Here is a 144,179-nt window from a genome sequence, read left to right on the forward strand (position 1 = left end):
GATCCTGGAGTCCCAGGATCAAATCCCACATTAAGCTCTCTGCATGGAGCCTGCTTCTCCCTATGCCTCTCTTTCCCTATCTCTCTTTCATGAATAAATAATTAAATGTTAAAAAAATCAAAGAAGTAGTCTATTGTTCAAAGAGATAAAGCAAAAACAAAAACAAAAACAAAAACAAAACAAAACAAAGAGATAAAGCAGTAGGGTCAAAATTATGTATGTAGTAAAATATGAAGTTATAACTTACATGCATTGTTGTCTAATCCCACAACCCCAAAATTTGTAATGTTTTGATATTTTCCTATTATTTCTTCAGTCAAGTACTATATTTGTTTTGTTTTGTATTGTTTTAGTTTTTCTATACACTATAGTACCTCTAAGACTTCTTTGTCATTAAGTTTTGCTTCTGCTACTTGCTAGTTCAGGGATTTTGGACATAATTACTTGAATTTCCTCAGCCCTGGTTCCTTATCTGAAAAACAAGAATGATTATAATCAATGTCAACAGATTATGGTAAGATTTTTTTTATTTTTTTGAGAGAGAGAGCACAAGAAGGGAGAGGGACAGATAGACAAACAGACTTCCAGCTGAGCCGGAAGCTTATAGGGCTTGACCCCAGGACCCTGAGATCAGGACCTGAGTGAAAAGCAGACACAACTGACTGAGCCACCCAGGTGCCCCAGGATTATGGTAAGAATTAAATGAGGTAATTATGTCCAAGTTCTGATGACCCTCTTGCTTTTACTATATTTCATGTATCTATTGAGGGCATGTATCTATGCCCACTAAAGACATATTCAGGAGCTTTCTATGGATATTTCATTGTTTTATCTACTATTTTCATATGTTTCTCATCTCACTGCCACTTTACTAAAGTGGGAGTCTAAAAAAAAATACCTCTGCATACCTAAAATATTATCTCCATTATTTTTTATTTTTATTAATATTAAAGAATATAATGGCAATATTCATGGATTAGTATGGCCAATCTCTATTGATTTAGCCATGCAGGTATGATGTAATCATCAAAAGCAATATTCTGTTCATGTGTATGTCATTGTGCACTTAGGAAGACTATGAGAGTGATTCCAGAAAATTCTTCCACTCTTTACTGAGCCCATCTATAAATTTTAGCGACCTAATATTTAAAAGAAATATTTAAATCATATTTCTGTGCTAGTTAAATGTATTATCAAATTTTCCTTCCTGGGTTGTTATGATATTCTTTTGTAATAACATGATATTCCAGTGTCGGACCATCCCCCCACCCCAGCTCTAAACTATTTATCTAGTATATGTTTTCATGTTTCTGTAGTGAAATAACTATCAATGTAAAGCTAAATTAACACCTTTGTATAAAGTAATCATTTATTCCAAATGCAAAGCAAGTGACCTACACAATGGAATTATAGAATGAAAACTTCTCTCTTTATCCTCTACTAAAAATTTTATATCAGTTTTCTGTGGAATTCCTTAAATTAATTTCCTTATAAAATTCCTTAAATTATTCACTTCTTTCTATAAAGAACCTAAATAAATAATTACTCATATTAAATGTGGATAATAAAAGTAAATATTAATTCATAGCCAATTATCAAAACTTTACCTTAAAAAATAAAGCCAACTCTTCCAAAGAGAAACATCATACACATTGCCATAATACCGGATGCATGCCTCGATCTTTCTATTCACTTTTCTACAAAGAAAACATTTATAATATATATGCATACCCAAGGGATTGTGAGAAAACTTAAGAACAGGTGCCATGAATTGATCATTTTAAAAAATTTTATTATTGAAGTACAATTGACCTACATGGTTATGATAGTTTTGGGGGCACAACATAGTGATTTGACAATTCTATGCATTATGCAAAGATCACCACAGTATGTGCAGTTACCATGTGTCACCACACATTATTACAATATTATTGAGTGTACTTTCTATGATGTACTTTTCATCTTCATGACTTAGTTGTTTGTTTATTTAAAGTAGGCTGCACCCCCAAAGTGGCACTTGAACCCTGAAATCAAGAGTTGCATGATCTACAGACTGAGGAAACCAAGCACTCCTCCATGACTTATCTATTTTACAACAATTACCTCTTAATCCCCTTGACCTATTTTGCTCATCTACTACCTCCCTTCTGGCAGCCAACAGGTTGTTCTTTGTATTTATGAGTTTCCTTCTGCTTTGTGTTTGTTCATTTGGTTTTTGTTTTGTTTTGTATTTTTTAGTTTACATGTATAAACAATATGAAATTTGCCTTTTTATTTCTGATTTATTTTACTTAGCATAATACCCTAGAGGTCCATCTGTCTTGTCACAAAAAAGTTGATCATTTTTGAATATTCAGTGCCTAGCATTTTGTCTTGGATAGAATAAAACTTAAATCAATAACTACTGAAATGAATAGGACTGAGAAGGTGGAAACAAAATAGGTTGCTCTTGTGCTGCTGATGGAGACAAAGGGCAACCCCAGGTGGTGTAATGAGATCAAAGTAGGTAATCCTGTGTAAGCATTAAGGGGTAGGGTTTGGAATAAGGTATGACATTTCCCAAATTTTCCTTGCTGTTACACATACACAGTTAGCAACAGAATTTATGGCTATAAAAAGGGACAACACATTCCATCATCTCCTTGAACGCCATTGTGCTTATAGTGAAAAAAGCTGTCAACAATTTTAACAGCCCCTGTAAACTCAAGTAACAGTCATTGAATACCATTTTAGCCTGGGCCTGATCATTTTTAAAAAGCTTGCTGCTCATAATAACACCTATAAAATGAAAGCGTGTGTTTCAGAGGAGACTTAAGGTTTGTTTATCTCCATATCCACATGATGTAAACACAGCCTGTTTTTAGGATGTCAAAAACCCATAGTGATCAACAGCACTATGTGCATTAAAACACTTAGTTTCCACAGACCTTAAATAATATATGCTACAAGGCAGAGAGTGTTCGTGCTATAGAATTTCATTAGCTGTATTAAATTTATCTAATATATGGCTTTACAAATACATTTTAACATTGATTTAACCACGTAATAAATTCTCCTTTGCTTCCAACACAAGAATATTTTATATAAAGCAATTTTAAGTAAATATGTTTTGTGAGTGTGCTTGTGAGTATGCTTGTCTATGCGAGTATAATTCCAATGTTGGGTTTTGCTTTTTTTGTCTTAGGATACTGAATACTTAAAAATATTTTGATAGATATTATTACATTCATAAGACCATAAAATTGGGTTGAACCTATGAAATGATATTGTGGGGAAAAATACTTGCAGCAGAGAGCCTAATATCCCTTTGCCAAATACTTTAGGCATTTAGTTTTCATCTGAAATGTGAAACTTGTGAAACCCAAATGGCTGGGGAACAATTTATTCTGCATGCTGGGAGCATTAGAGAGGAGACTGTAAAACTCCTAACTTTCTAGAAACTCTCTTTACTAGCTGAAATTATATTAGGAAAAGGAAATTAAAAAAAAATAGCTGAGAAATAAGTTTATCAAGCCAAAAAAGGGAGAAAAACAACTCTCCACCTATCTTCCCCTATAAGAAGAAACAGCGGAGCAGCCCTGGTGGCTCAGCGGTTTAGCGCCGCGTTCAGTCCAGGGCCTGATCCTGGAGACCTGGGATCGAGTCCCGCGTCGGGCTCCCAGTGCATGGAGCCTGCTTCTCCCTCTGCCTGTGTCTCTGCCTCTCTCTCTGTGTGACTATCATGAATAAATAAATAAAATCTTTAAAAAAAAAAAAAAAAAAAAGAAGCAAGAGCCACTCAGTTTCCTCAATAACCGCTGAGGGTCTACCTGGCAGCAAGATCAATGGGATTGGCTAATCAATTGATCAGGCAATGAAATAGACAACATACACAGAACAAATATACATGGACAGAGTAGGTAAAATGCATTTGTATTTGAAGCGTATATATATGTATGTATATAAACATGTGCACACATATATATGTACTGCATATACGTACATGCGCATTTGTATGCATCTATTTACTATGTATGCAGTTCTGTTAAATTTAGTTGTTCAACAAAACCATTAATCTATTCATTAAATAATTAATAAATTGACCAAGAAAATACATATTTTTTTTAAATATTTTATTTCATTCTTATCTATGATAGTCACACACAGAGAGAGAGAGAGAGAGAGGCAGAGACACAGGCAGAGGGAGAAGCAGGCTCCATGCACCGGGAGCCTGATATGGGATTCGATCCCGGGTCTCCAGGATCGCGCCCTGGGCCAAAGGCAGGCGCCAAACCGCTGCGCCACCCAGGGATCCCTACATATTGTTGAATGTATGAATTTGGGTGCTTTTACAGGAAAACAATAGAGAATACCTAATGTGTGAAAGAAAGGTTTATTGAAGCTCCATAAGCACAGTTATAGCACGAAAAAAAAGAATCCCCAATCTTGTCCCACACCATTACATTCAGTCACCACACAGCAAGAGCAATAGCACTGATGTTGTCGCTACTTGTTGCAATTGCTTTTTCTTCTGCTTCAAGATTGCATGTGACTTCTACTTCACCTGGTCTTTGTCTATACCCCCGATTGCAACCCTCTCCCTGACAACACTGTTTCAGCAATATTTACATTATTTGGCTTCCTGAAAACTTATTGTCTCATCTCCATGTCAGTTTTTTACAAATTTTGTTTAATGTTCCTGGAATACGTTTCTTGTAGCTCTTCATAAGGCTGGTTCTTTCCATTATCAGATATCAGCCCAAGTATCATCTCCCAGATAGTATCTTCTGCCAGCCCAAGCAGAAGATACCCCATCCCTTGTCATTCACTACCTCATCACTTACTTTCATTCTAGCTCATATTGTTTCTACGTTTGTTGTTGCCTCTTTTCATTAGACTGTAAGTTTCATGTATACAAACATTTTCTTTAGCTTTTTCATGGTCGAATCATCAAAATTTACACTGAAGTTCTCTTGGGTATTCTAGAAATACATGTTTTTTCAACCATTCAACATATATTTCTTTCTTTATTGAAGTATAATTAACAAATGTGTTATATTCAGGTGTACAATATGATTCCACAGTTCTATACACTATTCAGTACTTATCACAATAAATGTACTCTTAATCCCCTTGATCTCTTTCACTTATCTGCCCACTTACTTCCCTTCCAGCAATCACTATTTTTTTTTCTGTTTTAAAAAGTGGTGGTGGGGGATTGTCTTTTTTCCTTTGATTGTTTGTTTTGTTTCTTAGATTTCACATATGAATGAAATTATATGGCATTTGTTTTTCTCTGATTTATTTTACTTAGCATTTAACCTCTAAGTCCATCCATCTTATTGCAAATGGCAAGATTTCATTTTTTATGACTAATAGTCCCTTGTAGATATATACCATTTCTTCCTTATCCACTCACCAATCATTAGATACTTAGTTTGCTTCCATATCTTGGCTATTATAAATAATGCTGCAATAAACACAAACTTTTCAATTTGTGTTTTCATTTTGGGGAGTAGATACCCAGTAGTGGAATTACTGGATCATATGGCAATTTTATGTTTAACTACCTAAGGAAACTCCATACTGTTTTCCACAGTGGCTGCACCAATTTACAAACCCCATCATCAGTGTAGGAAGGTTCCTTTTTCTCTTCATCCTTGTTATTTCTTGTCTTGTAAGGTAATATCTCATTGTATTTTTGATTTCCATTTTCCCGATGATGAGTGATGTTGAGCATTTTTTCATGTTTCTTTTTCTTTTTCTTTCTTTTTCTTTTTTTTTTTGCCATTTGTAAGTCTTCTTCAGAAAAATGTCTATTTGGGGTCCTCTACCATTTTAATTGCATTATTTGGGGATTTTTTTTTTTTTTTTTTTTTTTTGGTGTTGAGTTGTGGAAGTTACTTATATATTTTGGATTTTAACCCCTTATCAGATAAGTCATTTGCAAATATCTTCTATCCAGTAGGCTGCTTTCTGGTAGTTTTCTTGGCTGTGCAAAAGCTTTTTATTTTGGTGTAGTCCCAATAGTTTAATTTTGCTTTTATTTCCCTTATTTCAGGAGACATATTTAGAAAAATGTTTCTATAGCCAATGTCAAAGAAATTAATGCTTACATTTTCTTCTAGGAGTTCTATGGATTCAATGTAAATCTTTAAACTCATTTTAAGTTTATTTTTGTGTGTTTTAAGGAAATGGTTTAGTTCATTCATTTGTATGTAGGTATCTTGTTTTCCCAGCACCATTGTTGAAAGAGTGTCTTCTTCCCATTGTATACTATTGCCTCCTTTGTCATGGATTAATTAACCATAAACATGTGGGTTTATTTTTGAGCTCTCTATTCCGTTCCACTTATCTATGTGTCTATTTTTTGTCCAAGTACCATACTGTTTTGATTACTACAGCTTTTTAAAAAAGATTTTATGTATTTACTCATGAGAGACAGAGAGAGAGAGAGAGAGAGAGAAGAACCAGGCTACATGCAAGAGCCTGACATGGGACTTGATCCCAGGACCCTAGGATCATGCCCTGTGCTGAAGGCAGGTGATAAACTGCTGAGCCACCCAGGCATCCCACTATAGCTTTATAGTATGTATAAATCTGGACTTTTGATACTTACAGCTTTGTTTTTTTCTCAGGATTGTTTTAGCTATTCAGGGTCTTATATGATTCCTTACAAATTTTAGAGTTGTTTCTGTTCTGTGTCAACACATATTTCTTAAAAGCCTACTATGTTCTATGTACTCTTTTCAGTGCAGGAAATATAAGATATAAGCAAGAGTAACTTGAAAACAAACTTTTAAGTTTTGAAAAAAAAGACCTATGGAATTAGTGACTCTAGAAAAGTATCAACAAAGGTAGAACCAACAGTTTTGAGTCTGTGGATATCATTATTTAATGTTTAACTCCTGTACAAGTCAATATATGAGCTTTACAGAGAAAATGAGTGAGTGAGAGAGAGAGAGAGAGAGAGAGCACAAGCCCAGGGAGAGGCAGAGGAAGAAGCAGACTCTCTGCTGGGAGCCCTATGTGGGGCTTGATCCCAGGACCCCGGGATCATGAGCTGAGCTAAAGGCAGACACTCAACTGAATGAGCCCAAGTGCCCCTAAAATTATTTTACATGATGAACTAGCTCTAAGTCACTGAAAAAATATAGGAAATAATATGAAGACAGCTATATATCCTCTATAGAGTTAAAATACATGTAAATTTGTTTCTATATTTGTGTGTTTTGCCATACTCATTTCAGAGATTCTGTGTATTTTAGAGATTTTCTTTTTCTTTAACAAATGCATCTTAAATGTATCACTAAATTGTGACCCCCTACTTTCACATCTGTTCTACTTCAGCAGCAACCCTTAACCTGAATTTTCTGTGTAGCATTTTAATTCATGTTTTTGTATTTTTACACTAAATGTATTTCTTTACAAACAATATAAAGTACCATTTTGAATGTTTAAATATATAAAAATGTAATCACCTGGGGGCACCTGGGTGGCTCAGTCTGTTAAGTGTCTGCATTCAGCTCAGGTCATGATCCCAGGATTCTGGGATCCAGCCCCACATCATGCTCCCTGCACAGTGTGAGTCTGCTTTTCCCTTTCCCTCTGCCCCTCCCCCTGTTCATGCTCTCTCCTTGTTCTCTCTTTCTCAAACTAAAAAAAATATATATTAAAAATACAAGAAATGGCATTACCTGATGTATCTGAATTTACTATTTTTTTCCTATCATGATTAGGTTTGCTAATTTGTCTATGTTAATACAAATATATCTACTTTATTCCTTTCAACTGATAATAGTATTCAGATTGAGGAACTCTTCCATTATTTTTACATCTTACTATTGTAAATAATGCTATTGTAATAAAGTATATTTCAGTATGACTCCTTGAATTCAATGGCAAATACTTCCCTAGAACTGGAAACTCTGAGTAAAAAAGAATTATTCTCTAAATTACTATCTTTAAATTTTCTAGATACAACCAAAGTTTATATTCTCATCAATAATGTATAAGAACACTAATTAGTAAACTTTCTTTCTAAAGCTCAATACTATCAGACTTAGGGATTCTTGCACTTTGATTAGAGTGTTTATGAGTTTAATTTTCATTTACCTATTGTGTACCAATAAACACCTCAGGCTAGATATACTGTTTTTCTGGGGCTGGGTAAAAAAAAAATACCACAGACTGGGTGGCTTAAACAATAAAAAATGATTTATTTATTTACTTTAAAAAAAGATTTTATTTATGTATTCATGAGAGACAGAGAGACAGAGAGAGAGAGAATGAGAGAGAGAGAGGCAGAGACACAGGCAGAGGGAGAAGTAGGCTTCATGCAGGGAGCCTGATGTGGGCCTCGATCCCCGGACCCCAGGATCATGCCTTGAGCCAAAGGCAGGCGCTCAACCACTGAGCTACCCAGGCATCCCTAGAAAGTTATTTTTTTAACAGTTCTGGAGACTAGAAGTCCAAGGTCAAGTTGTTTGCAGGTTTGGTTTCTTCTGAGGCCTCTTTCCTTGTCTCATAGATGGCCGGCCACATTTTCACTGTGTCTATAGTCTCTAAGAAAAGGGAAAGGAAGTCACATTGAAAGACTCAGTATTTAAACTGAGAAACACTATTTGAAATTAGATTATTTAAATTATTCAAGTGCCCTGAATTTATGTAATAAAATAAAATTAAACACTACTTTAGAGGTTAAAATAATCATAGTTGAAAAACATTTACAGTAGAAATAACTATAATACCTACTCAAAATTATTTTTCAAGTTTTATCAGCAATTTCTTTATATTTTCATTAAATAATCTGTTTACTAAAGATGCCTGATAATCTGAAAGTTACAACAAATTGATATGTTATTTTTATTTCTAATTCAATGAAATGATTCTAAATGTCATAACTTCTTGATCATTCAGGTAGGTTTCAAGTTTCCAGAGAAATAAAAAAAAAAAATTTTTAGGTTGCTTTGTTTTTAATGTGTGTTGTTTTACTGGATGAAGAAATACCCAGAAGAGAAAGAATAGGAAAATGGAAGTAGCATGTATATCTGCTTGATTCTCACTCTCTGATGCATTTGCTTCTCTTTACCTATGTGATAGAGCTTTCTTGGAACTCAATGAGTGTTCTTTGCTATACAGTGATAAAGAAGAAAACAAAAGTGATCCTAGTTCAGTGCATGGAGTGAGGAACATGAGTATTTTGTCTTCCAAAGAAGTCAGTCTTCAAAATGATTTCTCCCTTCAGTTACACACAAAACCAAAGGGCAGGATACCACAGAAAAGATCAATGAAGTGATTGAGCAACTGAAATTCTCACATTAGAAACAGAAAAAAAGTTTTTACATTTAACAACAGAAATCTTAAGATACTCCAATGTTTCAAGGCAACATAATTAGATTTAGTAGCAGAACTCATGAAAACATAGCTTTCAGGTTGTCACTGGAGTTAACAAACTCACAGACATTTTTGCTGTAAGATTTATAATTTAGACCTTGATATCAAAATCCATTAATCAAATGACTCTGTGGGTAGCAAGGTTAAATTCCTCCGGGACTTCTTGAATATATGAAGAATGTCTTTAAGAATTATATAAGAGTCACCTGGGTGTCTTAGTCGGTTAAGCATTTGCCTTCGGTGGCTCAGGTCATGATTCAGGGTCCTGGAATAAAGCCCAGCATCCAGGTCCCTGCTCAGCAGGGAGTCTGCTTCTCCCTCTTCTTCTGCCCCTCCCCTCCTTACTCATGCTTGCTCTCTTCCTCTGTCTCAAATAAATAAATAAAATCTTTGGAAAATTATCTGACTAAATAATGGGAGATGGGGACATTTATCCATTACATATCATCTCCCCCTGGCAGAAACTTGGCATTTCGGGGACTATCACCTCTGCAATTTGTATGCGCAAGTTCTATCGCTATCTGTGGGGTCTGTAAAGCCTGAGGATAGGAGGCAGAAATGCAGTATTCACACTGGAGATGAAATGCTGTAAAACCAAAGTGAGTTCAAGCATCTAAGAAAACAATATATCTAAAGATGCCTGAAAACACAGGTGGGATCGAGAGGATGAAATTTTAGGTATCAAATGTTCCTGAAGCAGTTCACCACTTCTAACATACTGACCTGCTCATATTTCATTCATATGTATTCCTATGCCAATGACTTTAAGGGATGCAATCTCTACAACAGGCTTAAACACAAGAATTAGAGACACGCTGTAGATCTCACTGCTGAAACTGTCCTTGAAAGTCATCATCTTTCTCTAACATCTCTTCTAGTTTCTCATCAGTCTCAACAAGGTATGAAGCTGGAGAAGTTTGTTTTCCTTGTTATGTGCTATAAGCTTTAATGCCTATGTGACCTGAGTCTTTGCGTATCTTATTATTTCATATTTCCTGTAATTGCTCATTCACCATTTTCACTAGGTGTGGAAGTAATGAGAAATGGCACATTAAATACCGCAAGTTTACACAATGGTTTACAGCCATTGTGTACTAGCAATTCCAACTCCCCATGATAATCACAGCTATTTATGTCTGCCAGTAGAATAATTTCTTCACTTGTCTTCTGGTCCACTGAGCTGAGAAATACAGAGTAACCAGGTGTTAGTAAAAGCTTCAGATTTAGGCACCTTTCAGAGGTTCTTTCTTTACCAGTCAAATCTCCCTTCAAAACAAAAATGGCATGAAAAGAAAAAAAAAAAGAAAAACATATCTCAGCCTTAGGAAGTTTATCTTGGGGACTTGCCCTTGGATATAGAGATGGTCATCTTTTTGAAAGGCTTAGGTTCCATTTCTTGAAAGCCTACATCAAAAACTGGTCATCCTGCCGCCCCAAAGTGTGACAATTCTGAAGGCAATTCCAGTTTTATAATACTCCAGGCAGTTTATGACTGTACTGTCACTCAATTTGTCCTTTTGCCCAGTCCTGATTCCTTTCCTTCCCCAGTTCAGCTTCCTTTTCTTCTTCTAGAGTTAAGTATCCCAAAGCTGTATTAGTCAATTGTATCCAGAGAAACAGAATACATAAATAGTAAGTATACAATTAAAGATTTATTATAAAATTATAGAGTATGGTTTTGTACAATTACTGAGGCTGAAAAGTTCAGCAATCTGCAGTCTACCGAGAACTGCTGAGGATGATTTCAATTGGAATCTGAAGATCTGTGAATATTAATGTTCCAACTAAACAGAGAGTAAATTTGGCTTACTTCTACCTATTTCTATTCAGACCTTCAGTGGATTGAATGATAACCACAGGCTTTGGGAAGAGCAATCAGCTTACCTCAGCCTAATAGTTCAGATGTTAATCTCTTCTGGAAATGCCCTCACAGATATATCCCAAAATAATGTTTAACCAGGTACCTAGGTATTCCATGTCCCAGTGAAGTTGACGTATAAAATTAACCATCATGAGTCCATCTCTAGTCAACTTGACACCCACATGTATTTCCCCAAACCATACTTAATGTCCAAATAAATACAATAACAAGATAAAAATTCTGCCCCACATGTTACTACTGCCTTGTGTATAACTGAAAATGCACTAAACCTTCCTCAGAAGAGGCAATAAAAAGTCCTAAGTAATGTTTTACATTCTATGATATAAAATTAATAATACTTAAATACTATAATATAAAGTCAATACATCTTATGTTACATGTAAAAGAATGAGAATAAAGAAAACAAAGATGTACACGAATGTGGAAAAATATACATTGCTGCTTAATACAAACACATACACTAATCTATTCATAACAAATTAAAAAGAAAATACTCATGACAATTGCAATCTTTGTTTCTATAACTGGTCAGTGGTCATAGCTCCTTTTCATAACTACCTCCTTCCACTATCCATTCCATATTCCTTTTGCTTTTAGAAGCACCTTAGGGTAATGGTTCTTTACTTAGTGAGGTAACACAAACCATTATTCCTGAAGGGTCTAGGCTATTAGTAACCCTACCTGGATTAGGTTGTTGTATTTTTCCATTGACCTTAATTATGGGACATAATAAAATACTAAAAGATGCCCTAAGGCATCTATGTGTTCCACACACGCTCTATATGTTCTTCCTTAGTTCCATTGTGGAGTAGTAGCACAATTCCCCCTTGGTAGTCAAGATCAATCTCTCTAGCCTGCATAGTAGCTCCTCCTTTGCCTATTTATCCAGAAATATGAGGGGACCAAAGAGACTGGGTAGTAATCTTAATTTGAAATTCAATAAAATCATTGCTGTGTTTTCTGGTGGAAACATTCCTCCCTCTAAAACAAAGATATCTAGGTCTACAGAGGATAAAGCCATGGGAACAGATAGAAGAGATTTTGTTGATAGATTACAAAGGTAATAGTGGGTGGTGTCACTCCAATTTCCACCCCTTGGTTCCTGGACCTGTGAAGCTGGCCATGAAAGAAACCTATTGGAGGCTGAGAATATAAACTTCTGAAGAATCTTGTCTCAGACCTGCAAGGTATTGCCAAATAGCCGGCACTATAATTGAACACTCAAAAAAAAAAAAAAAAAAAAAAAGCAGGTACATCAGGATGGTGGGGAATGTGGTAAGGTCAGCGAATTCCATGCAGATGGGCTCATTGATGGACTTTAGGGCTGTGAAGTGAGTTCCTTGATAAGAAACAATGCTATATGTGATACCATGACAGTGGATAAAGTCCACAGATGTAAGTCCACAGATGGTAATTGGGGAAGAATTGTGTGCAAGGAACATGAGTCCATATCCAAAGTAAAAGTCTATCCCAACAGGGAAAAAAGGCTGCCATTCCATGATAAGCAAGTCCAATGTAATCAACACTATCTCCAGGTAACTAGCTAATCCCCCCGAGGAAGAGAGTTATACCTGGGACTTAGTATTGTTTTCTGCAACTGGAAGATTGGGCACTCAGCACAGTGGTCACAGCCTGGTCAGCCGTGGTGAGTAAAAGGTAAGTTTGCTGAGCCCATGCATTATTTCCATTCCTGTCACCATGATCACTTTATTCATAACCTTTTAGATAATAACAGGGGTGGCTAGAGAAAGAGAGTGTTATTCAAAGAACATTATACTATCCACTTGATTTCTAAGTTCTATTCTGAGGTCATCCTTTAGTGAACTCTTACATGGGACACAAATATGCTCAGCTTTTTGTCCCATTCTGTAAATTCTCTTTTTTAATCCTCATCATTCTGTAAATTCTATCCATATACCCATTCCCCAAATTTCCTTGCCACCAATTTTTCAACCATGTGCCTTCAAAGTCCCAGATCATCTAGCCAAGTCATTTGCCATAGCCATGAGTTGGTAATTGCTTATCTCACCATTTCTCCTTCTAAAGAAATGAAAAGCCATGCACCGCTCAATATTCTGCCCACTAAGAATGTTTCCCTTCACCACTGTTCTTTAGGAATGTTCCAGAAATGAAGTATACTGATATAGCTGTCCACTTTAAGGCAGAGCCAGCATATTGTGCAGAACTAAATGTGAATCTGGCTGAAGTGTTTTCTTCCTCTGCCAAATAATTGTAGGGAGCTCTCCATGAGACCATAGATGCAGGCTGGGGGAGGCAAGGCAATATAGTATCAGTGGGGTCCATAGGCTAATTCTTTATAGAACTTGTGCTTTCAGGACCTGTGTGGGTCCAGTCATAGACATACTTCCTTTTGATAGTGGAGTGCTGTTGTACATGCTCAACTTTATAAGTTGGTAGATCAGATAATACTCACTTTATGATAGGTAGGTCAGGCTGCATAGTAACTTGGTAGTTCATGGTTAAGTTTTCAATCTGTACTAAGGTCCAATAGCTTGCCAAGAGTTGTTTCTCAAAAGGAGAGGAATTATCCATGAAGGATGTTAGAGCTTTGCTCCAAAAACCTGAGGGTTTTTGCTTCAATTCACCTATAAAAGACTGCCAAAAGATCCAAACAGAATCTCTTGAATAGGCAGAAGTACATTTTTATGGAACCTAAGTAAGCATCACTATTTAAGATTTTAAAATTACTAGATCCACTGATATGGAATTTGCCTTGATAATGTGTCAAGGCCAGGAACTTCCTTTACAAAAAAGGAAGCATGGGAATGCGTTTGCTATAATATGATGCACTGGTTTTATCACATGTGGCATCACACACGGAAAATGACCTAAAAGAAACCTATTGAAAGTATAGCAGAGGTGCTACCATAGAGATAACAGCCTACTTCATCCTCCAGGACACAGTACACATGCTAAATTACTAAATATTATATAGCCATATTCCCAAGTAGGTAAAATATTTGAGTCCAGAAACCAAAAGATGGAAGTAGGCTCCCTCTTGCATACCATTAGCCACAGTGATGTAGGAAATTTGTGCTTCCTGGCTACACAGTTCTGGCTCGGCAGATTTACAGGTCCTGGTTTCAAGAAAAGAAATCCATTTTTGACATTTATTTTACATAAAAACAGTCCACTAGTGTGATACAGTATCCTGGGTCAATAAATTAATGTAGTAGACAATCTACAAACCCATTGATGGAGGTGCTGGCAAAAACACATGATTCTTAAAAGATAAACTGATATCATGGGGCACCTGACAGGCTAAGTCTATAGAGAATGCAATGCTAAATCTTGGAGGTCATGAATTTGAACCCCATGTTGGGAGTAGAGTTTAATTTTTTAAAAAGATAAACTGATATTCAGAATAGCTGTCAATTCTCATAAGGACAAATTGTCCCCTCCGGTTTAGAAGAGGCGTGAGATCATTTTTTTTCTACCAAATAGCTAGCTAGTCTCTTTGAGGAATGAAACCATAAAAAGGGATAAGCTGCTAATAGGACAAGCATTCAGTAATGTGTATAACTAGAGCAGTCTCCAGAAGAAGACTTGGCACCATGGCCACTCCATTTTGAGCTCATAGGTAGGACACTAGAGCAGCAGATGAGAGAGGAGATTTCATATCCACAGGACGAGTCATACCGCCCCTTGATGGTTGAGTGTCTCTTTGGTGGAGAATGCTTTTCCATGCTTAATTATATGAGTTATAACGGTCTCTCCATTTCACATCTATCGCCATAGTTCTATTCAATTGGCTTGTTCCCATACTTCCTTGTCTCTGATCTTCTAATCTTCCTACCTCCAGACTACTGGTTAGCTAAGGAAGTCATTTTGCCCTGGTCATCATTTTGTATATATGTACACCTTAAACTATTCTTTCTCCATATAAAATAAATGACTAACTGGAGTACTGAGTCTTCTTACCTGGAATATTTTCCCTCAACACTTTCCTTTAAGGCCATTTCTGAGTGCTAGAGTCATCCGCAAGTGGGGAAATACCTAAGCTATATGGATGTTTTAAGACAAACAATCCATCATAAATCAGGATTAAGTTCATTTTATACTCCATAAATAGACCATAGAAAACCACCTATAAGGTAATAGTTGAACATTGAAAGAGAAATGTTGCTACAGCAGAATCGGATGACATGAGAAGCTAGGCCACCTACTTATGAAAGTTATTTGAATCCTCTGAAATGTCTAAAGAATTATCTCAAAAGCACCGTTTCCATCACGTAATGGATTGTTGCTGTCCTTAGCCAACTCATGGTTCAGAGAACTAACAATACTAAGTCCATGATGGGAATCCCTGGGCGCCTCTTCAATTGATGATCAATGGTCAGATGCTCAGTTTTTACAAAGGCCTAATGCTATGCCAAGAGTTTTTGTGTTTTAGGTTTCACTGTTTTCAAGTGTTATTAGCTTTCTGTAAATTTCTATTTCCTAACTAATTATTCACATGGTGACTAAGGAAAAAAACAAGAAAATGACTCCACTTTAGAGTGAACTTTGGACAGGATTCCAGTTATTACCTAGTTTTCACAATTTCTCACTCTAAAATGGGAGGACATTACATCATTTTACAACATAACAGTTTAGTTTACCTAATATTAGTGTCATCTCAGAACTTTTTCCAATAAGCAAACTTTGATATTCTACTTTACCTGATAGAAGTTCTTATAAAATATTAGAGTGTGGGGGAAGTAATTAGTGTTTTTAGTTCAAAGTTGTCTGAATCAAAAGGTGCCATATCTGAAGAACTACACCTAGGTCTGATGTAGAAAATGACATGCTGGTTCATTGACACTATTGTCATAATTGGAAGTAACATTTGGAAATCTTGAGGTGAGCCTGAGAATATTTAGTGAGATATTCAGGAATAATTGAGACCAGTTATTGGACTTCATTATATTTTGCAAAACTATAATTTATTTTATATTTTATTTTATTTTATTTTATTTTATTTTATTTTATTTTATTTTATTTTATTAGTTGCAAAAATGGTCACAGTTCCCCCACCTAAAACTGCTTCCTTATTTACATTTATTTGAATATGAATTTTCAGTTATCCCCATCAGAAGGTGTAGTCTACTTCCCTAAAGCTTAAGTCTGAGTGCAATCTGACTGATTTTGACCAGAAAAATGCAGAAAAAGTGATGGTGCCCCCACATGCTTCTGAGACTATTGAAAACCTTCAGATAGTCATAGCTGCTTTTTAAGGAAACCATGAGTGCATACTGAAAAAACTAGTATCAGAGGATATGTGCAAAGAACTGAAAGTATCTCCAATTTATCCAGGATATGATATTTTGTGCTTTGTTGGCCTCTTTTTTTCTAATAAATTTATTTAATTAATTTAATCTCTTTTTTTAAAGATTTATTTGAGAGAGAATGCATACAAGTGTGCACACTCAAAAAGAGAGAGAGACAGAAAGAGAGAGAGTGCACACACAAGTGGAGAGGGAGAGGGAGAGCCAGGAGCAGAATCACTGCTGAGCAGAGAGCCCAACACTGGGCTCAATCTCAGGACACTGGGATCACATTCTGAGCAAAAGGTAGACACTTGACCTACCGATTCACCCTGGACCCCCCAGCCTGTTTCTTTTTAAAGTTGAAACACTCCTATACCATTTTTCAGACTGACTTCCTCATTTTATAAAATATATTCAAGGTTTGAACTCAAATCCAAGAAATTGTCTTCTTTATTCTGACTCTGTTGACATTTTGGTTGCCATAGTTTGGGACTTACGGCCTTCAAAAATCTGTAAATTTGTTTGTCTTTCTCTATTTTTTTTTAATTTTTGTTTATTTATGATTGTCTTTCTCTATTTTTAACTTTTCAACATTATGAATATACCACACATGTGCTTATATATTCAATAAGGCTCTAGCCCACTGCTGACATATTCATTATGATCAACAATAAGAAAATAAGTATGGATACCCTACAAATCTTCAAGATATTCCCAGATGTTTCTAACATGTTTTTATATGCAATATTAGAAAAGATGTGCTAGCACTAAAGATATATGCATTAAATTGTTTTTCTAACACTGCATAATGAAACTCTTTTACAACAATTGTAATTTAGGAAACTCACTCCTTGCATAATCTCTGAAGTTAACTGCCAAAGCAAAGACATTTAGAGAAATATGCAGAGACAATACGCTCTTTGTATTAGTATTTGTATTAGTTTGTTCTAAAGTCATTGACTGTGTAAGAGACTAACCAGGATGATTTTTCCTTATGTGAACTAATTTTCCTTGTGTAAATTTGTTTAAATAAAACCAATAAAATTTTGACATATGCTGGATTTTTCTGCTTTACTTTACCACAATCAAGAATAGTGACTGTCATGACATTTTCTCTTGCATAAGACTGAAGAAGAACTCTTAATATATTATGCACAAATTGAAAGATAGGAAACATTGTTTAATATTGCCTCAAATGAAATATTACCTGAAATTCAGTGCCTTACTTTTTTTAAACTGAATAATGTGCTTGATTTGTTACTTTCCATAAAGACATAGTTGTATATTTAAAGAGTAGACACTATAATGGTGGTTTAAAACAGAGTTAACTTAGTTTTATGAAACTAGAAAATAAAAGAACATGAGTTTTAAAATCATTCAATAGATCTCAACTTACACAAAATTAATAAAATACTAGTTAAATTTATCTTTACTTTTACTCCTATTAAGAGCTACTATACCTACAGAAATTACAAATGGCCACATAATAAACTATATTATTTGAGGGATTGTTTTTTGAAGGAAAATTTTTAAATAATTGTAAAAGGTCATGAATATACTTCTTAAAGAGCATGTACTTTTTTCTTTTTTTTTTTTTAATATTTATTTATTTATTTATGATAGTCACACAGAGAGAGAGAGAGAGGCAGAGACACAGGCAGAGGGAGAAGCAGGCTCCATGCACCGGGAGCCCGACATGGGACTCGATCCCGGGTCTCCAGGATCGCGCCCTGGGCCAAAGGCAGGCGCCAAACCGCTGCGCCACCCAGGGATCCCCATGTACTTTTTTCTAGACTCAGCCATAATACTATGAAATTATTCAGAGATATAAATATTCTATCATTTTGTATTAAGATTGGTGAATGGAGAAAGCAAAAGAAGAAAAAGAAAATTAAGAACATATTTCAAAAAAATATAGGAAATGAAACTGAAGTCTATAGAAGAAAATAAGAGATACAGAAAGAAGAAAACCTATAATTACAAATAATATCAAATACATTATTTACATACACAAATACTTTTTTGATAGTAATGCCAAAAATAAACAGACTTTTAAAGATGTTGCACATTTTTAAACTTTTTAAAGATATTTAAACTTTTAAAGATGTTTAAGCTTTAGTTAATATAAATTCTTGATGTTCAACCAGTGAATACAAAGTATGAACTATAATGAGTAATTCAATTTTTTTCTCAGTCAACCTTATTGAAACAAAATTATGAAGTTTAAGAGAATAGGTCAATAAGTACTGAAAATATATATACCCATATAACCATAACTTCAATAAAAGCATGCTATATTTTTATTACACAAAATATCATTGAATTTCTTTTTATTCATTTTTTTTCTTATTGAAGTAGAATTAACATGCAGTGTGTTGTATTGGTTACCATCATCTCAAGCAATCATTGATCTTGATCTGCTTTCTGTTTCCATGGATATTTGATTGTTCCAAAATTTCACATAAGTAAGACCATACAGCACAAACTCTTTTGTTCTGGCTTCTTTGTCTCAGCAAAATGCTTTAAGGATTCACCAACGTTGTGTGACTCATAAATTCATTATGTTTGATTGCTGAGTAGTATTTTACTATATGAGCATATTATCATTTTTTATTCACTGTCCTATTGGTGAATATTAGTTGTTATTAGATTTTGGCTGTGATGCATCAGAAGTATGTGTATATGTGTGTGTGTGTGTGTGTGTGTGTATTCACTATATAATTTATAATATAGGGGATCCCTGGGTGGCTCAGTGGTTTGGCGCCTTTTAAATAAAATCTTTTAAAAAATAATAATTTATAATATATGTATAATAATTTATATGCACATAAAGGTAAAATTTTAGTTGTGGAGTTGGTGGGTAATATAATGAGTATATGATTATTATTACAAAAAACTGCAAAACCATTTTCCAGTATAGTTATACCATTTTATATTTCCACCAGCAATTTACGATAGGTCAAGCTGTTCCACATCCTAGCACAAGGTATTACCGTATTTTTAACTTTAGCTATTCTAGTGAGTTTGACTTGATATTAGTTTGAGTTGATGAAAACTAATTGTGTTAATTACCCTTTTTAAAAAATATTTTATTTATTTATTCATGAGAGAGAGAGAGAGAGAGGCAGAAACACAGGCAGAAGGAGAAGCAGGCTCCGTCCAGGGAGCCCGACGTGGGACTCGATCCGGGACTCCAGGATCACGCCCTGGGCCGAAGGCGGTGCTAAACCGCTGAGCCACTCAGGCTGCCCTGTTAACTACCTTTTTTTTTTTTTTAATATTTATTTATTTATTTATGATAGTCACACAGAGAGAGAGAGAGAGGCAGAGACACAGGCAGAGGGAGAAGCAGGCTCCATGCACCGGGAGCCCGACGTGGGACTCACTCGATCCCGGGTCTCCAGGATCGCGCCCTGGGCCAAAGGCAGGCGCCAAACCGCTGCGCCACCCAGGGATCCCCTGTTAATTACCTTTTAATACACATTTGAGTAATCTTATATCTGACTTTGAAAAATCTCTCTTCAATCATTTTTGCTCCCTTCTTATTTGGTTGTCTGTTATGAACTGGTAAGATTTTTTTTTTTCGAAAGCAAAGATTATATATGAATTGAGTATTTTTTCCAGCTGTGGTTTGCCTTTAAATTTCCTTACTGCTATGTTTTGAAGAATAGAATTTATAAACGTTGATTAAGCTCCACTTATCAATATATTCCTCCTGCTGAGTTTTCTGTTGTTCTTTTGGGAAAATTTTACCAACTCCAGGATAATAAAAACATTCTACTTTGTTATTTCTAGAAGATTTATGATTTTAGTTTTCATATTTATATCTATTATCCATCTCAAGTTCAATATTGTTTATGGATTTAGAAAATATTTGAAAATTTTATAGATATCCAGTTATTACAGCCCCAAATGTTGAAAAGATGATCCTTTCCCCTAGTATTATTGAGGTGTCTTTTAAAATAATAAGCTTAATATACATGCATGCCTCAATATTTTGGCTTTATATATGATTCCATTTATTCATTTGACTATGTGCATGCATATATGTTCTCCTCATTTTCTTCAATTTAACTTATTTGTCCCAACAAAATTGTTTTTTAGTTTGCAATACAAATTTTAGTGTCAAGTGGTCAATTAAAAAAAGGTTGAGTTTTAGTATTGAATTTGCAGATCAATTTAGGGGAACTAACATCTTGACCATTGACTCTTTCAAATAATGAACAATATATAATTCAATGTCTTTAAATTACATTTAAATTTTCTTTTTAATTTTTTTCAGTTTTTATAGAGATCTTGCACATTCTTCATTAGATATATTCTGAATATTTTACATATTTTTATTTTAAATGGTTATTTAAAATTTGATATTCCACTTTCATATTAAATCAACTGTTTTATGCTAGTATAGAGAAATCAGCTGAATACAGATTTTGTACTCTACAAAAATTTTGTAGATTTTTTTTACTGTTACTCTTACCTTTCTAATGTTTATACCATTTTTTTCTTTTATTGCTTCATGCACTGGCTGGGCTTTTAGTCCAAGAGTATTAAAAAAAAAAAAAAAAGAAGAAGGAGAAGAAATGAGAAGAGATTTTTTCTTGTTTGAATTTAGTAGAAAAGCATCCATTCTTTCATTTATGAGGATAATGCTAGTTGTGGGTTTTATGTGGATAGTCTTAATCATACTTGCCTTCTTTGTATTCCTAGTTTACTAAGAATTTTCATGATGGAAATGTGTTGAATATTGTTAAATATTTTTCCTACATAGCTTGAATTGTTTTTTTATCCTTATTTCTATGAATATGGCAAACTGAACTTATATTCCTAGGTCACTAACCTACTTGTTCATTATGCACTACATATGTTATGTATTAATGGATCACTTTTATTATTATCTCCTTAAGTTGTTTTGGTTGTTATTGTTTTAAGATTTGGCTCTCAGAAAATACTAACTTGATAAAATAAGGTAGTAATTGTTCCTTTTTCCTCTATTTAATGAAAGAAGCATCATAAACTTGCTTTTTATTTTTAAATATTTGATGAAATTCTAAGTGTAGCTATCTGAACCTGAAATTTTCTTTATGAGAAGGTTCTAATTACATATTTGATTAATTTACATGTATGTCTATTTAAATGGTAACTTCTGTCACTTTTATTAATTTGTTTTTCAAAAATTGATAATTGAATGTAAGTTGTAATAATCACTCTAATGATGTCTTGTTTCTTTTTTGACACTGTTAATCTGGGTTTTCCTATATTTTCTTCTGTTGTTAATCAAACTAGTTTGAGGGTTATCAGTTGCACTGATTTTTTTGTTTTTCAAGTAACTCACTTTTGGTATGTTTGAAATTTGTTTTCTTTGTCCATTTTCTATTTCAATGATTTCTGCCCTTATTTTTATTATGAACTTCTTTTTTAACATTAAGTTTAATTTGTTCTTCCTTTTCTGGCTTCTTAAATTGGAAACTTACATAATTGACTTAAACTTTACTCTTTATCTAATATAAAAGTTAAAAGCTATCCATTTCCCTCAAAGATATATACTACAATTTTGATACATTGCATTTTAATTATCACTTAGTTTATAGGCTTTTTATTAATTCCTCTAGTGATTTTTAAACTGATTTCCAACTTGTCTTGGTAGAAGAACATTAGGCATATGTCTTCACTTCTTTAAAATTTATCTAAATTTTATTTTGTTCAATATAAACACAATTCTAATTAGTGTTTACATGTAATATATTTTTCTAACCTTTTAAATTTTACCTATTTATATCTTTCATTAAAGTATGCTACTTGTAGAAATCATATGGGTAGATCTGTTTGTATCCTGTCTGATGTTATTTGCCTTTTTGTTTCATTGTTGAAACTAGTTTGATAATTTCATTTATATCAGAATTATACTATCATGTGCTATTTTTTCTTTAATGTCTCAATAATTTTCTTATTTTCCTTATCCACAGCCTTCTTCTGGATTGAATACAGTTTAATATCAAATTTTTAAATCTTCATTGGATTATTTGCTATGCTTTGCTTTAATTTTTTAGTTCTTGTTTTATGACACATTATTAAATTGTACATTCAAATGATCTACCTTCAAATATTATTATATTTATTATTATTACACCTTTCATATATGTGTGTGAAACTTGTAACAATGCACTTTTATTTCCTCATACTATCCTTTGTGCTTCTGCTGCCACGTATATCACTCCACCTATAATTTAAACCTCACAATACATTGTGAATCCTAGAGGTCATCTCTAAGGCTCATAGTAAACACATGAATTACTTTAAAAATATATATCATATTTTTTTTGTCTTTTTAATATTACTATGCAGTCCAAGTACCAGTAGCATTGATATTATTTTGGAATCTTATAAAATGCACCATCTCCATCCCCATCCATATTTAATGAAACAAAACTATAATTTAACATTAACACCTTATGATTTGTTTGTTTTTTTAAAGATTATATTTATTCATGAGAGACACAGAAAGAGAGAGAGGCAGAGACACAGGCAGAGGGAGAAACAGGCTTCCCACAAGGAGCCTGATATGGGACTCGATCCTAGATCCTGGGATCATGCTCTGAGCTGAAGGCAGATGCTCAACTGCTGAGCCATCCAGGCATTCCAGCACCTTATGATTTGTATGCATGTTAAATATTTACAATCATTGTTCTAATATATTTTGAATGGAAATTTTCTGAGACAGCTAAAAATTGATAAAATCCTACCAAATGAGTTCCTTGGTACAATCAAAGCTGTGGCATTTCTGGGGAGGATTTTCTAGTTATTTTGGCAGGGGAGTTGTAGTTCCTTCACTTTAATGGTAAACTACTTTTCCAGATTTTTTTAAGCAAGCTTCTTTTCTAGAATTTTTAGGGGTATTTTTAATTTTTTTGTTGTTATTTTTTAATTGTGAAAATATATACATAAGGTTAAATTTACCATACTAACTACATTAAGAGCACAGTTCAGTGGCATTAGACACATTCACAATGTTGTACAATCATCACCACCATCCATCTCCAGAACTGTTTCATCCTCTCCAACTGAAACTCTGTACCCACTGAACACTAACTTCCCACTCCCTTCCATCCAGCCTGGCAACCACCATTATACTTTTGGCCTCAATGAATTTGACTAATCTAGGTACGTCATATGAGTGGGATTGTACTGTAACTGTATTTCTAACTGGCTGTATTATTTATCATAATGTCGTTAAAGTTTATCGTTGTAGCATGTGACAGGAACCTTCCTATTAAGACCAAATAATATTGCACTGTATGTATTTACAACATTTTGTTCATCCATTCATCTATTGATGGACATATGAGTTGCTTCCACCTATTGCCCTATTGTAACTACACTGCTATTAACATGGGTATACACGTAACTGGGCTCTATTTTTTTCAAATATTTATACGTTCTTTTTATTTATTTTTGTTTTTTTTCTTTTTTTAAAAATTTATTTTTTATTAGTGTTCAATTTGCCAACATTTAGAATAACACCCAGTGCTCATCCCATCAAGTGCCCCCCTCAGTGCCCATCACCCAGTCACCCCTTCCCCACCAACTCCCTTTCTACCTTCCCTGTTCATTTCCCAGAGTTAGGAGTCTCTCATGTGCTGTCTCCCTTTCTGATATTTCCCACTCATTTTTTTCTCCTTTCCCATTTGTTCCCTTTCACTATTTTTTATATTCCCCAAATGAATGAGACCATATAATGTTTGTCATTCTCCGATTGACTTATTTCACTCAGCATAATACCCTCCAGTTCCATCCACGTTAAGCAAACGGTGGGTATTTGTCATTACTAATGGCTGAGGAATATTCCATTGTATACATAAACCACATCTTCTTTATCCATTCATCTTGAGATGGACACCGAGGTTTCTTCCACAATTTGGCGATGGTGGACGTTGCTGCTATAAACATCTGGGTGCAGGTGTCAAGGTGTTCCACTGCATCTGTATCGTTGGGGTAAATCCCCAGCAGCGGAATTGCTGGGTCATAGGGCAGATCTATTTTTAACTCTTTGAGGAAACTCCACATAGTTTTCCAGAGTGGCTGCACCAGTTCACATTCCCACAAAAAGTACAGGAGGGTCCCATTTCTCCACATCCACTCCAACACTTGTTTCCCGCCTTCTTAATTTTCCCCATTCCCACTGGTGTGAGGTGGTATCTCATTGTGGTTTTGATTTGTATTTCCCTGATGGCAAGTGATGCAGAGCATTTACTCATGTGCTTGTTGGCCATGTCTATGTCTTCCTCTGTGAGATTTCTCTTCATGTCTTTTGCCCATTTCATGATTGGATTGTTTGTTTCTTTGGTGTTGAGTTTAATAAGTTCTTTATAGATCTTGGATACTAGTCCTTTATCTGATATGTCATTTGCAAATACCTTATCCCATTCTGTAGGTTGTCTTTTAGTTTTGTTCACTGTTTCTTTTGCTGTGCAGCAGCTTTTTATCTTGATGAAGTCCCAATAATTCGTTTTTGCTTTTGTTTCCCTTGCCGTCATAGATGTATTTTGCAAGAAGTTGCTGTGGCCAAGTTCAAAAAGGGTGTTGCCTGTGTTCTCCTCTAGGATTTTGATGGAATCTTGTCTCACATTTAGATCTTTCATCCATTTTGAGTTTATCTTTGTGTATGGTGTAAGAGAGTGGTCTAGTTTCATTCTTCTGCATGTGGATGTCCAATTTTCCCAGCACCATTTATCAAAGAGACTGTCTTCTTCCAGTGCATAGTCTTTCCTCCTTTATCGAATATTAGTTGCCCATAAAGTTCAGGGTCCACTTCTGGGTTCTCTATTCTGTTCCATTGATCTATGTGTCTGTTTTTGTGCCAGTACCACACTGTCTTGATGACCACAGCTTTGTAGTACAACCTGAAATCTGGCATTATGATGCCCCAGCTATGGTTTTCCTTTTTAATATTCCACTGGCTATTTGGAGTCTTTTCTGATTCCACACAAACCTTAAAATAATTTGTTCCAACTCTCTGAAGAAAGTCCATGGTATTTTGATAGGGATTGCAATAAACGTGTAAATTGCCCTGGGTATCATTGACATTTTCACAATGTTAATTCTGCCAATACATGAGCATGGAATGTTTTTCCATCTCTTTGTGTCTTCCTCAATTTCTTTCAGAAGTGTTCTATAGTTTTTAAGGTATAGATCCTTTACCTCTTTGGTTAGTTTTATTCCTAGGGATCCTATGCTTTTGGGTGCAATTGTAAATGGGATTGACTCCTTAATTTCTCTTGCTTCAGTATCATTGTCAGTGTATAGAAATGCCACTGATTTCTGGGCATTGATTTTGTATCCTGCCACACTGCCAAATGCTGTATGAGTTCTAGCAATCTTGGGGTGGAGTCTTTTGGGTTTTCTATGTAGAGTATGATGTCATCGGCAAAGAGGGACAGTTTGACTTCTTTGCCCATTTGAATGCCTTTAATGTATTTTTGTTGCCTGATTGCTGAGGCCAGGACTTCTAGTACTATGTTGAATAGCAGTGGTGAGAGTGGACATCCCTGTCTTGTTCCTGATCTTAGGAGAAAGGCTCCCAGTGCTTCCCCACTGAGAATGATATTTGCTGTGGGATTTTCATAGAAGGCTTTTAAGATGTTGAGGAATGTTCCCTCGATCCCTACACTCTGAAGAGTTTTGATCAGGAATGGATGCTGTATTTTGTCAAATGCTTTCTCTGCATCTAATGAGAGGACCATATGGTTCTTGGTTTTTCTCTTGCTGATATGATGAATCACATTGCTTGTTTTACGAGAGTTGAACCAGCCTTGCATTCCGGGGAAAAATCCCACTTGGTCATGGTGAATAATGTTTCTAATGTATTGTTCCTATTGGCTAGTATCTTGTTGAGAATTTTTGCATCCATGTTCATCAGGGATATTGGTCTATAAGTCTCCTTTTTCGTGGGGTCTTTGTCTGGTTTTGGAATTAAGGTGATCCTGGCCTCGTAGAACGAGTTTGGAAGTATTCCATCTCTTTCTATCTTTCCGAACAGCTTTGTAGAATAGGTATTGTTTCTTCTTTAAGCGTTTGATAGAATTCCCCTGGGAAGCCATCTCGCCCTGGACTGTTGTGTCTTGGGAGGTTTTTGATGACTGCTTCAATTTCCTCCCTGGTTATTGGCCTGTTCAGGTTTTCTACTTCTTCCAGTTCCAGTGTTGGTAGTTTGTGGTTTTCCAGAAATGCGTCCATTTCTTCTAGATTGCCTAATTTATTGGCGTATAGCTGCTCATAATGTGTTTTCTAAATCGTTTGTATTTCCTTGGTGTGGGTAGTGATCTCTCCCTTTCATCTTTTAGCAGATGGTCCTTAACCTCCACGTTTTTGAAATCCATCCAAAGTTCTTGCTGTGATTTAGTTCTAATTTCAAAGCATTATGGTCTGAAAATAGGCAGGGGACGATCCCAATCTTTGGTATTGGTTAAGACCTGATATGTGACCCAGTATGTGGTCTATTCTGGAGAAACTTCCATGTGAACTTGAGAAGAATGTGTATTCAGCTGAGTTTGGATGTAAAGTTCTGTAGATATCTGTGAAATCCATCTGGTCCAGTGTATCATTTAAAGCTCTCGTTTCTTTGGAGATGTTGTGCTTAGAAGACCTATCGAGTGTAGAAAGCGCTACATTGAAGTCACCAAGTATAAGTGTATTATTATCTAAGTATGTCTTACCTTTGGTTATTAATTGATTTATATACTTGGCAGCTCCCACATTCGGGGCATAAATATTGATTATTGTTAAGTCCTCTTCTTGGATAGATCTTTTAAGTATGATATAGTGTCCATCTTCATCTCTCACTACGGTCTTCGGGCTAAACATTAGTTTATCTGATATAAGGATGGCTACCCCTGCTTTCTTTTGAGGACCATTTGAATGGTACATGGTTCTCCAACCTTTTATTTTCAGGCTTTGGTGTCCTTATGTCTAAAATGAGTCTCTTATAGACAGCAAATAGATGGGTCCAGCTTTTTTATCCAGTGAAACCCTGCGCCTTTTGATGGGGTCATTAAGCTCGTTCACGTTCAGAGTTACTATTGAAAGATATGAGTTTAGTGTCATCATGATACCTATTCAGTCCCTGTTTTTGTGGATTGTTCCATTGGACTTCTTCTTAAAGGGGAATTTTAAGAGTCCCCCTTAAAATTTCTTGCAGAGGTGGTTTGGAGTTCATATATTCTTTTAGTTCCTGCCTGTCTTGGAAGCTCTTTATCTCTCCTTCTATTCTGAATGAGAGCCCTGCTGGATAAAGTATTCTTGGCTGCATGTTCTCATTTAGGACCCTGAATACATCCTGCCAGCCCTTTCTGGCCTGCCACATCTCTGTGGAGAGGTCTGCTGTTAACCTAATACTTCTCCCCATATAAGTTAGGGATTTCTTGTCTCTTGCTGCTTTAAGGATCTTCTCTTTATCTTTGGAATTTGCAAGCTTCACTATTAATCGTCGAGGTGTTGAGTGGTTTTTATTGATTTTAAGGGGGGATCTCTCTATTTCCTGGATCTGAATGCCTGTTTCCCTCCCCAGGTTAAGAAAGTTCTTAGCTATGATTTGTTCAAATACATATTCTGGACCTCTGTCCCTTTCAGCACCCTCGGGAACCCCAATTAAACGTAGATTTTTCCTTCTGAGTCTGTCATTTATTTCCCTTAACCTAAACTCATGGTCTTTTAATTGCTTTTTATCTTTTTTCCTCAGTTTCCCTCTTTGCCATCAACTTGTGTTCTATGTCACTCACTCATTCTTCCACCTCGTTAACCGTCATTAGGACTTCTAGTTTGGATTGCATCTCATTCAATTGATTTTTAATTTCCGCCTGATTATATCTACATTCTGCAGTCATGAAGTCTCTTGAGTCCTTTATGCTTTTTTCTAGAGCCACCAGTAGCTGTATAATAGTGCTTCTGAATTGGCTTTCTGACATTGAGTTGTAATCCAGATTTTGTAACTCTGTGGGAGAGAGGACTGTTTCTGATTCTTTCTTTTCAGGTGAGGTTTCCTTCTAGTCATTTTGCTCAGTGCAGAGTGGCCAAAAACAACTTGTATTGAGCAATGGAGAAAAAGAGAGACGAGAAAGAAGAAAAGAAAAAGAAAAAAAAAAAGAAAAAAAGAAGAGAAGAAAAGGAAAAAAATGGAGAGGGGAAGCAAACAGAAAACAAAACACAAGGGGAGTATCCTCTGATTCTGTATACTGTATATCCCTCGACTTCCCCTGGAAGTTTTCCAGTGCTATTTGGTCAATAATCTGTTTTTCCCCTGTCCGTCTAACTGGTCTTCTGGGGGAGGGGCCTGCTGTGCTGATTCTCAGGTGTCAGCACCTGGGGGAGCTGCTCAGCCCCCTGCCTGGTGCAGGGCTCAGTGAAAGTTGTTTAACCTGTTTATCCTGTGAGGCCACTGTGAGGCTCAGTGGGGGTTGTTTATCCTGTGAGGCCCCATCTGGAACAACAACAGTAGTGGCGGCCAGCTCTCCAGCCCTAGAGTCAGCTCCTGCAGTAACTACCACAGCTCTTAATCTGTAGGGGCCTGGATGCTCCGTGGGTGGAGGTCGCTGGTCTGCACAGCTCGGGGCCAACGGGGTGGCAGGAGTGTCCTTCCTGTCCTGTGCCCTCCCGGCCTCGCCTGTCCCGGGGGGAGCACTGGATCCTGGGCTCTGTCCCCTGCGCTCTGTGCTCCCAGGCCTGTGCTGTAGGAATCGCACTCCAGGCGGGGCAGCCCCCTCTGCCCGAGCCCCTCGGAGCTGCTCCCGGGTCCAGCCGTGCGCACTGCAGCCCTTTAGGGAGCTCGGCTGCGGTGTGTGGCGCCCTCTCCCTGGGGCGCTGTCCTCTGTTAGTGCCCCTGGGAGCCTGAGGGCATCCCCGCCCTCCTGGGATCCTGCCAGAGCTCCCTGTGAGCACCTTTTCATCCTAGAAGATTGTTGAAGCTCCTGCTTCTCCGGGTTGGAGCTTTCCTGTCCTGGGGGGGGGGGCGGGGGGGGAGGGGGCGGGCTCCACCGGCCTTAGCCTAGCTCCTCCCCCTTGGATGCTTTTTTATTTCTTTTTTCCCCCTGTCTTCCTACCTTGATAGAAGCACGAACTCTTCCACTGTAGCATTCCAGCTGTTCTGTCTTTAAATCTCAGGCCGAATTCGTAGGTTTTCAGGATGATTTGAAGGTTATCTAGGTAATTTGGTGGGGACGGGTGAGTTGGGGACCCTACTCTTCCACCATCTTGCGCCGCCCCCCAGTAACTAGGCCAGGGGTATGTTTTAAACATTTTATTTATGTATTCATGAGTGACAGAGAGATAGATAGAGAGATAAAGGCAGAGACATAGGCAGAGGGAGAAGCAGACTCCATGCAGGGTGCCTGATGTGGGACTCGATCCCAGGACTCTGGGATCATGACCTGGGCCAAAGGCAGACGTTCAACCACTGAGCCACCCAGGTGTCCCAAGGGATATTTTTAATATAACTGGATCTTATATCATTATCCCTTGTCCAATAAACAAGTTTAAATTTCTGTAACACTTTTCCAGAAGTTATTATTTGCTTTGCTACAAAAGAACCACTAGATTTTCATACACATTTGAGGCAAAGAATAAGATTATATTATTTGATGATTCTTCATTAAAGTAATTGCAAATATGTTTAAGGTAAAAGTTAACTGTCAAAGGTTTATATCCCACATGGTGGCTTTTCAGAAAAGGAGTTAGAAATCCACAATCCTATATAAGTGCTATAAATCCAATAAAAATGGATACATGCGTCTCCTAACAAACCAGGCGTAACTTATACTCCCTGAACTATGTATGCTAACCTGGCAAAGGAGGAGAGGAAGCCTTATTGCCACCATGTTGGTTATTGCAACCACAGAGAACAAAGCTGTCTCCCTGACCACATCAGGAAGGAAACTGACATTCTCCCATATAATAAAAGCTGCAGAGGTGAACAGGGCTGCTGGCAATGTTTTATTTGTCCCCTTTTATGCACTGTTAGTGCTAGTGTTTCCTTAATCATGAAGCATAGAAAATTCAAAGCCAAGGCTTAGAGTCCCTTTCCCAAATGTTGACATCCATCTTTGCTAGATTCCTAATTGTCTCAGTGTTCTGACGATAATAGTAATATATTACTGATTAATGTTCTTCTATCTATGAATGTCCTGAAAAAAAATGTTGTACAAGGTAACTTCTTTGTTTAAATATATAAATATTTTCAATCAGAAAATGTGTGTGTATGCCATGTTCTCAACTTTATCAATTTACTTATTCATGCAAAGAATATCTCTAAGCTTCTATACATATATCAGAAAATTAATTGAGTATTGGGTAAAATTGAGAAAATCGTATTAGTGCAAGATTAAAAAGAAACTATCCCTAATCTCAAAGTCATAATAATCAAGTAAGAAGATTCACAAGACAACAACTGAAAATGCAATCAATTAAAATAAAACTTTAAAAAATGAATGGAAGGATACTAAAGTATTCATACTTTGAGAGAAATAAATGTCCAGCCATACGTAAAAAGTATATGCCATTTATTTCTCACTGAAGAAGTTTTGGGTAAGTGTATTGCTACTTCTTAATCATAATACAAGAAATACAACAGTGACCAGATGGCAAGTTTCCTCCGAAATTATTGAAAGATGAATAAAAATGGAAAGAAAAAAATAGGATATGAAGTAATGTAAAAGAGTTATTATGATGGGACTCATATCATATTTCCCCAGTCCTGGTGTGAAGATCTCTGACATGCTGAATGGCAAGGCCAATTAACACCCAAGCATTGAAAATTTCCCAAAACACCTCTATGTCCAGAACTCACCCTTCACTCCAAAACATAACAAAACAACAAAACAAAACACAGAACAACAACAACAACAACAACAAAAAACACACACACACACACAAACAAAACAATGCAAACCTCCTCAGAGGTGCAGAGAAAGAGAAAAACCCCTTTAAACCCTTATTTCTTTCCTTGGAATCTCAATTCCATTCTTTACAACTCTTCTCTGTTAATAGATTCATTGTCTTGCTTTGTGACCTAAAAATATCTCAGAACACAGTATTTTAATAACAATATATTTTCCAAGTTCTGATATATACTATATTAAATAATATGTACAATAACAATATAACATATGTATGCCAAGTTAGATCTAGTTGGCTTCACTTTCGTTTATAACCATTTTATTTTTAACCAGTTCCAAGACAAAAGAGATCTGTCATATAATTTATTTTGTTCTACATTCCCTATAATAAATTGCCCTAACAAGAAAACACAGGCACTCACAATACACAGGTACACAGATATAAATACAAGCATACACTTTTAAAAAGATAGGACTAAACAAGAGACAAAAGTGCATCTAAATTGAATATTTTAAAAAGGGTTTTTTCCTTTATAATTTATAAATATATATATATAGAAATTCAGAACTATGAAATATTTTCACTTTTTCCTTTGTATCTTCCAAGCATGCCATCTCATATAGTGTGATATTCTGGGAATTTAGTCCAGTATAATAGTAATTTTGATTTTTAAAATTATCTTTATTATATTATAATATATTATATTCCTATATTATATAGGAATAACTCCATTTAGTTTCTTTCTTCATCAATATTGCCTGTGTTCATTTCATTCTTTTTAATTTGTGTCTTCCGAACTCGCTATTTAGAGTGACTTGAGTTTCCATATAAATTTTAAAATAGATTTTTTTATTTGTGCAAAAAATGTCATGAAAATTTTGATAGGGATTACACTAAATCAATAGTTTTGGATAGTACTGACATCTTAGCAATATTAAGTTTTCTAGTCTATAAGGATTGGATATCTTTCCATTTATCCATGTCTCTAATTTCTTCCAGTAATATTATATTATTTTCAGTTTACACTTCTCTCACCTCCTTGGTTACTTCAAGTCCTAGGTATTCTATTCTCTTTTATTGCTATGATAATGGAATTGTTTTCTTAATTTTCTTTTCAGATTGTTCATTGTTAACATATAGAACACAATAGATTTTGTGTGTCAATTGTGTGTGCTGAAAAATTGCTGAATACTTTAACTAGTTCTAATGAGGTTTTTTTTTTAAGATCTTATTTATTCATGAGAGACACAGAGGGAGGCAAAGACATAGGTAGAGGAAGACGCAGACTCCCACAGGGTATCTGATTCAGAACTTGATCCCAGGACCCTGTGATCACAACCTGAGCCAAAGGCAGATGTTTAAGCACTGAGTCACCCATGTGCCCTTGAGGGACTTTTGTTTTGTTTTGTTTTGTAGTATCTTCAGAGTTTTCTAAATATAAGATCTTGTCATTTTATATGAGATAATTTTACTTCTTCCTTTCCAATGTGCATTGCTTTTACATCTATTTCTTATTTCATTACTCTGGCTAGAAATACCAATGTTAAGTTGAATAGAAGAAGCAAAGTGAGCATCCATGTCTTGTTTTTGATATTTGAAGAAAAGCTTTCAGTTTTTCACAGTTATCAAGTTAGTGATAGGTTTTTCATAAATGTTATTTATTATGTTGAGGTTGGTTTCTTTCTATTTTGTTGTTTTAATAAAAAAATAATATTGCTACTCTTCTGCACCAATTGAAATGATTATGTCATTTCTTCATTCTGTTAATGTGATATATTGCTTTGATTGATTTTTATATATTTAACAACCTTTGCATTTTAGGGATAAATACTATGTGGTTAGAGTGTATATCCCTCTAATACACCGCTCAATATGATTTGCTAGTATTGTTTTGAGGGTTTTTCCATGAATATCCATCAAGGGTGTTGCTTATTAGTTTTATTTTCTTCCAGTGTCTTTATCTGGCCTTGGTATTAGGGTAATATTGACCTCGTAGAATATAGAAGACTTCAAAATATCTTGGGAGACTTTGAGAACCAAGTTTTTAGTTATTTTTTTATTGTGGTAAGAACATTTTATAGGACATCTATCCTCTTACATTTGTAAGTATACAATACACTGTTGCTAACTGTAGACACTATGTCAAGTAGCAGCTCTAGAACTTATTCATCTTTCATAACTGAAACTTTACACTAATTGAACAATTCCCCAATTCTCCCACTCCTAGCCCTTGGCAATCACTATTTTCCTCTTTACTTCTATGAGTTTGACAATTTTAGATATTTCATATGCCTTATTTGTCCTTCTGTTACTGGTTTATTTCATTTTGTATAATATCCCCCAGGTTCATCTATATTGTAGCATATGCCAGGATTTTCTTCATTTTTTTAAGGCCGAATGTTATTCAGCCTTAAATAATATTATGTATACACCACACTTTATTTATTCACTTGTTCATGGTCACTTGGGTTATAGGCCACATCTTGGCTATTTTGAATATTTCTGCATGAACATGTTAGTACAGATACTGCTTCAAGACCTTGACAGTTGGACACCTGAGTGGCACAGTCAGTTAAGAGTCTGCCTCTTGATATTAACTCAGTTCATGATCTCAGGGTCATGAGATCAAGCCCTGTGTTGGGCTGTGCACTCATCATGGAGTCTGGTTTGGATTCTCTCTCTCCTTCTCCCTTTGGTCCTCCCCCTGTTTACACACACACACTATCTCTCTAAAATAAAATAAAATATTTTAAAAAAGACTGTCTTCCTCCCTTCCCCTATGCACTACTCTGCTTGAACACACACACACACACAGTCTCTCTCTCTAAAAATAAATAAATAAATAAACAAGCAAATAAATAAATAAATAAATAGGATCCTGATTTCAATTTTTTTATATATACCCAGAAGTGGGACTACTGAATTATGTAGCAATTTTATTTTTAATTATTTTAGGAACCTCCATGTTACTTTTAATAGCAACTACACCATTTTAAATTCCCACTAACAATATAGGAAGATTCCAATTTCTCCACTTCCTGGCCATATCTTGCTCTTTTACTTTTCAATAACAACCATCCTAACAGGTTTAAAATGATACCTTATTAAGATTTTCAAACACTTTCCAAATACCTGTTGCCCATTTATATGTTATGAGGTGTTTTTCACTCACGACATTTCTGACACCAAATGTGTGAGGGGTTTTTTCTATACCAACCAATTCTTCAACTCTCTAGACACCAACAGGTGTCCTACAATTCAAATTAATTATTACATTATCAGAGGATTAGCAAAGAATCCAAAGGTTAAGGACTCCACAAAACTATCCCCATAATCCAATGATAATAGCTAGTCATTAGCCTTTTCGTGCTTGTGACTGACTGGGTATAATTCATGAGTTCTCAAGATCTCCTCATCAGGTTTAATAATTTGATAGAATGGCTCACAGAACTCAGGAAAACAATTTCCTATTACTAGTTTTTTATAAAGTATCTAACTCAAGAAGAGCCAAATGGAAAAGATGCATATAGCAAGTTATGAGTAGAACATGGTGCATCTCCAGGTACACCATCCTAATAACAATTTGATGTGTTCACTAACTAAGAAGCTCCCAGAAACTATGCATATATGCTTCATTGAAACGTTGGCCATTGGTGTTTAAATTAAACTCCAGGACCACCCCCTTCCCTGGAGGTCAGGGGTTGCGGCTGAATTTCCAACTCTCTAATCATGTCTTGGTCTTTTTTTCTTTAATTATTTACTTAATCATCCATTTATTTATGCCTTGGTCTTTCCAGTGAACAATTCCCATTCTGAAGTTATCTAGGAATCCCTGACACCAGTTATCTCATTAGTATAGTAAAGGATACTCATGACTCTGAAAGTTCCAAAGGTCTTAGAAGATATCTCAGGAACTGGGGACAAAGACCAAATATTATAACAACATATGTTCCCATCACCTCTATCTCTTTGACAACTGCAAGAGATTTGGGGGTTCTAAATAAATAAAGACTGAATATATATTTCTTATCATAGCCAGAATATCACATATACTGCCTTTGGCATAGAAATATCTCTTCACGTATTTTGCTTATTTATAAATCAGGTTATTTTTTTTCTAGTTCCTTATATATTTTGGATGTTGACTCCTTGTTAGACATATGGTTTGCAAATATTTTCTCCCATTTCATGGGTTGCCTTATCACTGTTGATTTTTTTCCTTTTCTATGCAGATTTATAGTTTGATGTAGTCTTACCTGTCTATTTTTACTTTTCCTTCCCATACTTTTGAGATTGTATCCAAGGAATTACTGCCAAAATCAGTGTCAAGAAGTTTTCCTCTTAGTTTTCTTCTACAAGTTTTATAGCTTCAGATCTTCATTTAAGTCTTTATTCCGAACAAATTATTTTAAGATTTGTGTGGAATCAGAAAAGACCCTGAATAACCAGGGGAATTTTAAAAAAGAAAACTATATCTGGGGGCATCACAATGCCAGATTTCAGGTTGCACTACAAAGCTGTGGTCATCAAGACAGTGTGGTAGTGGCACAAAAACAGACACATAGATCAATGGAACAGAATAGAGAACCCAGAATGGACCCTGAACTTTATGGTCAACTAATATTGGATAAAGGAGGAAAGACTATCCATTGGAAGAAAGACAGTCTCTTCAATAAGTGGTGCTGGGAAAATTGGACATCCACATGCAGAAGAATGAAACTAGACCACTCTCTTGCACCAGACACAAAGATAAACTCAAAATGGATGAAAGATCTCAATGTGAGACAAGAGTCCATCAAAATCCTAGAGGAGAACACAGGCAACACCCTTTTTGAACTCGGCCACAGTAACTTCTTGCAAGATACATCCACGAAGGCAAAAGAAACAAAAGCAAAAATGAACTACTGGGACTTCATCAAGATAAGAAGCTTTTGCACAGCAAAGGATACAGTCAACAAAACTCAAAGACAACCTACAGAATGGGAGAAGATATTTGCAAATGACATATCAGATAAAGGGCTAGTTTCCCAGATCTATAAAAAACTTATTAAACTCAACACCAAAGAAACAAACAATCCAATCATGAAATGGGCAAAAGACATGAACAGAAATCTCACAGAGGAAGACATAGACATGGCCAACATGCACATGAGAAAATGCTCTGCATCACTTGCCATCAGGGAAATACAAATCAAAACCACAATGAGATCCCACCTCACACCAGTGAGAATGGGGAAAATTAACAAGGCCGGAAACCACAAATGTTGGAGAGGATGCGGAGAAAAGGGAACCCTCTTACACTGTTGGTGGGAATGTGAACTGGTGCAGCCACTCTGGAAAACTGTGTGGAGGTTCCTCAAACAGTTAAAAATAGACCTGCCCTACGACCCAGCAACAGCACTGCTGGGCATTTACCCCAAAGATTCAGATGCAATGAAACGCCGGGACACCTGCACCCCGATGTTTCTAGCAGCAATGGCCACAATAGCCAAACCGTGGACGAGCCTCGGTGTCCATCGAAAGATGAATGGATAAAGAAGATGTGGTTTATGTATACAATGGAATATTCCTCAGCCATTAGAAACGACAAATACCCACCATTTGCTTCGACGTGGATGGAACTGGAGGGTATTATGCTGAGTGAAGTAAGTCAATCGGAGAAGGACAAACCGTGTATGTTCTCATTCATTTGGGGAATATAAATAATAGTGAAAGGGAATATAGGGGAAGGGAGAAGAAATGTGTGGGAAATATCAGAAAGGGAGACAGAACATAAAGACTCCTAACTCTGGGAAACGAACTAGGGGTGGTGGAAGGGGAGGAGGGCGGGGGGTGTGGGTAAATGGGTGACGGGGCACTGAGGGGGGCACTTGACGGGATGAGCACTGGGTGTTATTCTGTATGTTGGTAAATTGAACACCAATAAAAATAAATTTATTTTAAAAAGTCTTTATTCCATTCTGATTTTTGTGTATGATATAAGATAAAAGTCCAATGTCATCAATTTATATTTAGATATTCAGTTTTCCCATCATCATTTGTTGAAGAGACTATTCTCTCTCCATGTGTATTCTTGGTATCCTCACCAACGATCAGTTGAGCATATATTAGTAGGTTTATTTTTGTACTTTCTTTTCTGTTCCACTGTTCTCTAGATCTATCTTTATGCTAGTGCCACACTATTTTAAAGATAGCAGTTTTGTAATATGTTTTGAAATATACATATTCAAGAATTGTGATGCCTCTAGTTTTGTTCTTCTATCTCAAGATTGTTTTTGCAATGTGGTTCTTTAATTGTTCCATACAAAATTTTAAGATCGTTTTTCTACTTCCATGAAAAATTATTTGAAATTTGCTTAAGGATAATATTGAATCTGTAGATAGGTTTTGTAAATGCTTGTTAAAACCATCCTGTTCAGGACTTCTTTTTTGGGAGGTTTGTGATTACTGATTCATTTCCTGTATCATTATAGATATGTTCTAGTCTTCTATTTCTTCATCATTTAGTTTTGGTAGGTTTGGTGTTTTTAGAAATTTGCATCTAAGATATTCAATTAGTTAGCATATAATTGTTCTCAGTATTTTCTTATAATACCATTTTATTTCTGTAGAATAGGAACTAATGTCCCTGATTCCAACCTTGATTTTAGTAGTTTGTATCTTCTCTCCCCCCACCCTTTTAATACTGTTATTTAATGTAGCTAATGGTTGTTAAATTTGTTGATCATTTTGAAGAATCAAATTGGTTTTGTTGACTTTGTGTAATGCTTTTACTGTCCAAATTATTTCTCTGTGTTCTAATCATCATTTCTTTCCTTCTGTTATTTTAGTATTTATTTGGTTTTCTTTTATGGGTCCTTAGTTAAATTATTGATTTGAGATTTTTCTTTATTTTATTTTTATTAATTAATATTATTTTTAAAGAGAGAGAGATGAGGTGGAGAGGCAGGGGAAATGGGAGAGATAATTTTAAGTAGAATCTACATCCAGTGCAGAGATGATGTGAGACTCAATCAAGAGTCAGATGCTTAATCAAATGAGCCACCCAGGCACCCAAGATTTTTATTCTTTTTTTAATGTTAATGTTTACAAGTTATAAATATCCCTCTTGGCATTGCTTTTACTGCATCCTATGTTTTTTTGTGTTTTATTTTCATTTCATTCATCTCAAGATATTTTCTAATTCCTCTTATAATTGTCCTTTGACCCATTTTTAAGAGTATGTGATTTAATTTCCATATAGTGGTGAATTTTCCAGTTTTCTGCTGTTACTGATTTCTAGTTTCATTCCATTGTAATCAGAATACTAATGCCAATTTTAATGCCAATATAAAACCCGGTCTTCTGTCTTTTATCTTTCTCTATGGGGAATTCTGAGATTTTCCTTTCTTTCTCCTTTTTTTTTTTTTTTTTTTTTTTTGGCATTTACTCATGGGGTCATAGTCTATATATTTTATTCTATCCATTCATTCTAGGCTTTATTTTACCACTATTAGGACATGAATGTTGAAGATTTTAATTTTCCTTATTTGTTAGTTGTCCTCAAATATGTGATAATTCCTGGTAATATGTCAATTTATATATGTGAATGTTGGCCTTTAAAAAAAATAATAATAGCCTTTTAAAAAAATAATAATAGCCAAATAGTTTAAGGGATTGGGATTTTCTTCTGGGATAGAGGGGCTTCCTTGTACCACTTGGAGTTATAGGTAGGTACCTCAAAGGAACATCTACCAACATAGAAATAGACTTTTAAGAAATTTATTGGGAGAAATACTAATGAAGGATAAAGAAGAAAGAATTGGAGAAGGCAGAGTGAGGATACACAGCCCAATGAAAGTCTAGCACTAATGAAGGAGAGAGAAGGGAGGCTGGGGGAGAAGAATCAAGCTGTGCCACTGTTCTAAGAAAGGTTCAGCCAAGTGGATGGGGAGTCCTTATTCCAAGTCATCTATTAGAGAAGTCTTGCATAAGGAATGGAAGAGGCAGAAATGGGCCGGTGCTATTATTTTGCTATGCTTAATAATGGGCAGGAAATAGTCCACAGAATATGGGCCTTAAGCATGAACATGCAGAAAGGCAACATTAAGGCTATAAGTCAAGAAAGCTTCCTCAGCAGATCTAAACATTCTCAAAGCTGCTGTATCTGGGATAATGCTCATTCTCACCAGCCACAGAATATTTGGTTTCTTTATGCTGTTTCTTTATCATGTGTTCTAAGCTAGAGGTCTGGTCTTTATTTCTGTACATGTTTTGATCTTTCAGTAACTTTTCAAAATTTCTGATCAATTGATGCCAAATCCAACATCTCTTGCATGCATTTATAGATGTGTGTTATATTATATTTTTAGGGAATGTATTACTTTCCTTTGATATAGTAAGATTCCATGGGGTATGCTTGTATGCTCATACCACTTTTAAAAATTATGTATCTGGAAGTATTGCATAAAAAGAAATGTTCATCTAAATCGATTGGAGTATTCTCCAAAGTGCTCATGACTAAGGCCCACTATAGAGATGCCTGAAATCCAGGATGGTTATTAATTTACCAGCATCAATACAAAATAAAAAGGCAGATACCCTTGTTAAATATATATATATATATATATATATATATATATATATATATATATAATATTTATAGAATATTAAAAAGTATGTATATATATTAAGAATTGCAAGATGGCAACCACAGAACATTAAATCAAGTGTAGGATCCTTTAAAACAGGGAAACCTATGTGACTACACAAGTCATCCACTGAAAAAAGCCATTTGCTCAGAGGATTATGCTTTCACTCTCTTTAAGAGATTATTGTGAGTGAGCTGTAACTGCAGAAATAGAGTTATAAAAACCAAATACACTCAATTTATGTTTCAAAGCTGTATGTTGCTTCTGCTTTTGAGATTATTCTATGCATCTAAGTCCAAGAAGTTTGAACAAATATCCTTTTACATTTCTAGCTCTCTGGGGGAAAAAAAAGTATGGTATATCTCAAAATTGAATTTAAGTTTTTATAACAAAAATATTTTAAAATCTTAAGATACTTTTATTCCTATCACCATCAGCTGTAAAAACAAATGAACAAATTTATAAAAGTGCAGTTTTTCCTATAGCATTGCTGGATTATTCATGTAAGTATAAGAATTTTATTTTCTTAATAGAGTGTAATTGACATTGAGTACTCAAAGGTTTCAGTACCTGAATGTTTAAAAATATTTGCATAGGAAGAACTCAATCAATTAGGAAAACACAGGAAACACCAATATTAAATTGAAGAGGCAAATATCTGCTTGGTTTGCACAGCCATTCATCTTTTAAATAACAAAGTTGGAAGTCCACACTTTCAATACATTAAATAAGCAAGTGATCCTTCACATAAGAATAGTAAATAAGATAAACACAATATTTAAAGTTTCTACTGTGTGCAAATGCCATGTGATAAAACATGAAAAAATAGGAAAGAATAGATTCTCTGGTCCTAGAATAGGAAAAAAAAATCATTAAACTATTCCCGTGTTAATTCAAGGATTGAGTATTTTGACAGTTAACTATCATGGAATTACTTATAATTTATTTATTTGTGGTTTTGAAATGAGTATCGGGCTACTTACTGTGGTAATAAAGGTAATGGAAATTGGCACAATCCTAGCCCTATGGTTTCAGCTGTGCTTTTCTGTAGTCCTTCATGTCTATTTTCATGCTCAGCCAAATAATGAGTAAATTCACAGATTCAAATACATGAGTGTGTTTTGTCAGGAATTATTCTTGTCACACACCTGTATTTGGTGCACCTGCATATATCTAGGGTAGCTCTGTGTTTGTGATGTCAACTCACTTCTACTCTGTTGCTCATTCCATATAGGATTTCTGCTATCAATTTCTAGTTAGCGCTCTAATATTTTTAATGTATCTAGATTCCTGCCTGAACTCCCTGTGGCTTGGTTGAACTCTGGTCTATGTCTGCTTTTATTTCCCTTAGGACTCCGTGTCTCATTCTTGTGAATTCATTTTTTTGGCTGTGATGGGCTTTTAAATATATCCCTGCATTATTAAAAGTGAAGATTATAGGTCTCTACTTAGTATCTCCTGAAGCCTATCCCTAGGCACTAAATTAGAACTCTGGATATTGATGCAAACCAGAGCCATTTCACTTTACATGATTCATATTTAACCCAAGTTGTCTGTTTCTGTTTGAAGCTAATATACAAACTGCTCAGTTTTCAGTTTCCAAAGCCAAATGTAGTTTACTATAAATTTTGGCCTAGGAGATTATAGGATTTTAAAGTATTAAGAATGATAATATCATGAAAGGAAAGAGAACTAAATGTTTACTGGAAGCATAGCACTCCTAAATTTTTGTTGGTTAAATTAGAATAAACCCTAGTAAAGAAATATTTGTAATTTGAAGCAGTGTGCAATACTAAAAATAATATCAATACCACGTGAAGGTAGAGTGCAGGAAAAGATATAGCAAATAAACAGCTTGCCAGAAAACGAACAATGACTAAATTTATCAGCTAACTACAAAGGAAAACAAAGTAGAAGAGGGGGGATGTGACCTTCAGTACAGCGTGACTCCACCCACTAATGAACAAACCAATGTTCTGGAATTTAGCCAATTGATTTCTAATCTTTTCCTTCACAAGTAGTAAAATTGAGAGAACTTGATCTACAATTTCTTTTCCATAATGTTCAAGGATTACTTCTGAATACTGAATTGGAATTTTTCCCAAAGTAATTTTGGGAAATAATTCCAGATTCCAGAATTCTGGAAAATGAGAGTTACCATATAAAAAAGTTAAAACTTCTATTACGAAACCTAATAAATATACTTAACCTGTAATATCCTTCAACAAAATATTTAAATTTGTACTTGTTTTGCTGCTTACTTTTTATTAGAATTCTAATAATTAATGTTTAAAATGAGATATAATTGGTTATTTATAGATAACATTTTGTTAGCTATTACTTCATATCAGATTTGTGCTAAGCATCATATATATGATATATATAGTAAAATCACATTTATAATTTAATTGTAACATAAATTCTGAACTGTAAATATTAACATATTACAGAAAAGGAAAATGAACACAGTAAGGTTAAACAAAATCACTAAACCTTTCTTTGAGCAATGTTTTGGCAAGTTGGAATTTTGATCATGTAATATTAAGTTTTGCTCAAATGTTGGATTTTACCCAGGGATAAATTAACTGCATAGAAAGAAATGACAAGTAGGGTTCCTAGGAGGTGTAGTAGTTAAGTTCCCAACTCTTGGTTTGGCTCAGATTATGATCTCAAAGTCATGATCTCAGGGTTGTGAGATATGCCCTTGTGGAGCACCATGCTCAGCATGAAGTCTGCTTAAGATTCTCTGTCTCAATGTCTGGTACCCTCTCCCTCTCTCTGAAATAAGTAAATAAATCTTAAAAAAAACAAAAAAGGAAAGAAAAGAAAGAAGAAAGAAGAAAAGAAAGAAAGAAAGAAAGAAAGAAAGAAAGAAGAAAGAGAAAGAAAGAAAGAAAGAAGAAAGAAAGAAAGAAAGAAAGAAAGAAAGAAAGAAAGAAAGAAAAAGAAAGAAAAAGAAAAAGAAAAAGAAAAAATGAGCAAGCCATGAATGAGGATAGTAAATGATTAGAAAAACATTCAGGACTTATAAATATGAAATTTTTATCGGATGGATATTTTTATTAGCTTCATATAAAATTACATGTATGAAAAAATACATATCACTAGTTATAATATAGAATGCATTAAGGCTGGAAAGAAGTTTAATCTTCCTTGGAATTTTGGAGCACATAGTAATAGGTAGTATTAGGAAACCAGGACTCTGGTTTACTTAAATTTTAAAGAAAATTTTTGAAAAATATTGCACAATTGAAGTTAATGATCTTAAGAGTATTTATCAATGCAAATATAAGGAGACTAAATTAAGTGGAGATATTCAAAGTTTATATGGATTTATGCACACATAGAACTTTAAATTTTCTCTTTCCTCACAAATATTAATGAGTCTACATACTAACAATGCAAAAAGTAAAAGTTGGCTCAAATATTTCAAGGTTTCAAATTAACCTAGATGCAGTTAGAATATATATATATATATGTATATATATATGTGTATATATATATATATAAGATTTTATTTATTTATTCATGACAGACACAGAGAGGGGGCGGCAAAGACACAGGCAGAGGGAGAAACAGGCGCCATGCAGAGAGCCCAGCGTGGGACTCGATCCTGGGTCTCCAGGATCACACCCTGGGCCGAAAGCAGGCACTAAACTGCTGAGCCACCAGGGCTGTCCTAGAATATATTTTGAAATAAACTATTATACATCAGTTTCTAAAGTATTATGAAGTTAATTGTGAACATAAACACATTAAAATTCTTATACAGATATTACGGCTGTGATTGTGCTATTGTCATAAATCTGAGGGTTTTGTTGTTCTTCTTCCTAAAGATAATACAAAGAGTCATTAATAGGGGATTGTCCAACTAACAGCATCTTGTATTTTGGTTAGCTTGTAACCTATTCAAGTGGTAGGAGATACATATTTCTTAACACAATAGTTCATTTTACATTATCATTAAATAATACTTCACAGATGCTAAATTGCAATTCTATGCAGAGAAAGTACATATGATGCCCTCATATGTGTCAAATAAATTCTTTATGGATCAGTCATATTATAACAAATAGCAAACAATTTTGTGATAATTACTGCTACTATAATGAATGTCAGAAGGATTCATGATAATTACAAATGCCATATTGAATAGGAATGAGTTCAAATTAAGAGATTATGGAAGAAATTTTTATAATATATATGCATATTTTGAACTTTTAATGATTTAAAATGAAAATTGGAACTAGAAAATTGAAATAATTATCTCAATTTTTATACTCAAATGATATTTATTCATTATTAATCTATTTAACTTTCTGTGTCTGAAATTAATCAGCTGAAATATAGCTGATGTTACATCAGATTTAACAATCTCTGGCTTTTAATCAGTGAGTTTTGTCCATTTAGAGTTTCTTTTTTATCATGACCTTTGTATATATTTTCTTTTTTTATTTGCTTTATTTAGAATTAATCATATACTTTCATTGCATTGTTTATACCTCTATTGGCTTCAAAATTTTAAATTAGTTTTGTTTATTAAATTTAATCTCTTTAATTTTTATACTTCACATTTAGACATTCTAAATGTCATCGATATATTCATGTTTTTACAGAAAAATGAAAGATAGAATAATTAACTCAAAATATCACTACCTATCCTTCATCCTCGTTTTTCATATTTTAATTCTAATATTGGAATCACATTTTTAAATTTATAACTCATTTGGTTATCAATGCATTAGACATTTTATTTTTTAAAGATTTTATTTATTTATTGACACAGAGTGTGTGTGTGTGCAAGCACAAGCAAGGGCAATAGCAGAGGGAGAAGGAAAAGCAGCTCCACATTGAGCAGGGAGCCTGACACAAGACTGGATCCCAGGACACTGAGATTGTGATCTGAGCCTAAGGCAGATGTTTAACCAACTGAGCCACCCAGATGCTCTGCATTAGACATTTTTAAAATATTTTCCTCTGTGTGTGTATGTATGTATGTATGTATATGTATAGGTTTTCTTTTTAAAATTAATATTGCCATATGTTAATCTTTTCAAAACACCAATTTTGGCTTTGGCAAAATTTTTGATATTTATTAAATTAAATTCTTCCTATTTTTTCCATTTTTTCTTCTATCTTTCTGCTATTCTAATATATCCACTGGAAATTATAATGTCCTTTTAAGTATTGTTTTAGCTGCATCCCATGTTTTTATGACATATTTTATTATTTAATTCAAAATGTATTCTAATATATTGTAGTTTAGTAGAAGCCTGTGATGTAAATTTCAAATATTTGGGAAATTTTATAACTTTCTTTAATTAATTATTTCTTATTTTAATGCCATTTAAATTTTACATATAAGAGCATAACAATATACACTCCATTTTTTAGGTCTTTGGAATTTTTATCTATTTCTTTATTTTTTAAAGATTTTATTTATTTATTCATGAAACACACAGAGAGAAGCAGAGACACAGGTAGAGGGAGAAGCAGGCTCCCTGTGGAGAGCCCGATGCTGGATTCGATCCTCGGACCTGGGGATTAAGACCTGAGTCAAAGGCTGAGAGAGGCTCAACCACTGAGCCACCCAGGGGCTCCAGTCCTTGGAATTTTTAGCTAATTGCTTTATGGCACTGTATATTGTCCTGTAAATGTTCTAACTGCCCCTGAAAACATACAAAAGCTAAAGTTATTGGATATAGTATGCTATAAAAATAAATTAGATTAATTTGAATAATCTTTTTTCAAATCTTGTACATTTTTAATGAATTTATTTTTGTCTGCTTATTTTGTCAATTATTAAGAAATAAAGTAAAATCTTCAATTATTATTCCAGTTGATTATAACTATTTGATGTCTCTATCAGATGTCCATATTCAAATTACTTGTAAAAATGCTTCATTTGTTGTCAATTTTTTAAATTCCTTACTTTTCAGATGCTCAGTCCTTTAAAAATTCTACTTTTTTCTTGGTTATTGAATATTGTGGATTTAAAGAGGGATAGAGAAAAGAATGAGAGAGAGAGAGAGAGAGAATAGGAAATTATCTTTCTCCAAAGAAGTTTAAAATTTGGATTTAGCCTTTGTTTGGTACTTATCTCTAGGATGTACTCCTCACTTCTAGGGCCTGGCCATTACTTCTAGGGATCATCCTTGTGGAGTTTCAAATGAAAGTCAACTGTACTTACCAGGTCTCTGTCACTTTTTTAGAAAATGAACATCTTTCTCCTCCAAAATGCTGATATTATCAATCTACTCTTTTAGCTTTTAGCCTGGATTTTTCTGCTACGTTTTATGGAAACTTGCTTTGCACATGCTAAGTTTAAGCTTTTTAGGAGTCTGTATGCATCATTTGTGGAACTTCTCTGCATTTCAATCTTCTCCAGGATTTTAATTTTAGCTACTTGACAATTCCCCAAACTCTTATTTCTGTTCTCTTAGCCCAGTATAATTGCTGCTTTCCAATTTAATTACTATCTCTTTCTGCTGAATTTTGGGAAAAACTGATGTCAGAGTAAAAATACATGTGAAACTGGAGCTTATTCCATGCATCACCATTCTTTTATTGACTATAACCCTCAAGCCTTTCATGCCTTGGTTTTTCTTCAGTGTCTTCATTGTATCATACTTTTCTATTGTATGCATTCTGCCCAAATATTACTGTTCTTTTGTGAGCAAGTCAGTCTGGTATAAGCTACTTAACTTTGTACAGTGTCAAAATGTCTTTCTATTACCTTTGAATCTAAAGATTTCATATGACCGTAACTGATTTTAATGAATAGCTTGAGGTAAGGGATTTAAATGCATTTGTTCATCTCAATTATCAATTTTCCCAACACTTTCTCATGTGATTCATACAAAAAGATTTCAAAACAGTCTGTAATTCTTTTGCCATATATCAATTTTCTAATATGCATGGTTGAGCTTGAATCAGGACTTTGTTTCTACACCTTCGTTTTAGCTATTGCAATTAAAAATATTTATAGGAAGAAGGGCAAGACAGCGGAAGAGTAGGGTCCCCAAGTCACCTGTCCCCGCCAAAGTACCCAGATAACCTTCAAATCACCCTGAATATCTACGAATTCAGCCTGAGATTTAAAGAGAGAACAGCTGGAACGAACGCTACAGTGAGAAGAGTTCGCGCTTCTATCAAGGTAGGAAGACGGGGAAAAAGAAAGACACAAAAGGCCTCCAAGGGGGAGGGGCCGGGGCGAGTGTCCCCAGGACAGGAGAGCCCCGTCCCAGAGACGCAGGAGCTGCACCGACCTCCCCGGGGAAAGGGGCTCGCAGGGAGGTGGAGCAGGACCCAGGAGGGCGGGGATGCCCTCGGGCTCCCGGGGACACTGACAGGCACCTGCGCCCCGGGAGAGCGCCCCGAGCTCCCTAAGGGCTGCAGCGCGCACGGGGGACCCGGAGCAGCTCTGGGGGCTCGGGGGCGGCTCCGCGGAGGGGGCTGCGGGGCGGGAGCAGCTCGGGGGGCTCGGGGGCGGCTCCGCGGAGGGGGCTGCGGGGCGGGAGCAGCTCGGGGGGCTCGGGGGCGGCTCCGCGGAGGGGGCTGCGGGGCGGGAGCACCTCGGAGGGGCTCGGGGGAGGCTCCGCGGAGGGGGCTGCGGGGCGGGAGCAGCTCGGGGGGCTCGGGGGCGGCTCCGCGGAGGGGGCTGCGGGGCGGGGGCAGCTCGGGGGTGGGGGGGGCTCAGGGGCGGCTCCGCGGAGGGGGCTGCGGGGCGGGAGCAGCTGGGGGGGCTCGGAGGCGGCTCCGCGGAGGGGGCTGCGGGGCGGGGGCAGCTCGGGGGGCTCAGGCAGAGGACGAGGCTCCGCGGAGGGGGCTGCGGGGCGGGAGCGCGAATCCAACAGCACAGGTTCCTGAGCACAGGGCGCCGGGACACAGCCCAGGATCCGGCCTCCCCCGGGACAGGCAGAGGCCGGGAAGGCCCAGGACAGCGAGGACGCTCCTGCCCCAGCTGAGCAGATCAGCGGCCCGCCCCGGAGCCTCCAGGCCCTGCAGACGGAGAGCTCCGGAGCTACTGCGGGAGCTGACTCCCGGGCTGCAGAGCTGGCCCCGCCACTGCGGTTGTTCCTCCTGGGGCCTCACGGGGTAAACAACCCCCACTGAGCCCTGCACCAGGCAGGGGCACAGCAGCTCCCCCAAGTGCTCACACCTGAAAATCAGCACAGCAGGCCCCTCCCCCAGACACCAGCTAGACGGACATGGGAAAAAACAAATTATTAACCAAGAGGCACTGGAAAGTTCCAGGGGATGTCAAGGGACTTACAGAATACAGAATCAGAGGATACCCCCCCCCCCCCGGCCTTTTTTTCTTTTTGATTTCTGTTTGCTTCCCCAACCCCCTTTTTTCCCTTTCTTTTTCTTTCTCTTTTTCTTCTCTTTTTTTCTTTTTTTCTTCCTTTTTTCTGTTTCCTTCTTTTCTTTTCTTTCCTACATTCTCTTCTCTCTTTTTCTCCTTTCCCAATACAACTTGTTTTTGGCCACTCTGCACTGAGCAAAATGACTAGAAGGAAAACCTCACATCAAAAGAAAGAATCAGAAACAGTCCTCTCTCCCACAGAGTTACAAAATCTGGATTACAATTCAATGTCAGAAAGCCAATTCAGAAGCACTATTATACAGCTACTGGTGGCTCTAGGAAAAAGTATACAGGACTCAAGAGACTTCATGACTGCAGAATTTAGATCTAATCAGGCAGAAATTAAAAATCAATGGAATGAGATGCAATCCAAACTAGAAGTCCTAACAACAAGGGTGAATGAGGTGGAAGAACAAGTGAGTGACATAGAAGACAAGTTGATGGCAAAGAGGGAAACTGAGGGAAAAAGAGACAAACAATTAAAAGACCATGAAGATAGATGAAGGGAAATAAACGACAGCCTGAGGAAGAAAAAATCTACGTTTAATTGGGGTTCCCGAGGGCGCCGAAAGGGACAGAGGTCCAGAATATGCATTTGAACAAATAATAGCTGAAAACTTTCCTAATCTGGGGAGGGAAACAGGCATTCAGATCCAGGAAATAGAGAGATTCCCCCCCGAAAATCAATAAAAACACTTCAACACCTCACATCTAATAGTTAAGCTTGCAAATTCCAAAGATAAAGAGAAGATCCCTAAAGCAGCAAGAGACAAGAAATCCCTGACTTTTATGGGGAGGAGTATTAGGGTAACAGCAGACCTCTCCACAGAGACCTGGCAGGCCAAAAAAAGGCTGCAGGATATATTCAGGGTCCTCAATGAGAAAAACATGCAACCAAGAATACTTTATCCAGCAAGGCTCTCATTCAGAATGGAAGGAGAGATAAAGAGCTTCCAAGACAGGGAGGAACTGAAAGAATATGTGAGCACCAAACCAGCTTTTCAAGAAATTTTAAGGGGGACTCTCAAAATTCCCCTTTAAGAAGAAGTCCAGTGGAACAATCCACAAAAACAGGGACTGAATAGATATCATGATGACACTAAACTCATATCTTTCAGTAGTAACTAGAACGTGAACAGGCTTAATGACCCCATCAAAAGGTGCAGGGTTTCAGACTGGATAAAAAAGCAGGACCCATCTATTTGCTGTCTACAAGAGACTCATTTTAGATGTAAGGACACGTACAGCCTAAAAATAAAGGTTGGAGGACCGTTTACCATTCAAATGGTCCTCAAAAGAAAGCAGGGGTAGGCATCCTTATATCAGATAAACTAAAATTTACCCCGAAGACTGTAGTGAGACATGAAGAGGGACACTATATCATACTTAAAGGATCTATCCAACAAGAGGACATAACAATACTCAATATATATGCCCCGAATGTGGGAGGTGACAAATATATCAATCAATTAATAACCAAAGTTAAGACATACTTAGACAATAATACACTTATACTTGGTTACTTCAATCTAGCGCTTTCTACACTTGATAGGTCTTCTAAGCACAACATCTCCAAAGAAACGAGAGCTTTAAATGATACACTGGACCAGATGGATTTCACAGATATCTACAGAACTTTACATCCAAACTCAACTGAATACACATTCTTCTCAAGTGCACATGGAACTTTCTTCAGAATAGACCACATACTGGGTCACATATAAGTTGTTAACCAATACCTAAAGATTGGGATCATCCCCTGCATATTCTCAGACCATAATGCCTTGAAATTAGAACTAAATCACAACAAGAAGTTTGGAAGGACTTCAAACACATGGAGGTTAAGGACCATCCTGCTAAAAGATGAAAGGGTCAACCAGGAAATTAAGGAAGAATTAAAAAAGATTCATGGAAACTGAAGAGAATGAAGATACAACCATTCAAAATCATTAGGATACAGCAAAAGCAGTCCTGAAGGGGAAATACATCGCAATACAAGCATCCATCCAAAAACTGGAAAGAACTCAAATACAAAAGCTAACCTTACACCTAAAGGAGCTAGAGAAAAAACAGCAAATAGATCCTAAACCCAGCAGAAGAAGAGAGTTAATAAAGATTCGAGCAGAACTCAACAAAATCGAGACCAGAAGAACGGTGGAACAGATCAACAAAACCAGGAGTTGGTTCTTTGAAAGAATTAATAAGATAGATAAACCATTAGCCAGCCTTATTAAAAAGAAGAGAGAGAAGACTCAAATTAGTAAAATCATGAATGAGAAAGGAGAGATCACAACCAACACCAAGCAATTACAAATGATTTTAAAAACATATTATGAACAGCTATACTCCAAGAAATTAGGCAACCTAGAAGAAATGGACGCATTTCTAGAAAGCCACAAACTACCAAAACTGGAACAGGAAGAAATAGAAAACCTTAACAGGCCAACAACCAGGGAGGAAATTGAAGCAGTCATCAAAAACCACCCAAGACACAAAAGTCCAGGGTGAGATGGCTTCCCAGGGGAATTCTATCAAAGGATTAAAGAAGAAACCATACCTATTCTACTAAAACTGTTTGGAAAGATAGAGAGAGATGGAGTACTTCCAAATTCGTTCTATGAGGCCAGCATCACCTTAATTCCAAAACCAGACAAAGAACCCACCAAAAAGGAGAATTATAGGCCAATATCCCTGATGAACATGGATGCAAAAATTCTCAACAAGATACTAGCCAATAGGATCAAACAATACATTAAAAAAATTATTCACCATGACCAAGTAGGATTTATTCTTTGGACACAAGGCTGGTTCAACACTCGTAAAACAATCAGTGTGATTCATCACATCAGCAAGAGAAAAAACAAGAACCATAGGATCCTCTCAATAGATGCAGAGAAAGCATTTGACAAAATACAGCATCCATTCCTGATCAAAACTCTTCAGAGTGTAGGGATAGAGGGAACATTCCTCAACATCTTGAAAGCCATCTATGAAAAGCCCACAGCAAATATCATTCTCAATGGGGAAGCACTGGGAGCCTTTCCCCTAAGATCAGGAACAAGACAGGGATGTCCACTCTCACCACTGCTATTCAACATAATACTGGAAGTCCTAGCCTCAGCAATCAGACAAAAAGATATTAAAGGCATTCAAATTGGCAAAGAAGAAGTCAAACTCTCTCTCTTCGCTGATGACATGATACTCTACATAGAAAACACAAAAGACTCCACCCTAAGATTGCTAGAACTCATACAGCAATTTGGCAGTGTGGCAGGATACAATATCAATGCCCAGAAATCAGTGGCATTTTTATACACTAACAATGAGACTGGATAAAGAGAAATTAAGGAGTCAATCCCATTTACAATTGCACCCAAAAGCATAAGATCCCTAGGAATAAACCAAAGAGGTAAAGGATCTACACCCTAAAAACTATAGAACACTTCTAAAAGAAATAAGGAAGATGCAAAGAGATGGAAAAATATTCCATGCTCATGGATTGGAAGAATTAATATTGTGAAGATGTCAATGTTACCCAGAGCAATTTACACATTTAATGCAATCCCTATCAAAATACCATGGACTTTCATCAGAGAGTTAGAACAAATTTTTTTAAGATTTGTGTGGAATCAGAAAAGACCCCGAATAGCCAGGGGAATTTTAGAAAAGAAAACCATATCTGGGGGCACCACAATGCCAGATTTCAGGTTGTACTACAAAGCTGTGGTCATCAAGACAGTGTGGTACTGGCACACAAACGGACACAGAGATCAGTGGAACAGAATAGAGAACCCAGAAGTGGACCCTCAACTTTATGATCAACTAATCTTCGATAAACGAGGACAGACTCTCCACTGGAAGAAAGACAGTCTCTTCAATAAATGGTGCTGGGAAAATGGGACATCCACATGCAGAAGAATGAAACTAGACCACTCTCTTGCACCAGACACAAAGATAAACTCAAAATGGATGAAAGATCTCAATGTGAGACAAGATTCCATCAAAATCCTAGAGGAGAACACAGGCAACACCCTTTCTGAACTCAGCCACAGTAACTTCTTGCAAGATACATCCATGAAGGCAAAAGAAACAAAAGCAAAAATGAACTATTGGGACTTCATCAAGATAGAAGCTTTTGCACAGCAAAGGATACAGTCAACAAAACTCAAAGACAACCTACAGAATGGGAGAAGATATGTGCAAATGACGTATCAGATAAAAGGCTAGTTTCCCAGATCTATAAAAAACTTATTAAACTCAACACCAAAGAAACAAACAATCCAATCATGAAATGGGCAGAAGATATGAACAGAAATCTCACAGAGGAAGACATAGACATGGCCAACATGCACATGAGAAAATGCTCTGCATCACTTGCCATCAGGGAAATACAAATCAAAACCACAATGAGATCCCACCTCACACCAGTGAGAATGGGGCAAATTAACAAGGCAGGAAACCACAAATGTTGGAGAGGATGTGGAGAAAAGGGAACCCTCTTACACTGTTGGTGGGAATGTGAACTGGTGCAGCCACTCTGGAAAACTGTGTGGAGGTTCCTCAAAGAGTTAAAAATAGACCTGCCCTACGACCCAGCAATTGCACTGTTGGGGATTTACCCCAAAGATGCAGATGCAATGAAATGCCAGGACACCTGCACCCCGATGTTTCTAGCAGCAATGGCCACAATAGCTAAACTGTGGAAGGAACCTCGGTGTCCATCGAAAGATGAATGGATAAAGAAGATGTGGTTTATGTATACAATGGAATATTCCTCAGCCATTAGAAATGACAAATACCCACCATTTGCTTCAATGTGGATGGACCTTGAAGGTATTATGCTGAGTGAAGTAAGTCAATCGGAGAAGGACAAACATTATATGTTCTCATTCTTTTGGGGAATATAATAGTGAAAGGGAATAGAAGGGAAGGGAGAAGAAATGGGTAGGAAATATCAGAAAGGGAAACACAACATGAAGACTCCTAACTCTGGGAATCGAACTAGGGGTGGTGGAAGGGGAGGAGGGCGGGGGGTGGTGGTGAATGGGTGACGGGCACTGAGGGGGCACTTGACGGGATGAGCCCTGGGTGTTATTCTGTATGTTGGCAAATTAAACACCAATAAAAAATAAATTTTTTATTAAAAAAATATTTATAAGGTTATCTATCTGGTAAACCACATTTATTTCCTTACCTAAGTAATTCATCATGAGGAAGGTACAAGTTTGAATTGATTCATTTTACGTATGGTTGATTTAGTAACTCAGACAGTGGTTACATGGGTATCTGTTGTATTATTTGTATACATTGGTTAGTCTGAAATAGACATAATTAAACTCTCTGATATACTTCATGTATTTATGTGTAAATTTATATGTCTGAATGTGTATAAAATATATAACACTTGATATTGATACACTGACTCATTATCTATACAGGTATACATGTATAACATATATAGTCAAGTTTAAGCCTCTTCATTTTATCCAGTACCAAAATGTGTTTTAAAAAAAAACTTTTTTTAGAAATATTTTTTAAATTCTTAATCTACTATCTTTTAATCTAAAGATTCATATGACTGTAATTGATTTTTGTAAATAGCCTGAGATAATGTAATCAAAATCCTTTTATTCATGTTGCTAATCATTTTTTTTTCCAGCACTGGATATTATATGATTTATGCACAGATATTTTTTTTTCTTTTTCTTCCTAAAGAAAGTTCATTTTGGAAATTATCTGTCAACTACATCCTTTAAAACTGCTAATTACATTGGCATATGCACTGGTATGGTTGTGTCATATATTTACCAATATCCTATCTTTAAGGAATCACCTGGTCTTATATTTTTTTCATACTGAATGAGAGGGAGGAGTATAATTTTTTAAAGATATATTTCTCTTGGGTAAATAATTTAAAGATCATACTATCAGAATCTTTGGCATTTTTATTTGTAATGTTAAAATGCTCAAAAGAAATACTCAACTAGCGGTATGAAAATTGCCTACTTCCTGGATTGTACCTCTTTTTGACTTTTCAGGAATCTGATTGTAAATAAACAATATCAACTTTGGATTTACATTATTATTAATATTTAGCTCAATATATTTTCAAATGTTTAGAGATCTCATGCTATTTGGTGTATAACTCATGATGCTGTAGAACATTAATACCAAATAGAGAAATAAATACACTATCTCTAAGAATATACTTAACCCATTCTATTTGCAAAGACACATATAATTAAACGAATGCCATTTATGTGATAAAACTTATCACATAATGTTTATGTCCAGCATGGCCTATTAGACCATCTTACTGTTTCTGGCTGCCAATTTCCATTGTTCGTGTTCTGCTGTCCTTGGATTCAGGCTGTCAGGATCTATGGAACCACTCTGACCCAGGAGCTCCTCTGTTAGTGTTTTAGGCAAGAAATCTGAATCAGTTTGCTTAATCTTAGTTCATACCCTAAACCCCAAATTTAACATAATCATTCTGTATGATTCCATGTCTACTAATTAGATAGAAGTGTTGACATACAATTTATTTACAATTATAAAACATGCTACTAAGTAAAGAGCAAATATTTACGGTATTCTGTATGTGATAACTGCCCTAACTAACTTTCATAATTTAATCTGCTATAGCACTAAAATTTATATTTTGTTATAGTACAGTTGGTACAGATCCACAGTCACTAATTGCATTTAAAAATGCAAGAGAAATATTTTAAAACAAAGAAAGAAATTATTTTTAATCTGTTTCCAAAATTGATTTGATAACAAAGTGAATATGAAAAGATATGACTTACATTCGTTATATTACTACATGAGTAATAATATCATATTTTGCTCCAGAACTAACAATGTATTTTATTATAAGATACTATCTCATATATCATTGGCAATGCAAATATGCACAGTACTACCTTTTAAAAAAACAAAATTCTGAATTCTGAAACATATTTAGCATCAAATGGCAACTCTGATTTTCTGTGAAAATTAGTTACTTAATTTTGACATTATTAATGGTAATAGTCTGTAAAGTTAGAATACAATAATTCTTACAACAGAGGCTTGCTGTAAAGAAACAGAAATATGTACATAAACTTTAAATAATTCATGATGCATGAAAGATTTTAAATCACATTTCTTATTATAGTGTTCCTTTTCCTTCCAGTCTTTCAGCATTCTATGCCATATTGTACAAATAAAAATGGTTCAATCAAAGATTTATCATTTTTCTCTATTTATGGAGTCTAAATTGCATTATTACTATCCTAGGTTCTAACATACATGTTTATGCCAATATAAGCTATATCTTCTTCCCATTAGCAAATTTTATAATATCTAACTAACCAAGGCATAATTAATCAAGGAATTAAAAAATGTTATAAATTTTAAAATGGTGGAAGGATTATGGTAGAAGGATTATGTGATAATTAGGTCATTTAGTTAATTTATTTCCAAATATAGATTTTAATAGATTTTTTTTAGCACATTCAATTTTTTTTGTCACACAACTTTATTATTTTTGTTGAATTTCACTTGTTACTATATAAGCAAAAGAATGATAATGACACTTGGCTAATTAAAAAAACATATCCCTCCACTGCTCTTGTATTAAATCTAATAAAGGAAGTATTTCAAGAATACATATTCATATATGGAGAGAAAGACATATGTAGATATATAGAGACTTGATTTTGCATCAGAGATTTCCCGTGGTAGCTAAGCATATTGAGAAATTCTAATGACTGAAGATGCCATAAGATAAAAGCCCACATAGGGAAAATCCTTAGATTAACACATGAATCAATAACCTTGACAGAGATGTAAAATGTGAAAGTAAACAAAAACAAAAACAAAAACAAAAAACTTTCCAATTGCTCCAAGGAACATTTAACTTCCACTGACAGAATTTTACAAGAAGTAAAGAATAATAACTAAACTTGAAAAAGTTGATAATGGTATCAATAATCATAAAGATTAACAAGAAAATTTTATTAGAAAGCTATTTCAGATAATGATCCAGAAGTTTATTCAAGTATTCACAGAAAGAAAAGCAATCCAAGAAGACAAAAAATAGAATGACAAACTTCTTGTAGCTAGTCATACTGTTTTAAAAGAAGTTGCTTAAAACAATAAGAGACAGAGAGAGAATGGTGTTTGGACTCTTATTGAAGTAAATTTCTTTGAGGTTTCTCTTTCCCTAAACACAGAAGTCTCCCTCAAAGATTATTCTTCCTTTACATGTTAAACTACTCTAAAAATAATAAATAAAATAAAATAAAATAATAAAATAAAATAAAATAAAATAAAATAAAATAAAATAAAAGCATCACCATTATAGGCCAACCACTTTGGAACTTATGCTTCTTAATTCTATTTGCCAGAAAACTGAACGGGGTCTTTGTTGAAGTACTTTTCACGTAAAAATTACATGCCATTTTTATGGAGTAGATGGTTAGATTTAATTGCTGTTTGAAGTACAAGGTCATCAGACACATGCTGGGGATCGGACAAAGTATCTAATTTGCAGAACCCAGTGAAAAATGAAAATTCAGAGCATGTGATTCTGGTTATGGATTTCAGAGCAGGGACAGCTGGGCCTTGAGCTAAGTAGAGGTGATATTAAAGGGAGAATCCTGTGAGACTGCACATTCATGAACCATGCTTGTGAAGCAGATCCCATCCAGATTTCTGAGGACCTTAGGGATACAGCTCAATCACCGACATCAGTGCCATCCAATACAGAAGCCACAAACCACATGTGTACCAAACCACTGAGCATCTGAAATGAGGGTAGTGCAATGGAAAATTCCAATATTTAATTTAAAGTTTAAATTTATAAAGCAAAGAAATATACACTTACACAACTTTATTATTTTGGCAGAATTATATTTCATTTTAATCATTGAAAATTAATGTATGAATTTAGATATGAGGTTAAGTGTAAGCACAAGCCGTGTTTCAAAGACAAAAATATGTAACATGAGGAAAGAAAGATAAAATATCTCAATAACTTTTAAAAATTAATCCCATGTTGGAATGACAAAACTTTGTACATATTCAGCTCAACAATATGTATTGTAACATTAACTTAAAATTTAATTTACTTTTTAAATGTTATTACTAGAAAATTTAAAGTTATGTATGTGGCATGAATTATATTTCTATTGAGCATTGTTGACCTAGACATGTAAAGACCTCAGAAAAATTATCTTTTGGGTCTGTAAATATTAAAACAAATATTTCCTTGAAATTTCACATTTCTAAGCAATCTGACAGCTGAGAAGATAGTTATCAAAATTCAATGTGTACTGAATCTAACCAGACATGAAATCCAGAGAACCCTATGTTCCAAATAGCTGATCACTGAGAATACCACTATATATCTCAGCATTTGACTTCAATGTAAATTCATCAGAATAAAATTAAACAGCTTTATATTTTATTAACTCCAATTGTATGTACCAGAAAGCTGATATTAGACTGGCAGATGGTTGAGATTTATAATTTCTTGATATCCTGATTTAATAAGACAATCTACAAGGAGAAAAAAGAATGAAATTGGGAGAGGGAATAAAGAAGAGAATTGGAACATTTTGGAACAGTTTATTTATTAAATTTGGTAAGCATACAAGAAAAGTGTGCTCTGAGTTAGTAAAAACAAAATCGCACAAAATTTAAATTTCCTTTTACTTATTCACTCAGGCAGGCATAACATTGTAACCTAGACTTTTGAGAAAGCAGGTGCTTAATTCAATAAGAATAATGACGTCTGTATTCAGTTGGATGTGATGTAATTATTGAGGAGACAGACTGTATTTGATACATAAAAAGCACTTTTAGAATTGGAGTCTGGTGTGATCTGAAATGGAAGGATTTGACCAGACAGACTATATATTACCTCTTTAGCAATCAATATCAACCTTGCAAATAAGCATCTGCATTCTCCTTGGAAAACAAGTGGAGAATGGTGAGAAGCACACTCCTTCTTAGCATCACCCTGAAGTTTCACAACAGAAGCTATTCCCAGTGAGGTTGCAAACTGCTATTTTCAAAAGAACCTGTTTTGAGACTTGCTATCTTGAATCCTCAGGGAGAATTTTGTCTTATAAATGTAATTATCCATGTAAGCAGTACTCAATCAATACTAGCCATATGAACTTTGACTTGTAAAATGAGAAAATATTTTAAAATATTTGTAAATAGTTTCATAGAGTTTTTATTGTTTTCATTGTTATTATGATTATTATCATTATCAACACTGTCATCCTCACCAATATTATAATTTTCTGAGCTTTAAATAACCAAATAATGATTTTAGTGCTAATAGTTGATAGCCACAAATATATTATCAATGTTCAATGTTTATTTGGGGATAATACTGTTTCCTTTTCCTTCTGGTAGCATATTATTTTAATCACCTAATTTAATTTTTCTTGGCATAGTGTTAGGACACAGGATTTTACTTAAGAGTAGTATTAGTAATGTGCAATGAATTAAATAATGTATTTTTAAACTTGTAGAACTACTTTTATCCTTTTCTAGGTATTTCAGAATTCTTTTTTTTAAAGACTTTTTAAAAGTCTTCTAAAAGACTTTTTTTATGTATTCATGAAAGACAGAGGCAGAGACAGAGGCAGAGGGAGAAGGCTCCCTGCATGGAGCCTGCTGTGGGACTCGATCCTGGGATTGCGGGATCAAGACCTCAGCTAAGGGCAGACGCTCAACCGCTGAGCCACCCAGGCATCCTTATTTCAGAATTCTTTAGCACTGATTTAGTTTTTTTAAAAAATTTCATTTAGGACAGCTCGCTGGCTAGGTCAGTAGAGCATGGAACTTTTGATCTTAGGGTCATTGGCTCAAGCCCCATGTTGGGTGTATAGATTACTGAAGAAGGAGGAGGAGGAGGAGGAGGAGGAGGAAAGAAAAAAATTCTCAATTGTAATTATTCTTTTCTAAGTTTCATTTTTTTGCATGTTTCTGTGTGAACAGGAAAAATGGGAAGTAAAACATAAACCAGTTATTTTTTTTCTTGTATCAGTTGCTCTTGTAAAAAATAAATAAATTGAGAAAATGGGTAAATTCTTGGCTAAAGCTATTATACTTCTGAATTCTTCCAAATGTAATTATTAGTACCTATGCTGTTAATGGGATATTAACAGCATCTTATAAATGTTCATGCCGTAAACCTAGAGGTAAAATAAATATCTCTGCACTGCTGCTACACCCAATTCAGTCTCTATATACAGAAGAATAACAAACACCTATCTAAAAAGAAATTGTTAAAATCAAGGACAGATTGAGGCAAGACTTGAAGTTCTCTGAACAGACAGCTTAATTCAGCTTGTTTTTCAAGGCTAACCTGAGCTAGATCTTGTCTTACTTGTGCCTCTGAAAATTATAAACAAAACTTGAATTGTTTCCCAAGACAGAAATTGTAAAATTGTAATATTGTAATCAATCACTATAAAGAAAAACCTGCACTGCTTTCTAATTATCTAAGCTGCCTTATAACAATATTACATCTGCACTTCAGCTCATGTTTCAGTTTGAGAACTCCCAGTTTGTAAACTTTTTGGTGTGTGCGCCTTGAATTTTTTAAATTACTGCTCCAACAGTACATTGGTTTTGTTTTGGCTGTTTTAAATCTTTAACAGAAATAACACCTAAATATTGGGAAATCAGGAATTTGAATTTACATATGTTGAAAAAAATCTCATTTGGAATAATTAGCTTGAATTTTTGGTATTATTTTTCATTTTTTAATTGACTGAGTATATACATATCTAGATAGACAGATATAGATATAATATTTTAGTATAATATTTCAGTAGAAATATTATATGCCAATCTTGCAAGTGCAAAACAATTTGATTTTAAAGTATTTGAACACAAGAATAGATAGCAAGAATTCTGGAGAGTCGGTGTGATTCAGAATTAGCAGAATACATGTCAAGAGATGCACAGAATTGAGATTAAGCATCAATAGAAAAATATAAGAATAATAGAAAACCTTAATATTAGAAACTCCAACCAATTCATCTAAATTTATTGACCACCATAGATTACTTCACCAGAGGATATGAAGCAAGCTTAGGGAAAGGAATCAAGGTTTATTAAATAGAAAGACAATTCCACATACACTCCAAAACAAGAAAATCTAGTATAGTTAGCATTTGATCTTCAATAAGTGAATAGTCTCTGACAAACTTAATTTCAGTGTAGCTGCAAATGTCACCTAATTGGTTAGGCTAGCAGTCAGATGGAACTGTTGAAGGTAGTTGCCACACTCAAAGAAAATGGTTATTACAATATGAACATTTTTGTTGAATTAAGGCTGGTTTCATCATTTCAGAAAATTAAGCTTGCCTTTGTTATTTTTATGATCCCATTCTACTGTACAAAGTGAGGACTACCTGTATATTAAAGAATTGAAATTCATAATCGATTTGAACTAATTGATATTTATAAATTAGTCAACCTCAGAACAGTAGATTACATATTCAGTTCAAGTGCACACAAAGAATTTACCAAGTTAAAACATATTTTGGACAATACAACATTCGATGTATTTAAAGGAGTTCAAGTCATAAAAAGTATGTTTTCTGATCACAACGGAATTAAATTCAAAGTTCACAACAGATTAACTCTGAAAGATTTTAACATGAGAAAACTAAATAGCATACTTCTAAATAGACTCTGGGCCAAAAAAAGAAATCAAAGAAGAAACTGCAAAGAATATTGAGGCTAGAGAGGTATGGGAATGCTTATAGTCTCCTGGTGGAAATGCTAACTGGTAAAATCATTTTGGAAAATGTATTGGCAGTTCCATAAAAAGTTATACATAGATCAGGGTGCCTGGGTGGTTCAGTTGGTTAAGCATCTGCCTGCAGCTAAGGTCATGATCTCAGGGTCCTGGGACGGAACCCCACGTTGAGCTCCCTGCTCAGCGAGAAGGCTGCTTCTCCCTCTTCCTCTCCCTCTGCTCTTAACCCTGCTTGTTCTCTCTCTCTTTTCTCTCTTCCATATAAATAAAGTCTTAAAAGTTACGCATGGATCTACCGTAAGATCCAGCCATTCAGCCCTAGGTATTTGCCCAAGATTCACACGTCTCCATGAAAGCAGTTGCACAAAATTTGTAAAGCTGCTTTATTTTAGTAGCCCCACACTAGAAACAACCCAAATATCCATCAGCAATTGAATGGATAAGCACATGTAGCACAACCACATGAAGGAGTACTGTCTAGCTATTTGAAGAAAGAAATTATTGGTACAAAAAAAAAAAACAAAAAAACACTACCAGTGAATGTCAAAATAATTGTCCTAAGGGAGAGAAGCAAAACAAAAAGAGAAAACATACTGTCTGATTCTATTTAGTTTTATAGAAATAGAAAGCAGATTGAGTTTTGTTTGGGGATGATGGAAGGTGGGCAGGATGAGCAGAAGGAAACTGTTACCAAAGGGCAAAGAAAAATATTTGAGATGATGTATATGCTCATTATCTTAATTGTGGAAATAGTTTTATGAGTGTGTGTATAAAACCATATCACATTGCACACCTTAAATAAGGATAGCATATCACATTTAATTACACCTCCAAAATTGTTTTTAAAAAGAAAAAAAATAAAAGGTTTTCTAATTGCTATATCTGCTACATTAGAGGAATATGTATGATGCTAGCCAACATATCAAGAAACCATACTTAATTCCATGGATTTCACAGGGGGAAAAAAAATGCTTAAGCCAGTTTTTGAAAGACTAGGCAAAGTGTGTGATACAGAAAAGAACAGCTGTCCAGGAGTGAAAGAAAGTATGGTTACTTAGTCAATGTTCAAAAATGAACAATGGATATACACGACAAATATAAACGTAATTCCTATTATAAGGCTATAACGGAGTGAGGGGCAGGAGTCACACTGGCTAGCATGAAAAAAAAATCAAAGTAATCTCCAATAGGTGGAAACAGATTGAAAACTGTTATAATCACATGTCCAAAAAGACCCTCATTTACTTTGAGATTTCCCCTTGACTATAAGGTGTTAAAGTATTTTATTTTTTTTAAGATTTATTTATTTATTTATTTATTTATTTATTTATTTATTTATTGACTCATGAGAGAGAGAGAGAGAGGCAAAGACACAGGCAGAGGGAGAAGCAGGATCCAAGCAGGGAGCCTAATGTGGGACTCAATCCCAGGACTCCGGGAACAAGTCCTGGGCCAAAGGCAAGCGCTAAACCTCTGAGCCACCCAGGGAACCCCTGGACAGAGTATTTTAAAATGGCCAAAGGAACCAACCTTACTGTTGATGATTTGCCACAGGGTATGGAGCTCTCTGTGATTCCCAGAGAACCTGAAAATGAAATGGCCAATACTAAGATGTTAGTGATATCATCCAGAAGACATTCATACCTTCAGCTGAAGGAAGTGCATTTACACACATATTTTTAAAAGGACTTTTAGTCCCATACTAAACTATGTAAATATTTATTGCTGTCAATTCTTATATCTCCCTAGTAAGATCACTTGTCTAGTGTTTTGGGGAATATTGGAACAGAAGTATTTTATATTCTTATCATTAATATTAGGATGGAAATAGTTGGATAACATTAATCACCATATATGTACAACTTACTGTCAATATTCATCCAGACATAAGAAAAATGAAATAAGGTTTCAGAACCTTGAAATTTCGAAAAGAAAACTACAGCAATAAAATAAACACATTGTAATAATGATTGTAATCTAAGGATAGAATAGGGAATTGTTAGCAGATGATTCTACTCATTCAAAGTGCTTTTCTTTAGTATCTATTTTGAAATCTCAATTGCACACATTTAATTAAAATATAATATTTTTGTGTTCATCTTCAGAGCCCTGAAGAATATTGACATATTGGTGAATTATAAGAAAAACAAAACAAAAAAATAAATGTAAAACAAACTATCAAGCAAAAATAAGTAAATAAAAAGACCACTTTACTTCTATCTTCTACTCCCTGTTGTATTTTTTCTTGGCAGGCCAGCTATTTCTGACAGCACTAGAAATGTATTATCTAGAGTTATTGCTTCAATAAGGACAAGAGACTCAAGGTGGACTAGATTTGTTAGACTAGGGAAAGAGGAAGAGGTAATAGTTTAGATCAATAATGAGTTTGGAAAATAGGCAGCTCAATTGTATAAAATCTTAGACATTTAAGACACATACTGAGTATTTGTCTATAAGCAAAACTGCACATAAACTGTTCTGCTTAAGTGAAAATGTATTGTTTTTCTAATAAATACCACTAAAAATGAGTCCACCACTTTCCCTAGATCTGTTTTGCTTTCTTTTACTCTGGTGTCCCCTCTTTCGAGAATTTTGAAAAATAACACATTCATTAAGAAAGGTTACCATAAAAATATTTTTACCTTTAACTAAGTAGGAGTGTTTTACTCTTTCATTATAATATGACTCAGTGTTTTCATTTAAATCAAATTAGAAAAACTGATATCACTCAATACATTTTAGGTATCTACTAATCACTATCCAGCTATTAAAATGAGATGTCATTGAGTGTCTGCACTGGCATAAACTTGTGAAGTTTGCAGATTATTTATCCAAATGCAGTAAGTGAGGAAACACACTGGACTCCTACCAGATATCTTAAATTTCAATTATTTAAAATAATGACTGTTGGAGAAGGGAGGGGCAAGATGGCAGAAGGGCAGGGGTCCTCAACACACCTGGCCCCACAAACTTACCTAGATAACTTTCAAAACATCCCAAACATATATGAATTTGGCCTGAGATTTAAAGAGAGTACAGCTGGAATGCTACAGAGAGCAGGGTTTTCACTTCTAACAAGGTAGAAAGACAGAAAAAAATAAAATAAAAAAGAATCAAGTGGGGAAGAGGAACCATGAGAGATGGGCTAAGGCCTCTGGTGCAGGAAAGCCCAGCGCTGGAGATGCAGGAACTTTAAAAATCCACTCCAGAATTTTCCCTGGTAGGAAAGTGCTCAGTAGGAAAATCAGTCAGAACTGCCGGAGGGGCAGTGGAGCCCCCAGTTTCCCGGGGTCACTAATAAAGGAGGGGCACCCAGGGCAGAGTGCTGATCTTACCACGGCTGATCTCAGTAAAGGGCTGGAGTGCGAGCCCGGCAGGGCGATTGGGGAGAAGCCGGTTGGTCAGGCAGGGGATCCGGGCAGGGTCTTCACCCTGCTGCCTTCGGGAGCCACAACCCGGGGAGCATGATTCCAGTAGTGCAGGCCCCGGATCCCAGGGTGCTGGGGGACACAGTCCACGATCCTGCATAACCCCGGACAGGCAGGGGCAGGGAAGGCACAGGACAGCGAGGACTCTCCTGATTTCGCTGGGCATCCTCAAGCTGTGCAGATCAGCACCCCGCCACCCTGGGAGCACTAGGCCGGAGCGGACTGGGAGCTGCGGGTGGTTACTGGGGGAGCTGACTCCAGGGCTGGAGAACTGGCCACCGCCATTGGTGTTGTTCCTCCTTGTGTCACTCTGTGCCTGGGAGGGGCGGGGCCACCAAGGGACAGAGGCCTCATGGGGTAAACAGCTCCCACTGAGCAGGGCACCCAGGGGGAAGTGGGGCATCTCCCCCAGGTACACACCTGAGAATCAGCACAGCAGGCCCCTCCCCTGGAAGACCAGCTGGAAGGACAGGGGAAGAGAAAGTTCCTGACCAAGAAGCGCTGGAAAGCTCCTGGACTGAGGGAAAATAATATATAGAACTAGAGGGTCCTTATTTATTTGTTTTTAATTTTTTAATTTTTCTTTTTTTCTTTTTCCATTATGACTCCTTTTTATATCACACTAAAAATTTCCAATATTTTTCTCTTTTCCCACCTTAACTACAATAATTTACCAACTTTTTATTTCTCAGTTTTTTTTTTCATTTTTGACTTTTATATTTCTACAATTACATGTCTTAGATATATTTTTTAATTCTGGATTCCCTTCAATGTAGTCAATTTAATTTTGGTAAATATACAAAATATGTTTTTTTGGTTTTTCTTTTTGTTTTTTTCTGCCTCATTTTATTTTTCAATGGTGAAAGTTAGTACCTCCTAAAAACGACCAACATACACCCAGAACCAAGTGGAATACTGTGTTGTTTCATTCTGTGAGATTATATTCTCTCCTCCTTTCCATTCTGCCCCCCTCTTTTATGTCGTTTATGTTTTGGTGGTCAATGTTGGGGCTTTATATAAATAAGTATTGCTGGTTTATATAAATTTGGGACTGAGCACCTTCTAACATACAAACTTAATACACTCAGAACCAAGAGGATCACCCTCTAGGTCCCCTCAGGTAGACTGCATTCTCTCTCCACTACCACTTCCTCACCACCACCAGCCTCCCTTTTTTTTTTCTTTTTCCTCTTTTCTCTCTTTTTTTCTTCTTGTTTTCTTTTTTCTTCTTTGTTTTTTTTTTTTTTGGCTTTTCATTTTAACTACTTTGTTTTAAAATTTGTTTTTCACTTTAGTGGTTCTTTTGTTTTATTTTGTTCTGTTCTGTTCTTTTTTTTTTTTTTTTTTAATGTCCTAGTCCCTGACCTTTTCAAAATAATCTCGGGTGTACTTTACATAGGTCATAGTTGATATTTTTTACACAGACCACTCATACAACCACTCTGCACGGGACAGAATGACTAGAAGGAAGAACTCACCACAAGATAAAGAACTGGAAACAGTACTTTCTGCAACAGAGTTACAGAATGAGGATTTCAATACAATGTCAGACACTCAATTCAAAGTACAATTAAAAGCTACTGATGGCTCTGGAAAAGAGCATAAAGGACTCTAGAGACTTCGTTATTGCAAAATTGAGATCTATTCAGGCCGAAATTAAAAATAGATTAAATAAGATGCAATCCAAACTGGATGTCCAAACTGCTAGGGTTAATGAGGTGGAAGAGAGAGTGAGTGACATAGAAGACAAGTTGATGGTAAAGAAGGAATATGAGGAAAAACAAGAAAAACAATTAAAAACCCATGAGGGGAGGTTATGGTAAATAAATGGTAGCCTGAGAAGGAAGAATCTACTTATAATTGGGAATCCAGAAGAGGCTGAGAGAGAGAAAAGACCACAAAGCATATTTGAAAAAAAAAAAAAATCATAGCTGAGGACTTCCCAAATCTGGGGAAAGAAACAGGCATTGAGATTCAGGAGATAGAGAGGACCCCCCAAAAATCAATAAAAACCATTCAACACCTAGATATTTAATAATGAAACTTGCAAATCTCAAAGATAAAGAGAAAATTCTTAAAACAGAATGACACAAGAAATTCTTAACTTATATGGGGAGAAATATCAGATTAACAGCAGACCTCTCCACAGAGACCTGGCAGGCCAGAAAGGGCTGGCAGGATATATTCAGGGTCCTAAATGAGAAGAACATGCAGCCAAGAATACTCTATCCAGCAAGGCTCTCAATCAGAATAGAAGGAAAGATAAAGAGCTTCCAGGATAGACAAAACCTGAAAGAATATGTGACTGCAAAACCAGCTCTTCAAGAATACTATGGGGAACCCTGTAAAGGAAAGAGGAAGCCCAAAGAAACAATCCACAAAAACAGAGACTGAATAGGCATTATGATGACACTAAATTCATATCTTTCAATAGTTACTCTGAACATGAGTGGGCTATGATCCCATCAAAAGTGATAGGGTTTCAGACTAGATAAAAAAGAAAGACCCATCTATATGCTATCTACAAGAGACTCATTTTAGAACTAAGGGCACTTCTAGCCTCAAAATGAAGGGTGGAGAACCATTTACTGTGCAAATGTTCCTCAAAAGAAAGCTGGGTTAGCAATCCTCATATTAGATAAATTAAAGTTTATCCCAAAGACAGTAGTAAGAGATGAAGAGGGACACTATATCCTACTTAAAGGGTCTATGCAACAAGAAGACCTAACAATCATGAATATTTTTGCCCCTAATGTGGGACCTGCCAAGTATATCAATCAATTAATAACCAAAGTGAAGACATACTTAGATAACAATAAACTAATAGTAGGAGACATCAAAATAGCACTTTCTGCAAATGACAGATTTTCTAAGCACAACATCACAAAAGGAACAAGGGCCTTAAATGATACATACAGCCAAATAGATTTCACTGATTTATACAGAACTTTGCATCCGAACGTAACTGAATACACATTCTTCTCAAGTGCACATGGAACTTTCTTCAGAATAGACCACATACTGGGTCACAAATCAGGTCTCAACTAATACCAAAAGATTGAGACTGTTCCCTGCATATTTTCAGACCACAAAAACTAGAAACTAGAACTCGATCTCAAGCAGAAATTTGGAAGAAACTCAAACACATGGAGGTTAAAGAATATCCTACTAAAAGAAGAATGGGTCAATCAGGAAATTAGAAAAGAATTAAAAAGATTCATGGAAACTAATGAAAATGAAGACACAACCATTCAAAATCTTTGGGATACAGCAAAATCAGTCCTAAGAGGAAATACATCACAATACAAGCATCCCTCAAAATATTGGGAAAAACCTCAAGTTCACAAGCTAAACTTGTAGCTAAAGAAACTTGAGAAAGAACTGCAAATAAAATCTACACCAAGCAGAGGAAGAGAGATAATAAATATACAAACAGAACTCAATGAAAGAGAGACCAGAAAAACTGTAGAATAGATCAACAAAACTAGGAGTTGGTTCTTTGAAAGAATAAATAAGATAGATAAACCCCTAGCTAGCCTTATTAAAAAGAAAAAAGACTCAAATTAATAAATTCACGAATGAAAGAGGAGAGATCACAACCAATAAGAAGGAAATAAAAACAATTCTAAAAACGTATTATTAACAGATATATGCCAATAAATTAGGCAATCTTGAAGAAATGGATGCATTTCTGGAAAACCACAAATTACCAAACTGGAACAGGAAGAAATAGAAAACCTGAACAGATCAATAACCAGGGAAGATATTAAAGCAATCATCAAAAGCCTCCCAAGACACAACAGTCCAGGGCCAAATGGCTTCCCAGGGGAATTCTAACAAACATTTAAAGAAGAAATAATACCTCTTCTTAAAGCTGATCCAAAGGAGAGAAAGAGAGGGAATACTTTCAAACTCTTTTTATGAGGCTAGCATCACTTTGATTTCAAACCCAGAAAAAGGCCCCATCAAAAAGGCGAATTATAGACCGATATCCCTCATGAACACAGATGCAAAAATTCTCATGAAGATACTAGCCAATAGGATCCAACAGGACATTAAGAGGATTATTCACTATAACCAAGTGGGATTTATCCCCAGGATGCAAGGTTGGTTCAACACTCCTAAAGCAATCAATGTGATAGATCACATCAACAAGAGAAAAAAACAAGAACCATAGGATCCTCTCAATAGATGCAGAGAAACCATTTGACAAAATACAGCATCTATTCCTGATCAAAACTCTTCAGAGTGTAGGGATAGAGGCAACATTCCTCGACATCTTAAAAGCCATCGACGAAAAGCCTACAGCAAATATCATTCTCAATGGGGAGAAACTCAGAGCCTCTCCCCTAAGATCAGGAACAAGACAGGGATGACCACTCTCACCACTGCTATGTAACAGAGTACTAGAAGTCCTAGCCTCAGCAATCAGGCAACAAAAAGAAATAAAAGGCATTCAAATTGGCAAAGAAGAAGTCAGAGTCTCCCTCTTTGCAGATGACATGATACTCTACATAGAAAACCCAAAAGACTCCACCCCAAGATGGCTAGAACTCATACAGCAATTCAGCCATGTGGCAGGATACAAAATCAGTGCCCAGAAATCAGCATTTCTATACACTGACAATGAGACTGAAGAAAGAGAAATTAAGGAGTCAATCCCATTTACAATTGTACCCCAAAGCATAAGATCCCTAGGAATAAACCTAACCAAAGAGGTAAAGGATCTATACCCTAAAAACTATAGAACACTTCTGAAAGAAATTGAGGAAGACACAAAGAGATGGAAAAATATTCCATGCTCATGGATTAGAAGAATTAATATTGTGAAAATGTCAATGTTACCCAGGGCACTGTATATGTTTACTGAAATCCTTATCAACATACCATAGACTTTCTTCAGAGAGTTGGAACAAATAATCTTAAGATTTGTGTGGAATCAGAAAAGACCCAGAGGGATCCCTGGGTGGCGCAGCGGTTTAGCGCCTGCCTTTGGCCCAGGGCGTGATCCTGGAGACCCGGGATCGAATCCCACGTCGGGCTCCCGGTGCATGGAGCCTGCTTCTCCCTCTGCCTATGTCTCTGCCTCTCTCTCTCTCTCACTGTGTGGCTATCATAAATAAATAAAATAAAATAAAATAAAATAAAATAAAATAAAATAAAATAAAAAGAAAAGACCCAGAATAGCTAGGGGAATACTGAGTAAGAAAACAAAAGCCAAGGGCATCATAATGCCAGTTTTCAAGTTGAACTACAAAGCTGTGATCAAGATTGTGGTGCTGGCACAAAAACAGACACATAGATCAATGGGAACAGACTAGAAAACCCAGAAATGGGCCTTCCACTCTATGGCCAACTAATATTTGAGAAAGGAGGAAAGACTATCCACTGGAAAAAGGACAGTCTCTTTAATAAATGGTGCTGGGAAACTTGGACAGCCACATGCAGAATAATGAAACTAGGCCATTCTCTTACACCAGACACAAAGATAAACTCAAAATAGATGAAAGATCTAAATGTGATACAAGAATCCATCAAAATCCTAGAGGAGAACACAGGCAACAACCTTCTTGAACTCGGCCACAGTAACTTCTTGCAAGATGCATCTATGAAGGCAAGGGAAACAAAAGCAATAATGAAGTACTGGGACTTAATCAGGATAAAAAGCTTCTGCACAACAAAGGAAACAGTCGACAAAACTAAAAGACAAACTACAGAATGGGAGAAGATATTTGCAAATGACGTATCAGATAAAGGACTAGTATCCAAGATCTATAAAGAACTTATTAAAATCAACAGCAAAGAAACAAACAATCCAATCATAAAATGGGCAAAAGACATGAACGGAAATTTCACAGAGGAAGACATAGACGTGGCCAACAAGCACATGAGAAAATGCTCCTCATCACTTGCCATCAGGGAAATACAAATCAAAACCACAATGAGATCCCACCTCACACCAGTGAAAACGGGGCAAATTAACAAGGCAGGAAACCACAAATGTTGGAGAGGATGCAGAGAAAGGGGAACCCTCTTACACTGTTGGTGGGAATGTGAACTGGTGCAGCCACTCTGGAAAACTGTGTGGAGGTTCCTCAAAGAGTTAAAAATTGATCTGCCCTATAACTCAGCGATTGCACTGCTGGGGATTTACCCCAAAAATACAGATGCAGTGAAACGCTGGAACACCCTCCCCCCAGTGTTTATGGCAGCAATGTCCACAATACCCAAACTGTGGAAGGAGCCTCAGTGTGTCCACCTTCAGATGAATGGATAAAGAAAATGTGGTCAATATAGACACTGGACTATTACTCAGCCATCAGAAAGGACAAATACCCACCATTTGCTTCGACATGGATGGAACTGGAGGGTATTATGCTGAGTGAAATAAGTCATTTGGAGAAGGACAATCATCACATGGTTTCAGTCATACAGGGAACATAAGAGATAGTGAAAAGGATTATAAGGGAAAGGAGGGGACCTGAGTGGGAAAAATTAGCAGGGTGACAAACCATGAGAGACTCCTAACTCTGGGAAACTAACAAAGGGTTGTGGAAGGGGGGGTGAGTGGGGGTTGGGGTAACTGGGTGACGGCAGTGAGGAGGGCACCTGATGGGATGAACACTGGGTGTTATACTATATGTTGGCAAATTGAACTTCAATAAAAACAAATGAAAAAAAAATCCCTTGTTTCTCATATGATAATTTGTGTTTGTATTTCCCAAAGATGCATTAAATGAGCAAGTATGAATGAAAAGATTGGTGCTGTTGTGAGCTAACTGGCTATAAAGCAACACCGACTCATTGAATTACCTCTGGGACGGTCTTTTGAATATTTTTGAATATTTATATCAAATTAGTGTATACAAGTCATACAAATAGTGTATGCTTCATTATTTTGTTGCCTGTCAGCGTATCTTGTCAAACTCAAGTGTTATCCATTATGTCTTACTTACCGAATGTTGTATGTCCACTCATGTATTCCCATAACTCTGCTCAGGGTTTTTCCTCTATGTGGAATTCTCTTAACTCCTTTGGTGGCTAAGACTATTCACATTTCAAAGGCCAGCATAAATGTGATCTTGATTGTGAAGACTTTGAAATTCTGCTAGTATAGACTCGGTCCCTTCCTTGACTATATGTTTATAAATATTACATTTGTTACATATCTGTTATGATGCTCTTTATTCTTTGATTTTATTTACAAAAATAATTATGAGTTAGCCTTAGAGGTAAAATTACTTTAAATTTTTAGAAAATGAAAATTAAGTTTCTTTCTTTTCTTTGTTTTTTATCATTATGTCAAGGGAGCACTAGATTTGTTTTGTCTTTTTTGTTTGTTTTGTTTTCACAAATCCAGATTTCAGAATGCTAGATTTTAGAGTAAGGGAAAAGTGCAAAGAAATATTCTGATTTGTGATATGTCGATTTAACCAAACTTCATAACTTTATTGAATATAAATCTTAGCTACTTTCACATTAAGTTTCTTTCCATTCTCAAAATTTGACTAATGTTACTCATATATGAATGACAAAGGCAAGATTCAAATATGTCTCAAATCACAACTGGAGTAAAAATAGTAATAATGGAGTGAAAAATAGAGTTTTACCTTCACTATAGTATTGTGTGTAGCTGCTGCCTCATCTTCATCTGTAATAGAGCTGAAGTTTTTATTGTTTAAATGCTACCTCAAAGTTAGAATTTGCAGAGGGGAAAAAAACACAAACAAGTTTTGACCTTCTCTAGTAATAGATCCTCCTTCCCACCTAACTATTTAAATAAACTCTACTAGTTCAACACATGCCCCCAGAGTATATATTTATACCCTTATTTCCTGTGTATCTTGGAAGGGACATCATTTGGTATATCATACTCTGATAGTATTTAAATAGTTTATGCATGACTTGCTATCACAATCTGTCAGATTGTAATTTAAAGAAAAATTAATTGCATACAATATTTAATTATCGTCCAACTGGAAATCATTTAATTATTTTAAAGTGAGATTGGTTTTAGATATTTCTCCAAGGGGTAATTAGCATCAATATCTAATAACTTTTTAAATAAAGTCAAAATATAATTCAAATAGCATATACTTGTAGGTATTCTCTTGATAATAAATTTTAATTCCTGGCACTACATTCCTAGTAATATCTTACCATAAGACAAAGCTAATTGTTTACTATTATCTTGGTTTAAAGTTGAGCTAAAGAAAATATGATTATAAAAGCCAGAATTAGTTTCAAATTACACGATCACTTTTACATTATTATAGGATAAAGTCACAATAAAATTTACTAGTGCCTATTCTTCAGGTTAGTTGAATGAGATAGGAATTTTCCCTGGAGCATCAGTGTCTGAGTGCAGAAACCATGGAAGATTTCATATGATGGAGTGATTGTTCCTCCCAGCACTACTGAGAAAACTACAAATAAAATGTCTGTTTTTGAGCATATACCTTTAACAACTGGATATAGATCTGAAAACTATTCTTAAGTTATAACTACCTTCCTCTGGAAATGAAATTTAAAATCAGTTTGGTCTAAATTTTTAGCTTCATGAAACAGTTAAGACATCACAAATCTTTCCATTAAGTTGGAAATTAGTTTATCCTTTGATGGGGCAAGCTCAGGAATTCTATAACTACACTTTGAACACAGAACAGCCTAAAAGTAGATAAACTTCCTTGGGGAAGTTTAATCCTTCATTAAATTTGTGTTTTGGGGTGGGAGGTGGCTCAATGATTGAAGAGATAAAACAAGATTTAAAATTTTCATTTTATAGAACTAAATCACAACAAGAAGTTTGGAAGGACCTCAAACACGTGGAGGTTAAGGACCATCCTGCTAAAAGATGAAAGGGTCAACCAGGAAATTAAGGAAGAATTAAAAAGATTCATGGAAACTAATGAGAATGAAGATACAACCATCCAAAATCTTTGGGATGCAGCAAAAGCAGTCCTAAGGGGGAAATACATCGCAATACAAGCATCCATTCAAAAACTGGAAAGAACTCAAATACAAAAGCTAACCTTACACCTAAAGGAGCTAGAGAAAAAACAGCAAATAGATCCTACACCCAGCAGAAGAAGAGAGTTAATAAAGATTCAAGCAGAACTCAACGAAATCGAGACCAGAAGAACTGTGGAACAGATCAACAGAACCAGGAGTTGGTTCTTTGAAAGAATTAATAAGATACATAAACCATTAGCCAGCCATTTAAAAAGAAGAGAGAGAACACTCAAATTAATAAAATCATGAATGAGAAAGGAGAGATCACTACCAACACCAAGGAAATACAAACGATTTTAAAAACATATTATGAACAGCTATACGCCAATAAATTAGGCAATCTAGGAGAAATGGACGCATTCCTGGAAAGCCACAAACTACCAAAACTGGAACAGGAAGAAATAGAAAACCTTAACAGGCCAATAACCAGGGAGGAAATTGAAGCAGTCATCAAAAACCTCCAAGACACAAGAGTCCAGGGCCAGATGGCTTCCCAGGGGAATTCTATCAAACGTTTAAAGAAGAAACCATACCTATTCTCCTAAAGCTGTTTGGAAAGATAGAAAGAGATGGAGTACTTCCAAATTCGTTCTATGAGGCCAGCATCACCTTAATTCCAAAACCAGACAAAGACCCCACCAAAAAGGAGAATTACAGACCAATATCCCTGATGAACATGGATGCAAAAATTCTCAACAAGATACTGGCCAATAGGATCCAACAGTACATTAAGAAAATTATTCACCATGACCAAGTAGGATTTATTCTTTGGACACAAGGCTGGTTCAACACTCGTAAAACAATCAGTGTGATTCATCACATCAGCAAGAGAAAAACCAAGAACCATATGATCCTCTCATTAGATGCAGAGAAAGCATTTGACAAAATACAGCATCCATTTCTGATCAAAACTCTTCAGAGTGTAGGGATAGAGGGAACATTCCTCAACATCTTAAAAGCCATCGACGAAAAGCCCACAGCAAATATCATTCTCAATGGGGAAGCACTGGGAGCCTTTCCCCTAAATCAGGAACAAGACAGGGATGTCCACTCTCACCACTGCTGTTCAACATAGTACTGGAAGTCCTAGCCTCAGCAATCAGACAACAAAAAGACATTAAAGGCATTCAAATTGGCAAAGAAGAAGTCAAACTCTCCCTCTTCGCCGATGACATGATACTCTACATAGAAAACCCAAAAGTCTCCACCCCAAGATTGCTAGAACTCATACAGCAATTCGGTAGCGTGGCAGGATACAAAATCAATGCCCAGAAATCAATGGCATTTCTATACACTAACAATGAGATTGAAGAAAGAGAAATTAAGGAGTCAATCCCATTTACAATTATGCCCCAAAGCATAAGATCCCTAGGAATAAACCTAACCAAAGTTGTAAAGGATCTATACCCTCAAAACTATAGAACACTTCTGAAAGAAATTGAGGAAGACGCAAAGAGATGGACAAATATTCCATGCTCATGGATTGGCAGAAATAATATTGTGAAAATGTCAATGTTACCCAGGGCAATATACACGTTTAATGCAATCCCTATCAAAATACCATGGACTTTCTTCAGAGAGTTAGAACAAATTATTTTAAGATTTGTGTGGAATCAGAAAAGACCCCGAATAGCCAGGGGAATTTTAAAAAAGAAAACCATATCTGGGGGCATCACAATGCAAGATTTCAGGTTGTACTACAAAGCTGTGGTCATCAAGACAGTGTGGTACTGGCACAAAAACAGACACATAGATCAGTGGAACAGAATAGAGAACCCAGAAGTGGACCCTGAACTTTATGGTCAACTAATATTCGATAAAGGAGGAAAGACTATCCACTGGAAGAAAGACAGTCTCTTCAATAAGTGGTGCTGGGAAAATTGGACATCCACGTGCAGAAGAATGAAACTAGACCACTCTCTTGCACCAGACACAAAGATAAACTCAAAATGGATGAAAGATCTAAATGTGAGACAAGATTCCATCAAAATCCTAGAGGAGAACACAGGCAACACCTTTTTTGAACTCGGTCACAGTAACTTCTTGCAAGATACATCCACGAAGGCAAAAGAAACAAAAGCAAAAATGAACTATTGGGACTTCATCAAGATAGAAGCTTTTGCACAGCAAAGGATACAGTCAACAAAACTCAAAGACAACCTACAGAATGGGAGAAGATATTTGCAAATGACATATCAGATAAAGGGCTAGTTTCCCAGATCTATAAAGAACTTATTAAACTCAACACCAAAGAAAGAAACAATCCAATCATGAAATGGGCAAAAGACATGAAGAGAAATCTCACAGAGGAAGACATAGACACAGCCAACATGCACATGAGAAAATGCTCCGCATCACTTGCCATCAGGGAAATACAAATCAAAACCACAATGAGATACCACCTCACACCAGTGAGAATGGGGAAAATTAACAAGGCAGGAAACCACAAATGTTGGAGAGGATGCGGGGAAAAGGGAACCCTCTTACACTGTTGGTGGGAATGTGGACTGGTGCAGCCACTCTGGAAAACTGTGTGGAGGTTCCTCAAAGAGTTAAAAATAGACCTGCCCTACGACCCAGCAATTGCACTGTTGGGGATTTACCCCAAAGATACAAATGCAATGAAACGCCGGGACACCTGCACCCCGATGTTTATAGCAGCAATGGCCTCGATAGCCACACTGTGGAAGGAGCCTCGGTGTCCAATGAAAGATGAATGGATAAAGAAGATGTGGTTTATGTATACAATGGAATATTCCTCAACTATTAGAAATGACAAATACCCACCATTTGCTTCAACGTGGATGGAGCTGGAGGGTATTATGCTGAGTGAAATGAGTCAATTGGAGAAGGACAAACATTATATGTTCTCATTCATTTGGGGAATATAAATAATAGTGAAAGGGAATAGAAGGGAAGGGAGAAGAAATGTGTGGGAAATATCAGAAAGGGAGACAGAACGTAAAGACTGCTAACTCTGGGAAACGAACTAGGGGTGGTAGAAGGGGAGAAGGGCGGGGGGTGGGAGTGAATGGGTGACGGGCACTGGGGGTTATTCTCTATGTTAGTAAATTGAACACCAATAAAAAGAAATTTAAAAAAAAATAAAATAAAATTTTCATTTTAAAAGTGGAGAGAAATCACAGAAGTAGTAAAATTTCCCAATAACTTGAAAAAGCATACCTTTAAATATTTGGATAAAATCTTACTAAAGAACATTATTTTGGAGCCCATATAAATACAGCAGCCAAAGTATGGAATGTTTCTAAATTTAGGCAGGCACCAACTTACCCACATATTTAAAAACTTTCGTTTATGTGCTTTAAGTGTAGAATCCATGCAATTCATGTTTCTAGAATTAAAAGATTTTTGGGCATTCAGTGATTGATGTCTGTTGAGTGACTAAATGAAGATATTTTTCTCAGTAATCATAAATGCATATACAGAAAGCAAAAAATAGCAGCTATTTATCAACACATCAATTAAATATGAAAGCATTACTGATATAACAAAACCATTGAGATCATATTACTTCACCCCCAAAATTATGGATTTCATTTTATTTTGTTATCCTGTGAAATGCTCTTCGCTTTAGTTTTCATAACAAAGTTTCTTAAAGGTACCATCATCTCTTTGCATGATAAAGTTTAAAAAAGGATTTGACAAAATGTAATGACTTATCCTCTTTTTTTTTTTTTAGCTGAAGCAGAATGAAGATTCAAAAATGTAACTTACTCTTGTTAAATGCCACCCAATTTCAGAAGATCTCAGAATATTTGGCAGCTGATATGAAATTCATATTGGTCATCAGAAATTTAAAATAAAAGAAGAAAATCAGATGCAAAAGTTAAAAATGGAAGCATTTGTACTTCCATATTTTGGTAAGGAAGGAGCAGATGTCCTGTAGAGCACTCTGGAAATGTAAAGAAGTTGTGTTATTTAATAGTTCAGCAAGAATAGGAAGAGAAGGAGGTAACCAATGTGAGAAAATGCCCCCAATAAGGAAGGTCATCAAATCAGTGGTATCCCCCAGTTTTTTTAACCCACAAAAGAAAGATTTATTTATCAAATTTCTTTCTTGTCCCAGTTATGTATATGCATATTTTGTACTTGTTAAGACACTATATTTTTTGGCCCTAAAATTTTCAGTTTAATTCATAGATATTTTCTGATTGATGCATGCCCTTGTAATTATGTTTAGAATCCATAAAATATAGATATGGATTAAATGACCAATAGTGATTTATAATTAAGAAAAATGGCTCGTTTTTATTCTAGGTACTGTTTCTGGGTTTTGTCAAGACAAATATAAGCATACTCAATTCTTCAGTGACCATTCTTACTACAGGAATCTATGGAAGTTGGTTCATCTCATTGTTTATTCCTTGTTTCCAAACTGTTCATTTAGCATTTCCATAATCGCTTTATAACCCTACATCTTTATGTTACAACTTTAAGTAATAGATCATTAGGCAAAGTCCACATTATTTGTTCAGTCATGTCCAAAAGATTCTTTATAGAGTGTCTTTCCAGTGTGAGTTTGCTGATGTAGACTCCAGCTGATAGCCTTGTCACGTTGCTTAAAAACTGGTGTCTCTACCCTGTGAGAAGACTAATGTAGACTGAGGAATGAATGATCACTGACGACTGTCTTCCATTTACAACCATAAGAGTATTTTATGCAGCGATAAACCTCAGATGTTCTACAAATGTCACTGTAAGGGTAATAGATTTCCAATGTGTAATTGACTCTCTATTATGAATTATTCGTGTAACTCAAGCGTTTCCTCCTCCAAATAAACACTTCCCCCCCCATTTTTTTTCTTGTTTTAAAGATTATTCCCACTTAGAATTTTCTTTTGCGCATCAGAGCTGGAGCTTCACTGAGGACCCAACCACAGTGCATTACAAACCCGTGACTGCTAGACATTGAGAATTTGTTCTTGTGGGAGGGATAAAGTATCGATGGCAGACTTTTATGCTGATTGCAAAGATAGTTTCTCTATTCTGTGAGTTCTTTGGTATGAGTAACAGTTAACTTTCTGGCTGCAGCTTTTCCTACATTAATTAGATATGTATGGTTTCTCCAAGGCAGCTTGGATTTGGGTATTTCTCTTCTCTCAGGTGAGTCATGTTCTGTTAAAAATCCAGTTGCTGAGGGTCTGGTAAAATAGTTTCTCTTGAGGACAGGCCCCATTGAGAAGAATAGAATGCTCTGGGTCTATTTTAACATGGTTGCTTTCTCTTTCCACTGCAGTAAGTACATTTTGTCGTTTTCAATGTGAGAACCTGTTAGGGATCCCAGAGGTAAAACTCACAAAAGTGTAGGGACCTCTCCTAGGACTGGGTCCACCTGGAGTTTTTAATTCTCGGAATTGCTTACATTCAACTTCCAGCAATTTGCCAATTACAGCTTAGATTTTCCTACCCTGGTTTCCATGGAAGCTTCTGCTTGTGGGTTGCTGTTCCGGTAAATTGTGATTCTTCCTATGCATCTGTCTCTCTAATTTGGGGCCAGAAGTTTGCCCTGTAACCTCAATACTATGATGGATCTAAGAAGAGTTACTGATTTTTGGTTTGTTCAAAAAACCTGCCTGTATCCTTTTCTCTGCTTTATTTCCCATGAAAGTTCTACTTTTTTGAGCCCTTTAATCAAACTTTCTTCATTTCATTTCCAATGCCTCATTAATTTTTTAAATCTTATTAACATTTGCTTTACTTGTAATGATTTGAACCTTCTAATTTTCTTAGATTTCTTTTCCCCTTCTTTTGCTTCCTTTAGCTTACAATTGAAAATTTATTTTAAAACCCCTTTTTATCCTTTATTAAGTGGTTATAACTCACTATTTTGGTCACAATTTCTCTACTTTCATTCTTCTTAATGATAATTACTTCATAATTGGTAATGCCATTTTGTTTTTAGTTCATCCTAAATACATACTATATAGAATTTTTGTTTTAATCATATTCTAAATGATAAAATATATGTTTACAGTTTAGTTTTATTTTAACTGTCTGATTATTGTTTATGCTTATCTTGGTTCCATGGTGGTAGAGAGCTTTGACTTATTTGATAAATAAATTTTGCAACTAGCTGGGATTTTTTCTGTGGCCAGTGACAAACTGATATTTGAAGGATGTTCTATGTGCATACTGAAATGTAATAGTGAGTCTTTGCTTTAAGGATTTTCTGCAACAGAGATGATAGAGCTATACATGATTTGTGGTGTCTGAGAGCACAAAAAAAAAATGCTAGAGACTTAATACATAAAAATATTTACTATTTTCTCTAAATTATTCCACTCTTGGTGATTGACCCTCTGAGGGTTCTGACTACCATTTGCAACTCAGGCATTCTTCTGCTTCCATCCCATAATGGGGCCTCTATGATTATGGTTGCAAAGGAACAGAAAGCAAGAGAGTCTTACATGGGCTCTTACCCAACTGGTGTAGAAATGATACATCAATTTTCCTCTCATCCTATTAGGTAAAATTAGTCATATGGACTTGTCTGATAATAGGGACATGATTATATGCAGTGGAGCTATACAAAGTCCAAGTACAGCTATTATTCTAATATGGAGTGATCTCCACTATATTTATGGAATATGGTATAGCCTGCTTTTGGGGTAAAAAACTTGAAAATGAAACTGAAAAGAATGCAAGAGGTTACTTATTAGGGGCATGGAAAAGAAAAGGTAGATTCGTAGTAGAGATTCTCTGAATATATATTCTAATATATTTAACTAGTGATACTCATAAATCATTTACATATGCATAAGATAAGTAAAATCGATAGTAGAAAAACTGGGAGACTTCAGGATAGATGGCAGAGTATTGAGGATCCTAAGCTCATCCTCTCCCATAGACACTGATATAACAGCCACATCAGGGCATTCAACAAGAAAATGACCCAAAGACTTGCAGAAGATCTCTCATGGTTAATTGTAGAGAAGAGGACACATCAAGAAAAGGTAGGAGGGTCAGAGATGCAGTCAGGAACCAAACTTTTTGGCAAGACTAACCACAAATGGGAGGGACACCATAAACAGAGAAGGGAGAGAAGCCGACCTCCGACCAATAGCCCCAAACACAGGGACCAAGCACTGGAATGAATCTCTATAAACATTTAGCTTTGAAAACTGTGGTGCTTAATTTCATAAGTTTTTATGACCAGCAGGACTCAATTCTGAGTGTTTTAAAAATGAGCAAGCTTGGCTCTGGGGGAGTTGGAGGGTGATAGGAAAATGAGTCCCTGCCTTTAAAGAGACAGCATAATAAATAGTCCCAGAAGATAAAGCATAGAAGCAGTAGTCTGAAAAGCACCTGAAGTGTATATGTATATTTGTTTACTAATCCCAAAACATGTGCTCAAATGGGCAGAGATCTTTAGGAGACTTCTCCAAGAATTAGAGCTCGTGGGTGACATTTCTCCCTACCACCCCACAGCCTGGGTGACTGGACACCTGCAGGAAACAGCACAAACACTTTCCACTTAACTTGCTAATGGAATGTAATCTACTCCCACATTCTTCTGTGACTCTGCCTCATCCATCTCACTCAGCAGGAGGCCCTCCAAAAGCCCTCCTGTCATGTCTGTCTCACAGGGACCTGCAGCATTCCAAAGTGGCTCCTCTCTTTGGGAAGAGGGAAAACACACACACACACACACACACACACACACACACACACACCAGTATACTCTCGGTCCCAGGAGGCAACTGTATAATAGGCAATGCATGGATACCTGGGTGGCTTAGTGGTTAAGCATCTGCCTTTGGCTCAGGGTGTGATCCCAGAGTTTTGGGATCGAGTCCCACATCATGCTTCCTGCACGGAGCTTGCTTCTACTGCTGCCTGTGTCTCTGCCTCTCTCTCTCTGTCTCTGTCTCTGTCTCTCATGAATAAATAAATGAATAATCTTTTTTTAAAAAGTGTCAGATGCTTAACTGACTGCACCATCTAGTCACCCCAGTGTTCAGTTTGGGGATCCCTGGGTTACTTAGTGGTTGAGCGCCTGCCTTCGGCTCAGGGCATGATCCTGGAGTCCCAGGATCGAGTCCCACATCAGGCTCCCTAAATGGAGCCTGCTTCTCTCTCTGCCTGTGTCTCTGCCTCTCTCTCTGTGTGTCTCTCATGAATAAATAAATAAAATCTTAAAAAAAAAGGGCAGTGCAGAGAGACTGTTCTGCTATTCAGTGCATTTTCAGCCCTATGGGCATCTGGCCTGAGACTGCCTGCTCTGCTCACCAACAAAAGCCCCTTGTGATATGAGTCAGGGAAGCATCCTGCAGGTCTGTGCTACTGTAGCCCCAACAGAAGGACTGGGGACAGACATCTGGTTTGTCTGCCATCCTCATCCACAAACAAAGCTCCTCAGGGGACAGCACAGGGAAAGCACACTGCAGTTCAGTGTGGCTACAACCCTGGCAAATGGGCAGGCACCTTGTCTGACTGCTGAAACGGCATAAATACAAGCCATAAGTGCTCCACACATACCTCTTAGCAGCAAAGGGAAAAACTCCGGCCCACAACAAGCAAAGTGGTTCATTGCAGCCAACTGAACTGAAGGCAAACAAAGGCTCAGCTGCAATAGTTGGGTATATACAACCCACACAGGAGACACCACAGAAGACCTGGTTCTGGTATACAAGGCCATTGTGCTACACAACACCATAGGACCTCTTATTCATAGAGCCACTATTTTCACTATCAAGAGGTGTTGCCAATTTTTCTAATAGATAGAAACAAACACAGAGAGTTAGATAAAATGAGGAGAAAGAGGAATACATCCCAAATGAAAGAACAGGACAAAAACCCTCCGAAATGGCCAAACGAAACAGAGATAAGCAATACATCAGATAATAAAGTTCAAAGTGTTGTCATAAAGACACTTACTAGGACTGAGAAACCAGTGGAGGATTTCAGTGAGATCTCCAACAAAAAGAAAAAAATATATAAAAAAGAAACAGAGATAAAGAACTCAATAACAAAACTGTAGAAAAAAAATACTTAGAAGGTATCAATGGATTAGAGGAGACAGAAGAATGGATCAAGATCTGACATAGTATTGCGAAGCAACTAAGATGAAGAGACAAAGAATAATAAAAATGAGAATACGTTAAGGGAACTCATTGACATTATCAAGTATAACATTTGCATTATAGGGATCCCAGAATGAAAAGAGCAAGGAAAGGGAGTAGAAAGTTTATTTGTAGGAGCAATAGCTGAAAACTTCCAGAATCTGGGGAAAGAAACAGACATCCAGATGCAGGAGGCCCAGAGATCCTGCAACAAAGTAAATCCAAGGAGGTTCATACTGACACAAATAATAATTAAATGGAAAGTAGAGTGATAAAGAGAGAATTTTTAAAGCAGCAAGATGAAAGAAAACTGTTACATACCAGGGAAACCAGATAAGGCTATCAGCTGATTTTTCAGCAAAAAGTTTGCAGACTGGAAGGGAACAACTCAAAAAAAAGATATAACAATTTCAAATACTTCTGCATCCAAAAACGGGAGCACCTGAATACATAAAGCAACTATCAATAGACATAAAGAAATAAACAGTAATACAATAATAGTAGACGTTAACACCCTACTTACATCAATGGATAGATTATTGAGAATGAAAATGAACAAGGGAACAGTGACTTTAAATGACACTTTGGACCAGATGCACCTAACAAACATTCAGAACACTCTACCCCAAATAGCAGAATACACATTTTTCTCAAGGACACATGGAACATTCTCCATAATAGATCATGTATTAGGCCACAAAACAAGTCAACAAATTCAGAAAGATTGAAATCATATCATGAATCTTTTCTGACTCCAGTAGTATGAAACTACAACTTAATCATAAGAAAAATTTTGGAAAGACACAGATTCATTGATATTAAATAAAATTCTACTAAACAATGAATGGGTCAACCAAGAAATCAAAGAGAAAATTTTTAAAAAATGCATGGAGACATATGAAAATAAAAACACAACAATCCAAAATCTTTAGGATGTAACAAAAGGTATTTATTCTAAGAGGGAAGAGTATGGCAATACAGGCCTAGCTCAAAAAATAAGAAAGATCTCAAACAACCTACACTTACACATAAAAACAACAAGAGTTGAAAAGATATATGTGCACCTATGTTTATTGCAGCATTATTTACAATAGCCAAGATATAGAAACAACTCAAGTGTCCATAGATACATAAATGGATAAAAAGTGGTGGTATGTATAACTCAATCATTAAAAAGAATAAAATTTTGCCATTTGCAGCAATATGGATGAACCCAGATGGTATAATGCTAAGTGATATAAGTCATACAGAAAAGGAGATATAATTTCCCTCACATGTGGAATTTAAGTAACCTAATAAAGAAAAGAAAAAAGACTCTTAAATATAGACAATAAACGTTGGCTGTCAGAGGGAGGAGGGTAAAGGATGGATGAAATAGGTGAAGGGGAATAAAAAAGTACACTTACCTTAATGAGCACTGAGAAATATATAGAATTGTTGCATCATTATATTGTATCCCTGAAGCCAGTAGAATCCTGTATATTAAGTATACTTGAATAAAAAAATAGGTAAAAAAAAGCAATGACCTGGCTTATGAAAATATAATATAAAATGAAGAATTATTTCAAGTGGTTGTCAGCATGACATTATTTTAAAATAATGAATTATTAAATTATGATCAAATTAATTATAGGTGTATCGATGATTGAACTGTTCCAAAAAGAATACAGAGATGCTGTTTAAATCCAGTCGTTTTTCTGGAGAAGCTTTTCAGTTATCCTAATTACTAAAGTTATTGGATTATTAGGATAATAGTTATATTATTAAAATACCTTTGGATATTTTACAAGCACAATTCTTTCTCCTAGCACTACATCTTAACAACAGGATAGCATTGAATAAAGAATACCTCAATAGCGATTCCCACTTTTTCCTCACTTTCTAATAGAATATGGATATCTATATTACAGTTCTAATAGAATATGGATATCTATATTACAGTTCTGAGAATTATTTTAGTTTGTATAGTTTTGGTTAAAGCTCTAAGGAAATAAATCTGTAAATTAGAAAACACTAAAAATTGTATGGTTGTTGGTTATGTTCTTCCACTTGGAGCAGCTTTAGACAGAATACGGGATACTTTGAGTATTAGATGTCTGGATAAAAAATAGTCTTTATATAATCTTTGATAAAATTTGTCTCTTCCAATAAATTCCCTGGTTCACCAGGCATAAAGGCAAATGAATTTTTGTTATCATCCTAATTTTGAACCACTACCGAGTTCACTAAATCTCAACTTTTCCACAAGGTAATTTGCTGTAGCACCATACTGAAATCTATGATCTACATTTTATTAGTATCTCTAAAGCCTTATTCATAATTGATATTGGCCTACAGAATAAATCTTTATGCATAAATAGAAAATCATCACAACCAAAGCATTCTATAGTAGATTACTTCAGCAGATATTGAGGAAGCGCTAATGTTTCAAATAATTTTTTTAAAGGTTTATTTATTTTTTTGGTGAGAGGGGCAGAAAGAGAGAAAATCTCAAGTAGACTCCCGGCTGAACTGGCAGCCCAAGGTGGGGCTCAATCTCATGACCCTGAGATCATACCTGAGACAAAACCAAGAGCCAGACACTCAACCAAGTGAGACACCCAGACACCCCTGAAATAATTTATATACTCCATTCAGTGTTTCCAGATTAAGACTTGAATAATTTTAACTGCCTTATTTACTACAAATATTTACTTTGTTAGAGAGGAAAAACATCTCGTTACTGTTAGGGTCTCTGTTTCAATTGCTTCATGTTTAATTTATCAACACATAAATGAAACTTTCATAGAAGACGTAATCCAGAACTTTGACTTTGCAAAAATTAACTGGTTCTTTTCAGTTTTCTCTTACTTAAACATCTGTTTGGACATTGTGTCATCTCTAGAAAGTTTGAACTGCTTTTTGAATTAAACAAACAAACAAACAATATTATCAGAGAATGTGGAAATCTGACAACCTCATGCAATAACACATGGAATCTTGTGTATCTAGCACTACTAACTACTTTGTCCTTACTGATTTATCTTCTGATACCATTAAGCACAATTAGGGGCCCTTCATTCCCTAATTCCTAGTCTATTTGTCTGTAAAAATTTATCTTCTCCTGTTTTTTGTAATCATTACAGATGCCCTGTGTAACATTTAAGTTTTCTGTTATTTATAACACAACACAATGCTACTGGCCATTTGTCAAGTAAACTTTCTCCAATACCAATGAACAGGTAATGAATTTATATAAATTAACCTGAAACCTCTGGTAGCATAACAATAAGTTTTGATGAGATAGGAAAGAGATCTGAAAAAGATACCACCAGTACTTGTAACTAACTCTAATATATTATCTTATGTGGTTACACCAATAGCACTTTTTAAATTTCTTCACACAATGGACCCAAAAGCTGTTAGATTGGTGCAGTATTTGTGATATTAGACATAGTCACCAAGAAGATAGCATTTTTAGTGGCCAAGATGAAGAAATTTCAAAAATTTGCAATATATCACATTTCCAGGCCTGAGAGTACTCGCGGTTCTTTGTCCTTTGGTAAATTTTTAGAAATATTGTACTGTATTCTCACTAGAGATGAGAAGCAAAGCATTCCTTTCTGAGTTAAATATTCTTTGCTTTCAGTGAAGCATGTTGCAAAGGTTGTAGAGGCTCCGTTGTAGATTTGGACATAGAAATAGCAACACAGAGCAGTACCTCTGCTGCTAATAAGATGGAAATTGGCTGTGCAAGTACAAGACAGAAGGAGCATTGTCTCTAAAGCAGCTATAGGTGCTAACAGTTTCAGAAATCAAATGAACAGACACCTAAATGTGAAGCCACTGTGTCTGCTCTTCAAATTGTTTCACTCAAGTCAAAAGAAGACCTACATTTATGAAGCGTATTAGACAGGGGTAATTATTTTGCTTTATACAATCAATTTTTATTTTAACAAAAAGTTTTGCTTTGGTAGACCCCCCCCCCCTAATGATTTTGCTTTATACAATCAATTTTTATTTTAACAAAAAGTTTTGCTTTGGTAGACCCCCCCCCCCTAATGAATTAACACACACACACACACACACAGACAAAGTGCGCCTACACCTTGGGGAATACATCTGCAATTGGGTATTTTTCCAGCTTTTAGTGAGATGTGATTGACAAAAGTTGTATATATTTAAGTGTACAACTTGATGTTTTTGTATGCATACATATTGTGAAACAATCACCACAATCAAGCCAATAACATACACATCACCTCACACAGTTATTTTTTTTTCTTTTCTCTCTCTGTGTGTATGTGTGAGGTAAGAAGGCTTGAGATTTATTCTCTTAGCAAATATCAAGTATACAATTCAGTATTGTTAACAATAGCCACATTGCTATACATTAGATTTTCCGAACTTATTTATCTTGCATAACTGAAACTTTGCATCCTTGTTGCTGAATAATTTTCAATCCCTGTAAAACATTCTTGAGCTTTTTTTCTGGGATGCAGATAAACCATTTGGAAATATTTGAATCCCTTTAGATATTGCTTTTAAAATTTGTTAGTGAGAATTAGAGATGTTCTTAGTCAGATGTTCTTAGAGGTTGCTGTTACCTACTACTGAGATTAAACTCTACCAAATGATCTGTAAAAGATAATGTTTTCCTGTCTGTCTGGTGGGAACCTCACTATTTTCAGTCCTGCATGAAAGATAGGAACTGTTTCTTCTAATCTTCTTAGCTGATTCTTTTCCCAGCCTTGAGTAGTTTTCTTCCATGTACGTAATTATTAATATTCTGCTGAATAGTCAAGAGAAATCTTCTATGTAGCTCTCTCCCTTCCAACTCTGTCCTATAAAGTCCAGCTTCCCTGGTCTTCTTATCTTTCAGCAATATTACTCAACTCACAGGGTTTTACTTGGGCTCCTCTTTTCAATAGCCTGAAAATTGTCTCAGTACAGTAAACTAAAACTGTCATTAAACTAATGCACTAGTTAGCTTTCCATGTCTAAAGAATCACCCTCCTTCAATAATTGATGCACAATGTCTTCAAATTGTTGTCATATGTTTTGTTGTTGTAGTTTGTATTTTTTAAGTAGACTTTTTTTTTAAGAGCAGTTTTACATAGCAACAGAAAATACAGAGTCTCACACAACCTGCTAGGGATTCTGTAAATGGAGGTCTTGGTTTTTGGATTCCCCATGAAAGATTTACATGAGGATCCATGCTCAAAAAGAGACAGTAGGGCAGTACTCCTGAGAAAATCATCTTGATGCACTTGTAGTCATATGTATATGTCACAGGCAACAGAGTTACAATGATGTCAATCAGAAATGAATTAGCTTAAATAAATAAATAAATAAAGCTTAGCAGCTGTCTTTGCCTGGCATTATTATCCTTAGAGGGAACTAACTAACAACAACAAAAAAGTTATACTGGGATACAACTATTAGATGTAATTTTACTTTTTATATGTTGAAACACCTGCTTGAAAAGAAGCCATTTCTGAGTTGGTATTTTTTTCCATCAAGGATATAAACAACAGCTTGTTAATTCCCTTCTATAGAAACTAGAAATGTGCCCAAGAAGCATATGATTATCATTCAGTCCAGTTAAGATTTTAATAAAATAAAACCTATTCCACTATAGTTGTGCTGTAGCTAGTGGTTATTTTCTAAAAGTGCATTTAAAGAAAAATTAAATGCAATGATAACTGAACATTTTAATACTCCTGTTATATTTAGAAAGGAAACAAAATGCATTGATACTGTCTTGTGAGGCCAGGGAAGTCAGTCTCATGAGTGAAGTAGTCAGCTAGGAGTAGGTTCTCCATTGCGGTTGCAGTTGTGTCTACATGGATAAGATACAACATGCCCAAAGAAGTCCTCAAATTCTGATTCATAAATTCATAAACAATTTTCCTAAATGTTCCAAGTGATTTACTTAATTACCTTTGATTGAATTGATTTAAATTCAAATCCAAATTTGCCTCTCTCCCAAACAAACATAAAGAAACCTAACATTCTAACCTTTCATGTGAATAGCTAGCTAAGGTCACAAGGAAATATTTTTAATTAAAAAGTACTCCCATGGTTGAAAACTTAAGGCAACAATTACAAATCATGCCTGGTTAGGAGAGTGTGAATAAAACATTAACAAACGTGAACTCAAAATAATGAACCAAAAACCTTATAGACACAAACCAAGAGGAAATCTAATTAAAGTGTATGTAAATATGCTGTTCTCGAGTAATTTTTAGGAAATGTGGCAATATGTGGAATCCATCAATGAGAACAAAACACCTATAACTACGGCCAAGTGTTTTTACAGATCATTTTCTTCTTGGAAGACAAGCAGCCAATATCCAGGAATGACTTGTTTATAGTTTAGAGCTGGAGATAATTTTAAGAACATCCGGCTGAAATAGAGAATAAGAAGACTGTATTGTACTTCCCGACACCTGCATTTTAGCTCTGTGGACAAGTATACATTTTGGAACTTCATAAACAACTATCAAGGATGCAAAGAACACAGTGAGTATCTATCCATGTTGTAGTACATCTTACTTACATCTTTAAAATAAATAATTTTCAGAGTAAATCTATTTCTTTGTTATACAATACTTTCAAAATGTTAAGATTGTGTTTTAAAACTATTTGGGTATACTGACAATTTTACTCAAAAGCTTTGTGGTTTAAGACTATTTTGAGATTTCTGCTCATAGAAAAACACCTGGAGTTTTAAATTGTTAGCATATCATAGAATTGATCTGTTTCATCACAGCTTCCTTCTTGCTAATTGTCCACCAAAGACTGGTGAAAAGTTTTGTTAACTTTTCTGCAAGTCAGCAGTTAAAGCAAGATTTCCCATAGACTACTACAATAAGGAGGGAGTCTCTTGCTTTCTACACCAAAATCCATATTGACAACTTGCCATAAGCCTGAGGGCAAAACCTAATTAGTGGAACTTCATTTCCCAAAATAAATGAATTCAATCTAAACTGGACTTAAAATGACTGAACTCTTACAGAGCACTTAAAAAAATTATTACAAATGAGTGACTGTGATTATATATTCTTATCAGGTTTTCTTCTACTGAGGAATTATCCAAGAGGCACAGCACTTTGTTGAAATACTTCTAACCTAATTTCCCTTCACAAGACACTCTCTCCATTATTCTGACCCTTACCTCACTGTCTGAGTTAATCTCCTACTTTTCCACACAGGACAAAACTAAACCACCTATATCCTTTGGGAGTGTGTATGTGATATGTGTATATTTGAATACCTAATTCCATACTGTCTCCTCTGTTTGAAATGCTCTCCCCCCACTTGTATTTGGAAATATAATAATTGTCACTTGAATCTCTGCTCTGAATAGACATCTTGAGAAAGTATTAGTTACTCCTCAAATAGAGTTTGAAGATTCTGCCTTTGTATATACCCTTCTATTACAGCAATGATTTTAATATCAATTTTATTATTTTATGGTTGTCTACCCATCAGAATTCAAGTTTCCAAAAGTCAGTTATTATTCCTCTTTATTTCCAAGGACCTTATTTATTAAATAAATGTTCAATAAATATTTGCAGAATGAGTGAATGGAATGAGGCCAAAACTTTTCAGTACATTGCAAGTGCATGAGACCTGCACATGCAGGCACTGTACTGTGCCTCAAGGCATACAATATCACCCTGAGGGTGGAAAGAGACAAAATCCAACAGACAATATTGGATTAAGTCCTAATTATAATGTGAATGAAACCTATAGTGACATAAATTTATCATGCTAATTTAGCTTCAAAATATCTCACTTAGATGCTCTCCCAAAATAAATGTTTCTTCTACATAGAACTGTTTTCAGGTTACAATGATTTTTTTTTCTTTTTTTCTTAAGATTTTATTTATTTATTCATGAGGGACACACAGAGAGAGAGAGGCACAGACACAGGCAGAGAGAGAAGCAGGCTCCATGCAGGAAGCCTGACGTAGGACTCCATCCTGGGTCTCCAGGATCACACCCTGGGCTGAAGGCAACGCTAAATCACTGAGCCACCCGGGCTGCCCAGATTTTTTTTTTTTTCAAATATGATATAGCTTTGGGAAATATAATGCTCAATATGAGTGGCCTCTCCGAAGTGTAGTGTTCCCATTCCCCAAGATAACCACTGAAGAGTGGAAATGAAAGTTAATTTCAGTTATTCTAAATAAAATAGAAGTAAAACTTACCAGTATTTATATTATCTATTTATTCTAATACATTCATGTAGCCTCTATGTCATATCTATTAAGCATAATGTCCAGCACAAAGTATGTGCTCAATAACGTTGCTCAGGATGAATTAAGATCTAATAACATAGCTCTTATTATTATTTTTGAAAAAATGTTTTATTTATTATTATCTTGGAATAATATTTTATAGTATTTTTTCTTATAATAGTGAATAAACACTTTGGTTAATTTAAAATGAAATAGGCATTGTTTGGGCCAAAATGCTTGGACCTTTTTTTCCCCTAAATTTGTATGTTGGAATCCTAACCCTCAATGTGATGGTCTTTGGGAATGGGACCTTCAGGAGGTATTGGGTTAAGAGAATGGAGCTGCCTTCATAAACGTGTGCCTTTATGAAAGAGACTTCAAAGAGTTCTTTCTGCTTTCAGCCATATGAATATATAAGGAGAAAACAGCTATCTGCAATCTGGGAAGAGAGCCCTCAACAATAACCCATTCATGATGCTCCCTTGCTCTCACACTTCCAAACTCAACCATAAGAAATAAGATTGTTGTTAATAATCCCCTCAGTTTATGGTATTTTGTTATAACAGCCTGAATTGCCATAAAACAATAATTTGGGATTCACATTTTTCCACTGATTTTATTCAAAATACTTATTCACAAATCGTTTACTAATCACTCAACATGAGTTGGGCACTTCCAAACAAAACAACTAGGGGTCTTTCCTTACAGAAGTTACATTCCAGCAGGGGAAAATAAGGAATAAATATGTTAGTAAACTATATGACACATAAGAATAATAATGGAAACTGTGAAACATATGGAAGTGAAGAGCAAAGTAGGAATACTCACTGGGAGTGGAGCAGGTTGTAATATCAAGTTTGGTTGTATTTTCTTGCTACTTTAATTGACATTAATAATATTCAAAGATACGGCTAAAATTGTTAATTATCCAAATAAAATAATCTTAATAACTCAGTTCTTCTATTTGTATAATTCTATAGAGAAAAACCACTTTTTTTTTGTCTTTTGTTGTGATCCTTATTTAAGATATACATTTGTTGAACTGACTAAATCAGTTAATACTTTTGAAATGGTGTTGAAAACCTTATACTGCACATTCAACTTTGTGAAAGGATATATAAGCAAGGCCAGTTTAAGTTATACATTAAGAAAAGGAGCCCTATCATTTTAATAATTTTATAATAACAAGTAGGAAAGAAATGATTGATTAGAGACTACTCATTCGATGTGAGGATGCTATTTCCTTTTAATAGTTTAATCTCATTTAATTCTTCAAAATCACCATGAGGTAATCACCATGAGATTACTCCATAATTCTTTTTCAGTTGAAGAAATCATGGATCAGGAGAATAAAGTAGCCAGAGTTATGCTTAGATCAAGTAACACAACTAGAACCTAAATCTGGCCTAGCTGACTCCAAAGTTAATGGCCTTCCACTATAGCTTCAACTAATCCTTATCTTTTCCTGTAATCTTGTAATGCTAAGAGCAACTGAAATGGATCTAAACAGAATGGAAACACAGTTTTGATTCTGTGTATCTGTACTATTTCCATTTTCACACTTTAGGTTCTTATGTAGGACAAAGATAAAAATTCAATTTTCCTTGAATTCTTAGGATAGTTGAATCATTTTTATATGTGAAGAACTTTATATGTGAAGTGCCCATTTATTTCATTATTCTTTTGTGGTATGCTAATTAGTTCTCTCAACCCCTATGGCATTTTCTTCTGGTTTGGGCCACAGTGACTCATACATGAAAATCAATTATTGAAATGATTATGCACAAAAGATATAGTGAAGAAATGCAATAGTATTCTTATATTCAAAACAGTTGAATAATATAATCCTAATTGCATTAATTCTCCAGTGCTATTATCCTTAGAATGAATCACCTGTCATGGTCTACATGTTGAAATTGGTTCTTTTAAAAGCTACATTCATTTATAATAGATTTTACTAAATGTTGGGTAGAAAGATCCAAACTTATACAATACCATTAATCATATGCCTTGTTGGTAACAACAAAAGTAATAGAAACTTCAATTAATCAGGCGTTTTCTGTATGTCAGGTATTGCGTGTATATGAGTGTATTTGCGCATAGTCTCATTTTATTCTTACATTATCCCTAAAATTTTGTTTTAGCAATGAGGGCAAGGTAACAAACAGGATTAAATAATTTTCCTAAAGTCATAGGGTTACTAGGTCACATGGCTGGAATTCAAATCTAAATTGTCTAACTCTAACTATATGGTCTAATATCCTATTTCCTTTTTGGAAGTAGCATAAATTTCTTCTCAGCATTCGGTTAAGGTGCGGATTTCTTCTGTGTGTTTATTATCAAAGAAGGTAATTTACATGATTACACTACACCAGCAGTTTTCAAAGTATGGCCCAGAAACCACCAGGGATCTCAGATAAACTTCTGGGGGAATGTAATGAACAGAACACAGTTTTATAATAATACTAAAACAATATTCACTTGTTTCACTCTGCTGGCTTTTGCACTGATGATACAAAAGCAGTGATGGTGCAACTATTGATGTCTTAGCACGAATCAAGTCAGTGGAATCCAGCTAAACTATCATTGTATTCCTCACCTCCATATACACAACAGAAACACAATAAAAAATAAATAACTGCATGAAGAAATAAACAAGCACAAAATAGTTTTGCTGGAGAATGTCCTTGATATAGCAGGAAAATTGTATAAATTGTATCAAATTTTGAAACTTAAGCACATGTCTTTTTAACATTCTGTATAAAAAAATGAGATGTGCATAGAAAAGCACTTCTGCTGTATACCAAGGTGGAATCCAAGTGAAACATTTGTATGATTGTGGTTAGTTGTGAGTTGAATTAGCTGCTTTTTTTTCATGCAACATCATTTTTATTTAAAATAATGACTGACAGATAAGCCATAGTAATTCACACTTTAGTATTTAGCTGAAATGTTCTTGAAAAGAAATGAGGTGAACTTGTTATTTCAAGAAAAACAACTGACAGTAATAATGACCAATGATAAAATTCAAACTCTCAAGAGAAAGTTATAATTTTGAGAATTATTTTTGTCATTATAAATTTGACAGTGTACCAAGATAGAACAATGCATTTTAATGTAACAAATTTAAAAGAATTCTTTGATATGATTTCAGAATTTACATTTCAACTTAACTTTTAAGAAACCATTAAGGAAGTTACTGAATTTTGGATAATATCAAAGAAACATGTCCATCATGCTCTGAAAAAAATGTATCAAAATATTCCTTCTTTTTCCAACTACATATCTGTATGGTTGTATTTTCTTCATATAGCTCAACTAAAACAGCATAATTGAACAGATTGAATGTAGAAATAGATGTGAGAGTCCAGCTGTCCTCTCTTAAACCAAACATTAGTTTTATAAAAAAGTAAAAGTTATTGCTACTTTTTTTTTAATTTTATTTAAAAAATTATTATCTGGGGATACCTGGGTGCCTTAGTCAAATAAGTGTCTGACTCTTGATTTCAACTCATGATCTTAGGGTCCTAAGATCGAGCCCTGCTTTGGGCTCCATGCTGGTCATTCTCTCCCTTTCCCTCTGCCCCTCCCCCACAGCTCACATCCTCTCAAAAAATATATTTTAACGTACACCTGATATAAATTAATATCTAATTTTAAAACATTGAATAGATATTTTTAAAAAGTTATCCGTTTTAGGGGCACCTAGGTGGCAGGGTTGGTGAAGCATCTACCGTTGGCTCAGGTTATGATCCTGGGTTCCTGGAATCAGGCCCCCCACATGGGGCTCCCTGCTCAGTGGGGACCCTGCTTCTCCCTCTGCCTCTGCCACTGCCCCACCTCAGCTTTCTCTCTCTGTCAAATAAATAAAATATTTAAAACAAATAAAAGTAAAAGTTTCTGAGTTTTAATTTCCAACATTTTACCTATTGGCAGACATAATCCACATTTTAAAAAATCTTTAGGTTCTTAATATTTCTTAGAGTGTGAAGAGGTTCTGAGATACAAAGTTTAAAATCCTTGCAGTAGACATGAAATCTCTTAAAGAAGGTATATTTTATTCCTTTTCTTCTTTTATTTTCTTAACCTATCTATTATGGCATAGGAAAAATTGCAAAAGTCAATAAATATTGAATAGAAAAATAAATATTATACCTATTTTAAGTGTGTTTTCAATGGCACACATTGTTTTTCTGCATAGGATTGTCTACTTTTTTAATGAGTATTCTGGTCAAAGAATGGTAGGTACAAGGGCAGTGGAGAGGCAGAAATGAAAACTGCTGTTCAAGGAATATAAAGCCTTATAACCAACTAATGCCAGTTTCTGCTATGTTCTAAAGTCAGTAAATATAGATTTAATGGAAGATTATACTTGTAAAATTATGTGTATGTGTGTGTCCTATGTGAGCAGATAGGTAAATGTGCTAAACGTCAGAGCCCAAGAAGAGAGAAAGCAAAGAAGACAGTTAAAAACAACCATGTAAATTATTCTAATTTAAAGATATATATATATATATATATATCTAATTTAAAGATATCTATATATATTTAAAGATATATATATATAAATATCTAATTTATATATATATATTTATATATATATAAATATCTAATTTAAAGATATCTATATATATATATATATATAGATCAATAAGAGATGAAGTCACTAACTGCACAGTGAACATAAGACTTCACACAGAACAAATGCTTCCTGTCATATATGACAACATGGATGAAACTACAGGATATTATAATAAGTGAAATAAGCCAGTCACTGAAGGACAAATACTGAATGATTCTACTTATATGAGACATCTAAAATAATCAAACTCACATAAGCAGACTGTAAAATAGTAGATACAAGGGCAAGAGGGGGGCAGAAATGAGAATTGCTACTCAATGAGTATAAAGTTTTATAACCAACTAATGCCAAAAGACCGGTTTTGTAATAAAATTATAGATATATCTAAAAACAAAGTGTGTGTTGTGCGCACATAATGATATAAGAAAAATATGCTTTAAGTTTTAGGACTATGTAACTACATCATTCTCATGTATTAAAAGGTGCTGCATCACATCCTCTGGAATGTGGTAGATGTTAAGCAATTTATTATGCTAATTTTATTTGTAGGTACCTGAATAAAACTCCCTGAATCTGCACAAATGAAGGTAGTGCTTTCCTACAGTAAATTTCACTTACATTTGGTTTATGATTATAGCATTTTTTGGTATACTTTCTAAGTTACTTGTTACGTATCTTTTTTCATTTATTAGCCTGTGAACTTCTGTGACAAAGGACTATAACTTCTTCATCATTGCATTCTCCGTTTCACCCAACAGAGTGCTTTGCACTAAATGTGCTTTGCAACTAAATGCTCCTTAGGGTTTAACTGGCTAGACTTAGAAGCTTAAGAGATCAAGTTTCAAATATCGAAATTTGGGAAGACAAATAAATGGACAGGATGTGAGGCTGACCTCCTAGAACACTTAATTTCTCCCCAGTATTCTCTTTTATTTCCGTAGGTCTGTGTACTAAAGTCAGACATTTCGGAGTCTTAGGAAGCAGTCCAGAAAGATAGCAAAATAAGTGGAAGAATGATTATATCTTCTCCAGCTACTTCAGTAAGTGCTGTAACATCAAAATCAATACTATGGAATGAAGTCCCAAGAATCAATTGTGACAAAACAAAAACAAAACCTTGTTTGACAAAATATTTAGCTTAAATTTAAGATGTATCCATGGTGGAATAGAAACAGTCTAGGCCAAGTTGGTGTACCAGTGGTGTGACTCCCTTCACAAGGTATTAACAAGAGAATATAACCTACCTCCACGAGGAAATTCTTTCTAAGGGAAAAACATTAGGCATTTCAAATATGACATAGCAAAACATTCTGCCATACAGGGCCATTCCAGACACAACATGCGATATGTTCTTCAGATTAGACTCATTTTAATTAGTCACTCTAATTAGAATTTATGTTGGGTCCCAGTGCACTAAAGAGAAGTTGGACTGGGACTTGAATAAAAGTGCAAGTTGTTTTTTTTTTTACAAAAAAATATTTGAGGTATTGATAGGGCCACACATAGCACTATTTTATTTACAGTCTAACATGGTATAATAAGAAGCATTGTCTTCCACTTTGTAATTCAGCATGTTAGCACTTTGGCAGCTTGAGAATTCCATGTATCAAAACATTTTAAGGGAGTCAAAGAATTGTCTTGTGGATCTAGTAGCACATAGCAGTGCCCCAGGAAATAAAAGCAAAAACAAACAAATCTTAAATTAACATCCTGTAGGTGCAGTGAGGATCTACATCAAAACATCAAATGAAGCAAGGCATAGGAAGATGCCACACAAAACCTGAGAAAGTTTGCTCATACTCATGTATTAAACAGACCTGGTGCCTCCTAAACTTAGTCACAATGGACTTTGCAGTAGGTAAATCCCTGCCAACGGGACAAGGATGGTCAGAAATAGATTTTATATGTTAATAATTTCATATATATCTGCTCATAGTTTGTTCCCAATTGTAATCTCATTCACTTAAAAAGATAATAGTATGCATCTCATCTTCAAATATCTCCATCTTCAGCCCCCAGTCATTCAGAAATGTTTGACCAGCCAGGACTTGGTTGAAATTCACTAGCTAATAGATGGCACATCCTCCTATTAGTAAAACCCTATTGGTAGTAAAACACTTGAATTTTCCAAAAAGAAAAGAATTTTCCAAAAGAAAAGATTTATATATTATATATATATATAAATTGGCCAGTAGACAACCCAAGGGAGTATGCTGACAAATCTCTCTTGACCTTGAAATAATGCTGCTTTAGAGCTAAATGCTTTAATTGTCCCAGCCATTCATTATCTGACAGTCTTGGGCAATTCTTTCACATAGTTGTTTCCCTCAAACTCACACATTTCCTTGCATGGCCTCTAGTTCAGCTGGTAGATTTGCCTTGTTTCACAGATGGAATAGAAACAAGAGAAAATTCTAAGCTTCCATCATATATTTTAATCTATCTGCTTTAGTCATACCCAATTTTCTTTATAATTTCAGTGGATAAAATATTCTTGTTTCTATGAATTCCTCTACTCTACCCTACTGAAGGAAACCACTATAGTAATTTATCTCTCTCTTGCATCATTACTTTCCCCTTTCTATTAAATTATGCCTCTCAGACTATAAAATGTAGTAATATATATCATTTTTTTAAAAATTCTTTGAATTTTTATTCTCTTCCAAGTATTAGTCATTTCTATGCACTCTTTTTTCAGTAAAATGGTTTCAGTTATTTATACTCAGTGCCTGCACTTTATTTTCTCTATTTCAAATATAGTCATTTAAATTTGATATACATCAAAGGAAATATTTTAACATATATGGGTTGTAAAACGTAATAGTCACCCGTAGACTTAACACTCAATCTATCAGGCTTGTATTAGCAGTATGAAATAAATATATCTGAATGCATTGTTACTATTTGTAACATTGCTTCATTAATTTTTACCTATAATAACGGGGTCACATGGTATGAATGAATCATTGTATATTCAGTATGCATTAGATTGATTCATTTTTAAAAAGATCTTCCTGGGACGCCTGGGTGGCTCAGCAGTTGAGCGTCTGACTTTGGCTCAGGTTGTGATCCTGGAGTCCTGGGATTGAGTCCCACATCGGGCTTCCTGCGTGGAGCCTGCTTCTCCCTCTGCCTGTGTCTCTGCCTCTCTGTGTCTTTCATGAATGAAGAAATAAAATCTTTTAAAAATTCTTCCTTATTACAAACATTCTGCAATGAGCTTATTTGTATATGTTATCATTTACATGAGCATAATTTTTCTTAGGATATTTAGAAGTGTAATTACCATGACATAGGATATATACATACTATTCACAATTGTTGTTCAAGGCTGTTGTACCAACTTGTCCTTCCACAGGTAGGAGAAAAGAATGAACTATTGTTGCTCCAGTGCTGCCAACATCTGGTTTCTTAAATTTCAGAATAACTGAGTATCAATATCTCATTCACCTTAACTTGCATTCTCTTGATCATCTATTAGGCTGAAACTCATGACCTGTGTTTATGGGCAATTGCAGTTTATATTTTCCTTCTTATGTAAAATGTCTTATTTATGTATGTGTTTGCACATTTTCCTATTTGGTTGTAGGGGTTTTACTTATTGATTTACAGGATTTTTAAATATGTTCTGTATATGAACATATTGCTAGTAATGTGAATATGAAGTAATATGAAGTATTAATATGAAAATCTCTTTCAATAATTTTTTCACCTGAAGTGTAATTTACATACTATCTATTTCACCCTTCTAGAGTACCAAGTCAGTGGTATTTTTTTAGTTATTCACAACTATGTACATATTTTTGATTGCTTGCTTTTTACCTCATTGGTGAGAGAGGGAATCCCACTTTAGGGTTATGAGGATGGCCAAACACCTGACACCTGACAACACCTGACAGGCTTGACATCAGTTTATTAATCACATGCACTCAAATCTTGGAAGGATATAGTATACCACCTATGAGCATGCAGGAGTTGCACTCAAGAAGAGAATAAAAAAACAAGGATTGCAAGAGGTAGGTTTTGTAACATCAGGAGGGTAGAGTGATCCTTTGTTCTCATGAAAGGATGTGATTGGCATGTTCAAGTAATTCCACAGTCTGACAGGGAACTAAAACCTTCTATTCAGGGATATGCAGGAATTTTGCCTGAAATCACCTCCCTGTGATAAGGAGGGTTGTTTGGTGAACTGTTTTCATCCACAGTAGACTGAGGAGAATGGCTTATAGTTGGGCCAATAGAACCATAAACGTCCTCCACTTTTCAGAAGTCTAGGCAGCATATATCAAACCTTCATAATATTGAACCACAAGAGTCTTCACTTTATATTTCTAGAATATTTTTATCACCCTCAAAAGAATCCCCATTCTCATTAAGAGTCACTCTACAAAACAAAAACAAAAAAACAAAACAAAAAAATAAAAAAAAATAAGAGTCACTCTACAATCCTCCTTTCCCCTGAATTTATATCTCTGTGTATTTTCCTATTCTGGTTATTTAATATAAATGGGGATAATAAAATATTTGGTCTTAGTATCTGGCTTCTTTCACTTAGCATCTTTTCAAGGTTGATCTATAATGTGGCACGTATCAGCATTTGTTTGTTTTTACGGCTGAATAGTATCCCATTGTAAGACTATACCATATTTTGTTTGGTCATTCAACAATTTATAGATAATTGTGTGTTCCCACTTTTTGGTTATTATGAGTAGTACTTATGTAAATATTCATGTACAAGATTTTATGTGGACACGTGTTTTCAACTCACTCTAATATATCCCAGGAGCAGAATTGTGGGTCACAACCTAAGTCTATGTTTGAACTTTTGAGGAACCACCAGACTATTTCCCAAAGCAGCTACACTATTTTACATTTTGCTTTATGGAACTTGCAAAGTTCCATGTGAAACTAATTTATTTGTGCGGTCTAATGTAAAGACAAACATCATTTTTTTTTCAATATTGATGACTAAAATTGTCCTGGAACCTTCTGTTATAGTTCCTCGTAGTAATCTGGAATCGCACCTTTGTTATAAATTAAATGTTTAAAATTCTTTAGTTTATTATATTTTTCAGTATGTTTATACTTTATCTTCTTGTAATAATTTTGAACAAATTCTTGATACCTTGTCAAAGCACATCTTTCACCTTCTCCTCCTTGGGAATGATCTATTTCTTGACCTTTTGTCTATCATATAACTTTAAAGTTAAGTTATCACATTCCTCAAAGAATTCTTTGAAGATTTGCATTGGAATTGCATTGAATTGACAAATCAGCTCAGGGAATATTAATACCTTTATGTTTGTGAGTCTTGCCCATCATGTGCATGATATGTTGCTTCATTATTAGAATGCCCAGATACAGGTATCATATTTTATTTATCCATAAGCTGTATAACAAATAAATTGAGGTTTGTATATTAATTTATTGTAATTCTAATTATTTAAGGATCACATGCTTTGCTGCCCAAATCTTCCTTTTTGTCTAAATAAGATACTTTAATATCCTCAGGTTTGCAGTAGGTCCTTTCAAAACCAATGTTGACATTCATACACAATAATAAATCTTTCCAGACCCAAACATAGAGGAACTAATTGAAATCCTCTTCTATTTCAATGCTTCTAGGCAGGATAAAATAACAACAACAACAGAATGAATGTCCAAAACAATGTAATATTAGATAGAAAACAATGTGAAATTAAATGAATATTTCCAAAATGAAAAAGATATAATGCAATGTTATAAAACTCTGAAGGGAATTAAATTTAATTTAGCACAAAGATGCACCTTTAAATGAAAACAACATGTAAAGACTAAATGCTAAAAACCACTTCAGGAAAATTTCATTTATATATCCCTTGGAAGATAAAGATTTCTAACAGCCATATTTTTAAATGCAAAGGCTCGAATCACACACAAATCAGAGATCTTATCAAGTAGCAAGATTTACTACATATTTCAAGTACACACAAAACCCTGAGGCACAAATACAACTGGAAGACATCAGAGTTCTGTCAATTTTACTGTCCTTGCTATGGATACGCTCTTGCCCACATTAAATACTAAGGTTCCCTAATACATTGTATGTAGCTGCATTAGCTACAAAAAGCAAAGATCTGTTTTATCATTAAATGGTTCTGTTTTATACTCACATGGTTACATAGGATTGTTTTTGAGAGTCATGCAATGGAAATTTATAAATTATAGATTTTTTTTTTTTTACTATAAACATTGCTAGACAGACCAGGTACGTCTTTCTGAAGCATTCCATAGGTAAGAAATCTCCCAGTAGTAAATATCATTAGTTTGTTTTCTAGGAGGTCTATCATTATTATTGGCATTACAGATTTGACTGCTCTTTTGTTTTCTTCCCTGGACACTTCTGTAACAGGAGAACATGGATTATAGCCCTGCAGCTTTATTTCACCATTTTCATAAAATTTGAATTGCATTGAACAGAATTTGTAGAGCAGATAATATTTAGATATAATTATAGATTTATTTTGTGAGTCATTTTTAAAGGTATAGAATTAATATAATGGTTTTGAATTCAGAATATGATTTTGAAATATTGACATGTAATTGAAAAATGTCATTGATAGCAAATCCACCTTACACATAACTTATTTTTAAAGCACACATTAATGGTATATTTAAATGATGTAGAATGTGGAGATAGAAGATTTTAAATATAAATGTCTGCATGATAGGTAACATGGTATGAACTAATTTGACCCTAAATTCATAGAGAAAAAGAACAATATAATTAATAATAAATGGCTTAATAATAATAATAATTAATGGCTTATCATCACTCTGTACAAACTATAATCCAAACGCTTTTGATCTGAAGAATCTACCAGAGTTTTGAAACCATATGTAAGACTGTTGCTCCAGCTTAAAACACCATTTACTTTGAATTGCCACTTATTAAATAGCTTAAGAAAACAAAGGCCCAGGGCCACACCCATTGACTTTATAAGTGGCATTTCCTGCTCCAAAGGACTCATGCAATAAGCATATTGATTGGCACTGAAATCAAACTTGTAGGTTGGCTCAGCAGTAACATAGCACCTCCAAAGAATTTAAATTTCACAATCTGCATTTTTTTATTTGGTAAATTGCATTTAATATTTTTAAGTAATACATCTTCTAGCTGCTTAACTATAAACTGTATGATGTAAGACTGCTTCTACCCAACACACACACACACACACACACACACACACACATAAACATGCTAATATCAGAATGATAGGAACCATTTTAAGTGCTGATAAATGTAGGTTCACATCATTAATATTAGAAACAGAAAACTGTAGACTAGAAACATTGATGAGGCTCCAAAATAAGAATAAAAGTGGAAATTCAATAGGACCAGAGCCTCATTGCCTAAGGTTTTTAGAACTCAAATTGAACCACAAAAACAAAGCTTTGAGCCAGAGTCATGCTTTCCATGCTGTGGAAATTCATCTGAAACTGTGGAAAACTTGAAGTCAGAGTCATACTTCAGACAGGAAGCCAGGAGCCAAAAATGAGCCATACCTCAAGATTGAGAATGGGACACCTCTCTGAATGAGATGAAGCTATAAAACTCTTAAACCAAACAATTTCCTTCATATCACTGAAGATATCTCTCATTTTCCCTGATAAATAGGTGGTCATATTTCTTTTGTAGCCAGCCTTTCATTTCTCTCTTGTGACTTAAAAACTATCAATTACTGACAAAAACAGAAGAATGTCCTATGATTCTGGGTGTAATTTTTTTTCTGCTTAAAATTTACTGTATAAACATTGCATATTTCACTCAGAGTACTTATATCTTACTCAAAATATTTAACAAATATGATACTGAAGAATGATTAAAGCGTATCACTCTAGGGAATATATATTATACATAAAGTATATTAATAATACTAAATTATAAATTATGCAACATATTAGAAGAACACATTTAAAACATGAATTTCATAAAATCAGGAAAATAATGGTATTCTCTAAATAAGAGTGCAAGAAAGAAATGGTTGACCTCAAGGGAGAAGATCATAATACCAGAAGATAAAATGTAAGCTGGTCGAAATCAGGAAATATATGAAATATATATAAATATAAGATATTACAGAAATTAGAGCTTCATTGAAAGTGTTGATTCTCCCCTGATTACCCCAGTGAGTGATGTGCTGCCAGCTGGGTACTGTGCCAAACCCCCCAATCGCCGCAACAACATGTTTGAAAGGGAAGAATGATAATCCTGTGTTTTGGACAAGTTCCTGTTCAGAGGCTATAATTATATGTTGGCAACTTTCATTTCCCCTTCCTATAGTTCCCTCTCCCAAGGAGCTTCAAATGTATCACCCCACCAGGCGTGTTTTCTGCTGCCCTCCACGCTCATTGAGAATTCAGGGAGGAGGTATCATGAAATGCTGAGATTTACAGCACAGCAACACACAGATGACACACTGTGAAACTGTCTCCACATCAACCCTCCGGCTAGCAGGCTCCCAGCTGTCCTTAGGTTTGTCAGAAGCAGAAGCCCTAATAAAAACACCATGGCAGATACACACTAAAATGAAACAAGGAGATATTACTTGTGAAGGAAGGACTTTGAGGAAATGCCATGATGCCATCTTACTTTTCACTAGAAGAGTTCCTTCTTAAATATTTGTCTATTTGACATTAGCACAACATTAACTCTTTCTTAGAATTATAGAGACACATGCTAGCCAAAATGTTTTCCAAACTTGTTTCAGAGTAAAGGGACTCTTACACTAGTGGCTTTCCCCTTCATAACAGGCCCAGACTGAAGATATAAAAACCTAAGTGTCAAGTGGTTCAATGTACTTGGTTATCTGATGGAAGTCACTCTATCTCGGAAACTATTACATTCTATTTTATGGAAATCAGTTGGGGACTTGAAGAGTGCTTCTGATAATGGTACTGAGGCCCAAATGCTACTGGTCAATTACATTTTGGAGAGACTATAGCTTTACTTGATTTGTGAGAAGTGGTTTTAATTCTAGCTCAACCATAAGTGGTCATGTGAGCTTACTCGGGTTATTAACAACATTGTTTCTGAACTTCCTCATTTGTAAAATGAGTCACCAACATAAATACCTGAGTATTTAGTGGGATTTCAGAATATGCCTTCCACTTTCAAACCTACATGCTTTGCCAAATGCTGTCTCTTCCCTGCAAGTGTGATCACACCCATTCTTGCTTTTCTGCCAGGTAAACTGACCCTCTTCTTTTTTTATCTTTGCCCCTTTCCAACTTCTCTCACTGCTGAGAAATACTTATACCCTGTCTAGTTTACAGTTCAGTTAGAAGTTTTTATGGGATCCCTGGGTGGCTCAGTGGTTTAGTGCCTGCCTTTGGCCCAGGGTGTGGTCCCAGGGTCCTGGAATCGAGTCCCACATTGGGGTCCCTGCATGAAGCCTGCTTTTCTCTTTGCCTGTGTCTCTGCCTCTCGCTCTGTGTGTCTCTCATGAATAAATAAATAAAATCTTAAAAAAAAAGTTTTTATTAAACATTCAGCTTGCTAACTCTGAGACATTATGATTTACAGGCCTGGTGGAGGTCAGAAATCTGTAACTTTTAACAAGCTCACTGATGACTCTGATGCAAAAGTTCCTTGGAATACAATTTAAGAAACTCTCTGGGTCCAAGTCCCTGCTCCCCTGTGTCGGGTGCACTTGGACCCAGGCTCCAGCTTGTAAATCAACCCTCGTGTGTTTGCATCGGTGTCGGCTCCTCGGTGGTTTCTCGGATTCGCGATCTTGGGCACAACAGAGGAAGAAGAAAGACGTCAGATTTATTTACCTGGGGATATGACATAGAAGAAATCTTTAAATTCATCCATCCAAACTTCTGCTAGTCTCCTGTTGTTTTTGTTGACGACATGACCAGTGCCACCAGGGAAAGTGTATGGAGTTGCCTTCCGAAAAACGTGACCAACGTGGGAGCAAGTCACAATCTCCAGAGAACCTCCACTTTGCCAAATCTGGGAATAGGAACAATGGTCATATCACAATCATTGTCAACAATGCAGTAATATTTTAATGAGTAACTGAGGCTAACTGAAGCCAAATCTTTAGATTGTACATGGTTCAAGCAAACGTTAGATAGATACAGAATTTAGAGCTGGTATACTAGCTCGGCAAAAGTTTCTAATTTAGAATAGTTTGATAGGTGTAAATACTACAGCATTGGATTTGTGAAACTAAGCTGCATTTATTTTTTCATGTGCCTTTATCTACCAAATTTTCAGTTTCTAGTAGTTAACCTATTCGCTACTTAATAGATATTTAGTATCTAAGATCTGCCATGATTCAATGAATTTGTACATGTTAGATGCCAAACTAAATTTGATTTGGAGAAAAACCAACTATATTCCATTCATCTGCACTTTTTAATGACCATTAATTCTCAGCTGTCCCATGTCCCCTGTGTCTTACAACTTTGGATATGTCATTCTTATTAAAATGTGCTAGGACTCCTTTACATCTGCACAACGTGTATGCATCCTTCAAAAAAAAAAAAAAGAAACTCTCTGATGATAGCTTTTCATATATATATTTCTATTCTAGCACTTACTTAACTCATTGTTACTATAACTGAAACACTGAGAAAAACAGGTCATATTTTAGTTACCACTTCAATGCTTACAACATAAAATAAAAATAAATTAACACATTTTCATTGAATAAATTATGCAAAATTGAAAACAATGCAATAAGTAGTAATTTACTAATTATATATACATATATATGTATATTATATATATAATTTTTGAAGAGATATATAAAAATATATAATATATAAATATATAATATAGAGAGATATATATAAAATATATATAAATATATATTATATATAATATATATAGTATATAATTTTTTTTGGAGAGAGAGCTGGGGGGCAGAGAAAGAATCTCAAGGAGGCTCTACACCTAGTACAGAGCCTAATCTCACAACCCCGAGATTGGGACCTGAGGCAAAATCAAGAGTTGGACTCTGGGGACCTTTGTGGCTCAGTTGCGAAGCATCTGACTTCTGTTCAGGTCATAATCTCAGGGTCCTAGAAACAAGTTCCACATCTGCCACTCCCAGGCCAGGTGTCTGCTTGTCCCTCTGCCCCTTCCACAACTCATATTCTCTCTTTCTCTATCAAATAAATAAATAAAACCTTAAAAGAAAAAAAGTGACAGGCACTTAACCAACTGAGCCACCAAGGCATCCCTACTAATATTATATTGGAAGTGGGTTTCTTCCATTAGAGACTCTTAACTATAAGAAATAAACAGGTTGCTGGATGGGAGGTGGATTGGGGGATGGGGTAACTGAGATGGGCACCTGATGTAATGAGCACTGGGTGTTCTGTGCAACTGGGGAGTCACTGAACTCTACCTCTGAAACTAATAATACACTATATACTAATTAATTGACTCAAAGAAATAAAAAATAATTTTTAAAAAGTAAAGTGGGTTTCTTATAGAATACATATAGTTGAATCTGTGTTTTAATCTACTCTCTCTCTGTGTTGTTATATCGGTGTATTTACACCATTGATGTTCAAAATTATTATTGGCATATTTTTTTAATATCTATCATATCTGTGACTATTTTCTACTTGTAACATTTGTTCTTTGTTGTTATTTGCATCTTCATTTTTTTTTACCTTTTGTGGTTTTAATTGAGTGTTTTGTACAATCTGATTTTTCTCCTTTTTTAGCTTCTTTTTTTTTTCGTTTTCTTTAATGGTTGCCCTAGAGTTTATCATATAAATTTACAACCAATCCAAGTGTACTTAGAAATAACACTGCGTACTTCCTCACAGTCAGTGTGAATACATTATAATGGCAAAATATTCTTAATTTCTCATTCCAATCCTTTATACCATTGTTGTCATTCATTTCCCTTATACATAAGTATGTACATTTAGTGTATATATAATGTATATGTAAGTATATGTCTATATATTAGTATATATGTTTAAGTACACTTTTGTTATTAATTTTTTAAAAGATTTTATTTGTCCATTTGACTGAGACAGTGCACAATCAGGGCAGAAGGAGAGGGACAAGGCAGGCCTCCCTTTGAGAGGGGAGCCTGACTCAGGGCTCTATCCCAGGACCTGAACTGAAGAGAGACATTTAACCAACTGAGCCACCCACATACCCTTGTTATTAATTTTTTTAGCAAGCTATTATCTCTTTGATCACTTCAGAATAAGGAAATAAGTTATTTTACTTTCACTTTTATTTTTTTATGCTCACTCTTTATGTAGATATGAGTTTGGGATCTATATCATTTTCCTTCTCACTAAAGAACTTCTTTTAACCTTTTCTTTGTGAAGCAAGTGGACAACAAATTTCTCAATATTTTGATGTCTGAGTAAGTCTTTATTTCTCTTTTGCTTTGGAAAAATAATTTTTCAGGGTACAAGATTTTTGGTTGCTGTTTTTGTTGTTGGTTATTCTCTGAAGACTTGAAATATTTTAGTAAAGTCTGTGTTGACATGTTTTTTTGCTTGTTTTTTGTTTTGTTTGTTTGTTTGCCTTGTTTCTGAACTGAGTAGACTGTAATTCTTTGCTTCTCTGTAGCTAACCTCTTTTTGTCCCCTTTTGTCTTTTTAAAATTTTCTTTCTTAATCTTTGATTTTCTGCAATTGAATATTATATTCCTAGGTATAATTTTGTGTTTTGTTTTGTTTTGTTTTGTTTTGTTTTGTTTTGGAATTAATCCCACGTGGTGATCTGTGCTTCCTGGATGTGTGGTTTGGTGTTTCACATTAGTTTGGGCAAATTCTCGGTCATTATTTTTTTTAATTTTTATTTAAATTCCAGTTAGCTAACATACAGTGCAAATTACTTTCAGATGTACAATACAGCAATTCAACACTTCCATACATCACCTGGTGCTCATCACAAGTACACCTCTTAATCCCCATCACCTATTTCACTCATCTCACCAACCACCTCCCTTCTGGTAACCATCAGTTTGTTCTCCATAGTGAAGCCTGTTTCCTGGTTTGCTTCTCCTTCTCTTTTCTACCTCTTATATTCACTTGTTTTGTTTGTTAAATTCTACATATGGTATTTGCCTTTCTCTGACTGGTTTTTCTTAGAATAATACTCTCTAGCTCCATCCTTGCTATTGTATTTGGTAAGATTTCATTCTTTTTATGGCTAATAGTCTATTGTATATATACAACACATCTTTATCCATTCATCAGTTGATGGACATTTGGGTTGTTTCCATAATTGGCTATTGTAGATAATGTTGCTATAAACATCAGGTGTATGCATTCTTTCAAATTAGCACTTTTGTATACTTTGGGTAAATACCTAGTGGTGCAGTTGCTGGATCATAGAGTAGTTCTATTTTTAACTTTCTGAGAACCCTCCATACTGTTTTCCGGAGTGACTACATCAGATTGCATTCCCAAAAACAGGGCTAGAGTGTTCCCCTTCCCCTACATCCTCAGTAGCACCTGTTGTTTCCCATGTCATTAATTTTAGCCATTCTGACAGGTGTGAGTGTGTGAGCTGATATCTCATTGTAGTTTTGTTTTGTATTTCCCTGATGTTGAGCATTTTGTCTGTTGGTCATTTGTGTGTCTTCTTTGGAAAAATATTAATTCCTGTCCTCTGCCTATTTATTAATTGGTTTATTTGTCTTGTGGGTGTTGAGTTATATAAGTTTTTTATTTTGGATACTAAACCTTCATCAGATACATCATCGCAAATATCTTCTTCCATTATGTAGGTTACCTTTTAGTTTTTTGGTTGTTTCCTTCATTCTGCAGAAACTTTTTATTTTGATGTAGTCCCAATAGTTTATTTTTTTTCATTTCCCTTGTCTTAGGAGATATATGTACAAAAATTGCTACAGCTGATGTCAAAGAGATACATTACTACATGTGTATTCTTCTAGGATTTGGGCAGTTTTAGGTCTTATCTGTGTGTGTGATGTAAAGAAGTGATCCAGTTTCATTCTTTTGCATATTGCTGTCCAGTTTCCTCAACACTATTTGTTGAAGAGACTGTCTTTTTTTCCATTGGATGTTCTTTCCTGCTTTATCAAAGATACATTCACCATATAGTTGTGAGTTCATTAATGGATTTTGTATTCTGTTCCATTGATCTATGTGTCTATTTTTGTACCAGTATCCTACTGTCTTGATCATTACAGCTTTGTAATATAATCTGAGGTCTGGAATTGTGATGCCTCCAGCTTTGCTTTTTGTTCTAGTTCTGTGAAAATTGCTGGTGATAATACAATAGGGATTGCATTAAATGTGTAGATTGCCTTGGGTAGTGTAGACATTCTTTCCTTGTTTATTTGCTATTTAGATGATTTGTCCATTGATGTAAGTAGAGTGTTTAAGTCCCTTACTATTATAGTATTATTATCAATTAGTTCCTTCGTGTTGTTATTAACTGCCTTATACATTTTGGTGCTCTTGTTTTGGGTGCATACATTTTTATAATAGTTAGATCTTCTTGTCAGATTGTGTCCTTTATTATTATATAATGTCTCTTGTCTCTTTTTGCAGTCTTTGCTTTACAGTCTAGTTTGACAAGTATTGCTAGGCTGGCTTTCTTTTGCCATCCATTTGCACCCCTATGTTTTAATCTGCAGGTGTCTTTAGGTCCAAAATGAGTATCTTAAAAAATAAATAATAAAATGAGTTTCTTGTAGGCAGCACATAGATAGATTTTTTTTTTTTTTTATCCATTTTGACAATCTATGTTTAACTGGAGTGTTTAGACCATTAACATTCAAAGTAATTATTGATAGATTTATATTTCTTGACATTTTATTACTTTTTTGCCATTGTTTCTGGAGATATAATCTGATCCTTTCCTGTTTTTGTCACTTTTGTTTTTTCCTTTGCACCCAATATTTAAAGATTCTTGCAGAACTCGCTTAGTGGTCACAAACTGCTTTATTTTGTTTGTCTGGGAAACTCTTTATCTCTTTTTCTATTTTGAATGATAGCCTTGCTGGATAGAATATTATTGGCTGCAGATCTTTCTCATTCAGCACTTTGAATATACCATGCTACTGCCTTATGGATTTCCAACTTTCAGTTAAGAAATACACAATTAGACTTATGGACTTTCCCATGTAAGTTAAGGACTTATGTTGTTTTGCTGCTTTATGATATTTTTTTCCTTTATCACTATATTTTGCAAATTTAATTAACATATGTCTTGGTGTTGACCTGCTTTTGTTGATGTTGATAGGAATTCTCCATGCCTTCTGGATCTGGATGTCTGTTTCCTTCTCCAAGTTACGGAAGTTTTCAGCTATTATTTTCTCAAATAAAAACTTTGTCCCCTTTTCTCTCTTCTTCTTCTTCTGGAATTTTTATCATATGAACATTATTACATTTGATGGAGTTACTGACTGCCCTAAGTCTACTAAGTCTATTATTGTGTTGCATAATTCCTTTCATTCTTTTGTTCAGTTCCATTATGTTCCATTGTCTTCTATAACACTAATTCATTCCTCTACATCTTCTAGCCTGTCGTTCATTGCATCAAGACTGTTTCCAATCTCAGAATGGCTAGCAGGGGCTGGACTTAAGCATTTCTCTTCCCCCAGATTGGTTATGCTTCCATAAAATCACAGCAGCCTAGGCTCTGATAAAATAGTTTCTCTTCAGGGTAGGCCTTGTCTCAAGAACATATTTCAAAATGGTATTTTTCACCTTCTTCTGCTGGAAACATGAGGGGATTTTCCTCCCAGATCTCCACTGTGAACCTGATAGAGTTCCTGAAGGTAAAATACAAAAGTGTGAGAGTTCCCCAAAGGCTGAAGGTTTTCAATCTAAGACTTATCCAAACTAAGCCTCTAGCTATTCACCTATTGCAGTTCAGCTTTTCTCATGCCAGTACTGCTTTCTGTGAAGGTTTATAAATGCTCATAGATTTCTCCTCCAGTAAGTTATGATTCTCCGTATTTGCCCATCTGTCTCTCCAATTTGGGGAGCGGGAATTTTCCCAAGGATGTTGCTCCTCTGATAGCTTTAATAAGAGTTAGAGATATTTCAATTTATTCAGATTTTTACTTGTTAGGATGTATGGCTATTTCTAAGCTCCTCACATGTTGGACTAGAAACTGAGTCTTCATCTATTCTTCCCATGGATTCTGCTTCATAAGGATCCAGCTATTGCTTTTGTCAATAGATACCTGGTTTGAAAGCTGGCTTATGTCCAGGTATATCAAAGGGTCAGGACCTTTTATTTTCCATGTGTTTTATCCCATTCCCCATTCCAGCTTTATTAAGATATAATGGACATATAACATTGCATGACTTTTTAATGGAGAAAATTATCCACTTCCTTCCTTCCACACATTCTTGATTTCTCCTGCTAATACAAGTGGAATAGTACCAAATACTTATTGTTTTACCACTAGGGTATGTGGTCTATGATCTCTATAACTCTTGGTGAATCAGTCCTCCATGACTGCCCCTGAAACCTTGCCCATCATTACTGTGCTTATTTTCTCTTGGCTTCTGGCAGTTGATTACCATCACTGAGCCTCTCTAGATTGGGATCCTCTCATCCTCATTGCTATCAGTGATCTGAATTCTGCAATAGTCTCTCAAATTGAGAGCCTTGGCCTATAGTTTAGAGCCACTCTGAATATTTTATGATATTCACGAATTGTTCATTTATGATATGATACTGTCAGCAGTGTATTCATTGTAGATTTGAGAAATGTGTGTTCTCTGGGCCTTCCCATAAAAGGAATAAAGGCATAAAAGGTCATCCATCAGGTCTTCTGGTCACTCTCCAGTATGCCCACTTCACTCAGGCTTTGAATTCTTTCCTCTATCAACTGCATTACAACTTTACTCATAAAAGTTATTGCTTTTTCCACACCTCTATGAGCCATCCTCATAATGAGTAATAGCATTTCATGTCATCCTGAACAGATATTATATACTGGATTTTAGAAGAGTGCTCCCAAGTCAACAGAACTTCCCTGTCCAATTTTATTTTTCTGCTCCCTTAATCAAGTGTACATCCTCACGTATGGATTGCTGTCATGTAAAGTCCAGATCAATATTACAATAACTTTGTACTATAGTCCATTCCCCGTTCTCAGACCCAGTTGGTCCTCATTTGGGTTATTCTGTGATTTAATACTAAGTATAGGCCAAGTGGCCAATATGATGGGTAGGGATGTTCCTATGTGGGAGGGAAGGAATCAAGTGTTTTTTATTGTTTGTATTTTTTAATGTAAACTTGATTATTTTATTGCTAATTTAAAAGTATATGATTTCATATTGATTGTGAGAAAAATCAATAATAGCTGTATATTCTTTTAAATATTAATAATTTAAATCTATTATTACTATTGATCTCCAACTAATGCAATGCCCCATAGTTTTGTTTTCATTAGTAAAGGCCTATAGCTTATAGATTTAACACCCCTCCCAAAAGAAAAAGGCTTCTGTACAGTCATTTGAACAGATAAATTCTAATGGTTCCAAGATATTATTGCTTTGTAAGAAAAAAAGCACCTGCATTATCTATCAGTTTAAAGGAAATACTATGTTTTACCAAGAACCAATGGACCTACCATGTTTATAGGTTCAGAAGATTCATGAGATTCTTTTGTTATGGTCTCATTCTTCCCAAAGAGAGCTCTGATCTTGGTAAAATATGCTTACTGCAGTTGGGTGCTTAGCTATCTTTGATGTTTAACCACAGTGCTGGTATTGGTCCTCAGCTTTCTCTATCTTCCTTTTGCAGGATATTAGACATTTTTTATACACAATCAAAGTAACTCTCAGGCTTTCACTCTTGACTTTCAATGTCAGTTTGTTTATCTTAGATGCTCACTATTTCTCTAGAGAGCATTAATCATGCATAGCACTTCCTAACATCTACTATCTCTTTTGTATTCTCAAATCCCTAATGAGTCATTTAATGCATTCCCTTCCACCGATATATCATCAAGATTCATCTCTGGTTTTAGCAATTGAATTGCCACCATGTGCCAAGGACTGCCTGTACTCCAACAACCAAGAATGATGAGGTATTTATTGCCAGCCAGGTGGCTTGTGATTTAGTAAAAAATCTTAACACCTGCATTTTCCAACCACTTCTGGTAAAACTGCCACAGATTAGGTTCTCCAGAAGCAGATGATGTGATAAGAGTTTGGAGTGCCATATATTTACTAGTGACAACACCCATGAAAGAAAGATGGACAAAGCAGAATCAGGCAGGATAGAATCAGAACTGCAATGCAGAGCTGACAAAGCTTCCTCCAAGCTAATAAGGGCTCTGGAGCAAACATCACCCTTTTTAACATTTTGGGTAGGGGAGAAACACAAAATTACTGCGTCATTATATCCCTTCCTCATTCAGTCACTGAATGTGGTGAACTGAGAGCTGGGAAAGGAAGGGTATATGGGTGAGGTGGCTCTCTGCAGCTGAAACAGAGACTGAAGGAGCTGACCGCTGTAGGCTCTCTGTTGACCACGCTTTCCTGAGGTAGGCAGCACAGTCTTCTTTGTGGCATATCTCTGTGTCTACCACACATACTCATTACTACCTCTAAATGCAGCTAAGGGATGGGATACAAGTAACTTAATCTAGAAAATCTCATCAACATGTGCAAACAAACATAGGAACCAGAAGAATTTCTTTCCAATATTAAAAATGCAGAAAGAAAACAAAAAGTTCGTCTCTGAATAGAATATGGTTATAAAAACCAATATCTAATTCTAAATAAATGGCATTATGCTGATTTTCTTTTCTTAATCCCTCTTAAGTATATAGCTTTATGGTGTGTTGACTTAATGGCCATAATGAGAAAAGGAATCTAAACCTGGGTCATCTTCTTTAACCAGATGAATTATTTTTGAAGTGAAAACAAACACTTGCAACCTTTTTAAGAAAAGACTTTATTAAGACCTCAGCTTTCACATATGCATAAAGTCATTTTATTTAACTTTTAACATTTTTAGAAATGATACCAGACCTGGATACTGCATTCACTTTTGTGCCCCCCAAAATGTCCATAGTGCTCAGAGCTCACAACTATCCTCCATTATTATATTATCTAGGACATAGAGTTCTTTACTGATCATCTCTGATATGTAAAAACTAAGTCTAGGATAAAACTATTTACTTCAACACTGTTACTTAGGAATTCTTTTGTGACCCGTGGTTGGGAATCTGGCATTACTAATATCTTAAAAGCATTTATGAAGTCAAAATTCTTCAGGGAGAAACTGCTTCTTGGGAAATAGCTAGAGGATTAATGGAGTATTAACTATGTCCTATAGTTAAAAATAATGACAAGTCATTGGAGCACAGAAATGATCCTGGCCCTGGTAGAGGTGCTGGGGTGGCAATAGTAAGGTGACTCATTTAGTATAAAATAAAGCATACAAGTATGATCCTTTCCTACAAACACTCCATACTGTCAATTCCCCGCCTCCCCCCCCACACACACCCCTTTTCCTACTTCAATGAAAAGGAGATGTATGCCTTGGGTGGAGAAATGTGTGGAAGAAGCCATGCTTCAATTTGTGGTTAGCCATAAATCTTTGATTTAGCTAACATAATTAAGGTTAGCAGAATTGCTGTTATATACAAAAATCTATAGCCCTTTCCTTTCCTCGACTGTGCAGTTTTCATCACTGTTCCATTTAGCACCTTCAGTCTCTATTTCAGGAGAGCTCTCTTAATATGTGTTTCCTTTGGAAGTTATGCAATATTTTCAGCTAAGTGATAAAAAGGTGACTCACTAACAGGAGAATATTTGGGGCACTATTTGCTAGAGACAATATCTATCTAACATTAATTTACAGAAGTATCCCAGTGCTTCAAATATGGATTAGATTTAGTTAGTTCAAGTACTTCAACCTAAAACTACTTATATGTGTTATTTTATATTGTATAATATAGTCAAACAGAAATAAAATATAAGGAAACTAGATTGCAGGTGAGTTAGCAAATTTCTTTCAAATGATATTCAAACATAATAATAATGTGGGCAAAATTCTAGCTCTTAGCTTTGGATACTTTTTTCTTCTTTTGACCTTATCTGTTGTAGTCCATTTCTATTCCAACCCTGCATGGTATACTGTCACCTTTCACAGCTGATAAAACAATTATAGATCTATTTTTGCTTGTATCTACCTTTTATCAAGGTTAGCAAAACAAAGGTATCCACTTAAAAACTACAGTCTTCATCAGTCACAATCATACTGAAGTTTATCTCCCTATTTCCTGTCCCATAAATCCATACTGTTAGAAACTAGTGCTATGTCTCTCCACATTGGGTGGGTAATTTCCATTTATTCACTACTGCGTGCCATATACTGAGCAAGATAGTAAAGATATAAAGTTATATGTTAAAACATTCCAGGTCACATTATGTTAGCAAACATTATTTACCAAATAATGATGATACAAGTTAAGTACTGAAAGTAAATTTGAAAATAAATATGAAACTGAGTGGATAGCAACACATTTAGCTAAGAAGTTTGTTCAAAGACCCACAGAGGAGATAATTTTAAACTTAGTCTTACATAAAAAAGATATAATCCAGGGTGGAAAAAAACAGAAAAATATTTTAGGCATATAGAGTAGCAGGTACAAGAGGAGAAGAAATTTGAAATAAAGTATTGTGTATAAGAAAGTAACAAGCTTGGGATCCTGGGTGGCTCAGTTGGTTAAGAGACTGTCTTCCACTCAGGTCTCAATCCTGGGGTCCTGGAAGGGAGCCTGAGTCCAGGTCCCTGCTCAGTGGCGAGTTTGCTTCTCCCTCTCCCTTTGCCCCCCTGCTCCCAATTTGTGCTCTCTTACCTTCTTAAATAAATAAGGAAATAAATAAATAAATAAAGTCTTAAAAAGAAATAAAAAATAAACTTCTGTACTACAAGGTTGTACCAACTCAAATTAAACTGCTTTTTTGTATTATCTCTAAAGAAAACATTACAGAATATTTTGGAACATTAGTACAAAGAGAAAACGGTATCTATATCTCCTACAGTTTCTAGCATGGTGTATAGTGCAAAGAAGATATTCCCTAAATATATATGGACAAATGTATGCATGTTTCACCAAGGATTAGACTAAGATTGTGAGATACAGAAATCCTATAATACAGGAAATAAGGAAATTGACATTGCTTCATTTGAATTATATTATATCAGGTAAGCCATTGTGAGACAGCTAATTTCAAAACAATAGAGCCATATAATGATGCAAGAGGATGGGGTTATTGATGGAATATAGTGCTTTTTAAATTATATCTAGTTTGTCTACTTTACACTGTTACTGTCTCAAACCAGTGCTACCTGAAGAGTAAAGTATCTGTAAGAATGTATTAGAGTGAACAGATTGTGTTGATTTATCCTAAATATTCTCAGTAAAAGTCCAAGCTAAAAGGCAAATATGAGTTATTCTATAAAATTTCTACTCTGTTTGTATCATCCTAGATCTCCTATAGGGAAAGCAACAGCTACTCTGACAAAGGCCCTAAATACTCAAGTGCTCTAAGGAGCATTGACTATTTAATAAGTCCAAATCTGCTTAGGACAACCTCTTCCTATTTCTGTATCTGCTTGAAAATTCTGCCTTTGGAATACTATAATCATCTCTGTACAGGATATATATCAACATCAAATAACTGAGAAAGCACCAAGGTAAATTTCAGAACGTGTGATGTCTTAAAAGCCATCAACATCTTAAATCAGATAATCCTATACAAAACCTTTAGATAAACTGACAGAGGAAAAAGCTTAATCTTAAATATTTTACCTTACTTAACTTGACTCTGCTGATTCACCATTCAGGTTAACAGGTCTTGGCATAAGCCTAAAGATTTCCAGTGGTTGCTGATTCAAGTTAAAAAAAAAACGAGATGATGTTCTAGTGTCAAGATAAATTAAAATCCTAAAAAAGACAGGATCAAGAGATTAAGAAAAAGCACTTTATGTATTTAAGGTGACATGTAGATTCATAAAATTTTCAAAGCTGGAAAAGAATTTAAAATATTATTATGAATAAAGATACCATGTTTGTGTATCTGCCTTAAATGACTGGTTTTGCTTTTATGCCTGATATGAGGCTATATAAGCTATTAAATTATAAGGCTATTCTTTTAGAGTTAGAAAAAGGTGGATATAAAATAATCACTTCCGTAATTTGCATTAATTTTAATTTTTTTTTTTGCGGGGCCACCTGGGGCCAGTTTATTGCAGTTAAATACCTCTCTCTCTATTTTTTTCGTTCACTTTTCCATAAAGAAAATCAAAACACGCGCACACACTCAACGGGGAGCCGGGATGCAGAAGCTAGAGGCGGGGTGGGACCTGGCCTCCCCGCTCAGGGCCAGGCCGGGGGGGGGGGGGGGGGGGGGGGGGGGGGTCCCCTCCTTCCCTAAGGCACCGGGTCTCCTCCGCACCTCTAGAGACCGAGGAGGCGGCGGGATAGGGCAGGGCCTGTGTCCTCCTCCCTCCTGCCTCCCGGAGAAACTGCTAGAAGCGCTGGGGCTTTAGTGGGGGCCGCGAGGGGAGACAGAGGGAGGGAGCGGTGGCTTCTGGAGGTGAGGAGCGCGGTGGGAGCTTATCCACAGAAATGCAGCATTTCTCCCCGTTTTGTTAAAAATCTATAAAAAGACGCAGCTGGGGGAGGGGCGTGCGCCCCTGTCTGTGCGGAGGGCTGGGGGCTGGGGGAGGGGCCCGAGGACGCCCCCCCCCCCCCCCCCCCCCCCCCCGGCGCCTCCAGGCGCGGCTGCTGCGGGGCGCGGGTTCGGCTCCTGCCGCGGTGGCCGCTGTGGCCGCGGAGCTCGTCGCCCGCCCCCGCCGCGCCCGGCCTCCCCGGGGCCTCCTGAGGGCCTCCTGGGGGCCTCCCGGGGGCCTCCCGCGCGCCAGCGGGGCTGGGTCTGCGCAGCCCCTGGGTGGAGTCGCAGGCCTCGGACAGGGCCGCCGTCACTCGCTCCCACCTGGCCTGGCCGTCGTCTGCGTTACAGTCTGCAAGGACTTGAAAGTCGGACGACGCCCTGTTGACCTCGTCGCCCCGCATCCGCCCAGCGCGGATGGGCCGGTTCCGTCCAGCTCGGCGAGGAGGGGCGCGTCCGGGGTGCAGTAAGGCAGACAGACATATAATGCCTGGACACAGTGGGGGCCGAGAGAAGAAGAATTTTAATATATTAAATATACACATATACGTATATATATGCTTAAGGATAGTATTCGCTTGCTAAACCAGTGAACTTGGTCAATTAACGTGTCGTAAGGATTCTGCTAGCCTTGGTCACGCTACAAATATAAAATAATAGATTTGGAGAACACGGGAATCAAATCATATGACAGCTAATGCTTGACTCTATGTTTTCTGGGCACCTATTTTGTGTCTGGTAACATTCTAGTCCCCTGGGGATTTAATGTTGGGCAAAACATGATGTCATATGGAAGTAGATGACTAACAAGTAGATGATAGCTTGGTTGATAGATAATATAAAGGGTCACAAAAAATAAATGTACAATTTAAAATTGAGAGAAGGGCTAAGGAGGAGTAAAAATATTTAACAAAACAATCTGGCAAGATGTGGGCTAGGGAGGAACATTTCTGAGGAAGAAACACTTGAATTAGGTCCAAATCAGAAGCATAAGCACAAGGATGAGGACAGATTGAAATGAATTAGGCCAGGAAAGATCTCACATAATGACCTAACTCCTTCCTACCCCTCAGATTCGTTTCTAACTACCTTCATTGCTCTCTGAGGAAGAGCACTTGATCTACTGACTCATAGAGGACAAGGGGACAGTGCTGTTGAAATAGCGCTAATAACATGAGCAAGGATCATAAAGAGACTTGCAGAACAGTGTAAGTATTTTAGAAGCCATTGTATAATTTGTGATACTGTGAGCATATATGAGGAAATAAAATTTTTTTAGATCACACTCTCTGCAAACCACAGAAGATGAGTCACAATACTCAAAAAAGTTGGAGGTTCTCAAAATATACTTGCATGACAAAATGTCATAATGTCTTTTGAATTAAGAAGATACACAAACATATGTGTGTACACACACATACGCGCACACACAACCACATCTATACATACAGTTTTTTCACATTATGCCCCAATACAAACAACATAACTACACACACAGATATTTCTTTCTTCTTCTTCTTTTTTTTTTATTTCTTCTTCTTGATTCTTCTTCTCCTTCTTCTTCTTCTTCTTCTTCTTCTTCTTCTTCTTCTTCTTCTTCTTCTTCTTCTTCTTCTTCTTTCTTCAAGAAGAATCAAATTTAAGAATGTCAGAGTAGTTGTTTTCCCAACACCATTTGTTGAAGAAACCTTTTTTCATTGGATATTCTTTCCTGCTTTGTTGAAGATTAGTGAACCATTTAGTTGTGGGCCTATCTCTAGGTTTTCTATTCTGTTCTATTGATCTATATGTCTGTTTTTGTGGCAGTACCATACTGTCTTGATGGCTACAGCTTTGTAATATAACCTGGAGTCCAGAATCATGATGTCTTCAGCTTTGCTGCCTTTTTTTTTTTTTTTTTAAGATTGCTTTGACGATTGGTTTTTTTTGTTTGTTTGTTTTGGTGGTTCCATACAAATTTTAGGATTATTTTTTCTAGGTATGAAAAACCCTGATGATATTTTGATAGTTATTGCATTACATGTGTTGGTTCCCTTAGGTAGTATAGACATTTTAACAGCATTTGTTCTTCCAATTTACGAGCATGGAATGTTTTCCATTTTCTTGTAATCATCTTCAGTTTCTTTCATCAATGTTTTATAGTTTTCAGAGTATAGGTCTTTAACCTCTTTGTTAGGTTGTTGGGTTTTGTTTTTGTTTTTGTTTTTTTTTAAGATTTCATTTATTTATTCATGAGAGACACAGAGAGAGAGGCAGAGACACAGGCAGAGGAAGAAGCAGGCTCCCTATAGGGAGCTTGATGTGGGCCTCAATCCCGGTACCCCAGGATCATGCCCTGAGCAGAGGGCAGATGCTCAACCACAGAGTCACTCAAGCGTCCAGTTAGGTTTATTACTAGGTGTCTTATGGTTTTTGGTGCAATTATAAAAGGGAAATAAATAGTGAAATATTTATTTCTTCTTTGCCAATTTAGATGCCTTTTATTTCTTTTTGTTGTCTGATTGCTGAGGATAGGACTTCCAGTACAGTGTTAAATAACAGTGGTGAGTGGACATCCCTGTCTTGTTCCTGATCTTAGAGGAATAGCTCTCAGTATTTCCCCCATTGAGAATGATATTAACTATGGGTTTTTCATATATGGCCTTTATGATGTTGAGGTATGTTCCCTCTATCCCCGCCTGGTTGCAGGTTTTTATTAATAATGGATGCTTTACTTTGTCAAATGCTTTTTCTTCATCTGTTGAGACCGTCATATGGTCCTTATCTTTCTTTTTAATATGTTATGCCATATGTTGCATCACATTGATTGATTTGCAAATATTGAACCCTGGGAACCCAGGCATAAATCCCACTTGATCATGGGGAATTATTCTTTTAATATACTGTTGGATTTGATTTGCTAGGATTTTATTGAGAATTTTTTAATCTATGTTAATCAGGGATATTGACCTACAGTTCTCTTTTTTGTTGGAGTCTTTGTCTGGTTTCAGAATCAGGGTAATGCTGGCATCATAGAATGAGTCTAGAAATTTTCTGTCCATTTCTATTTTTTTGGAATAGTTTAAGGAGAATAGGTATTAACTCTTCTTTAAATGTTTGGTAGAATTCAGCTGTGAAGCCATCTGACCCTGGACTTCTGTTTGGTGGGAGATTTTTGATTACTGATTAATTTCTTTGCTGGTTATCAGTCTGTTCAAGTTTTTATTTTCTTCCTATTTCAGTTCTGGTAGTTTATATGTTTTCAGAAATGTATCTGCTTCTTCTATGCAAAAGAATAAAACTGGATCATTTTCTTACATCATATAAAAAAATGGATTAAACACTGAAATGTGAGACAGAAAACCATAAAAATCCCAGAGGACAACACAGGCACTAACCTCTCTGACATTGACCATGGCAATTTCTTACTAAGTATGTCTCCTGTATCCAAGGAAAACAAAAGAAAACTGAACTATTAGTACTTCATCAAGATAGAAAGCTTCTACACAGTGAAGGAAATCATCAACAAAACTAAGTCAACCTACAGAATGGGAGACATTACTTATAAATGATGTATCTGATAAAAGGTTATCATCCAAAATCTATAAGGAATTTATACAACTCAACACTCAAAAACCAAATAATCCAGTTTAAATATTGGCAGAATGTCCTTCTCTTATTGACTTAATTCACTCAGCATATACCGTCCAGTTCCATTCACATCAAAGCAAATGGTGGATATTCGTCCTTTCTAATGGCTGAGTAATATTCCATTGTGTGTGTATATATATATACCACATCTTCTTTATCCATCATATGGTTTCACTCATACAGGGAATATAAGAAATAGTAAAAGGAATTATAAGAGAAAGAAGGGAAAATGAGTGAGAAAAATTAGTGGACTCCTAACTCTGGGAAATGAACAAAGTGCTGCAGAAGAGGAAGTGGGTGAGGGGAGAGGGTAACCGGGTGATGGGCTCTGAGGAGGGCACTTGTTGGGATGAGCACTGGGTGTTATAGTATATGTTGGCAAATTGATCTGTAATGAAAAAATAATAATAAATAAATAAAAAATAAAATGGGCAGAAGACATGAATAGACATTTTTTCCAAAGAAGACATCCAAATGGCCAATAGACACATGAAAAAATGTTCAATATCACTCATCAGAGAACTACTAATCAAAACTACAATGGGATACCATCTCACACTTGTCACAATAGATAAAATTAACAAGTCAGGAAACAACAGATGTGGGTGAGGATGCAGAGAAAGGGCCACCCTCTTAAACTATTGGTGGGAATGCAAAATGCACTCTGGAAAATAGTCTGGAGATTCCTCAAAAAGTTAAAAATAGAATTACCCGGGATGCCTGGGTTCCTCAGTGGTTGGGCGCCTGCCTTCTACTCAGGTCATGATCCTGGGATTCAGGATCAAGTCCCATATCGGTCTCCCTGTGAGGACCCTGCTTCTCCCACTGCCTATGTCTCTGCCTCTCTCTCTTCTGTGTCTCTCATGAATAAATAAATAAATGAATCTCTTTAAAAAAAATAGAATTATCCTACGACCCAGTAATTGCACTACTAGGTATTTATCCAAAGGATACAAAAATACTGATTCATAGATATACATGCACCCCAATGTTTATAGCAGCATTATCTATAATAGCCAAATTATGGAAAGAGCCCAAACATTGACTAATGAATGGATAAAGAAGATGTAGTATACAAACATACATACACACACACACACACACACACACACACACACAGGAATATTATTCAGCCATAAAAAGCAGTGAAATCTTGGCACATATCACACTGTGGATGGATCTAGAGAGTACTATTCCAAGTGAAATGAGTTTGTCAGAATAATATAAATAATTTATGATTTCACTCATATATATAATCCAAGAAACAAAATAAATGAACCCAGGGAGAAAAAAATGAGAGGCAAACCATAAAAGAGACTTTTTCTGTAAAGGCTATTTATTTGTTTGAGAAAGAGAGAGAGAGCACATGCAAGTAGAGCGTGAGGAGGAGCAGAGGCAGACTTCCAACTGCTGAGCCACCCAGGTGTTCTTGAAATTTATTTTTTAACTATTTTATTTGTTTATTTAAGAGAGAGAGAGAGAGCACAAGAAGGGCGACCAGCAGAGGGAGAGGGAGAAGCAGGCTCTGGCACTATACAAGGAGCAGGACATGGGGCTCAATCCCAGGACCCTGGGATCATGACTTGAGCTGAAAGCAATGCACTTAACTGAATGAGCCACCCAGGCACCCCACTAGCTGGAATTTAAATAAAAACTTTGAATCTACTGAGAAAATAGTAGAGGTAAATTGACTTAATATAGAAGACTCTGTGACTATTTGAATGCAGTAGACCTATAAACACCCACATGGGAAAAATACTTTTGATATATTGCTAGGTGTAAAAATAAAAGTAAGTTGCAGAATAAGATGTATTGAAAATAACTAGATGTATGTATAAAAAGTGCATATGTAAATTTACAGCAACATTTTTGGAAGGACACATTGGTTACCTAAGGGAGAGTGGGCAGGATGTGGAGTTGGGTGGGAGGGAGCAGGAGAAACCAGGGAAAGGGAAACAGACATTGTAATATACTTTTGTTATTCTATAAGGAACATATTTTCCTATTTAATTTTGTAATAAAAACTTAAGAAATGAAAAAAAAAAAAACGAAAGTCAGGTAAGTTCAATTATTGCAGGCTTCTGGAATTGCTGTTAAGTACTTAATAGGAGATGATAAAATCCAAGAAAGATCCTTATAGATACAAGTAAGCTTCCTAGCCCTCTCAGATGGACAAACTTTAAGATACTAAAATTACAATCTAACTAAGTGAACATATGTAACTTAATATTCTACACTCTATTTCATTTTTTTTTCTTCTCTACAACCCACTTGCTATTTACCTCTTTTGAAGAGACAGGTCAAATATTGAACTTTCTCTTAGGAAATGATACACTAGGAAGAATGCCCTTTCCTTTTAAACATTGTTGCACACAATGGTAAATCTACTTGCACTTATTATGCATATTTACAAAACAATAATTTAATTTGGTATTTATAGCAAAATGTAAGAAAGTTATTATTATGCTCATTGCCAAGGAAGAAAGATGAAACACAGGGAGTTTGAGTAATCCATAGGCACAACACTAACTTGAAAGGTAATTCAAATCTATAACATTTTTCCAAAGCCCATCATTTCGCACATATTTGAAGTCCATTAGAAACTCGAATTCAAACAAAATGGCCCTTATTCTCAGTAAAATTCTTGTCATTTTCTTGAATTCAAACAAAATGGCCCTTATTCTCAGTAAAATTCTTGTCATTTATTCATACACTGAAAATAACTTTTTCCTTAGAATTCAGGGAAACTTAGTATGGAACACATCTGGATTTGGGAATGAAAACAAGACTGGTAAAAATAACAAGAACAATTAGGCACAATAATGAAATGCTCATGCCTTCAATGTCTTTCAATCTTGAGGTACAGTTAAAATTGGCTACAATTGTGTTAATGCAATCCATACATTTTTCTTTAAATAGAATTAAAAACATATTTTCTCACATTAGTTTCTTACTTGTACTGGAGCAGTACTATCCCATGAGATTTTGGGATCTTGAATCAAAAACTATTTGTAATAATTAAGGAGAGCGTAGATAAGACACACAATTAATGAGGTATCATTTGCTTTGGAAAGGAAAGAAGATATAGACCTCCTTTTGTCCCTTGACCTGCTGACCTGCTAATAAATCAGAACTCTTTCTTAAAATATCCTTAGGTTATTATAAAATGTATCAATACAATGACTCATTTTACACACATCTGTTCTGTTTTTTCCACTCAACGCACAAGCTTTTTGATTTATGAACTTTGAATCTTCCCAATCTGTTTTCCAGCTACCATTATCTCAGTATATCACAAGTGGTCAATAATAACTTTTTAATTCATTTAAGCATATCATGAGAAGTCACTGATAAACCATATATCATGTTTACAGATATATGAAACATGTGTATAAATATCACAAATTTAGGCCCCTCTTTCATTGCCATTGCTATCAGGATATGGACAATCTCCTATTTCTTGTCCATTCCATGGTAATATCCTACCAAGACTACTGAACTATGTGAAATTTAAACACTGACCTAAAAGACAAAATGTATTGGGACTTCCTCACCCTTTCTCTGGTCTCTAGTGTCTAAGTACTTTAAACCTTAACCATTAATCACGTAAATCCAGAAGTTTATTTGCTTCATTGCTACTGTCAGTGAAAGTATTTTCTTCAGAGACAACATACAATAACACCAAAAGCAAAGATGATTCTAAGCACATTCAAGTTTCACCACTTTGATGATTATTCGATAAAGCCTCATTTAAATAAATAATATTTCAAGATGACAACAGAATAATGAACTCTCCAGTGAATATAACTGAAAGCACCATGCCAAGGAGCAAACTATATTTTCATTAACTTTGATCGTTTTATTTTTGGTATATTTTGTTACCTATTCACATACTGATTATTTTTCTCCTTTTCAAGTGACCCAAACTATTAATAGACAATTTGTTCACCTATTTTGTTATATTTCAGACTTTTACTTTTGTTTATGCTGCCATTATCAGCTTCATTACTCATACTTTGAAATATGTAATATGGGAAATAAAAGACTTTGACTTTTATTCAAAGGCACATAATGATTACCTAATTATCTTATTAAAATATGGTAGAATATTTAGTCAAAAGAAGAAAAGCAGGTGTTTCAAATTCTATTGTTTACATTGATAACTGTTTATTAAGACTCTATTGAAAAAATTCTTCTGTCTTCTTAAATGCTTCTCAAAGATTTGTCTTTTTGTTTCTATTTTGTCTTCAAGTATTAATTAATAAACGTATTCATTAGAATATGTCTATCTGTCATATTTTACAATATATTATTCACTACATACATATAATGATTGTTATAATATTAGAGAAATATTTCGTTATTTCTTGGATATTCAATTTCTGAAAATAGAGATAATGTTCAAAAAATGTGATTATTTACAGTTAATATACATTATTATGTTTCATGCAATCATGCTAATGTGAATGATACAGAAACAAACAAAAAAAGTCCCACAACTGGGGCACCTGGGTGGCTCAGTGGTTGAGGGTCTGCTTTTGGCTCAGGTTGTGATACTGGGGTCCAAGGATCGAGTCCCACATCAGGCTCTCCACAGGGAGCCTGCTTCTCTCTCTGCCTGTGTCTCTGCCTCTCTGTGTGTGTCTCTATGAATAAATAAATAAAATCTTGAAAAAAAAAAGTCCCACAACTACAAATAAGTTTGTTTCTCTCCCTTCCACCTTCCTTCCCTTCTTACACACACTTCTTTACCTTTTTCTTTTCCTTTTTTTCTTTCCTTCTTTCTTTCCTTTTTTCCTCCCCTTCTTCATGATCTCTAGCAAAGCATTATTCTGAAAGATAATACTCTTGTTTCCAAACTTATCACAATGATTTCCATTTTCTTTAATCAGTTTTCTTAAAATCAATATAAAGTCAAAAAACAAAACAAAACCCCACAAAACCTCAGACTTGTGTGACTATGCAGGGGACACAGAAATTTAAAAAACAAAACAAAACAAAAAACATATATCATTGTTACAAAGGTCAGAATTTTTTCCCTAGCTTTGGCATGTCCAAAATATCTAGACAAAATAATTTGGAATCTGAATTCTCAGTGTAATTGAATACTCAATATTATTGACATTTCAAAAAGTATTAATAATCTGTAGGTCTTGGATACAGATAAATTAAAAAAAAAAAAAAAACCTAGTGGACCTAGGATTTATTTCAAATCTTGGCTCTAACATTTTCTGAATAAGTTTGCCCTTATGGAAATTCTTCAACAAGTGTCGCTAACTGTAACATGGGAATAATGTTAGGCTACTTGTGAAAGTAAGAATTCTTATTTTAAAAGGCTTGGAAAATAACAAATCTTCAATAGTTTTTGTTCATATGAATAATGACTATTTCATGGAGTATATTAGTCTGTTTTGATCCCTTCCTTATTTTCAAATCTGCTTTTATATTATTATTTATAGATGGCACTAAGCAGTTTTCCCAATAGAACACATAGATGAGACTCAATACAGTAGTATTTTGTGAGTGAAACAATATTACTTTGAACCTTTTATTATTTTCCTTAGGAAAACCTCACAATTTTATGAGTTACTATTCAGGAATAAAGATTGTATTTATAAAGTGAACTCAAGGGAAATCCTAAGGTAATTAATTAGTTATAATCATAATTTTATTTTAGATTGATTTCATTATACAAAGTACAAATATGTACTTGGTTATCAATTTTAAGGAACCTCCATAAATAAAACTGTTTCATTTCCCAGATTTTGTCAGTTTGCTTCTCTCCTTGTTGTCTTATCAGATATGACAAATGTATAATTTAAGAAAGATATGTATATATATTCATTTTTAAAATATTTGATCTGTGCTTTATTGGTTTATTAATCTATTTTATTAGTTTATTATTAGTTCATTTTATTATTTTATTTATTAGTTTACGAATTTAGTTTATTTGTTTTTCTAATCAGTGATGACAAATTTTTTTTTTATAAATTTTTTATTTATTTATGATAGTCACAGAGAGAGAGAGAGAGATGCAGAGACACAGGCAGAGGGAGAAGCAGGCTCCATGCACCGGGAGCCCGACATGGGATTCGATCCCGTGTCTCCAGGATCGCGCCCTGGGCCAAAGGCAGGCGCCAAACCGCTGCACCACCCAGGGATCCCCTGATGACAAATTTCAATTTAGAACTTATTCATCTCATATATTCTTATATAGATTCATATTTCATAAAATAAGATGATAATATCCATACTATTTTACCTTGATTATTCACTTAAATATATTATAATCATATTACATATTATAACATCTTTAATTTTGAGAAGCCTCATTTGGTTATGTTTAGTGAATGACAATAGTTTTCAAGAGGCAAAAGAATAGAAAAATGAAGTTATCCTATAACTTACATTTGTAAGAAAACATTTTACTTAAAAAAATCATTCCTTTAGGAAGAGTCTTAGATCTTAGAAGCTGCATTTTAGAAATACATGTACACATTTTTTATTGTCCCTTGTTACATTAAAATCTGGTAAATGTCTTCATTTTTATTACAGGGCAATATACAGAGGTGTCAGGTTTTCATAGGTTAAGTACAACCTTTCATATCATTAACGTGTGAATAAGATTTTAGTCAAATTTTTTTTTTATTTTTTGCAATACATCCATATAATAGGGAGATACTCGTGCTAATTATTTGGGTTGGTCCTTCTATACTCTGTAATATTTTTCACCCACATTTTCACATGACCCACATGACCCACATGTCTCCATTTCATCCTTATTGTTGACTTAATCCTAAGATTATTTTCAAAATTGGAGATAGATTTGAGTTTACTAAGAAATTACATATAGTTGTACTTCAAACATTTCAGAGACATATGGGAAATGGTAACATTCTAAAATTGTTAGTTTGCATTCTCTGGTCAAAGGTAAACTTCCCTGACATTTGTAGGGAAAGATGGATGTAACAGGAAACAAGAGATTCACAGCATTGATAAATCATTGTTATAATTTTTGTTTTGTTTCTACTGCTGTTTTATGTTTTTTGGAGACATCCTGACTTTCACTGTGGCACTAAACTCCTTTTCTGAGTGCAATGACTCCAAATGTTAAAAATAAACTGTAGCACTTTACCCACTTTCCTCAGTCATATAAAATTATTGAGTGCTGAATACTATTTAATATACCTAGTGTATTTCTTAGGGTCAAATATGCTTTTCTTTTGTTTATTCATTCATTTCTTAAATATTCATTATAAATCTAAGTTATGCCAGGAATCTTCCGTGGAACTGGTGACAGTCTCTGTCCTAGATCTTACAGTCTAGTTGATAAAGGAGTGGGGAATGAGAAGATAAATTTAAAAATACATAAATAATATTTCAGGTGGTACAAAAAACTTTGAAAAAAAAAGCTAGGATAAGGGAGGGTAAGACTGTTGGAAGAGTTGGCTGTATTGACAATCAGAGAGGACTTCTCTGATGAGTGACATCTGAGCAGAAGAATCAAGAACACAAGGAAGAAACATATGGCTTTTGAGAGAAGATAGCAACTATGCAGCTCCAATGTGGGATCATGCCTCTTCCGTTCTAGAAATAGTTAATAGGTCAAGTGAGGTTGGAGTGAATGAGAACTACAGAGAAGGAAATGAGTTCTGAGAGTCATCATGAGTGTAGATTATTCAGGGATCTATAGGCTACCTTGAGAACATGGGTTTTAATATCAAAAAGATGGAAAATCATTGGAAGATTTTTAGTGGAAAAATGATATTTTGCAACCTGTGTTTTTTTAAAAGCATTTAACTACAATTTTTTGGAAGAAATTATAGGATGCTGTATTAGTGTTCTATAGATAATCTTACAAATTATCCAAACTTGATGACTGAAAACAAAACAGATTTAATATTTTGTAAATCTGAAAATAAAGAGTTGGACACTGATCTCACTGGGCTAAGCTCAAGATGTTGGCAGAGTGCTTTTTTTTTTTTTTTCTTCCTGGAAACTATAGGAAGAAATCTATTCAGTTTCCTTGCCTTTTCCAGCTTCCAGAGGCTGCCCACTTTTTGCGACTCTGGGCTTTTTCCTTCTATCTTCAAAGCCAGTAACATTGGGCCAAGCCCTCTTGTTCTCTCCTCTACCTGTCTTTTCTACTTTCAAGAACCATGTGATTACATTGGACCTACTCATGCAAAACCTTATCAAGAGGTCATTTGATTAGTGAACAAGTTTTTAATAATAAATTATTTTTATTGGTGTTCAATTTGCCAACATACAGAATAACACCCAGTGCTCATCCCATCAAGTGCACATTCACCCCCACCCCCCGCCCTCCTCCCCTTTCACCACCCCAGTTCATTTCCCAGAGTTAGGAGTCTTCCAAGTTCTGTCTCCCTTTCTGATATTTCCCACTTATTTTTTCTCCTTTCCCCTTTATTCTCTTTCACTATTATTTATATTCCCCAAATGAATGAGAACATATAATGTTTGTCCTTCTCCGATTGACTTACTTCACTCAGCATAATACCCTCCAGTTCCATCCACGTAGAAGCAAATGGTGGGTATTTGTCGTTTCTAATGGCTGAGTAATATTCCGTTGTATACATAAACCACATCTTCTTTATCCATTCATCTTTCGATGGACACCGAGGCTCCTTCCACAGTTTGGCGATTGTGGACATTGCTGCTATAAACATCGGGGTGCAGGTGTCCCGGCATTTCACTGCATCTGTATCTTTGGGGTAGATCCCCAACAGTGCAATTGCTGGGTCGTAGGGCAGGTCTATTTTTAACTCTTTGAGGAACCTCCACACAGTTTTCCAGAGTGGCTGCACCAGTTCACATTCCCACCAACAGTGCAAGAGGGTTCCCTTTTCTCCACATTCTCTCCAACATTTGTGGTTTCCTGCCTTGTTAATTTTCCCCATTCTCACTGGTGTGAGGTGGTATCTCATTGTGGTTTTGATTTGTATTTCCCTGATGGCCAGTGATGCGGAGCATTTTCTCATGCGCTTGTTGGCCATGTCTATGTCTTCGTCTGTGAGATTTCTCTTCATGTCTTTTGCCCATTTCATGATTGGATTGTTTGTTTCTTTGCTGTTGAGTTTAATAAGTTCTTTCTAGATCTTGGAAACTAGCCCTTTATCTGATAGGTCATTTGCACATGTCTTCTCCCATTCTGTAGGTTGTCTTTGAGTTTTGTTGACTGTATCCTTTGCTGCGCAAAAGCTTCTTATCTTGATGAAGTCCCAATAGTTCATTTTGGCTTTTGTTTCTTTTGCCTTCGTGGATGTATCTTGCAAGAAGTTACTGTGGCCGAGTTCAAAAAGGGTGTTGCCTGTGTTCTCCTCTAGGATTTTGATGGACTCTTGTCTCACCTTTAGATCTTTCATCCATTTTGAGTTTATCTTTGTGTATGGTGCAAGAGAGTGGTCTAGTTTCATTCTTCTGCATGTGGATGTCCAATTTTCCCAGCACCACTTATTGAAGAGACTGTCTTTCTTCCAGTGGATAGTCTTTCCTCCTTTATCGAATATTAGTTGACCATAAAGTTCAGGGTCCTCTGCCCAAGCCCCCCGAGCTGCCCCCGCCCCGCAGCCCCCTCCGCGGAGCCGCCCCCGAGCCCCCCGAGCTGCTCCGGGTCCCCCCGTGCGCGCTGCAGCCCTTAGGGAGCTTGGGGCGCTCTCCCGGGGCGCAGGTGCCTGTCAGTGTCCCCGGGAGCCCGAGGGCATCCCCGCCCTCCTGGGTCCTGCTCCACCTCCCCGCGAGCCCTTTTCCCCCGGGAAGGTCGGTGCAGCTCCTGCTCCTCCGGGTCGGGGCTCTCCTGTCCTGGGGACACTCGCCCCGGCCTCAGCCCGGCTCCTCGCGGGGCCCCTCCCCCTTGGAGGCCTTTGTTTCTTTCTTTCTTTTTCCCCGTCTTCCTACCTTGGTAGAAGCGCGAACTCTTCTCACTGTAGCCTTCCAGCTGGTCTCTCTTTTAATCTCAGGCCGGGGGATCCCTGGGTGGCACAGTGGTTTGGCGCCTGCCTTCGGCCCGAGGTGTGATCCTGGAGACCTGGGATCGAGTCCCACCTCGGGCTCCCTGCATGGAGCCTGCTTCTCCCTCTGCCTGTGTCTCTCTCTGCCTCTCTCTCTCTGTGTGTGACTATCATAAATAAATAAAAATCTTAAAAAAAATTTAAACCTCAGGCCGAATTTGTAGATTTTCAGGATGATTTTCAGGTAATTTGGTGGGGACAGGTGACTTGGGGACCCTACTCTTCCGCCGTCTTGCCTCCTCCGATTAGTGAAGAATTTTATCTGCCATCCTAATTCATATTTGAGAATTACTAACATATTCACAAGATTTGGGGTTAAATTATGGACATGCTTGGAGAGCTATTATTCTATCACAGGTAGGATACATGTAGAAATAAGACTGACAAAAAGGCTAATTGAAATATGCCATAAGAGATAACAGTAACTGGGGCATAGTGGAAATAAGGGAGATGAAGATAAGTGATTGGATTCTGGAAATATTTTGAAGGCATAAGAGGAAATATCCTGATATACCAGACATATGTGTGTGTGTGTGTGCTTGTGTGTGTGTGGTGGTTATTGAGGAGTAAACAGTTTCGGGTCATGATAAAGTAATTTTTAGATTCCTGTTAGACATGAAAAAAGATGTTGAGCAGCCAGATGACAGGCAAAGGTACAGAAATGAGTTTAGGAATGCAGTTATGCAGATGTTAATTTGATAGTCTTTAAATCATCTAGGAAGTGTGTATTGATTTAAAAAAAAAAAAAGGGAGTGGTCTGAGCTCAGAGCCTTGGAACATTCCAACATTTACAGATGAAGATGATGAGGTGGGATAAGAAACAAAATTTAAAAATAAGCAACTGATAAGGAGCAGGGGAACAATAATGTTGTATTACAAAGGTCAGGAGGAAGTGATAGATAATTGTGAAATGTGGCTGATAGAACTGAAAAACTATGATGGGGTATTTTATATGGAGGTCACTGTGACCTTGACAATAATTACTTCTGTCATGGAATGATTGTTCTAAAGCCTTAGTGAGATGAAGTCTAAGAGAGAGAAATGAGAGAAAAGGGAATCCGTATATAGCGAAGACTCTTCTAAAAACTTTGTTATTATTTTATTTCACTGAATTTTATATAAATGGAATAATTCTCATCTCCTTTTTGTATAGTTTTGTTGCATTGTTTTTGGATGTTTGACATAGATAATTAACATTTCATTTATTCTTAAACTTTATGAAAGAATGCCATTCTTATATGTAAACTTATGATATTTTCTTTAATTGAAATTATATTACAAAGATTCATCTGCATTGTTGTTTGAGGCTGAAGATATTTATTTACTTTTTAAATACTGGTTTATTTATTTTTGAGACAGACCCGCAAGCCAGGGTGCGGAGGGCCAGAGGGAGATGCAGGGAAAGGATCTCAAGGAGACTCCCTGCTGAGTGCAGAGCCCTATGCGACAGGGACTCCATCCCATGACCCCCGAGATCAGGACTTGAGCTGAAATCAAGTCAGACACTTAACTGACTGAGCCACCCAGGTAACCCCAAAGGTATTGAGTTTGAATGCTAAATTATACTGTATTATAAGGCTATCCTTTAGTTTCATCACTCATTGTTCTGTGGATGGGAATTTCAGTCATGTCCAGGGGTTTACTATTGTAAATGTGCTTTTTGACATTCTTGTACAGTTCTCTCATTGTGCTGTGGGATGTCCCTTTGATCACATTCCTCGGAGTGGAGTTGCTGTGGCATAGGATATAAAAATAGTCAATTTCAGAAATGAGCCATACTTTATAAAATGGTTTCACCAATTTACTCTTCTTTTACCAATGTTTGAATTCCTGTCTATCCATAAATTCTCCAATACAATTCATGGGATTTATTTTTATATTCTGAATGATAATCCTTTATTAGTCTCATCTTTTGCAAATATCTTCTCTTAGTTTGCACCTTTAATCTTTACTCTTTCTTTACTCTTTTCTTTACTCTCTTTTTTATGAAATAATTCTTTTTTTTTGAATGGAATATTTCTGAATTTATTTTTTTTTGTTTTTTGTTGTTTTTTTTAATAAATTTATTTTTATTGGTGTTCAATTTACCAACATACAGAATAACACCCAGTGCTCATCCCATCAAGTGCCCACCTCAGTGCCTGCCACCCAGTCACCCTCACACCCGCCCTCCTCCCCTTCCACCACCCCAGTTCGTTTCCCAGAGTTAGGAGTCTTCCATGTTCTGTCTCCCTTTCTGATATTTCCCACTTATTTTTTCTTCTTTCCCCTTTATTCCCTTTTACTATTATTTATATTCCCCAAATGAGTGAGAACATATAATGTTTGTCCTTCTCCGATTGGCTTACTTCATTCAGCATAATACCCTCCAGTTCCATCCATGTAGAAGCAAATGTTGGGTATTTGTCATTTCTAATGGCTGAGCAATATTCCATTGTCTACATAAACCACATCTTCTTTATCCATTCATCTTTTGATGGACACCGAGGCTCCTTCCACAGTTTGGCTATTGTGGACATTGCTGCTAGAAACATTGGGGTGCAGGTGTCCCGGGGTTTCACGGCATCTGTATCTTTGGGGTAAATCCCCAACAGTGCAATTGCTGGGTCGTAGGGCAGATCTACACAAAGATAAACTCAAAATGGATGAAAGATCTAAATGTGAGACAAGAGTCCATCAAAATCCTAGAGGAGAACACAGGCAACACCCTTTTTGAACTCGGCCACAGTAACTTCTTGCAAGATACATCCACGAAGGCAAAAGAAACAAAAGCAAAAATGAACTATTGGGACTTCATCAAGATAAGAAGCTTTTTCACAGCAAAGGATACAGTCAACAAAACTCAAAGACAACCTACAGAGTGGGAGAAGATATTTGCAAATGACGTATCAGATAAAGGGCTGGTTTCCAAGATCTATAAAGAACTTATTAAACTCAACAGCAAAGAAACAAACAATCCAATCATGAAATGGGCAAAAGACATGAACAGAAATCTCACAGACGAAGACATAGACATGGCCAACATGCATATGAGAAAATGCTCTGCATCACTTGCCATCAGGGAAATACAAGTCAAAACCACACTGAGATACCACCTCACACCAGTGAGAATGGGGAAAATTAACAAGGCAGGAAACCACAAATGTTGGAGAGGATGCGGAGAAAAGGGAACCCTCTTGCACTGTTTGTGGGAATGTGGTGCAGCCACTCTGGAAAACTGTGTGGAGGTTCCTCAAAGATTTAATAATGAAATAATTCTTAAACCCAATGTTTTCACATTTTTAAAAATTATTTTTACATTTTCTAAAGATCTTATTTGTTTATTCATGAGAGACACACAGAGAGAGGCAGAGACATAGGCAAAGGGAGAAGCAGGCTCCCCGTGGGGAGCCCAATGTAGAAGTGGATCCCCAGACCCCAGGATCACAATTTGAGTCAAAGGCAGACACTCAACCACTGAGCCATCCAGGTGCTCCTATTTTTACATTTTCATCTTGCTTAAGAAATATTGCCCAATCTTAATATTTAAAAATTTTGTCACTGACATGTAAAATTTTGTTCAGTTAGGAATTTCTTTTGGTATTTTGTTTGGGATCATGAGCTTTTTTTCCATAGAATTAAAAAAGAGTACCTCTAAGATTTATTGACTACTCATCTTCTCTGCTAATTGCCTGTGTTCTCCTAAATTTAAATATATCAAAAATATCATGCATACATACACAGTATACTTCTGGAATCTATGTCTTTTCTTCTTTTTAATTATATATTGCTATACAAATAACACATTTTCCTAATTAGTATAGCTCTATAAGAAACATTGATATCTATTAGAGCTACTTTTCCCTCCTCCTCTTCTTTGGGAATACCTTGACACTTTGTAGCCCTTTGAACACACTGTATCAATTTTTAAATTGCATTGTCTAATTGCATTAAAAACATAGTAGCCATTTGAAATTGGGTTAAATCTATACATCATTCTGATGTATAGAAAAATAGTTACTATTTTTATGAAATTGTTTCTTCCACTCTATGAATATCATATACTCTTTCTTTTTTAAAGTTTTGTATTTCAAAACAATTGTATAATATTTCATATATATTTGCTATTTTTAGATATGTGTTTATGTGTCATTCACTTTATTTTGATATTTTAAATAGTATATAGCTGTATAGATAGATAATAGATGATAGATGATAGATAATAGGCAGATAATTGTATTTCTTATTTCTTGGGTAAAGAAATTCAATTAAAATTTGAAAATGATCTTTTATCCTACAAAATTGTTAAATTCTGTTATTAATCACAATAATTTGGTCATAATTTTTTTGCTTTTTTTACATATACAATCAAATAATCTGCAAATAATAGTTTATCTCCTTCCATGTCTTCTTAACATAAGTCAACAGTATTGGATTTCTAGGATCTCAGCTTTAGGTGTCTCAGCTGCCCAGCAATCCAGGCTGAGCCTTTGTAGTGTGTCTCAGTACCTAGCTAGTTAAAACTTTGTAGTGTAGTCAGCTCTGGTCGACAGTGATTGGCAGGTACTCTAAGGACAAATGCACAAACACTGGCTTTCAATACTAGGTCATCCTTTAGGGATTTTTGCTTTCTTGTTATTTCTGGATTCCAATGAATTTCTTTCATTCCCTGCAGTTAAATTTTTGGGGGGAAGAAGGGAGGGCAGTTTTTATGTCTGATTTTCATGTTTTAAGCATTATTTTTGTGACTGCATTTCAGAGAAAGGTTGATGTTGGCCTAAAGTTTGAATCTGCCTCATTGCCAGGAATGTTTTACTTTTTGCTGGGTATGTTTTGCTTTGTTTTTAGAGGGCTTTGTTTTTGTTTTTGTTTTAAGATAGGACATATTACTGTATATTATTATACTGATGGAAATTAACTGGTGGAGATAGAATAATTAATGATACAGGATTGAGGGAAAACAATCTTTGCATCATTGATTCTGAGAAGAAATGAGATACAAGTTAACCTCGGACAGATGCATGGACACTATATCAATGGAAACAGAAGAAAAGTAAAGGGTGAAGATTCTAGTACAGACAGATGGGTAGAACTGATCATCAGCATGACTGGCACCTACCTCCTTTTTCTTGGGCCTCTTCTGAACTTAACCAAGGAGTTTTCATGAAGTTACATTAAAAAACTCTCACATTTACTTTCTGATCGTTTTTTTTTTCTCTTCTTGCTGTAATTTTCATGTAAGTCTTTCAGACTCTTTTACTTGGACTTCCTGATTGATGCTGGACATAACATATTTGGTGTGCAATACTGATATGGATATTCTCACCATATTTATGTGTTTTTACAATTCTTATAAAAAACAAATGTAAGAGTGGAGGCACTCAAACATGTGGGTTAGAGTAGCTACTTCAAATCAAATGTGTTTGCTATATACTGATCTTACGTCAGTGGGGCTCAGTGAACAGGAGCTCCAGTGAATCATAGTGGAAGATAGTCTAGTTGCTGTGGAAACAAGCTTAAAGTATTTTAAGGACTGTGGAACGTTGGACATTCTAGCTCACATTTTTGTGTCTTGTTTCCTTCATCTGTAAAATGTCGAAGTTTAGCTTGATGGATCTTTAATATATCTACCAGATCTCACTCTCACATAGACAAGTACTTCTAGTGCTGGAATATAAAAACACATTTTTTAATTCCATCACATCAGACCTGTTGTCCATTCCTTATGGACATTTGATAAATAAACCAACTGCAGTAAAGTGAAATTTGTAAATGAATGTCTGAAGGTAAATTATCAACTGACAGAAGTTCATAGTTTGAACTGAGTTGTTAGTTGTTCAAATATACTCTAACATCAAAATGAGACCATCAGGTAAGTGAATGGAAAAGGTAAAATGTGAGACAACCGTGTCCTTTTTCTCTCATTATTTCTGGAACTTTTTGGAAGACATTAAGCCTTACAACTTGCAAATCTCATAATTCTTAATTTTCTTTTTTCTCATACTTCCTTGAATGTTCTATCTGTCTCCTAGGAGCAAAATGATAGATTCAAATTCCAAGTCCTATCCATTACACACTGCAGAAGTACACAATTATTTAAACATCCTTATAATTGATAATTTCCAATATTTTCAATTGAAGAAAAGCACATAATTTCCTATAGTTTTAGAGTGAAAGCAAGTTGCTTACATTAGTTCATATGAATAATATTGTAATGTGTTTCTTACAAGGAATAATTAATTTCACTTTTGGCATTTACAATAAAATATTCATTTAGTCATTTATTTCAGGTTATAATGTAAGTCAGAGAATGGACTCTCATTTACTAAGTCTAAGTTTTCTTAAGTATAGATCCATGAACCAAAGAGCACTATATAAATTCTCTCTTATGGAGATTAAAAATAACTTCTGACAACAGTAAATTGTATAAAGTTCAAGGGATCATGAGATGATAGTTCTTGACCTGACCACTTGGCAATCATCCTACTGTGCAAGCTATACCAGTTTTAATGCTCTTTGTTTTCTAAGTTTTAAATGTTTGTTTTGTTTTTCATTTATCATAAAGGAATGCTTCATTATATTCAGACCAATCTTTCAGGTTTTACCTGATGAAACTGTATAAGAATACAATAGGGGCTCCTGGCTGGCTCAGTTGGCAGACTATATGACTCTTGATCTCAGGGTCATGAGTTAGAGCCCCACAATGGGTGTATAGATTATTTTTTAAAAATACAGTAATTGATGACTCATTATTTCTTAAGCAGTGGAGCACTAATATTTCACCTTGACTTACCACCTCCCCCAGTACACGAAAAGGCAGTTCTTTCCTTTAAACAGAAAGGTGCAGATGGTTGAGGGAAGAGGTATTTGATGAGAAGACCAAAGCTGCATTCATTCCAAGATCCATTTTACCCTTAGCTCTAAGGAAGAATTGATAGTCTATGGCTACAATTGATGAGGTTGGCTGTTCACATTATTTTTTAACATCTACTGTACACATAGAGGCTATTGGCATAATAATTCTTAACTATTCTCTAGCCAAGAAAAGTGACTGAGTAGGTGGGGTTCTTAAAATGTTAACTTTGAGTTTGGCTAACTGTTAAACATTGTGTTATAGACTATAACTTATTAAAATCATATAAATTTATAAGGGCCTTCTGAAATATACTTTAATAAAGTATCTAATAATTCAAATTACTTTCACTCCTCAGCTCCTCAAAAAGAGAAAACAAAACATTAGGAGAAAAGGAAAAAGTCTTGTGTCCTTGTGTGCTTGTGTTTTAGTGGAAAGTAAGTTACTCTCTGTCTCCTCTTTTTCAATAAACAGATATCATTCTGTAAGTTTTTAATTTTTTAATTTCCAAAGTATCAAATTATTTTTTAATGCTTTATTAAACAATACATCTCCAGGTAAAATCCAAATGATGGCTACAAGTAGATTATAATTATTACATAAAATATTTTCTCAAATCAATTACTAGAAAATTACAACTATTGAAAATATGTATTTTTAAAGATTTTATTCATTTATCCATGAGAGACACAGAGAGAGAGGGAGGGACATAGACAGAAGGAGAAGCAGGCTCCCTGTGGGGAGCCTGATGAGGGACTCAATCCCAGGACCCCAGGGTTATGACCTGAGCCAAAGGCAGACACTCAACCACTGAGCCATCCAAGTGTCCTGAAAATACAATTTTTAAAAAGGCAAAACTATGATTCACATTCAAATATAAAATAATACCTAAATAACTAAATATTTAGTTCAACTTATTAATTAATAAGGGAATCAACTGATGGTTACTCTCAATTTGTTGGTTTAGATTTAAACTGAAAATGTTCAACAGTGCCATAAACTGTACTCAGGATTATTTGTTCTATTGAACAGAACTTAGCCAAATCTGTTTTGGACAAAAGTGCAGAAATTAAGTTTACCCCTAAAGAGTTATAGAATAATCTGAAAAAAATAAAGTCAATCAGACTTGTAATCAAAGAACTCTCAGTAAACTTATTTGCCTATTTCTAAGAATTGCATATTTTTTTTGGCAGAAGTTTTTCCATACAGCTAACACCTTCCACGTGTAGGCTATTCATGAAAAGAACACAGGATCAGTATGCCAAAACCCTATATTATTTGCTGCCCCAAAGAATGAACAGGCATTTAATAGCATTTTACCCCAAGTCATTAAAACCTCAAACTGCAGAGTCTGGTAATAGTAGGATGTAATGTTAAGCAGATCTTAAGTCATTTTTTACTGGCTCTGTGGGTTTGGTTGCCTTAAACTCTTAAGCTTTGGTTTGAGAAACAGGTTAAATATGTAAAATGAACTGGAATATCCGCTCCATGTGATTCTAGTAAAGAGTAAATGAGGTATAAATAAATGTTCATAAAACTTTAGAGTATCAGCTCATATATACTTATCACTCATTACAAAATAACTTCTTTACCTTAATGTAAATACTTGTAGATATTTATTTTCTACCTAGCTATGCATTCAAATAGTTTTTGTATTGTTTAATACTCAGAATGCATGCATGAAGTAGATTTGTCACATTTTTTTAATAATAAATTTATTTTTTACTGGTGTTCAATTTGCCAACATACAGAATAACACCCAGTGCTCATCCTGTCAAGTGCCCCCCTCAGTGCCCATCACCCATTCACATTCACCCCCACCCCCTGCCCTCCTCCCCTTCAACCACCCCTAGTTTGTTTCCCAGAGTTAGGAGTCTTCATGTTCTGTCTCCCTTTCTGATATTTCCTACCCATTTCTTCTCCCTTCCCTTCTATTCCCTTTCACTATTATTTATATTCCCCAAATGAATGAGCACATATGATTTGCCACATTTAATCAAATTTTATTGCGATTCTTTTTCTGCCTTTAGAACTGTGATAAATCCAAATAAAATGTGGAAATATAAGTAAAAGAATGTTGATATCTAAAATCATAAGTCATCCACACAAAGTTTGCTATTTATTTATTTATGATAAGTAACAATGAATCACCAAATTAAATCTCAGGATTTTATTTTTAATGACAATTTATTGGTAATAGATGATTAATGAGTTCGATGTACCTAAAGATCTAAATTCCATATGTAGCAAATGTTACTGTTACTGTGTATCTGACTATGTTTTTAAAGAAAAGAGGTTAGTAAACACTTGCTGCTAGTATTAATTTGCTAGGGCTACTGTAATAAAATACGACAGACTGGGGCGTTAAACAATGGCATTCTATTTTCTCACAGTTCTGAAGACTGGAAATCCAAGATCAAGTTATTTAGAAGTTTGATTTTTTTTCCTCTGGCTTCTTTCCTTGACTTGCAGGTGTCTACCTTATTGCTGTATCCTCACATGGTCTTTCCTCTGTGTATTCCTGCATTTGATTCCTCTAATATCTTTGTACAAGAACACTAGTCATATTGAATTAGGATGAACCTACATGACCTTAATTTACCTTAATTATTTCTTTAAAGGTCTTATCTCCAAATACAGTCACATTCTGGAGTATTAGAGGCTAGAACTTCAAGACATGAATTTGAGGGCTGAGGCTATTCAGCCTATAACACATTCATAAGGATCTTGGATATACATATGTTTTGGGAAATACTTTACATTTTTTCCTAAGGCAGTATATCTCAATAGAAAAGATAGTCTCTGAAACCATGCTGCCTGACCCCCAATGCTGTTACACCACTTGTTCTGTCATTCTGAATATGCAACTTAACTTCCCTGTGCCTATTTTTCTCTATTTCTTCAATACAGATAATTGTCATATATACTTTGTAGGTTTGGTGTATGAAGGCAAATGAGTTAATTCATATGCCACATTAGAAAAATATCTATAAATATTCAATAATGCTCAGATAATATTAATACTATTTATTTCCTTTAACTAAGTAATATATCATAAACAAACCCAATGAATCTCAAATAGAAATTAAAAAGAAGATATTCATCCATTTGTCTCTCTCTTTCTTGATATATATTCAATATTCTTTATAAACCAATTTAATTTATAAAATTATATATATTTATAGATATATAATTTTAATAAATTTAGATTTAATCTTGTCTTTTTCTGAGGTACCATATTTCATTAATATAAAAAACTAAGATCTTTTCAATATTCAATTCTTATCATCAAGTTGAAATGTGTATCATGTGATCTCTAAGAATCAAGAAGGAAGAGATTTTAAGACCCTGTTAATTTGCAGTGGAAGAGTCAACACTCTCTTTTATTTAGTGATTAATTCAACATATCTATTTTTGAAGTATATATTATGTAAAATTTGGAGAATATATATAGTGTCTTCCTACTTGGAGAAATAACACAGAATTTGAGGATTTTGTTCTTGATGAAAACTTACCTCAGTGCATGACAGAACTGAATTAACATTCAGCATGTGATGAAAAGAATAATGATTAAAAAGGAATACTGGTAACTATCCACAACAAACTTTGACTTGTGAGTGGATAATATTCAGATAAAAATACTTTAAAATGAATAGAAGCTAATCCTGAAGTAGCTCTTTTGAGAGCACATATTGAAAGTTACCGTATGTCTGTTTGCAATGTGAAATACAACATAGTGTGGTGGACTACATGATTTATCAGAGATTTCTGCATTCTTCTGACCCTGTGAGTCTATGGAAGCTTTACAAACACTGCTGCCATAAATACTCATGATGCCTATTCAGCACGCTGAGTCAAAGGCAATTGATCTGGGTTGGCCTTCATCCATGTCAGGTGTATATGGTACTTTTCTTCTATTTTGGCCCTAAATTATGATGACAACTTCCCATTTTGCATCAAGTGGTTATTTTTATTCTCATGGTGATTGAAGTTCACTCAAGAGATAGAAGACAATCATGTATTTTCTGTATGGGAAATTCAATTCTTCCAACCTTTTGCAGTATTACATTTGAGATCATTTTCTTTTTTTAACCAACAGATATCTTCATAATTCATATATAAGCATGGAGTGAAAGATTGCTGATGATCCTGAAAAGGAGCAGAGCCATGTTTCCTAGTTCCAGCTTATGGCCCTGATCTGACAAGTGAAAATAAAAGGTAAGATTTACTGGCAGCAAAGAATAGCTATGGAATTCATGGGCTAAGAGAATTTGACTTATTTATTTAACTGAATTTGAAATAAAATATATAGTATAGTGCAAGTGAGGGTCAGGGAGAAATTAAATAAAAGATTGGGGAGTGGAAATATTACCTGAGCTTAACTGAACATCAAATAAACACAATATATATTTATCCGGTTCTCTGGGGATCATTTTATTAAAACTTTCATTCTCATTTTTAAAAAATAAATATTTTCCATTTAGAGGAAAAAAAATACTGGCAGTATATCTTAACGAAGGTTTGAAGATATACTGAATCTGTACTTGCAAATAGGAATTTTATTGGTCCTCCTAATCAATGTGTTTCTTAATTGAAATTTAGCAATTAGGTTAGATTAACTAAGAGATCCTTTATCTGTTAATTTATGAACAGACTAATACCTGTGTAGACATGGTGTTCTATTTGAAAGACAAAATCTAAGATTTATTTATATGAAAGAAGACAAATAAGCTGTAGAAATTATTCACAACTGTCGAGATCATAAACCTTATACCAAACGGCACAAAGGAAGGACATCTTTGGCATAGAAATCTAAATACCATGTCTTATTTCTCTGTAATGGAAATGATTGCAGAATGTGATGAATATATAAAAGAATAAATTCATTAAAATAGTCCACTGTCTTTGTAAGCAGCATACTCAAGTGCTTCTACTTCAGTTTTTAGACCTCATGGCTTTAGTAAATTTCTCACCTGTTTCTGCATGTGACTTTCTAGAGAGTGGTTTGGTGCTAGATATTTTGGTTGAGAAGATTTACACTTACTGTGTTCAAATATCTTGCAAATATATGAAAGTCTTTAGACTTAAACTGTTATAAATTTATTTTACCCATCTCTAAGTAAGATATTGTTTATTGAGAAAAATAAAGACATCATTTTGCTTCATTTAGATGTAATTAGATTTTCTCAGAAACATTTCACATGCTAATTGGTACCTAGGGTTTTGTAGAATTTTACACAATTAAAAGTTTTTTTTAAAGATTTAGCAGTACATTAAAAAATAGTATATATTCAGTTCTATTACTTTAAAGATTACAATGTATCTTTAAGAGAAAATTGATTAATGAGAATGTTATAAATTTTCCTTGTAAATATTCTAACAAAATGTTATTTGGAATAGCTAAATAGTTAGTTCACCTCTACTTCTCATATGTAGATGGATAAGAAACATATCTGAAATATTTTTTTGAAACATGTTTCCAAAAGTTTGCATGGCTAAATATCAGCA

This window comes from Canis lupus, chromosome 21, assembly GCF_003254725.2.
Source record: "Canis lupus dingo isolate Sandy chromosome 21, ASM325472v2, whole genome shotgun sequence".
NCBI classification, from domain to species: Eukaryota; Metazoa; Chordata; class Mammalia; order Carnivora; family Canidae; genus Canis; species Canis lupus.